The sequence below is a fragment of the Phoxinus phoxinus genome, assembly GCF_949152265.1.
Source record: "Phoxinus phoxinus genome assembly, chromosome: 8".
Taxonomy (NCBI): Eukaryota; Metazoa; Chordata; class Actinopteri; order Cypriniformes; family Leuciscidae; genus Phoxinus; species Phoxinus phoxinus.
Genome location: NC_136883.1, coordinates 22,208,995 through 22,353,173, shown reverse-complemented (window position 1 = coordinate 22,353,173; position 144,179 = coordinate 22,208,995). Strand labels below are relative to the sequence as shown.

At 38.3% G+C, this 144,179-nt stretch overlaps 7 protein-coding genes across 11 annotated transcripts; 2 read left to right on the top strand and 5 right to left on the bottom strand.

Annotated features, from left to right (window-relative positions):
* Positions 1–14,459: 14,459 nt before the first annotated feature.
* LOC307002665 (uncharacterized protein) lies at positions 14,460–20,789 on the bottom strand. The gene is made up of 13 exons (XM_079620501.1): positions 20,594–20,789; positions 19,783–19,988; positions 19,551–19,688; positions 19,169–19,307; positions 18,095–18,485; positions 17,860–18,001; positions 17,629–17,772; positions 17,477–17,535; positions 17,205–17,380; positions 16,141–16,541; positions 15,945–16,041; positions 15,615–15,804; positions 14,460–15,448 (listed from the first exon to the last, which is right to left on the bottom strand). Exons 1-13 carry the CDS (start codon positions 20,729–20,731, stop codon positions 15,306–15,308), a joined length of 2,364 nt encoding a protein of 787 aa, XP_079476627.1. The 5' UTR covers positions 20,732–20,789; the 3' UTR covers positions 14,460–15,305.
* An 11,896-nt stretch (positions 20,790–32,685) lies between these two features.
* On the bottom strand, positions 32,686–38,231 carry LOC307002667 (CUB and zona pellucida-like domain-containing protein 1). Its single transcript, XM_079620504.1, has 8 exons — positions 38,128–38,231; positions 36,205–36,348; positions 36,057–36,112; positions 35,483–35,661; positions 34,996–35,396; positions 34,785–34,881; positions 33,769–33,955; positions 32,686–33,677 (listed from the first exon to the last, which is right to left on the bottom strand). Exons 3-8 carry the CDS (start codon positions 36,088–36,090, stop codon positions 33,529–33,531), a joined length of 1,047 nt encoding a protein of 348 aa, XP_079476630.1. The 5' UTR covers positions 36,091–36,112; positions 36,205–36,348; positions 38,128–38,231; the 3' UTR covers positions 32,686–33,528.
* Positions 38,232–56,931: 18,700 nt separating this feature from the next.
* LOC307002462 (uncharacterized protein) lies at positions 56,932–67,215 on the bottom strand. The gene is made up of 13 exons (XM_079620089.1): positions 66,956–67,215; positions 66,059–66,252; positions 65,664–65,801; positions 65,435–65,564; positions 65,010–65,199; positions 64,213–64,354; positions 63,468–63,623; positions 63,327–63,382; positions 62,549–62,724; positions 62,037–62,437; positions 59,669–59,765; positions 59,414–59,591; positions 56,932–57,865 (listed from the first exon to the last, which is right to left on the bottom strand). The coding sequence occupies exons 1-13, from the start codon at positions 67,193–67,195 to the stop codon at positions 57,684–57,686; spliced, it is 2,280 nt and encodes a 759-aa protein (XP_079476215.1). The 5' UTR covers positions 67,196–67,215; the 3' UTR covers positions 56,932–57,683.
* Positions 67,216–70,754: 3,539 nt separating this feature from the next.
* On the top strand, positions 70,755–94,090 carry golim4a (golgi integral membrane protein 4a). 2 transcript variants are annotated; one of them, XM_079621141.1, is made up of 17 exons: positions 70,780–70,838; positions 70,913–71,333; positions 79,913–79,987; positions 80,283–80,332; positions 80,576–80,629; positions 80,768–80,918; positions 81,053–81,135; positions 82,696–82,779; positions 84,498–84,653; positions 84,763–85,002; positions 86,109–86,353; positions 86,576–86,649; positions 87,517–87,581; positions 88,384–88,575; positions 88,838–88,906; positions 88,997–89,083; positions 92,598–94,090. In XM_079621141.1, the coding sequence occupies exons 2-17, from the start codon at positions 71,147–71,149 to the stop codon at positions 92,730–92,732; spliced, it is 1,947 nt and encodes a 648-aa protein (XP_079477267.1). In that variant the 5' UTR covers positions 70,780–70,838; positions 70,913–71,146; the 3' UTR covers positions 92,733–94,090. The 2 variants fall into 2 exon arrangements, with proteins under 2 accessions (XP_079477266.1, XP_079477267.1); XM_079621140.1 differs by having other exon boundaries at positions 70,755–71,333.
* A 4,408-nt stretch (positions 94,091–98,498) lies between these two features.
* LOC307003121 (uncharacterized protein) lies at positions 98,499–105,090 on the bottom strand. 2 transcript variants are annotated; one of them, XM_079621234.1, is made up of 7 exons: positions 104,087–104,312; positions 102,681–102,807; positions 102,484–102,577; positions 102,268–102,395; positions 101,596–101,738; positions 100,770–100,967; positions 98,499–99,412 (listed from the first exon to the last, which is right to left on the bottom strand). In XM_079621234.1, exons 1-7 carry the CDS (start codon positions 104,095–104,097, stop codon positions 99,301–99,303), a joined length of 813 nt encoding a protein of 270 aa, XP_079477360.1. In that variant the 5' UTR covers positions 104,098–104,312; the 3' UTR covers positions 98,499–99,300. The 2 variants fall into 2 exon arrangements, with proteins under 2 accessions (XP_079477360.1, XP_079477359.1); XM_079621233.1 differs by lacking the exon at positions 104,087–104,312 and adding an exon at positions 104,970–105,090 and having other exon boundaries at positions 98,587–99,412.
* A 384-nt stretch (positions 105,091–105,474) lies between these two features.
* On the bottom strand, positions 105,475–126,971 carry serpini1 (serpin peptidase inhibitor, clade I (neuroserpin), member 1). 3 transcript variants are annotated; one of them, XM_079621339.1, is made up of 9 exons: positions 126,646–126,971; positions 115,522–115,791; positions 113,868–114,098; positions 112,602–112,796; positions 109,556–109,760; positions 109,320–109,429; positions 108,666–108,752; positions 107,230–107,319; positions 105,475–106,291 (listed from the first exon to the last, which is right to left on the bottom strand). In XM_079621339.1, the coding sequence occupies exons 2-9, from the start codon at positions 115,772–115,774 to the stop codon at positions 106,218–106,220; spliced, it is 1,245 nt and encodes a 414-aa protein (XP_079477465.1). In that variant the 5' UTR covers positions 115,775–115,791; positions 126,646–126,971; the 3' UTR covers positions 105,475–106,217. The 3 variants fall into 3 exon arrangements, with proteins under 3 accessions (XP_079477465.1, XP_079477466.1, XP_079477467.1); XM_079621340.1 differs by lacking the exon at positions 126,646–126,971 and adding an exon at positions 123,622–123,919; XM_079621341.1 differs by lacking the exon at positions 126,646–126,971 and adding an exon at positions 123,638–123,845.
* A 182-nt stretch (positions 126,972–127,153) lies between these two features.
* On the top strand, positions 127,154–137,587 carry pdcd10a (programmed cell death 10a). Its single transcript, XM_079621342.1, has 8 exons — positions 127,154–127,278; positions 130,972–131,140; positions 132,834–132,887; positions 133,654–133,771; positions 134,368–134,494; positions 135,589–135,667; positions 135,837–135,919; positions 137,030–137,587. The coding sequence occupies exons 2-8, from the start codon at positions 131,051–131,053 to the stop codon at positions 137,109–137,111; spliced, it is 633 nt and encodes a 210-aa protein (XP_079477468.1). The 5' UTR covers positions 127,154–127,278; positions 130,972–131,050; the 3' UTR covers positions 137,112–137,587.
* The last annotated feature ends 6,592 nt before the right edge of the window (positions 137,588–144,179 follow it).

The following is a 144,179-nucleotide window of genomic DNA, read 5'->3' as shown; positions in this document are numbered from 1 at the left end:
ATACACCGTGCTCTTTTAATGATAGACATTCTGCTTTCATCCACATCATCTCTTTCCATTCTACTCTTTGTGCACTCTGTGTGTGTGTGTACTCATCGTCTTCATCATCTGTCAGTCTCAGCATCGCTGTTGTCTGAGAAGCTATGACTGTTCTCAGATTATACGACAGTGTCCATCTCTGAGAGATTTTGGTATACAATTATTCCAATGTACCTGTACTTGTACTGGTTGTAATCTTTCTATTCTATTCTTCTATTATTCAGAAAGAGTCGCATGGAATGTATAGACGCATGCACCTGCAGGAAACTTGACAACACTTTCCAGAACATTGAAGAGGACTGCGAATAAGCGGTCACTGTAACTTCTACTGGGATATAGTTCAATGAATATCACCATGACCCATGGATCTTCCTGCTTTTGGATTTTATTTGATTGACAACTTCTTTATCACTAATGACCACCATTTTCTCTATACTTGTGTGATTTTCAAGCTGATTGTTGACACTTGGGGCCCTATTTTAACAATCTGAAACGCAAGTATCAAAGCGCAAGTAACTTTGTGGGCGGATCCCGGCGCTGTTGCTATTTTCCCGGTGGGATAAATGACTCTTGCGCCTGGCGCAAATCTAAAAGGGGTTGGTCAGAAGTAGCTTCATTACTCATAGGTGTGGTTTGGGCGTAACGTGAAATAAACCAATCAGAGCGTCCTCTCACATTCCCTTTAAGAGCAGGCGCACTTGTTCCATGGCGGATCGCTATTATAACGGCGGATTTGCCAGGCGCACGCCAGGAGCGGTTCACAGCCGAGGATGACGTTCTCGTTAGGACCGTAAAACACAGAGAAGTGACAATGGGGATGATGTGAGAAACCCACCCAAATTAGCTTCGGTTAAACAGGCGTATAATCTGGGTAAATGTGTAGCCTAATCTACATTTTTTTTTTTTATCTAGATAGATCTTTTCCACATCTTCACGGACACAACAATGATTTCCCTCGTGTGTTAATATTTTTCCTTGTAATAATGTATGATTTGCAAAAATGAAAACTGCTGCGTCTGTTTATATTAGAGAATCAAAGTGGATGCGCATTAACACACTACATTATAGCCAAGCACGCGCCCTTAAAATACCATATCACTAACGCGCAACACGCCACTGTCTTTAGACTGTTTTTTTCCTGGTCAGTGGCGCAATTGCTTTCTAAAACTGGAAAATAGCACCAGGGAAGTTTTGCGCCGGAACACGCCTCCTCTTTGCGCTGAACCGCCCCCGCGAGCGCAAGTTCATTCCCTAATTTACCGACGTGCGCTGTGCGCGGGTGCAAAATAGGAATGATACATGCGTCGGTGTTCAAAGTCAATTGCGCTGGGTGCAAGATAGGGCCCTTGATCTAAATCAGGACAGGATGTTAAATTCCCCATGTGTAAAAACCTGTGAACATTTAATTAAAGTTTGTAACTTTTTGTATTTGTTTGTACAATTGACCTCAAAACAAAATACAATGTAAGTAAATGTAGCCTGATAATATCAACAATAATAATTATAATAATAACTGAGTAATTGTTGATAGTTAAAAACTATTTTTGCAATATCTAAGCATTTTCTTCACATTACATCTCAAATTTGAATATGCCATTGAATTGCCCATCTAGGAAAACTTATAAAAGCACATTTATTTCATGTTTGTACCTTGTTTAGTCAAAAAGATATACTGAAAAATAGATTTCAGCCTGGCGGTGGCGGCCATTTAGAATTTCTCAATTTTGAGGCATTTTGGGGCATTTTTGAGCTTCATATACAGCAGATTTGGATTCAGCACCCCTTAATACCCCTAGAAATGTTGTATAATATAAATAATCACAAAATGCCTCCAGCACTTTAAATAAGCACATTTTCAGAAATTCTGCCTAGTCTAGAGGGGGAGGACTTATTTACAGTGAATGGTCATCATTCAAATTAACGCTGTAAAATGACTTGTGTGTTGTGTTTTTACTTTTCGAGTATTAATGTGTAAGGTAGAGTTGAGTCGTTATTCAAACAAAGAGAAATACTTTACAATTCACTTACTTCATTATTATTTTTTGCGCAGGTTTTTATTAGCCTGGTAATACCAGACTCTGCTACTTCACTTTGCTTCGTAGACAGAGTCTGGAATGGCATAATAGAGAAGTGTTTTCTCTCTCGCTAGGGGGCGATTGTCTGAAGTTTAAAATCATTGGTTACCCGTAAGCCAATCAGATAAGTTTAGTTAGGACGTATGTTATGCGCCTGTACAGCCGCATCGAACCACAGACATCATGCATCGAACTCAAATCTATGATCGAACTTACACTGTAAACACATGATAATGCGAGCGCGCCCGCTCTAGATTCCGGAGATTTAAACTAATTCGCGGGCATCAGAGAGCCGCTATCAATTTGCGGGAGACTCCCGGAACGCTATTTTTGGTGCCTCCTCAGCTCTTGGTTCCCTACGCACAGCGCGTGGTGGGAGCGGCGGCACTGGTTCTCCATAACAGAGCGAATTGCATCCCGTGTCTCGTTTCGGTTTTCGATTTCTCTAACCTACAAAGTAAAACTCAGCGCTTAGCGTCTACGTCACGGGCCTCAGCCCGCCCTCTGTTCGTTGATTGGCCCGGCCGTCCGAAGGCCGGTGGAAAACTGAAAGATAGGCCGCTATCTCAGACTGAATACAGGAGCGAAATGAAATTAGCGGAAGTAGGAAGTCTGACGTAGTCAGGCTAGGGTTTTATAGCTAATAACCGGAAAAAAGTGCTCCTACTAGGGGGGTTCGGGGGCATGCCCCGGCGAGAAAATTTAGATTTACCTGAGCTCAACATGTGAATTTTAAGGTGTTTTGAAGGCCAAAAAAAATGGACAACAGGAGCTTTAAAAGCATGTCAGTGGGCAGTAGCATGTAGTATTTTATCAGATAACAAATTCTAAAACATGAGAATCAGTTTAAATGTCGCAATGAATTATCCACAAATGGAAATGCAGAATGTTTATGCTTATTGTTGACTATAGACAATCACATATTCGAAACGGGAATAGCCTTAAATAAGAAATGATTCAAGGATTATTTCGCATAGATGTTACATTTCAAACAAACAAACGCCAATGCAATAATTCTGTGTCCAGAGGCATATGAGCAATTAGTATGCGCATCAAATATCAATTTCATCTACTTTTTCTTTCCTAAATGAATCAATATTTGTGTGGACTAATCTGTTCATTTAATCAATGGTTCAATTGCTCACTCATAAAGACTCACTCACTTGTCGCCGCCTTCTGGCTTAATGATGCAAGTTGCGCAAACACGAACAAGCGGAGTGATACAAACAGGGAAAAGTCGAACACATTCGAGGTAACGTTATACAAATATATTTATAGAATAATAATGGCAATATATTTAATAGGGTGCTTGTGCTGTTAAATTAAGCTTGTAGTATCCACTGTCTTTGATCAAACTGATTATTTCTGTCGGTCATTTAAAACTTCTATCGAAAAACAGCTGTTTATACTTGCTTTTTATCTCGCACTATATGACCATAAACTGAAGTGAAGCGTCGCGTTGGGATTCGCGCACGGCTCGCGCTCCTGTAAATCCCGCTTGCTTTGATTGGACTCAAACATTTTGACATTGACGAGCGGTGTTTGACTGCTGAAGCAGCTCAGATGAGAAGGTCAGTTATCGTCGCGATGGGCAAATCATTGCAGCACCAAGTTAGAGTTAATATTAGCCAATTATTTCACAACTTTCATTATATACACTCAACAAAATGTATATATTTGGTGCTCAAGGAAACAGAGCTGAGCTCCGGCAGGGTGTGTTGTGGACCCGAGGAGGCGGAGCTGCGCTCCGGTGCGCTCCGGCCCAACTTAACCTCTGCCGGTTCCTGAGAGCTATGCTGGTGAGCCGAACTTTTGCAGAGCGTTTCTCACAAAGTGTTCTATGCATTTTGATCTATAGCCGAAGACATTCGAGACCGAGACATCCAAGGTGGCCTTCGTCCTTACATTATAGAAGGGGAGAGCGGCGTTGTGGGGAACAGGGGTGTGGGAGAACCAAGACCAATGCTGCGCCTCGTTCCATGCACTCTCCGCGGAGATGAAGAGGGTCTTCGACCGCGTGGTGGCCGGCCGGGAGGCGGCCAGAAAACTAGCCGACCTGAAGCAGGGAAGCTCTTCGGTGGCGGATTACTCGATTGAGTTTCGGACCCTGGCGGCGGAGTGCAAGTGGAACGAGGAGGCACAGTGGGATATGTTCCTGCATGGGCTGTCCGACCGTGTACAACGTGAGATCTACCTGCTGGACCTGCCTCCTCAGCTCAACGGGCTCATCGACCTGGCTCTGCAGGTGGATGCTCGCATCCACCAGCTGGACCAACATCTCCACCCCATCCGCATCCACGGCAGCGTTGGGCCGAGGGGCAGCCTGGAGGAGAGCACGGTCGGACCCATCAACGATCCCGAGCCCATGCAGGTAGGGAGAGCCCGGCTTTCCCGGGAGGAGAGAGAAAGGCGGAGATCCCAAGGACTCTGCCTTTACTGTGGCGGCCGTGGACACTTCCGACACTCGTGCCCGGTAAAAGAGCAAGCCCGATAGTAAGGTTGAGGCTACTATCGGGTGGGATCTCCGCCGGGAAGTCCTCACCATCCACTCTCCTTCCGGTTAGGCTGAGATGGGCCAACAGCACGCACACCTGCCAGGCACTTGTGGACTCCGGGGCTGAGGGAAACTTCATGGACATTCACTTAGCACACAAGCTTCACCTTCACCTTCCCATCTCATCTCTTCCTCATCAGATCTCGGTCAGTGTTCTTAATGGTCAACAGCTCCCCAACATATCCCTCTCCACTGGTCCCATAACCCTCATCACCTCTGGCAACCACATTGAGACTATCCCCTTCCTCCTTATGGACTCCCCTGTCGCCCCAGTGGTATTGGGTCACCATTGGCTCGTCAAACACAATCCTCGTGTGGACTGGGGCTCCAACACTATTTCCATGTGGAGCGTGTCCTGCCACGAGTCCTGTCTTGTTTCTGCCTGTCCGTCTGTGTCTGTTTCTGTGTTACAGGAGAAGGCGGCGGATGTATCAAACGTGCCTGTGGAGTATCTGGACCTGAAGGAAGTGTTCAGTAAGTCTCGAGCTGCTTCTCTCCCTCCGCATCGTCCCTATGACTGTGCAATAGATCTAGTGCCAGGTAAATCTCTGTCTAAAGGCAAGCTTTACTCTTTTTCTGTACCAGAGAGGGATGCCATGGAGAAATATATTTCTGATTCCTTAGCAGCCGGATTCATCCAACCTTCCTCTTCTCCCGCGGGGGCGGGATTATTTTTTGTGGGTAAGAAGGATGGTTCTCTGCGACCTTGTATTGATTACCGGGAGCTGAACAACATCACGGTAAAGAACACCTACCCTTTACCGTTGAGGTCTTCAGCTTTCGAGAGGTTGGATCACAAAACTGGATTTACGTAATGCCTATCATTTGGTCCGCATCAGGAAGGGGGATGAATGGAAAACCGCGTTCAATACCCCCAGGGGGCACTTTGAATATTTGGTTATGCCTTTCGGCTTTCCAACTCCCCAGCGTTTTTTCAGGCACTCGTCAATGACGTGTTGAGAGACATGGTTGATCAGTTCATATATGTCTACCTGGATGACATATTGATTTTTTCTTCGTCTCTCCAGGAACACATTCAGCACGTCAGACGAGTGCTATAGAGGCTGCTAGAGAAGGGGCTTTTTGTCAAGGCGGAGAAATGCGCATTTCATGCACAGTCTGTCTCTTTTTTAGGATACATCGTCTCTTCTGAGGGAATGCACATGGATCCTGACAAGGTTAAGGCTGTGATGAATTGGCCAAGTCCAGATTCCCATAAGGCCCTACAGCGGTTTCTGGGGTTCGCCAATTTCTATCGGCGTTTCATTCGCAATTTCAGCCAGCTAGCCGCACCTCTGACTGCCTTGACCTCCCCCAGAACGACGTTCAGGTGGTCGGACACAGCTGAGGCTGTGTTCTCCAACCTCAAGAGTCACTTCGTTTCGGCTCCCATCCTTGTCGCCCCTGATTCCACACGTCAGTTCGTGGTGGAGGTCAACGCGTCAGAGGTGGGGGTAGGAGCAGTTCTATCCCAGTGCGCGTCCTCAGATGACAAGATGCATTCTTGGTTTTTCTCCCATCGTTTATCACCTGCCGAACGTAACTATGACATTGGTAACAGAGAGTTGTTGGCCGTCAACTTAGCGTTGGAGGAGTGGCGTCATTGGTTAGAAGGGTCGGGGGTACCTTTTATCGTTTGGACCGATCACAAGAACCTTGAATATATTAGATCTGCCAAAAGACTCAACTCCAGACAGGCTCCGTACGTTTTGACTTTACTCTCTCGTACCGCCCGGGTTCCAAGAACATCAAACCCGATTCATTATCTCGTATTTTTGATCCATCCGAACGCCCGGTTACTCCCGAGTGTATTTTACCCGAGAAAGTAGTTATCTCCACACTCGTATGGGAGGTCGAGTCAAAGGTCAAGACATTCTTAGAAGGGGTAACGCCTCCGCCCAGTTGCCCACCGAATCATTTGTTTGTGCCGGAGGGGTCACGGTCCGACGTTATTCGATGGGGTCATTGCTCCAACGTGGCTTGTCATCCAGGAGTAAGTCGCACTAGCTACTTAATAAGGCAACGATTCTGGTGGCCATTAATGGCTTGCGACATTCACGATTTTGTTTTGGCTTGTTCAGTTTGTGCCACTGCTAAGACGTCTAACCGACCTCCTGATGGGTTACTTCGACCGCTGTCTGTCCCTTCAAGACCCTGGTCCCAAATAGCGCTAGATTTTGTCACCGCCCTCTAATGGCATGACGGTTGTTTTAACCGTAGTGGACCGGTTCTTGAAGGCGACACATTTCATTCCCTTGCCCAAACTACCCTCAGCCAAGGAGACAGCGGTCACGGTCATTGATCACGTCTTTCGGTTACATGGCCTCCCGATGGACGTGGTTTCTGACAGAGGTTCCCAGTTTGTGTCCAAATTCTGGCAAGAGTTTTGTAGATTATTAGGGGCCACAGTCAGTCTGTCTTCGGGTTATCATCCCCAGAGCAATGGTCAATCTGAGCGAGCCAACCAAGACCTGGAGAGAATGTTGCGATGTTTGGTCTATAAGAATCCTTCGTCCTGGAGTCAACAACTCTCTATGGTTGAGTACGCACATAACTCATTGCCAGTGTCATCCACGGGCCTCTCTCCGTTTAAGTGTAGCTTAGGATACCAGCCACCTATCTTTCTGAGTCTGGAACCCGAAGTCGCGGTCCCCTCCGCTCACGCCTACGTCCAGAGGTGTCACCGCACATGGACTAGAGCCCGTGAGACTCTGCTCCAAGTGGGGGCACACACCAAGGCTAAAGCCGATTGCCACCGGTCTAGGCCACCCGTGTACGTCGCTGGTCAAAAAGTGTGGCTTTCTACTAAGAACATTCCTCTCCGCTCCGTGTCTAATAAGCTTGCCCCCAAATTCGGTGACAGTCCTTCTCAACCTTCCTCCAGCGTACAGGAGAATTCATCCCGCCTTTCATGTATCCAAAATAAAACCTGTGTTTCATTCTCATCTTAATCCGCCTGCCCCGGTTCCTCCTCCGCCGCGACTCGTAGATGGGGAACCTACTTATTCTGTACATCGTATCCTGGACTCGAGACGGAGGGGACGCGGGTTCCAGTACTTGGTGGACTGGGAGGGTTACAGTCCGGAGGAGAGAAGTTGGGTACCTGCTCGAGACATCCTGGATCACTCCCTCATCGATGATTTCAATCGGCAGGTAGGGTCGTCTGGGAACGCCAGGAGGCGTTCCTAGGGGGGAGGGTACTGTCACGGTTGGTAGATCCGCTGTCTCATTCTAGTCTGTGTGTTCATGTGTTTGTGTGTGCGGGTGTGTCTCAGTTCATTCATTGTTTCATGTGGGCGTTGTCACTGATCATCCCTATCATCCTGATTAGCGGCAGCTGATGGTAATATCACAGCCTATTTAATACCCTGTCTTTCGTCTCATGTTTGTCAGATCGTTGTTTGATGTATCCTCGTCTGCGTGCCTGCTCCTGTTATTCCCTCTTGTTTTGCCTGCACTGGATTGTTCACCGCCGATCTCACCACGGATTCTTCACCTGCACTCTCACTACGGATCACCTGTCTCAGCTCCTGTGTCACGCTCTCCTGTTGCTGTGTTCCTGCCGATCGCATTAGGAAGAATACGTTGTCTGTCATCAACCTAGAGTATTTGTTACCCAATAAATATATTGTGCACTCGCACTTCGTTAGCCTCATAGCATAATTGCCTAAGTCATTTTTTGGCCAAATTGTGATATCTGCCTATTTTTACTGTCCTTCCACTGCTGCATCATCCTGCCTTTCTGCCTATGTCCTTAGCCAATCACAACACTTATTAGGATCCAAAAACACTATCTGCCTTAGTCATCTCTTTGACTTAGGCAGTTTTGATACAAACAAAATGGCAAAAAACATGGAAAGACAGATGTCCAGAAGTGATGTATTAGCTCTTCTGTCTGATTCGTTTTCATCTGGTAAGAGTTCGTATTTTCTAAATTTTCTAGACACTAAATTTAATTTCAGTCAATCAAAGGGATTATAAACTGTGTACTTGAAATCACATTTTTTGCTACAAGATAAGTAGCTAGCAAACACTATCTAAATATTACCTCATTTCTGGTCAGAACATCACCATAAAAAGACATTTAGGTAATTTTAGGCAAGTGAAGTAATTTTTCAAGCATTTACTTTTAATTTTAAGGCGACACACGGCAGGCAAAAACATTTTTTTTTTCACTGGTCAAATTTGAGATTTTGGCCTATTTGTCTTCAATAACATGTCTTCTTTCAGACTTGTGGTGAAAAAAAGTCCAAAATACACATTTAGGTCTTTATTTTACTACACTTTGTCTATTTGCGTCCGTAGATTTCTCAGAAATTCAACAAAAGTTGGCGTTCTAAATCCACGCGCTGCTCCGCGATCTCTCTCTGCTTCCTTTTAATCACACACACGTCTGGAAATTCACACTCCACGTGATTACATTGTCATCTTTGAGACTGCACGAATGCATCCATCCCCATACAAGGTGACTCAGCTATACCACAATGACTTCATGAAGTTATCTGGGGCCTATGTCACCAATATTCGACCAGGTAAAAAGGTTGGTGACCCCACAGTCCATGGCCTCCGCGCTCTCCAGTACTTGGCTAATGGTCAAATCCGGTACAAGTTGGAATTTGAGTCTGAATGGGAAGACCTGCCTCAGCGAATCAACATCCCCAAATAACCATTCCACTGGGTCCCACTCTTTCCTGCCCAATTGCCAATTACTCTCAGGAAATTCAATGACTTGCAGACAATGAAACCAGTACTACCAAGAGTGGCCCACCAGTACTATGACAACCTCCCTCATCAATAGACAGTGTGAAAATGAGTGTGCACAGCACCTGAGTAGAACTTGGTGGTAAAGGAAAAGTGGTTAAGGTTAGACATTAAGAAACAACTTGGTTAGGGTTAAGTTACACATCTTGGTTATATTTAGGAGAATAAAAAAACTATGGTTATGTTATGTTTGCACATCACCTGAGTGGAACTTCGATTAAGGGTGGAAAAGGAAAACAGTAGTTAAGGTTAGACATTAAGAAACAACTTGGTTATAGTTGGCAAGTTACACATCTTGGTTATATTTAGGAGAGAAAAACAACTTTTGTTATGTTATGTTTGCATTTATATGAAAGAGAAAAAATGCCTAAGTCATGGCATGTTCTGCCTAAGTCACTTTTATTTGTTAGGCAATTGGTGATGGATATTTTTCTTTTTGCATACTTGTTCACACATCTGGTTGAATGTACTGTTATAATATCAATAAAAAATCACAATGTGATTTCTAAATATTGTGTTTTTTCATGTTTCCCAAAAACGTTGAAATATGACTTAGGCAATTATGCTATGAGGCTAACGACTTGTTTCCTATCAGTTTGTCGTTACAGGGACATGTTCGTTTCACTTAAGGCGCTTTTCCACTGCATGGTACGACTCGGTTCGCTTTAGCTTAGTTTGCTGTTCCACTGCTGTTAGTACCCTTACAAAGTGGGTGGGATATTAGCCTGATTGTTATAGTGTATCCGCTCCTCGGCAACCAACGAGAGGAACGTCTGCACTTCGTCCACTGACCACGTTTCAGCCATTTATTTTTTGGACGTTTTTTTTTCTTTTTTTTCTTCAAGCAAGTCAAGCAAGTAGTTTAAAAACAGGTGCTACAGCGGTGGCTGTTACTGGCTATTTAAATCTAGCAGGTTTGGTGTCTGGTTTCGCGCAAGTACAATGACGCTGGTAGATATATAATAATGCCACTGAGCTCATACCCCCAATAGCTTATCAATAGACTAGAACCCTCAGATCTAATACATGCATACAGGACCTAAACAGCCAAAGGCTGGTTCATGGTAAGGGATAGTGTGCTTTTGAAGAGTGACTTAAATACATAGATAAGACCAGACTAGTCGATTCTTAATCATACAAAAAGGACCTTCGCCTGCAGGGAAGGAACCTTCAAGTTGTAAAACCTCACAAGTGGAGGGCGAAGACCAACCGGCCGCCGCACAAATGTCCTGAATGGGAAACCCATAGGACCATGACGAGGCCATACCTCTAGTGGAATGGGCTCTAGTGCCTATAGGGCAACCCTGGCCCACAGAGGCGTATGCCAATTATATGGCATCCACTATCCATCTGGACAGTCTCTGCTTCGTGACAGGAGACCCTTTGGACCGGCCACCGAAGCAGACAAAGAGCTGTTCTGACTGCCTATAGGACGCGGAGCGCTCCAAATAGACCTTCAGAGCCCTGACAAGGCAAAGCAAATTGACTTCCCTGTCCCCATCGGAAGGGGGAAGAGCCAACAATAAAATCACCTGTGCTCTAAACGGTGTAGAGAGCACCTTGGGCACGTAGCCATGCTTGGGTTTCAGAGTGACTTTAGAGTCACCTATACCAAACTCCAAACAGAAGGGGCTCACGGAGAGCGCCTGCAAATCCCCCACTCGCTTGATAGACGCCAGTGCCAACAGGAGAGCGGTCTTTAGCGAAAGCGGTTTGAGGTCAACCGACTGAAGCAGTTCAAATGGCGGACCTTTCAAGGCCCTGAGGACCGTGGAGAGGTCCCACGGTGGTACAGAGGGAGGTCTGGGAGGATTCATCCTCCTAGCTCCCTTTAGAAAATGTACGACCAATTCATTCCTTCCCAGTGATTTGCCCGTTGATGAGCCACACGTGTAGAGCCCACAACGCTGCTCTCAGAGAGCTCAAGTTGGGTTGTGCCCACATAAGCAGATCTCTCACCATGGAGTGCAGGTGACCAGACCTGAGACCGCCCTGAGGATTGATGTATGACACCACCGACGTGTTGTCCGTGCGGACTAAGACGTGGTGTCCCTTGAGGTCCGACAGAAATGCTTTGAGGGCCAAACAAACTGCTGCCATTTCTAGGCAGTTGATGTGTAAGCTCCGCGCTCAACCAGAGGCCGGAGGCGGGCTTGCCCTAGTGCAACGCACCTCAACTTTGGTCGGAGGCATCTGTGAAGACCACTTTCCATCTGGAGGCCTCTCCCATGGTCAGACCCTCTTGGTACCAGCTTTGATCCCGCCAGGGAATCAAAGTACGCAAACAGCTGTGATTCACCGTAATGCGTATGCTGCCCGACTGCCATGCTGCCACACGGCGCTTGAGCGAGTGCTGCAGCGGGCGCATATGCAGTAACCCTTCACTTGTGATGAAAAAAAGTCCAAAATACACATTTAGGTCTTTATTTTACTGCACTTTGTCTATTTGCATCTGTAGATTTCTCAGAAATTCAACAAAAGTTGGCGTTCTTAATCAACGCGCTAATCCGCGATCTCTGTCTGCTTCCTTTAATCTCACACACGTCTGGAAAGCGCTCTCTCTCCTTTACAATGCTAAAGCGAAATGACAACCTGATTCGATCAGATGCATCACGTGACGCGCTATGATTTAGAAGTATGTTTTTGGCTGTTTTTCTGCTCAGTTGAAGGCCATAAATGCTGTGTTTATAAGTTTTGATGTGATTTAGGTGGTTTGTATTGTTGTTGCTAATAATTTGATAAGATAATTGGTCAGTTAATAGTTGTTTCCTCTAAAAGAAATGTACACTTTACCATTGTAATGAACACAGTTTAATAACGCAAGCTGATGGTTAATGTAACAAATTAATATTGTAATTTTTTACTTGGTTTAAGCTAAGTGGGCGAGGGGCACTTGATTTAAATTTACACTACTCTTTACCTGCTTTTCTTATATTTTATTTGTGTGTTTTAGACTTAGTTTTGTGGTAGGCTATTTTGCACTTTGAACAATTTACCTGACTACTGTAGGCCTACAGTAGGCTACTGTAAGCACTGGTGTTATGTGTTAATTTTGTATTTCATGCATTTCTCTAAAAACTGTAAAACAAACAAAAAATATGACAGTATATTGGTTAGGTCTCATTTGCGTAAAGTCAGCAAATGCCATTTCAGTTCGGGCTGTGAAGGGGCATGTAATTGGTTGGATCTACTGAACGAATACGCACATCACTCACCGAGATCGCTCTGTTTTGAGTCTGAATGAGAGAGAGATCTCGTTCTTGAACGAACTGGTAGGTTACATTTCGTTTGTGAATTAAATGAATGAGAGTACCGGGTAGATCGGTCATTTAGCATGTGCAAAGCGCAGTTAGGTGTGCACATACAATTGTTTATATTTAACATACAGAACATAACTCAACGTTTAATATAATCCAAGATTTATAAATGTGTAAATGTCTGACCAAACAATTAAAATGTTATGCAAGAAAACCTTGTGCTTTGGTCATCTGAACATCTTATTTAGACTTATTTTATTAATTTAAAGGGACAATAAGTATCTTTTTAGGTATTTTATTATCTAAAATCAATATTTTTATTCATAAATATGTCCTCAATGGTGTACAATACCTCGGCCAATTATCTGACTTATCCTTATAAATGAAGAATTTATTATCTTTATATACATGGGACGGGTAGGTCCACGGAGGCTTCCATGTAGTTCCGCCATCTTGCAAAACTATAATAGCAGAGAGGGACAAAAAGTACTAAGCCAACGCGTTTCCACAACACGTTTTCGTTCAGAGCCAGCCGAAACCAGCAGAAACGCAGGTGCAGAGCAGTGAGAGCTCTGCTCATTCTACTCCAGTTTGCGCGAATGAGGCGAATTGCTATCACAGATAATGTCTTTTCTATCATTTCACTGTAGCTCAGCATCGCGATGTAAAGTTAACGTTATTGCATGATCACAGTCCATATGTGGGGAAAGATAAGCTATTAGAGTAAAAATAATGTTCTCATGATTTATTTTTATGAATAACAATGTTTCAAAACACCTGTTCACCTGAAGGAAAACTCGATGAAGTGCTATTAGAAGACATCCTGTCAAAGCTTTTTGGTACATATCGCCTACCGTAGATGCAATGCGCATTTGAAAAAGCGAGGCGCTGGAGAGCAAAATTAGTTTGAATGTAAAATACAAATTCACCACTAGATGGGAGTAATTCCTACTTATTGTCCCTTTAAGGAAATTATTTTGTAACAAGTAAATACGTTTGTTGAGACATAGCACAAAATACACTATTTTTCGCCACCTGCTGGTGTATTTATGTATGTAATATGAATACATTTTTCACTGAACGAATCGGTGTATTTTTTCTATGTAAATATTTTGTAAAATTTGTGTAAATCCACCCAACGTTTGAGTTTGTCCATATTTGACCCAACATTGGGTTGAAACAACCCAGCATTTTTTAGAGTGTGTATTGTATTTTAATTTACGTAATGTATTGTTACGTAATGAAAATTGTGTTATACAGGACTCCCTTGTAAAAGAGACTGTGTCTCAATGGGACATTTCCTGTTTAAATAAAGGTTATATATATATATATATATATATATATATATATATATATATATATATATATATATATATATATAATGTGTGTGTGTGTGTGTGTGGATTCAACGTGTAGCAGATGTGGGCCGGATCTAGGCCGACACTATGTTGCTGTCTGGGCTTATTCTACTAACCCTAACCTAACAGTCTACTAATACTTAAATAGTTGGCTGAAATGGATTATCAAAACTGTGTATAGTGTCGGTTTACTGCAGCTTGTAAAAGCGTTACCACATTATCATTTCCTGCACTTATCAATCTGATAGTAGCAGATTACTTATTTTTGTTCACAAATTCTTCTTGATGGTGCTATGCACCTGAATGTGAGTGGAATGCCTGCCGATAGACTGGTGTCATTGGTAATTTGTATTTTCATTTTGAGGACTAATGATCAGGTGTGGTAGTTTTGTCATGGAGACATGGCACTAAACATAGAATAACAATTGTTGATTTATTTATTTATTATATTGCAGTGTTGTGCCGACAATCTCAAATTTCAGTCACGCCATCACCCTAATAGTTGTTCTTCAACTTCAGTGTAACATCAGCACTCCACCCCAAACTACCAGCGTAATTACAGCTTTCTTTGTAAGCAAGTGAACTGGAATATTCATTACAGTCAAAAACTGTCCATACAAGACAATTTATACAATTTTAATTGTTTAAATTAAATGTTTTGAAAGTGTTTCTAGTGGGGTACATGTTGATAAGGGTTTATTTAAAAGCTGTTGTTAAAAATGAGTGTGGTTATTAAAGTGTTCTTTTGAATCTGTTCAGCGTCCATTTGACAATGATTTTGATTCACTTGCTGTTGTGAAAGAAGTTCAACATTCATTTGATTAATGATTCACGAACCACCATTGATAACATATAGCTGCTTCATAATAATATGTATTTTTCATGCTATCTAATTCTAATGCATAATAATGCAATATTTTCTAATGGTGCTTTTATTCACAGAAATAGCCATTGGTGAACATGAAAAAAAGATTAAAACTGGAGGTATGTTTATCTATTCCTCTTTGTGGATGTGCATTATTTGAACTCTTTTAAATCGATCAGATACAATTTTTTGTCACAAGCAATGTAAAGGGTGCAAGACAAAGATATAAATAATGGACTAAAACTTGAAATAGGTTATGAAAAATAACCCTAATATCCAATTATGGATTATAACACAATATTTAAAAGTGATCAAACAGAAACAAATCTTTCAAAACCATAATCTTCCCAGAGAGAGCAAAGACGAAATCATTTTGTAGTCTTTGAGGCCAATCTTTTAAATCTCATTTGATTGAAGAGGTTGATAATTGACCTCTGTTCTCTTGGTTTTGTAGAGGAGAACCCCACACACCATGCCAACAGCTGCCAGGAGACATCCGGCAATGAAAACCATATTCAGGTTCAAGACCGTGGAGGACACTGTGGAAAACACCCACAGTGTTGGTTAATACAATAAAAGTAATTCACAAATGATCGTAACAGACTCTATTGTGATTTCAGCCAGCACAACACTTAATGCATCTTTAAAATAGTATCACATTCTATGAAAATATTCTTATATGTTGACTTGTTTCTGAGGTTTTACCTTCACCCTCAACGCTCCTCTTTAGCCGCAGGGGTCCCTGGGAGACGAAGTGACTGCCGGTCTGGATGGAAGCCTCTCTTTTGTGATCGTGGTGGAATGGTAGAGCGGTTGTGCTGTTGGTGCAACCCTGAGAGCAGCGGGTGTTGGGATTGTTCGCCTCACACAGAATCACAGAACAGCTGATGAACACCTAGGGAGAAAGAAAGAGATGATGTCACAGCTCTCTGGAATACTTAATTCTTAATAGTCAGTAGTAGCATCATGTTTTTGTATGTTATCTGCTATCATTGTAGTCTAATTAGTAATATATATATATATATTTTTTTTCACCTGATCATGCATTCCAATAAACTGGAAGGCCTGCAGGCCAAAGCGAACCATTGGTTGGTGGCTTGTGTAGAACTGTACAGTTTCATCCATGATGCACCTGAAAAAATAAAATTGATGAAGATCCATTGTGAGTTAATTCATTTCACTGTTTACCAGTGCTAATTTGTGTCTGCAGCTCATGGTCGATTGTTCTCACCCGTTTTGGATGATTGTGTAGGATGCTTGGGAGTTGGGGTCATTGTATGGTGTCGCTACACATGATTCGACGAAAAGCTCGGTGTTGTTGATTGAAGACTGGGATTCAATCTCCATGTAAATCATCTCCCCAAGATCATACTCTGCTGGATATGAGATCATATCTATTTCTTGGTAGTAATTTACTGTTTGAAAGAGCCCGAAGCGGTAGGTGAGGGTTCCAAAGCCTCTCTCGGTGATGGTGGTTATGTGTCTCCGTGCAGTGAACTTCATTGAGATGTTGTTTTTCTTCTCAAAACGACATGAGAACTCAATCTCTACCTCGTGTTTTCTGGTAATTATGTTTTTTGGATCATCAGTTGAGAAAATTTCATTCTTGAAAATAATGTACTGATCATCTTCCTGTAATAAAAAAGTGGATTATGAGATATAAACTGCACTTAAAATGTTTCTCCCTAAAATTACATTTTTGTCATCATTTGCGCATAACAGTGTCATTCCAACTGAATCCAACCTGTGAAATGCTAAAAGAGATCATTGATTGTTCAAGCTTCTGTTTTCCATAGAACCAAAGTGAATGGTAACTTGCTAAGCACAAAAAAAAACACCACAAAAGAAGGTGGATAATTCGTACGAATTCATACGACCTCACTCGTACGAATTAGTAAAATATTTGCTAAGTCGTACATATTTTACAAGTTGCCCAAATCGTATGAATTCGTACGAAGGACCTACACCTGACCTAAACCTACCCATCACGTGGGTTTAGACAAATCGTACAAGCGAGGATGTACAAATTTGAACGAATTAGCCACCTTTTACTCACTCATACGAATTGGTCGTGAGATATTATTAGAGATAGAGATAGACTTTTTGGTGCCTTTTTTGAGCCTTGTAGTATAAATCACCATCTACTTTCATTGTTTAGAAAAGAGAAGTTGTTCTACCTAATATATCCGAGGTTGTTTCATGGAAGATAGAAAAACAAAATGGGGTCGGAAGGACATGAGGATGAGGAAATGATGACAACCATGTCATTTTTGCTAAACTGTAGAAAAGTTTTACCTCGATCATGGTACCACAAGCATTGAGGGAAAAGTTTGCCAACACATGAGTGCCATTCGAGTCCAAAGTGCAGTCAGGATCATTGAGTCGCAGATAGTCTTTGTGGAGCCCGACAGAGTGCAGCTGCTCAATTTCGATCACTATGTTGGTCCCAGTGCAAATCACATTTGCATCCACTGTAAATGCAATCAATCATTCAGAATTATTTACCAAAATTACACAGTGTTTGTACCGCTACACATAGTTGTTCCAAGTAAAAAAGTGATACTAACCAGTCTGGTGTCCAACAGTGACAGTGACACATCTCATTTCAGATTGATAAACGCTGCTTCTGTAAATAAATAATTAGCAATATTTATCAAATTCAGTTCATGTGAAAGGTTGCTAGCTGCTAGATTTAGAATAAAATGAATAGTTTGCCCACCCGTTTGTGCTCTCAGCAATGAAACACACAGGGAAATGATCCCCGAGGTCACTCCTCATTGGTGTCCATCTGATGGCGTACTCTCCATTGGTCAAAGCATGTTTAGTTATGTTCAGAGGACCACTGATAAGGACATCAGAAACCCTAGGATGAAAAATAAGCATGTTGTACACCCATCTAATAATCTTTATCATTGCTTGCATTAGGTCTAATTCACACATGAGCTCTCACGTTGAATAAGCTGCTACAGCCTTAACCCGAATTTCCAGTTCACGGAGTGACGCCGCTTGGATTTCTTCTCCGTTGCGTGGAGTTGGCGACACAAAGCGAGGTATGTAATGTCCCTCAGTGCAGGAAGGAGCAGGTGAATCAACTGCAATGATTCAAAACAGAAATTAGAAATCACTGATGACACTAAAATGAGGATCTTGTGTTCTTGTTTAGCTAATCGTTGAGAAAGCCTTACCGAGAACACCGAATTGCAGAGGGATCTTGCTGAAAGGTTCGTAAGAACGCTGATGTGAACCTACAGAAGTCGTGTACTGTTGAGGTGAGCTTGTTGTTGTGGTTGTGTTTGTGGTTCTGTTTGTGGACTGCAGCCACCCCCACCACTGGGATGCTGGAATGGCCGTGTGTTGATGTTGCCACAATGGTACATTTGTGGTACTTTGTTGGAAATACAAAACAGCTGTTACGCCTATTGACCTACTGTGTCTTCCACTTAGAGGGCATCTGTAAGAGCTGGAGCCATCAGTATAGGCCAGAGTGGTGTGTTTCCTTGGGAAGTCCTCCAAAACCATCTCAAATCCATAGACGCCTGCGTTGTTGGCATAGCTGTAGTCTAGTGTACAGGCACCCTAATGAAGAATTGAGATGTTCGTTATAGTGAATGTTCATTTCGTTTAATTTCTAGAACATTCTAGCAGCACCTATTGAGTGGATCAGTCACCAGAATGATGAAAAAATAGCTGCTAGAATATCCTAATGATGTAGAAATAAAATGAAACTAAAAAAATAACTACAACTGTTGTGTAGGCCTATATATATATATATATATATATTTGTAGAGTGAGGCGCAGGAGTCGTTATTTCCATGAATGCAGTGTGCGGAACAATTTAGCACATCAAGCGCTGTTTTTAGTGCAGCATTTGTATTTACTGCTGAGTGAGATGAAGCAACCAACAAAACTGGATCTCTCTTGTATGTACTGTTGAAAATTCAATTCATTATAGTGAATTAGTTTGTCTTAAACTGTCCTCCTCTCATTTCTAGCTTTGGAAAGATTCATTCTAGTGCGTTTCATCCTATGGCTCTCTTTCTATGTAGCATTGGAAAGTCCTATGCATTGTAGTGAATCAGTTCGTCCTAAACAGACACAAGCTGCGTCCAAAATCCCATCCTGTATAGTAGGTAGCTTACTTTGTGACTTCTTTTTTTGTATCAGATTTCTGACCTCGCCACTGGTTCATATTGCCAATATACAACAATAAACGTCAAAATACATCAAATTATTACAGCAAATTATTTTCTGTTTCTTACTTGATTTACGTTGAAACCACTTGGCTGGTCACATCTGTCACATTCAGCTTGTTGCTGAATTCCATATCTGCATCTGACCTGGTCACCATCTGGGTCATAGGCCATCAAGTTGTATGTACGAGGACAGTTTTGGGGAACACTAATGAAAAATAAAATAAATAAAACAATCAGATTTTCTGTTACTAATTTAGAAAAAAGATAATTCGTCCTTTTTGCATTCTCATTACGTCAATTACTGTATATACCCGAATACAAGACGAGGTTTTTGTCCTAAAAATAGGCTGAAAAATGGGGGGTCGTCTTATATTCAGGGTCGTCTTATATTCGGGTATATACGGTAATCTTGTTCATTGAAAACTACATTCAATAAAATAAGGGTTACCGTAGAAGTTGTAAAATAGTTGGGACAGGTGATCGGTTGGGTTGATTAGTATCAGCTCTTATGCCTAGATCTACATGTGTCCTGAGCAACCAATTACCAAGGTTGTTCACTGTGGGCACCCAGCAGCATGAGGTCTCCCTGCGATGGAGTGATGCATTGAAGATTATGATTAATGGACAATTCAATATTTTAGTTGTTGTCAAAATGATTTAAAACTGATTTAATTACTTACTGCAGGTCAAAGGGTGTGTTTCCGTTGATGTTTCTTGTGACAACAGTTTCCGTTTGGCACCAGCTGTTGGAATAACCACTTCTGCCATTCGAGCTTCTATCGATTTGACCATGCTCATATGTGTATTCATACCCACAATCCCCGGAGGCGCAGGTCCACAAACTATCAACACACCAGTCATAGGTTTGCTTCATGCGAAACTCAACCTGTTGGCAGAACACTAGCAGAGTTTAGAACACTTGAACACTTGTAGAGTTTTTTTTTCCTTTTGTATGCATTTCTTTTGTATTTAGGTGTGATATAGACCAGTCAGAAATACACTTCACCAATAAATATTATCACATGATTTTAATCAGTGCACCTAATTTAAAATATTATGTTACTTTCACTATCTCATTTATTTCCATGATGGCTTCTCCCCATCTTGTCACGTTGATGCAATACATTTATGTTATATTATTTAATTTAATTTAATTTAATTTATCTTACCCATGCGTTTTCTAATTAGAAAGAAATAGTGATATCTTAGTTATGCATATGTGTAAAGGACCAAAATGAGTATGGAATTCATAAATATTATATTGCGATTAGTAACTTTTTAAAAATATTGAAGATTTACTAGGTAGGTTGAGGATGCATGACGACAATATTTATAATTGGGTCATCTTTAAGTAAAAATATATATAATAGTAATAAAATTATTATTAAATCATTACTAAATAAAAAATAAAATAAAAATAAATGTCATATAATTTGATGTATAGTTCCACACTTTTTTTTTTTTTTTTACAAATAAGAAATAAATTCTCACCCTCATGGTCCCATCTGCATTGACTCCTTTAGGGCTGAAGGTCATTGAGCCTCCATAATGGTGTCCTGCTGAAGCAATGGACACCAGAAGCAGAAGATTCAACAACAGCGGTGAGAACATCATTGTACCTGAAACCATAAGCTCACTTTACCTGTGCTGTGAAGTACACCGGGGCAACTGCTTTTATACATCTCATGTGAGCAGGAATTCAGGGATGGGTTCAAAAGTGTTACATTGAATCTTTGACTGACTGACTGACACACACACACACACACACACACACACACACACACACACACACACACACACACACACACACACACACACACACACACACACACACACACACACACACACACACACACAGTCATGAGTGTCCACTAGGGGCAGGCTGGTCTGAAAAAATTACTAACTGCCGTAGCCTATTAGTAAAATGTTTTAATCTAAAATACATTGTTGACGCATGATGTAGGCTGTGTCAGTTATGAAACAGGAAATGTTTTTTTCTTTTTTTCCAGAAAACAATGTATACAATCAGGTAAAACCTGTAATTTGATAATTAAAGGTTGGAAAGGTACAATTATTTTTAGGGCTGTCAAAAGATTAATCGCGATTAATCGCATCCAAAATAAAAGTTTGTGTTTACATAATATATGTGTGTGTACTTTGTATAATTATTTATATACATAAAACACACACACTCATGTATATATTTAAGAAAAATTGGTTATATTTATATATAAAATATTTATAATATAAATTATATAAATGTATATACAGTATATAAATGCAATTATTCCTTAAATATATACATGAATGTGTGTGTATTTATACATAATAATTCTACACAGTATATAGACATATATTATGTAAACACAAACGTTTATTTTGGATGTGATTAACCCTCTGGTGTCCTTCGTTTCAGAGTCACACTTAGGACCTTCGGGACCAAATGGTCCGGGAGGGTGGGAATAATATTTATTAAAAAAAATAATACATTTTTTTTTTACTTGTTTTTTATAATATTTTTTCTTTTCTTTATAATTAATCAATCCAATAACCAGCAAAATAAATGCAGCAAGTTTTTGTGCCATTTAAAATTCTAAATTCTCTAAAACTCTAAAATAGTGCAGTTGGATTTACCCTTGCCTAAATGTCACACAAAATCAAAAGAAAAACTATGGTCGGTCATTAATATAGGCCATATAAAGTGTGATAGCAAGCCAAACCTGAAGGACTCTACAATTCACTCTAAATCACAGCAAAATAAAAACTCAAAAACTGTTACAGGGCAGGCCTGTCTTCTGTCACGAGTGGCTGGAAGTAGCTCATGAAGAATAGGCTACAACGAAATAGTCTTTAATTAAATAATTCAGGAGATGGGGTATAAACACGGTGAAAACTACAGGAAACTAGAAAAACTAATTATTAATAATTAATAAACACCAGGTGAAGTAAATGACTAATTAAACAGAACTAGATCACAGGGGAAACACAATTAAACATAACATAGACACATACGCAATTTATTGCAATTCAATGATAATTGAGAGAGGGACAAATAAATGACATAGCCTATTTGACATTAACATGAACAAATGTAAAAAGAATTTCATATCATAAAAAAATGATGTATGAATTATCAAGTAAACTCACTTCAGTTCATTAAATGTTCATTATTTACTTAATAAAAATCATGAAAGATTTCTGAGCAAAAAATACTTTCTTTGATAATAACGTATGAACTATCAATCAGAGGACAGAAGGCATGAAGTTGTGTACAACAGGTTTTTCAGCAAAGTTGTGGTCATATTTATCATTTACAGGCCCTAGTAATTGATTAAATATGACACAGTTGACAAATATGTTAATAAATAGGCATTATACTTATTGTTACAGAATTTTTACAAAGAATGCTAAAATAAAATAAATACAAACATGGGGGAAACAAACATTTACAGACAAGTTATGAAAAGTGTAAAAGTTAAATAAATATAATGACAGACGCATTAAGCTAATGCTTACCAACAACTTTTTAAACATGTAAGTCCCCTCCAAATATTGTAAATATGTGAAATGTATCAACTTTTATCTGAAGATGAGTATTACCCACTACAGGGGGTTAGAGGCCCGTGAGCTAAACATCCTTTCAACATGAAACCAAGAAATGGGACTTACACTTCCCCTGCCTCTCCTCACAGCCTCTTAAATGCTTGTATTGTATCCCCTTGTATACGTTGCCCCTTTTAAGGTTAATCCAACAACAGAAAATATGTTGGAGAATCTCAGACTCTTTCCACACATAATGTTAACAATTACACACAAGGAACTGAACAAATCAGGGAGTACTTATACACAGAGATAATCATTAACTCATGAGAAAATAAGAAATTAATAACTGTTACAGGAAACCAAAACACATAACAACCAAAACAACATAAATCAGAATAAGTTTGTCGATAGTCGAAAATCTGGCTGCATGAAGAGTCCCGTGAGACGATAAATCTTTCCAATCCCCAATTGCATTAAGTTAAACGGACCTTGCTGGAATAATATATTTGGGAACTTCTGTGTTCGTGGCAGAGCTGTGTCTGCTCTATTGAGTGCTATTCAGGTTATCATCTGAGATGAATGGAAACTGATAAATGCATTTCACATGATGACTAATATCCCAGGTTTGCTAATAAACATCATAATGACAAGAATGCTTGTCCTGTGTCCTACAAAACCAGTGTATTGTGTTTTGATATTTTCACTTTAGTTTAACTAGTTACTCACCTGTTCAGGTACAGTGTTTTAATGGTCACGCATATAAACGTGTCATGGGTTGCTGGAGATGTGTTTGTGTGTGTATATTTATTTATCAATTGATTTATTCATTCAAAAGCAGCTAATAAAGTATTGCATTCAACCTACAAAAAGTAAGTTTAAGTTGTAAATATTAGTTGATGCATTAGCTTTCAGGAGCTAACAGTGAGCACATGTTTTATTAGCCTAATTATAATATTATTTTATAAATCTTCTATTGTTCATTGTTGATTCATGTTTGTTCATAACATCAAAAGTGTTAGATTATAGAACTTGAAATATTGTTAATTAGTTTATGATTAACTAATGACAATTAATTAAACCTGATATGGTACATCATCAATAATAATTAATTTGATATTGACTGACATCTCTAATGTCACAGCGCTGTGTTGCAAACACACAGGAACACGAAGGTGAAGAGAAACAGGCAGACTTTAATAAATCCAAAGGTATATCCACAGATAGAGAACAGCAATCCAACACAATTTAACCATATACAAGAGCCGATATCAATGAACAGAAACAAAGAAACGTAAGAACATTGACAAACAATGATAATTAAAGACACACCTTAACTGAATGATTAATTAAAATTTCTGTGGATCCGAACGGTGTGACCGTGACAGAACGACAGTATTTCTTTCTTTTAAAAATCTTTAATTCTTCCAGGCTGGATTATTGTAACTCACTTTATGTTGGGATTAGCCATTATCCCGCTAAATTAATTGGGATTAGATTCATCATCTCTGTTCCTATTACAGTAAGTTCAAAACATGAGTCCTGACTGGTGCTCAAAAACAGGACCATATCACTCCTGTTTTACGTTCCCTGGCTTCTAGTGCCTTCTACTTAGACAGTAGATTTTAAAATGTTCCTTCTCGTCTATCATTAAATGGTTCCGCTCCATCATACCTTTCTGATCTACTGACTGAACATCAATCCGGTCATCCAGGGTGACCATGCTTTCTCTGTAGCTGACTCCAGACTTTTGGAATGACTTGGCCATTTTTTATCAGATTGGCTCCCTCCGTATCCATTTTAGGATACATTTTTTAACTTGGACGTAAGTTAAAAAATCCCTTCATTTCTCATTGCTTAGACCATGTGGTCATTTAGAAATCTCTAGTATTCAATATTGTTCACTCCAAACAGCACAGCTTCAGCTCAGTTAGCACACAATGACCCAGGTAAAAACCCTAAGAGTCAAAATTGAACACACATCAATCAGATCCTTCAATAGATAAAAAGGCCCGAATCAGTTTATTGAGTTTTGGAACAATGGATCCAGACAGACATAAAGGAAGAGGTCAATGAGGGAGAGGGAGAGGAGGAGGAAGGGCAAGGTCAAGGGCAAGAAGACAAGCAGTCTCGGATTAAATTCAAGCCACTTTAGTTGACCATGTCCTTGTCCATGGTATGACTATGAGGGAGGCTGGGCAACATGTACAGCCAAATTTGAGTCACTTCACCGTCGCCTCCACCATCAGAACCTTTAGGGACACAAGCAACATTACTTACCAGTTTTGGAAATGTTGTTTTGAATTTACCCCTCCTTGAACTGCCACCTTAACTTGGTGGAGGGGTTTGAGTACCCGAATGATCCTAGGAGCTATGTTGTCCGGGGCTATATGCCCCTGGTAGGGTCTCCCAAGGCAAACAGGTCCTATGCGACGGGTCAGACAAAGAGAGGTTCAAACACCCTTATGATGGACACCACAATAAGAACCATGACGTCGCCCGGCATGGCGCAGCCGGCACCCTACCCTGGAGCCAGGCCTGGGGTTGGGGCTCATATGCGAGTGCCTGGTGGCCGGGCCTTCCCCCACGGGTCCGGCCGGGCTCAGCCCGAAGGAGCGACGTGGGGCCGCCTTCCCGTGGGCTCACCACTTGCAGGAGGGACCGTAAGGGGCCGGTGCTTAGAGGATCGGGCGGCAGTCAAAGGTTGGGGGTCTCGACAACCCGATCCCTGGACACGGAAATTAGCTCTAGGGACGTGGAACGTCACCTCGCTGGTGGGGAAGGAGCCTGAGATTGTGCGTGAGGTTGAGAGGTTCCGACAAGAGATAGTCAGGATCACCTCTACACACGGCTTGGGCTCTGGAACCACACTCCTTGAGAGAGGATGGACTCTTCACCGCTCTGGAGTTGCCCATGGTGAGTGGCGGCGGGCTGCGTCGTTTCCCTGCGCCTACGGGTCGGGGATAGGTCTCTCACTGTCGTGTGTGCCTACGGGCCAAACGGCAGTGCAGAGTACCCGGCCTTCTTGGGGTCTCTAGGAGGGGTGCTGGAAAGTGCTCTGACTCTGTCGTTCTACTGGGGGACTTCAACGCCCACGTGGGCAGCGACAGTGACACCTGGAGGGGCGTGATTGGGAGGAACGGTCCCCCTGATCTGAACCCGAGCGGTGGTCAGTTATTGGACTTCTGTGCCAGTTACAGTTTGTCCATAACGAACACCATGTTCAAGCATAAGGGTGTCCATCAGTGCACGTGGCACCAGGACACCCTAGGCCGTAGGTCGATGATTGACTTCTGACCTCCGGCCGTATGTCTTGGACACTCGGGTGAAGAGAGGGACGGATCTGTCAACTGATCACCACCTGGTGGTGAGTTGGATCCGATGGCAGGGGAGGAAGCTGGACAGACTCGGCAGACCCAAGCGTACTGTAAGGGTCTGCTGGGAACGTTTGGCCGAGTCTCCTGTCAGAGAGATCTTCAAATCCCACCTCAGGCAGAGCTTCGACCGGATCCCGAGGGAGGCTGGAGATATTGAGTCCGAGTGGACCATGTTCTCCACCTCCATTGTCGATGCAGCCTCTCAGAGCTGTGGCCGTAAGGTCTCCGGTGCCTGTCGAGGCGGCAATCCCCGAACTCGGTGGTGGACACCGGAAGTAAGGGATGCCGTCAAGCTGAAGAAGGAGTCCTATCGGGCCTGGTTGGCTTGTGGGACTCCTTAGGCAGCTGGCAGGTACCGGCAAGAGTTCGGTGAGGCCATGGAGAAGGACTACCGGCTGGCCTCGAAGCAATTCTGGCAAACCGTCCGGCGCCTCAGGAGAGGGAAGCAGTGCCCCCCCCCAATGCTGAGGTGGGCAGCTGTTGACCTCAACTGGGGATGTCGTCGGACGGTGGAAGGAATACTTCGAGGATCTCCTCAATCCCGCCGTCACGTCTTCCATTGAGTAAGCAGAGGCTGAGGGCTCAGAGGTGGACTCGTTCATCACCCGGGCTGAAGTCACAGAGGTAGTCAAGAAACTCCTCGGTGGCAAGGCACCGGGGGTGGATGAGATCCGCCCTGAGTACCTCAAGTCTCTGGATGTTGTGGGGCTGTCTTGGCTGACACGTCTCTGCAGCATAGCGTGGCGGTCGGCGACAGTACCTCTGGGATGGCAGACCGGGGTGGTGGTCCCTCTTTTTAAGAAGGGGGACCGGAGGGTGTGTTCCAACTAAAGGGGGATCACACTTCTCAGCCTCCCGGGGAAAGTCTATGCCAGGGTACTGGAGAGGAGAATATGGCCGATAGTAGAACCTCGGATTCAGGAGGAACAGTGCGGTTTTCGTCCCGGCCGTGGAACACTGGACCAGCTCTATACCCTCTCTAGGGTGCTGGAGGGTTCATGGGAGTTTGCCCAACCAATCCACATGTGCTTTGTGGATTTGGAGAAGGCATTCGACTGTGTCCCTCGAGGCGTCCTGTGGAGGGTGCTCCGGGAGTATGGGGTCCGGGGTCCTTTGCTAAGGGCTGTCCGGTCCCTATACGACAGGAGCAGGAGCTTGTTTCGCATTGCCGGCAGTAAGTCAGACTTGTTCCCGGTGCATGTTGGACTCCGGCAGGGCTGCCCTTTATCGCCGTTTCTGTTCATAATTTGTATGGACAGAGTTTCTAGGCGCAGCCAGGGGCCGGAGGGTGTCGGGTTTGGGGACCACACGATTTTGTCTCTGCTCTTTGTGGATGATGTTGTCGTGCTGGCCCCTTCAAATCAGGACCTTCAGCATGCACTGGGACGGTTTGCAGCCGAGTGTGAAGCGGCTGGAATGAGAATCAGCACCTCCAAATCCGAGGCCATGGTCCTCAGTCGGAAAAGGGTGGCTTGTCCACTTCAGGTTGGTGGAGAGTTCCTGCCTCAAGTGGAGGAGTTTAAGTATCTTGGGGTCTTGTTCACAAGTGAGGGAAGGATGAAACGGGAGATTGACAGACGGATCGGTGCAGCTTTTGCAGTAATGTGGTCGATGTACCGGTCTGTCGTGGTGAAGAAAGAGCAGAGCCGCAAGACGAAGTTCCTACTCTGCAGCTTTGGGTCATGACTGAAAGGACAAGATCCCGGATACAGGCGGCTGAAATGAGCTTTCTCCGCAGGGTGGCTGGCCGATCCCTTAGAGATAGGGTGAGAAGCTCCGTCACTCGGGAGGAGCTCAGAGTAGAGCCGCTGCTCCTCCACATCGAGAGGGGTCAGCTGAGGTGGCTCGGGCATCTGTTCTGGATGCCTCCTGGACGCCTTCCCGGGAAGGTGTTCCGTGCGCGTCCCACCGGGAGGAGACCCCGGGGAAGACCTAGGACACGCTGGAGGGACTATGTTTCCCGGCTGGCCTGGGAACGCCTCGGTGTCCCTCCGGAAGAGCTGGAGGAAGTGTCTAGGGAGAGGGAAGTCTGGGCATCTCTGCTTAGACTGCTGCCCCCGCGACCCGGCCCCGGATAAGCGGAAGAAAATGGATGGATGTTTTGAATTTATTGCACCAGTGTGTAAGACTATGTTGTAGTCTGTGTGTTGTGAGAGCTTGTGTGTCCTGTCTGAGGGCAACGTTTTTTTTTTCAGCAAGAGTGAATGGTTTTGAGTGTAGGGCTTCATTTTGATCTGAAAATAGGATATTTGGGGAATTGGGTTAGACGTTATGGATTTGTGTTAATTGTTTTGAGAATACAAGGCATAGTTTCAAGAAATGTGTTTAAGCAATTGAGAAAAACTAGCCTGGGTGCCAGCCCGAACCCCGCCCACAACATTTTTTGGTCGGGAAGTTCGGTCTGGACTCCATCCGTTGAGGAGTAATTATGCTCGTCTCCCAGAAGGCAGAGCCAATCAAATTGCAAGGGCGGGCTTTAATCAATGAAGGACAGATGATCTGCGGTTACGTAATCACCACGTCATCAAAGAGCGGTTGGGTTGAATTGGTTTTCAACAAAGATGACTGCAGCTGGAGAATAGAGATGTTTAGATTCCGCTATCGCGTCTGTTATAAAAGAAATCGACAGCGCATTAATTTTAAAAGACGAACAGAGAACCGCAATCAAGGCATTTGTCGATCGGAAAGATGTGTTTGCCGTCCTTCCTACGGGATTCGGCAAAAGTTTAATTTATCAGCTGGCTCCGATGGTGGCTAAGAAGATGGGACGCAATGAAAACCAATGGAAGGGATGGGCTCACGATCTCTTTTCTCTGAAGCCTCAGATGAACACGCTTCTTAAGCCAGGTCTCTTTCGTCGTCTTTCCATTTTTTTAAATCAGTCAAGTCGGGTTGCAACCGTGTTATAAAGTTGAGACAGGGCCGACAAATGCGAGAATATTTATTTTGCTTTATTACCGAGATCTAATCCTAAACAGAGAACTTGTTCGTATATACATACACCTTTTGTATTTCTCTCAAAAATGCTATGCTATTCGTGCTTGTAAGTACTCCGCGAATTCTTAAATTATTTTTACAACAACGGCAAAGATCGTTTACACTCATTAATGTACTACTTCCAGTTTTCCAGTGTGCGTGCAGTTGAGCTCTGTGGACAACTATGCGTCACTTACTTCGTTGCTCTGATTGGTTGTAGGTCTATCCAATTGAGTACAGAGTCTTTTTTTTTCCTGGTTCGGTTAAGACACGCCTCATAATCAAAGCCCTATGGAGCAGTATCAGACTCACATTCTGACTAGAATATGAGTATGGCGAAGTCATGCTAGAGAAAAACTGTAACGTGCAACATTTCAATGATAAATGTGTTTATGTGTAAAATAAAATGCTGCAACAATGAATTCTTTTGATAAGGAACTGGATTTGTCAAGTTAGCCACAGGATCAAATCCTGGTACAGTCTATGATTTCCATGTTTTAAATACAGTACATAGAAAGCAGTTTTATTTATGCAGGAAAAAAAATGACAAATATTTAATTTAATAAGAAAAGGCATGCTGCAGGGCGATACCAGTGAATAACGCCTATGTTAAACTGGATTTTTGGCGGTGAGGTGAGTGACTAATTCACACTATTCAGAGATAATGCATTCAAAGAAACGGTGCAGTTATTTCTAAAAACTCACACCTCCACGTTTGCCCGAGGCACCAAGTCATGTGTAAACTTGATATTGATATGTAGAACAGTTTATTCTGCTTAATTTTCAGTCATCACTACTTTATTTTTCATGTACATGTAAACTTACCCCCTAACCCGAAGCCTAACCTAACAGTGTACTAATAATACAGGGTTAGTTGACATGTAGTTACAAAGTTACTTATAGTTAGTAGAATGTCTAAAGTGGTCTATTGAAATAAAGTGTGGCTCCACTTTATGATTTGCTCTCTTATGATACGTTTCCGGATACATTTCTTGGCAACCCACTGTAATTCAACAAATATGTTTGTCAACACATGCTACGTGTCAGATTTCTTCAGAGCAATTAAATTCTGACAGTTTGGTGGGTGTGCTACTGTACATACTGGTAGAACAGTGACAACAGAAAGCGAACTAACTCAATGTATTTCGGTGCAGTATTGGGAACTGCACTAATAAGGACTGTAAAGCGAGTAGTGTGTTTAGCTGAGTACATCACAGGGTCTGCTCTCACCTCTCTGCATGACATCTATCTCAGACGATGCAGAAATAGAGCTGTTAAAATCCTCAAGGACTCCAACCACCCTGATAACTGTCTGTTTAGCCTGCTGCCATCTGGTAAGCGCGTGCGTAGTCCGAGGACAAAAACTGAGAGGCTTTTTAGGAGCTTCTTCCCTCATTAGACTCATTGGACATGCCTGTATCACTTATATCATAAGTCTCTCGCTCAGTATATTTGGGTATATTAATCGTCAGTTGCACATAGCACTTGTTGCACAAGCCTCAGGTGTCATGCACTCATAGACTGCCACAATCCATTCACTGCCCACCTGATGTGTAAAATGACTAAAAGGCTGCAACAATGAGTGCCTTTGATGAAGAACTGTATTTATCAAATCATTAGGCAGTTTATAATGTGCCATATTTACTTAGAAAGCAGGTGTGTTTGCACTGCAAAGAATGACAACAATTTAATTAAATGAAAAAGCCATGCTGCTGGATGAATAACGCCTAGTTAAACCAGATTTCTGGTGGTTAATTAATCCTGACGAACTGCACACGGAAACAACCCAATTATTTAGTAAATTATTCACTCCACTTATTCACGCATAGGCTAAACATATCCATATTTTAGAACAATATAATTACAATATTAAAGTTATTTTTTGTATGTTTTATTTTGAGACTAGCCACACTTTTTTCTCACATCATAATTTATACTTTTAAAATTCTATTGTTCATTGTCAATTCCCTTTCAGTCATAATGCTATGATATACTACTAACTATATTAATTTGTTTAACTTGAAATATTTAAAACTGTTAAAGTAAAAAATTAATATTAACCAAGATAATAAATGCTGCAAAAGTGTTCTTCATTGTCAGTTAATGATACCTATGCATTAACTAATGTTAAGAAATTGAACCTTATTGGAAATTGTTACTTAACACCTTGTATGGTGTTCATTTTTTATCAAAAGAAAAATTATACGATTAATAATTCAGACTCAGACTCATTGGCCTTGGCTCAGTTTCTGTGAAGAACATATATCAGAACACATTTTCAATGACCACACACTGTACACTGCTGTTATTTTGTTTGTGTATGTTCTTGTATATGGTTTATGAGGACATAAATGTGTATAATGACATGGGTATTACAACGTAAACATGGTTTAGAGGACATATGTGTCCTCCTCAACCAAACGGCTTTAAAAAACATAATAAATGGTGTTTTATAGATTATACAGTTTGTACATTAGAAAAACCATTGGAGAGTCCAGGTAAACCACATATTCAATTGTGTGTGTGTGTGTGTGTGTGTGTGTGTGTGTGTGTGTGTGTGTGTGTGTGTGTGTGTGTGTGTGTGTGTGTGTGTGTGCGCGCGTATTTGTGTGTTGTGTTTATTTGTGTGTTATGTGTGTGTGCGCGTGAGTGTGTGCGTGCGCGTGAGAGAGAGATTGTGTGAGAGAGTGTGAGTGCAAGAGTGAGTTTTGTGTTTCTACCCCTGCCGTTCCCGCACAAGGTTGCAATTCTTAAATGTGATCTAACAAAGGTAAAGAGAAAATATTAACCATATATGCTGTTTATATTGCTTGTAATTGGGATGAAGTAAACGTCTGTTGAGTATTTTAACATAAAATTGTTTGATTGTGTTGAATTGAAACCCCAAAATGCAGCGGGTCCACCAGACCCACGAACACTGCTGACTAACAAAAATATGAACACCACACGAGGGTTAAATACCAATGCATATATCTGGAGTTGCACTTTATGATTTGTTCTCGGAAGTCAGCGGAACTCAGAATGAAGATTCCGAGGAAATTTCACAGCAAACCACTGTAATTCAACAAATACAGTATGTTGTTGATACCTGTACGTGTTATATTTCATCCGAACATTAGAATGCTTTAGACAGTTTCTACATGGATGTGATACTGTGTAAGCTTCTCTTTCAATTTCACAGTTCCGATAGTCTTGATGGGTGACATTGATCACAAGTACTGTATTTGTGAAACAGACTTTCATTATTTTTTTTTTAAATTGCACAACAAGGTCAGACAACAGTAAAATCATGGCTAAAACACCACATAATTGGTATTTATAATAATAACTAACCACCACAGTACTAATCACCACAGTGGATTTTCATGAAGATTGTTTTATTATATCATTCTATGGACACTAAATTGTTTGGACAATGTTGAATTCAGGTTTACTGAAATTAACAATTGTTGAACATTGTTTGTTCAACAAGTAGTGAAGAATGTTTCTTGGTGCAAGTGCCAGCACAAACGGGGTTTTTTTTTGTATGTTTTTGTTTTAAATTACATGCAATGTAGAGTAACAAATATTACAAAGTAATATAATTCATAATTCATAGATCTATACTTTGATCTGAAGACATTGGAGAGGTCTCAGTATTGTGTGTGTGTGTGTATCCTGATTGCTCTGAAATGGCTTAAAAGGGTGAATCAGAATAACCACCATTTTAATAAAACAGCCATGATTAATGAGAATTTTCAATGCAGGAAGTATAATGCAGGACAGTCAAGTAAGAACTTAGAACAGTTTTCATGAAGAATTACGCAATTTATAGGCAATAACATAATACATAAATTAAAAGCGTTATTTATCAACATATAGGCTAAAACTAAAGCATTTGAATTCTGTATGAAGAAACCCATAGAGAATTATGTGAGCACATTTAGTAATTAATTGGTTGAGAATAAGACACCTGGGACTAAATCACAGAAAAGAATCAAACTTACTAAGCTAATATGCCAGTACTTGATTGGCCAGTAAGCAACCAACTTAAAGGGATCTTTCACAATGTAATTGTAAATGTAATTCGGTCATAATTTTCTCACCCTCATTTCATTCCAAACTGGACTGATTTCATCTTGTATATAAAAAGAATGAAAAAAACGTGATACGGATTTGAAATGACATGAGTAAATTACCACAGCATCACACCACAGAATACCACTGAAAAAACCCTAGCAACCATATAGTGACATAGAAACCATCACAACTCTAGTTCTGTTTACACATTTGCTTTGCTCCTCCTGCAATATATGATTAAATAAACCAGTGAACAACAAAGCTGTTTAAACTGATGTATTCCCAATCTGATTTAAAATCACATTGCTTTCACATTATTAAAATTATTACAAATTAACCTTTGATAAACCTTTTACCAAGAACTAAATTCACGACAGCTTTTTGGTAGCACACCAACAATCTTGTAAGTTCTCTGTTTTCACTGGAAAACTAGAGCATAAAAAAAACACAAAAAACGAGAAACAGCGGACATGCTCAAAACTCATGTGATGACATGGGTTGGTCTCTGATACTTGCTCCCCTGGATCTGTAGGCCATCAATCCACACACCATGGCAACTGCTGCCAAGAGACAGCCAGCGACCATAGCAAGGTTTAGATTCAGACCTTGGCTCACGTTGACCTCTGAAATGTGAGTAAATGTTGTAACAATTAACACCATTCCTTTATTATACAATCATCTGATGCACAAGCTGCATGAAGATGCACTGCTTACCTGATGCACTGCTCCTCTTCAGCCGCAGGGGCCCCTGGGAAATGAAGTGGCTCTCGGTCTGGATGGGAGCCTCTCTTTTGTGAATGTGGTGGGATCGTGGAGCGGTTGTGCTGTTGACGCAACCCTGAGAGCAGCGGGTTTTGGGATTGTTCGCCTCACATATGATGATTGAGCAGCTGATGAACACCTAGAGAAGAGCAAGAAGAGAGGAAGACAAAAAGGCAAGAGACAGTGACAGAGGCAGAAAAAAAAGAGTTAAACACCCATATTTCTATTTTATGTCACTTGTCGTATGAGTCCATTTTCTATTGCTCCAAAATCGCTTAGAAAACATAGGACCCATAATGCAACTGCATGACTTCAAGAATTCACCACGTTAAACACAGTATTACTAGATCATTAACTGTCACTAGATCATTAACTGTCACAATTAAAGATGAAAAATGAAAACCATATTTAAAAAATAAATAAATAAAATGTTTCTTTGAAAATGAATGACAATGAACGCAAGCTTGAGGTTTACTAAATGTTTTGTAAAAGGTATATTCCATTCACCTATACAACTGAAATCTCTCACTCTATTAAAATTTTTTAAAGTTTCTAATCGCCATTCTAATCCCTTGCAAATGTATGGAATATATTGTGCCCAGATATTAATGAATTAATTTATCTACCATTTAAAAAAAGTGGGGTCAGCAATATATATATTATATTATATTTATTCAGCAAAGATGCATTAAATTTATCAAAAGTAACAGTATAAAGACATTTATAATGTTACAAAAATATATACATTTAAAAAAAAAGTTCGATCTACTTGGATATTTAAGTCATTTCAACTTAAATTGCATTACACTGACTTAGAAGTTGGTATATATCAGTATAAACTGTAAAAAAGTTGCTGCCTTAAATTCCACTTAAATTTCACAAAAATCAACTTGTATATTTAAGTTATTTCAACTTAAATTTCATTCTTTCCACTCACATACATATTCTGGACTAAATGCCACTCTAACCTGGTCATGGAGCCCGATGAATTTGAACGCCTCCATTTCAAACTGGACATATGGTTTGTGGCTTGAGAAAATATGGACTGATTCATCCATGTTGCATCTGAAATTTAAAAAAGCACTTGATTCATTTGTCTGACAAACTGAAAAGAGAAGCATACAGTATTGTAACATATGGATAGGATGTGTAAGTGTTTAGGAGTTTGTAGAATCTCACCCATTGGTGATGATGGGATAAGAGAAGGGGTAATTGTGATTATCGTAAGGTGTAGCCACACACGACTCGAGGAAGACCTCAGTGTTTTGGACTGGAGTGACAGGTTCAATCTCCATGTATATCTTATCTCCCACATTGTACTCAAGTGGGTAGGATTTTGGATCCCTTCTGTTGTTGAAATTGCTTGAAGTATAAAACTCAAACTCATAGTTGAATGTGCCAAAACCCTTTTCTGAAAAGAATTTTGGCGGTCTGTGAGTATCAATCTCCATTGTAAGGTTTGTCCTTTTCGGGTACTTGCACAGGATTTCAATTTCTAGCTGATTCTTCTTGGTTATAATGTCCCTGGGATCATCGAATGTACTCATTTTATTCCTGAAGATGAGTTCATTATCGTTCTCCTTCAAAGAAACAGACGTTTTGAAATAGTTTAGCTCTGTAATTCACAAGATCTGATTGTAAATGTTGATTTGCTAGGGCGTCTCACCTCAAAATATGTGCCACATTCATTTAGAAGTGTGTTGGCGAAAATGTAAGTACCATTGGAGTAAACCCGACATGACGGATCTATCAGTCTCAAGTGGCCGGCATGGAGTCTTTCCATGGAGGATTTCTCAATTTTCACTGACATTGAGTTTTGTGTGCAGGTTACATGTGCCACGGGTCCTAAAAATAATAATCAAAGGCGAACATTTACATTTCTTCAGAGCAGGAAATGTCTATGTAAATGAACAACTTTTTAAAGTGGGATGGGACAAATGTGTGGTGCAAGATGATTTATCAATACTAGTGTTCTGCTTTTCCAGATAAAATATGTACATTTTAAATGTACAATATAATATACAGTAGGCCTATATGAAGGTTAAAGGTTAATTTACTCTACCTTTAAGAGCACACCAGCATATAGATGCTTTACAGCTATGCATGGACTAAAAGCCCCAAAATGCAAAGAATGAAATGATTTCACAGAAATCATTAACTATACATTCTTATTCATAAATGAGTTAACTTATTTCAGTCATTCATCTTGCGGAATTATCATTTGGGTCTGCTTTACCTACCTTCAGAATCCACCTTTGCAACGACGCACCTCATCTCAGACTGGTAAATATTAGACCTTAAAACAAAGATTTTTTTTAATCAACAATCATAACATTATGTAAAGTGTGGTTAAAAAAAGAAACAGTACTTTTGGTCAATAAAGCATACCCATTTTGTGCTTCTGCAATGAAGCAAAATGGAAAGTGTTGGCCAGAGTTCTCTGCAGTTGGTGTCCAGTTAATCACATATTCCCCAGTTGTAGTTTTGTACTTTGTGCTGTTCAGAGGTCCACTAATGATGACATCAGTGATTCTAGATAGCAAAAACCACAAAAAAACATTGCAAGACGAACAACTTTAGAAGCGCACAACTATATTTCAAAATTTCTTCACAATTCTACAATGACTAATCATCGAATTTAGTTTGTTTATTTAGTTTATTTAGTACCGCTAAAACGCTTTACATTTATTATTTGAACATTTATGCTTCAAAATTCACAAAAAGTTGTGTTCATCTGTGAAAATGTGGAACCAGTGTGATGCTATCCGCCGATTGGCCTACAAAGTGACGTCATACCTGCACCACTCTATACTCTATGCTCAGATGCTTCCTCGTTTCATCGCTCCTCCGTCCTCCAGCCTGTGACCCAAGATGGCTGAATTTGATCAATCAAATTCAGCCATCTTGAAGCACATCTCAGTTCTCTAATTGCACCAAGAGGAGTGAGGGAGCTTCCAGAGGAGTTATGAGCATGGATGCACAGGTGTATCCTATGCAGAAGTCTTTCTAGTCAAGAAACCTGACGCACATATAAATTCTCCCCTTTCACATGTGTCACAATCATTTTAATTTATGCTTTACCTTTGCAGTTCAAATAAACCGTATATCACTCATATATCAAACCGGGCATCTTGCTTTATCTTTATTATTTATTTATTTCTTAAATAACCAAACAACATAAGGGCAGATCCTTTGAGCACAGCTGATGGTGCTTTGAAGTAACGCTCGAGTGATCAAGAATATTCCAATTTACAAATAAGCTTTCCTTCGATTCCTCAGTCCTCATTGTCTTTCCTTGCAGCCTTCCCTCGCATCCTACAGGGGGTGGAGCTGTACGCGAGGAGAGGAAGCGAGGAAAGGAAACGAGGATGCCCAAATAAGAAATTAGAAGATTAATGAAAGTACAAAGCCTTTATATAGACCTACAGTAGTTCTATTGTGTTTGTTTTGTTTGTTCTGAGGATAGACATGACTTAGTTTTTGACTATTTGAACTTGCAACTTTCTGAAACAACATTCGGAGGCAATAAATACATTAAGGCAATTCTAAGATTGCATTCTATGCGTTTGTCGTGTGTACCAAATTCTGTCAATCAATCAAGCGCCACCCTCAGGCTGAATAATGCAAGGACATTAGAAGTATGCCAAAAGTGTCTTATGTGTTCAGCTATTAGAATATAAAGCTTACAAAATGTTTATCATAAACTAGTGCTAATATCCAGAATCAGCTCTACCTAAATTTACTGACAGGAGCTGCTGCTGTTCCCTACTATCAATAATAATAGTAGACGGAAAACATTATGTGGCAAAACAAAAGTATGTCCGAATTCAAAATACTCATAAATACTCAAAAAGCATATACAAAAAGGATGACCTACTACTTCCAGCGAAATTCTGAAGCGTGCATACGATGGACACTATCCCATTACGCCACGGGATAGGAATTTTTTAATGGCACTGAAGAGACGTAGGCCCTAACTGACACTGGTACTGTAGGTCACATGATAATGACAGCATGGCGGATGTAATATGTCCGAATTACATTCATTCTAGTACACACATTCGTACTATAGAGAACATACTTTTTAGAGGTTGTGAAGTAGTTACTTATTCAAAATAAGTATCTACTCAAGAGAGTAAGTGATGGGATGCCCATGGCTGAATTTGGAATAGAATACTAGCCTACTAGTCTTAATATTTCTGTCTTATCTTTATATCTGGCAGACAGTGTCTAACTTTTATTTAAAGTATATTTATTATAAAAACATTAAATATTGAATATTTAAAAAAATTATAATAATAATCTTAATACCTTGAAAAATAAGCAAAAGCTTTCACTCTGATCTCAAGCTCATGATTTACGTGAGCCTGCAGGTGTTCTCCATGATGAGGTGTTGGGTAAAGGAACCGTGGTAGATATTCACCCTCAATGCAAGATGGTGCTGGACTATCAACTGAAATGTATGTAAAGTATTAATTTACATAACAGAATAGTTTTGAAACACACTTTACAAAAGTTCAAAACATACCTTGAAGAGAAAACTGAAGTGGTATTTTGCTCAGTGGTTTAATGGTTGGTGGTTTATGGGTTGTTGTTGCAGATGTCATTGTTGTTTGTGTAGTAGTGGTTATTGTGGTTGTAGTAGTGGTTGTTTCCGGTGTCGTTGTGGTTGTCGTAGATGTTGTTGTGGTTGTTTCCGGTGTCGTGGTTGTTTCCGGTGTCATTGTGGTTGTTTCCGGTGTCGTTGTGGTTGTTTCCGGTGTCGTTGTGGTTGTTTCCGGTGTCGTTGTGGTTTCCGGTGTCATGGTTGTTTCCGGTGTCGTTGTGGCTTCCGTTGTCATGTCTGTTTCCGGTGTCATCGTGGTTGTTTCCGGTGTCATTGTGGTTTCCAGTGTCATGGTTGTTTCCGGTGTCGTTGTGGTTGTTTCCGGTGTCGTGGTTGTTACCGGTGTCGTTGTGGTTTCCGTTGTCATGTCTGTTTCCGTTACCATGTCTGTTTCCGGTGTCATCGTGGTTGTTTCCGGTGTCATCGTGGTTGTTTCCGGTGTCATTGTGGTTTCCAGTGTCATGGTTGTTTCCGGTGTCGTTGTGGTTGTTTCCGGTGTCGTGGTTGTTACCGTTGTCGTTGTGGTTTCCGTTGTCATGTCTGTTTCCGTTACCATGTCTGTTTCCGGTGTCATCGTGGTTGTTTCCGGTGTCATCGTGGTTGTTTCCGGTGTCATTGTGGTTTCCAGTGTCATAGTTGTTTCCGGTGTCGTTGTGGTTGTTTCCGGTGTCATGGTTGTTTCCGGTGTCGTGGTTGTTTCCGGTGTCGTTGTGGTTTCCGTTGTCATGTCTGTTTCTGGTGTCATCGTGGTTGTTTCCGGTGTCATTGTGGTTTCCGGTGTCGTTGTGGTTTCTGTTGTCATATCTGTTTCCGGTGTTATGTCTGTGTCCGGTGTCATTGTGGTTGTTTCTGGTGTCGTGGTTGTTTCCGTTATCGTGGTTGTTTCCGGTGTCGTTGTGGATTCCGTTGTCATATCTGTTTCCGGTGTCATGTCTGTGTCCGGTGTCATTGTGGTTGTTTCCGGTGTCGTTGTGGTGTCCGTTGTCATATCTGTTTCCGGTGTCGTGGTTGTTACCGGTGTCGTTGTGGTTTCCGTTGTCATGTCTGTTTCCGGTGTCATTGTGGTTGTTTCCGGTGTCATCGTGGTTGTTTCCGGTGTCATTGTGGTTTCCAGTGTCATGGTTGTTTTCGGTGTCGTTGTGGTTAATTCCGGTGTCATCGTTGTTTCTGGTGCCGTGGTTGTTTCCGGTGTCGTTGTGGTTTCCGTTGTCATGTCTGTTTCCGGTGTCATCGTGGTTGTTTCCGGTGTCATTGTGGTTTCCAGTGTCATGGTTGTTTCCGGTGTCGTTGTGGCTGTATCCGGTGTCGTTGTTTCCAGTGAGGTGGTTGTTTCCGTTGTCATTGTGGTTTCCGTTGTCATATCTGTTTCCGGTGTCATGTCTGTGTCCGGTGTCATTGTGGTTGTTTCTGCTGTCGTGGTTGGTTCCGTTATCGTGATTGTTTCCGGTGTCGTTGTGGTTTCTGTTGTCATATCTGTTTCCGGTGTCATGTCTGTGTCCGGTGTCATTGTGGTTGTTTCTGGTGTCGTGGTTGTTTCCGTTATCGTGGTTGTTTCCGGTGTCGTTGTGGTTTCCGTTGTCATATCTGTTTCCGGTGTCATGTCTGTGTCCGGTGTCATTGTGGTTGTTTCCGGTGTCGTTGTGGTGTCCGTTGTCATATCTGTTTCTGGTGTCGTGGTTGTTACCGGTGTCGTTGTGGTTTCCGTTGTCATGTCTGTTTCCGGTGTCATCGTGGTTGTTTCCGGTGTCATCGTGGTTGTTTCCGGTGTCATTGTGGTTTCCAGCGTCATGGTTGTTTCCGGTGTCATTGTGGTTGTTTCCGGTGTTATCGTGGTTGTTTCCGGTGTCATCGTGGTTGTTTCCGGTATCGTGGTTGTTTCCGGTGTCGTTGTGGTTTCCGTTGTCATATCTGTTTCCGGTGTCATGTCTGTGTCCGGTGTCATTGTGGTTGTTTCTGGTGTCATGGTTGTTTCCGGTATCGTGTTTTTTTCCGTTGTCGTGGTTGTTTCTGGTGTCATGGCTGTTTCCGGTGTCATGATTGTTTCCGGTGTCGTGGTTGTTTCCGGTGTCGTTGTGGTTTCCGGTGTCATGTCTGTGTCCGGTGTCATTGTGGTTGTTTCCGGTGTCATGGTTGTTTCCGGTATCGTGTTTTTTTCCGTTGTCATGGTTGTTTCCGGTGTCATGGCTGTTTCCGGCGTCATGGTTGTTTCCGGTGTCGTGGTTGTTTCCGGTGTCATTGTGGTTGTTTCTGGTGTCGTGGTTGTTTCCGGTGTCATGGTTGTTTCCGGTGTCGTTGTGGTTGTTGCTGTTTCTAGTGTTGTTGTGGTTGTTTCCAGTGTTACTGTGGTAGTTTCTGGTGTTGTCGTGGTTGTTGTTGTTGTGGTTGTTTCTGGTGTTGTTGTGGTTGTTTCTGGTGTGGTTGTGGTTGTTTCTGGTGTTGTTGTTGCTGTGGTTGTTTCCAGTGTTGTTGTGGTAGTTTCTGGGGTTGTTGGGGTTGTTTCCAGTGTCGTTGTTGTTGTTGTTGTTTCTAGTGTTGTTGTGGTTGTTTCCAGTGTTACTGTGGTAGTTTCTGGGGTTGTCGTGGTTGTTGTTGTTGTGGTTGTCTCTGGTGTTGTCGTGGTTGTTGTTGTGGTTGTTTCTGGTGTTGTTGTGGTTGTTTCCAGTGTTGCTGTGGTAGTTTCTGGGGTTGTTGTGGTTGTTTCTGGTGTTATTGTGGTAGTTTCTGGTGTTGTCGTGGTTGTTTCCACTGATGTTGTGGTTGTTTCCGGTGCTGTTGTGGTAGTTTCTGGGGTTGTTGTGGTTGTTTCCACTGTTGTTGTGGTTGTTTCCGGTGCTGTTGTGGTAGTTTCTGGTGTTATTGTGGTTGTTGTAGGTGTCATTGTGGTTGTTGTAGGTGTCATTGTGGTTGTTGTAGTTGTTGTAGGTGTCATTGTGGTTGTTGTAGGTGCCATTGTGGTTGTTGTAGGTGTCATTGTGGTTATTGTAGGTGTCATTGTGGTGGTCGTAGGTCTTTTTGTGGTGAGAGTTTCTGGTGTTCTTTTGGGTTTTGTTGGTGTCGTTGTGGTTGTTGTGGTTGTCCTACGTGTAGTTTTGGTAGTTGTAGTTGTTATGATTGCCGTAGGTATTTGTGCTCCAGTTCCCCCTTTGTTAACAGCGCGTCGGTTTCTGATGACACTGATTGGAGATCTTTCCTCTGGAGATTGGTTGGAGTATGACAGGGTAATCTTCTGAAAGGGGAAATCCTCCAGCACCAGCTCAAATGAATAAACTCCAAGATTCCATGTGTGCCAATATGACAGAGAGCAGTTATGCTGCATTTTAAAGAAAAGAAAAAACTGAAATACTGACCAGAGTAAAAAAAAAAACATACAAAAATGGCATTCTATTTGCTTACAACATACACTAGAATATTTTAGAATGTAATAACTTCAGTTGGGCATAGAATTGTGCATTTCGTTGGTCAAATGTGTATGTATTTATATGTAAATTCAGACGTTAGACGCCAATGGTTGTGCTCTTAAGAGGTGAAATAGTTGCTCAGTGTTCATACACTTTTAGTGTCAATTACTTGAGCAAAAAACAACATTTTGTTGTTACATAAAGCAATGCAAGTTGTTCAGTGATGTTTCACAAATGATTTTAATGTATATTTATAGTTTTTTTGTCTATCTGTATCTATTGGTGTGTGTACACATGTCAAATGAGCATGTTAAATGGTCCTTTTTCAGAAATATATTAGCAAAATCATACCATATGATATACCATATTTTAATTCACATTGAGCAGTTATTTACTTCGGCTTACAGTGCTTTATGTAACAATACATATAAAGTCAAAGCAATCCCGTGCTCTCCCAGCTAATTAGGTTTCAAGTCCACCAATATTTATGATTGCAATGTATGCCTGATGTGCTATTGTTCCTATTATTATTTGTTTCAAGATGGAGTTAAACTGGAGTTGATCGGATGATAATGAACATCTGATAATCCTCACTGTTGTATAACAATAACAATAATTTAAAAAAGGCAGTAAAGGGGTTTGCTCTTCATGGTTTTTGAACAGAATCCTAAACCTGTTCAAGTTGTTATTTGTAGTTGATGTAAGATCTAATTGTATTGCAGCTGAAAATTACTCTCTGTTCTGGAAGTGCTATAAATATTAAACAAAAAATTACTTGAAAAATCAGTCACAAATATACAAGATCTTATATTCTTCACCTGATCCAATGTAAAACCATCAGGTTTGTTGCAGATTCCACACTCATTGTTTTCTCTACTTCCATATCTGCATGTGACCTTGTCACCATCAGGATCAAAGGCTAAAAGATTGTACCTCCTGGGACAGTTCTGAGGAACTCTGCAACACAAAACAACATCAATGTAGTGTAGAATTGTACTTTATTGTGTTGAATTCACATTATGATTAAAAAATAGAGAAACAGACACCATAAGCTTCCATTAATTCTGTTAAAAAGCTGTTTTACCTAATAAAGGGTAGTGTGGTGGTGATTGGAGATCTGTTGGGCTCTAAGGTGTCCGATCTCACTCCGAGGTCAATGTAAGTAAGAAGATTCCAGTATCCATAATCTGGCACTGTGTTGTTGATCCAGCAGCAACTAGTTTTGCTATTGAAATATGTTGACATGTCATATTTGCATTTTGTTCATATTAATTCTGTGAAGAGATTTAGTGAATGACTCTGTTCTCCTAAATATACAAATTACTTACAGGAGCTCAAACGGGCTGTTGGTGGAAACCATCTTTGTTATGACACCTTCAGACTGACACCAGTTGTTGCCATTGGGACTCGAATCTACTTTACCAATCACAGTACTGACATCATTTCCACAATCTCCAGATTTGCATGGCCAGTAATCATAAGCGTTACAGGAATGGTAGGTCGACTTGAAGCGAAGTTCCACCTGAAATAATCAATGCTTTATAAATGAATGAATGAACGAGGCATTATATTGCGCTTTACTACTGTACACCCAAAGGTCTCTCCTCAACCACCACAGGTGTGCAGCATCCACTTGGACGATGTGACGGCAGCCACAGTGTAATGGTGCCAGTGTCTTCACCACATAGCAGACGAGACGAGAGAGAGTGTGACAGAGCCAATTCAAAGATTGGGGATTAGAAGACCATGATTGATAATGGCCCATGGAGGAAATTTGGGTAACACTTTAGAATAATGGTCCGTCATTAATGAGTAACTATGTAGGAAGTAATGCAGGACAAATGAGTAGTTCTACATTAACACTTCAGCTACTACTATTAACTAATATAGAAACAAGCTTAACTAATCAGTAAGTAATATCAAATTTAGGACTAAGATAGTTCCTTATTAGGTAATCAATAATTACTTGATGAGATTGGCATCATTAAGAACTAATAGGTAATTACTAATTAATTACCTAACTATGCAGGAACTACTAGTGATCTGGACCATTATTTTAAAGTGAAAAACATATTTTTTCACTTTAAAATAATGGTCCTGATCACTAGTAGTTCCTGCATAGTGGCTAGGTAACACTTGAGTAATTAGTGATGCATTTTATGACTACATTCAGAGTAAAAATGATGACTGATTACGTCTCAGACACACAATAATGTTCTTTATAATTTGTCAGTTAGTTAATAGTTATTAATGAGGCTTATCTCATTAAGCAATTATTGATTACCTAATAAGGAACTATCTCTTAAATTTGATATTACTTACTGATTAGTTAAGCTTGTTTCTATATAGTAGTAGCTGAAGTGTTAATGTAGAACTACTCTTTAGTCCTGCATTACTTCCTGCATAGTTACTCATTAATGACGGACCATTATTCTAAAGTGTTACCGAAATTTGGTCCTAGTGAGGACCTTATTCAAAGATCAGTGCCTATTTACAGTATAGTTTGCCTATCACTATACTGGGGCGTATAACCCACACAGATCATAGGGTGAGCACCCCCTGCTGACCTCACTAACACTTCTTCCAGCGGCAACCTGGTTTTCCCAGGCGGTATCCCATCCAGGTACTAACCAGGCTCAGCCCTGCTTATCTTCATTGGGCAACCGGTCTTGGGCTACACGGTGATATGTGGCTGTGGCATTTATAAAACATATGTGTGGCTGCTGTCAAAATGAGCTACAAACATCTTTGAATTATACTCCCATTTAAAAATGAATTCAAAATCCCATTTTAAATGGTGAGAACTGTCAAGTTTGGTGGTAAAGATGGAACTGTTGTGCACATGATTTAATTATGTGTATTTGGTCAAAGCATGGGGACATATACGATTTATTGTTTCAAAAAGTTTTGTTTAAAGCCACTGTGAGGGTGACTAGTATTTATTTTAGTGAAGTTTGTTCAGTTTTGTTGATTGCATTTAACTAACTGTCAATCATGTTCAAGTTAAATCCCGTGGCTTTAGTATAAATTAATATTTATCAAACAACACACTTATGCATGTTTAGCCAAACAGGTTTACTGAATATACATACAAAAAATACAATAATGACTCAACATACACCAATAAAAAGAAAAAGAAAAAAAAACTGCAAAGCATATTGAGTTCCAGAACTTGTTGGAACACATGCATGTTTTAATTTCTTAAAGTCGTGGTTCACTCAACTTTAACTTTTAACAAAAGACTATTCATTTTGCATTTTGGTGTTTTTTTCATGTATAAATGTAAAATGCAAATAAATGCACAAATCGTTTTTTTAACAACTTTTTAACTTTTACAGTGTATTAATTCACCCAACAAAGAATATGGCTGCTTTTTATAGTTAAAGTATATTCAATGATTTCTTACCTTGTACGATCCATTAGAGTTTTTTCTTGAGTTAAAAGTCATTGAGCCTCCATAGAAGTTTGAGGCTGTCACCATAGTGACCAGCAGAAGCTCGGCCGAGAGCACTGCAGTGAAAGACATGTTGATCAGAACTGAGGTCTCATCATCAGAGAACAGGGATTTATTATAACGTAGGCCTACGTGAAAGAGGAAATCATACCAGAAAAAGGAAAGACATCGAATAGTCTTAATTACTGCTAAAGAATGATTGGCATTTCAATTTGTTTCTATTTGCCATTGAACATACTATGGCAACATTTCAAAGGCATTTACAAAAGGATGCAACCACAAACTCACATCTGACTCGTCTGTTTTGTTTAGAACAGGCGTTGTCTGTTTTAAATTAAATTAGTTTTTTCTGTTGTCAGAATATCAAAGATTTTGTTGCTAATGTACACTCAAAACAAGGTTCAAGCTTTTTTTTTTAAAGATTTGTGAATTTCAGTTGTGTAGTAAAATTCCATCAAATTTAATTGAATAAACCGGCTTGCATATTATTCCCTTTTTCCGTTAAGATTTAAACAAAATGTTTTATTAACCCCGTTTTTTTAAAATTCATAATATGAAATCAATTCATTCAATTTGGTGGAATCTTACTGTACAGTTCAAATTCGTAAATCTTAAAAAAAGGCTTACAAATATTTTTTTTTTGAGTGTAGTCTTGAGTTAAAAACAAGGCATACTGCTGACAAATGACACCCTGAAAAGAAAATTAACCAGTTGAGCTAGATACGCAAATGAAATAACGTCCAACTAGTGATGCTGAACTTCCCTTTAATGCAGCTCATGTTTTTGGAATTTGAACTGTAATTAAAAATGTCAATCATCACCTTCACGGGAGAGTGAATACAATATTCCCAGTTCTTAAATGAATCAACATGTTTCAAATTATCATGCAAGTGACGTAGTAGGATTTCAGTAAAATAAACATTTAGATTTTAGTTTTTCAAAGAAAGGGTTTGTTTGTTTAGTTTCTCATAAGCCTATCGTTTTAGATGACAGGAATCAATCTCAGGCAAGTTTATTAAGTAGTTTGCCCGGTTTTCTAAGTCAAACGTCCACAATCCACGTTGTTAAGCGAGTCAAAGTTCTCATGCAACATGGGGAGAAAGAAAGATCTTTGTGGAGATGAAAAGCATTGAAACGGCTGCTGTCTCTGGAGTCTCAAGAACCTCTCAATGCAGTTTGGCAGATGTATACATTTGCATTTCAGCCACCTCTAACCAAAGCTCTTGATATTTCAATAATTTCCATTACATTTCCACACAATATCATGCAAGACATTGCACAATTTTATGCTTTTCATCTCCAGAAAGATTCCTCCCCATATTGAACTGTGAATTGCTTAATAATGAGGGTTGTGGAACAAACTCTTTGAGTGGGTTTTCCATTTACCTAAACTTAAGTTTAAGTTACCTAAAACTTAAGTAGTTTAAGGCAAACTACTTAAACCTGTCTGAGAGCGATACTAATTCATCTAAAAAGATAGGCCAAACACTTTCTATGAAAAATGAATATCTGAATGTTTATTGTTCTGAAAAATCCTACTGATATGTCAATTGCATAATAATTTGGAACACAGTGTTGCAAAGAAAATTTGCACATTTGCACACATATAATAAATCTATATGTAAACATGGTTTGGAAGCAGTTTGCCTTTAGAAATCATAAAAGCAATATCAAAGAGGAAATCAACGGGAAATGAAATCTGATTGAAATTGTTAAAGTTACATTTCCACACAAATATATCACAATTTATTCTCTAAAATACTTGATTCTGATTGCTTAGTTGCCGCAAATAACTGTCAAATATTTTTGTATAATGCCTATAAGCCCAGCGTTTTCACTCATTCATGGTCAAGTCTTGTATGTTCAAAGTTACACTGTAATTCTATGCCCTTGAGTCCTGGTTTCCCGTATTGGATAGTAACTTTAGCTACTTATTTTTTTTAAAAGGGTAGCTTGACTGTATATTATAACTTATGAGTAGCTTGTAGCTGGTAATTTGTCAAACAGTTTCAGAGTAGCTTCCCCAACGCTTAAAGGGTTAGTTCACCCAAAAATGAAAATAATGTCATTAATGACTCACCCTCATGTCGTTCTAAGCCCGTAAGACCTCCGTTCATCTTCGGAACACAGTTTAAGATATTTTAGATTTAGTCCGAGAGCTTTCTGTCCGTCCATTGAAACTATATATACAGTATACTGTCCATGTCCATAAAGGTTATAAAAACATCATCAAAGTAGTCCATGTGACATCAGTGGGTTAGTTAGAAGTTTTTGAAGCATCGGAAATACTTTTTGGTCCAAAAATAACACAAAATAAGACTTTATTCAGCATTGTATTCTCTTCCGGGTCTGTTGTCAATCTGCGTTCAGGACTCCGCAGTGACGCTGCTGACGTAAGACGCTGATGACGTGTTATCTGGTGCGCCCGAGCTTCGTTTACAGTCTGAGGGAGACGCACGCTATATTCAAGCTATTCTACATTGTTTGCGTGGATATCATTTTTTTAATGGTGCGTAAATGTGCATGTCGCGGATGAGACATTTTTACAGCGTGCGTTTCCCTCAGTCTATAAATGAAGCTCGGGCGCACCAGATAACACGTCATCAGCGTCTTACGCCATCAGCGTAACTGTGAAGGATTGACAACAGACCCGGGAGAGAATACAATGCTGAATAAAGTCTTATTTTGTGTTATTTTTGGACCAAAAAGTATTTTCGATGCTTCAAAAACTTCTAACTAACCCACTGATGTCACATGGACTACTGTGATGATGTTTTTATTACCTTTATGGACATGGACAGTATACTGTATATACAGTTTCAATGGACGGACAGAAAGCTCTCGGACTAAATCTAAAATATCTGTGTTCCGAAGATGAACGGAGGTCTTACGGGCTTAGAACGACATGAGGGTGAGTCATTAATGACATTATTTTCATTTTTGGGTGAACTAACCCTTTAATGCTTGTTTAGTGGTATAGACTAGAGTTTACCCACACATGAAAATTCCCACAAATTCTGACATAATTTAAACATTTTTAATTGTTTGTGGATTTTCTCACTATGCAAAGTGAAACTTTGTGAAATCATATTTCTACTTGGCCAGTGATTGCCGTTCACATGAAGGCAATGTGCGCCTTTTTGTTTTATTACTCATGATTAAATTCTTAATGATTTTAATGACAAAAAATAATTTGATACAAATTAGAAATAAATGTACTTTAGAAGTGCGTAAGGCTAAGGCGGAATATTTCCAACAGCAGATTACCCAATCTGCTAACAACCCAAAGACATTATGGCAGACCCTTAAGGTCATCACCGGTGAAAATGAAAATGAGAAGAAAAATAATGTTAATATTCAAATTTCCCTACGGGGTACTCTATCTCAGATTCAGAAAAGATTGCAAGTGCTTTTAATGATTATTTTGTATCATCTGTTAAAGAATTGGCTATGCATTTTGCCATTCCCTCCTTGTCTTCACCTGTTCTCTCTTCAACATCTGGTCAGTTCTCATTTTCTGAGATCTCATAGAATGAGATGATACAAATATTAAATCTGCTAAAAAATGGTGATATTTATGGTTTAAATACCTTATTTTTAAAGAATCATGCTGATAGCCTCATACCTCTCTTTCTGCATTTAATCAATCTTTGTATCAGGCTTTCTATCTTTACATTCCCCATCACATTCGAACATTATCATCCATCACATATTTCAAAAAGTCATATAAACTGTTTCTTCTTGATAGTCATACTTGCACGCACTGATTGTTCATGTATTGTTTTTAGTCTTGCTTTTTCGTATTTAATGTTTTATTTGTTTGTATCCGTCTAGTCAATAATAATATCCTGTATAAATGTGCCGAAATTGTGATTGTGATTTTGTGATCATTGTTCTATGTTGCTGCAGAACAGCACCCCACTCCACCCCATTCACTCTCTCATCTGAAATTAAATCTTTGCATTGTAAATGGTGAATGTTTTGTATGCTGTGGTTGGTTGGTATTTAAAGTCTTTTAATGACAGCATCCCTTCTGTATGGTTGCATTTTTCAGAAGTGCACTAGTTTAATTAAGTATAACCATCTCAAAACACCTGACTAGATAAATGGCAGCCTTTGTCAAAAATGACAATTATTTCTAAAGAAATGAAACTGATAATATGTTTTAGAACGCTGTATATTAACATATGACTGCCGACACGTGGAATGTGGGATGTTTCATGATAGCGTGATGTTAGGGAAGGTCATAATCTGCTTGTCATGTCAAAGAAAAATGTTTTTAATCAAATGCATTTTTGGATATCACTTTACCATACAGTATATGTGCACTAATATGCATAATATGCACAATTTATGATTAATTAATACACAGATAATCTCGAGTTAATGATTAACGTGTGCCTGGTTAATCTGATCAATAGTCATTAAGTCAATTTGTGTTAACCACAATGTTCCACTTCTAGCATGTTTGAATGAATCATTTGCATAATTTAATTCTTTATGAGTCATACATTAGTTAAACATGATTTAATGCATATTTAATGCATTAGTACACCTGTATTGTAAAGTATTTCCTTTTTTTTTTTTTTTTGGCAAATGCATGTGTCCAATTACTGCTTATGAGCAAAATGTCAGTCAAATCCATAATCAAATAAAAGCAAAAAAGCAGTGAATGAAAGCAGTGAAAGAAATGACACAAATCTACAAGTTAAAGCTACCATTAACTATTTTGTTTAATAGTTAAATAAAATGTTCCCCTTCTACTTTCACTAGCAAATCATTATATGTGTGTATTTTTTATTTTTTATTTAATGCACATGACTTTAATATGCTGAAACAAAGTGTGTCTGTTATGAAACTGAAACACAGGATGAGGATCCAATTCCAAGCACAGCTTTTATTGGGAGTGGGAAAATCCAGAATCGCAATCCATAAAACAGCCAATAGGGCAAAAACATATAACTAAAGTTATTTGCATCAAGTTCAAGCCACTGACACTTGCTACTTTCACTCGCTCCTTCCAGTCTACATCCCTACCAGAAAGCCTATGATCGGTCAATGAGCGACGGCTCGTGGTACCATCACAGAGAGCCTTAAAATCACTCTCCAGAACATTCTCATTCAAGGTTCCATGCTGGTGGAATGATCTCCCCACCCTCAGGAATTCAGAATCCCTGACAACATTCAAAAGACAGCTGAAAACACATCTCTTCCGTGAGCACTTCACCTCTTAATTAATTAAAAAACATAAATAAATACCGTAATTATTTCCTTTTCCTTGAACCCTCCCTGGTCTGGCTTATGCTACTCTAAGCAATGCAGGAACTATTTTATTTTATCTGTATTTTGAGCACTTCTTGCGTTGTTTTTGCCTCTTCATGATGACTCGCTTGCTTAAGTCCTCATTTGTAAGTCGCTTTGGACAAATGCGTCTGCTAAATGCCTAAATGTAAATGTAAAACTGAACAGCATGAAACTGACCCGCTAACTGAGACAACAGACAGATAAACAGTGAGCTCACTTAAAAAAGACATGGGAAAACATACATTCAACATTTTATAATCAACAAATTATTTACAATTCAGATATTTAAAGTAAATATAATAACAAACAAAATAATAATGCAAAACAATGAATGTTAATAATAGAAAAAAGTAAATCAAATTTCGTTCCCTTCACCATATGACGTAGCTTCTAGTTGGTATTGGTAAGCGGAACCCTCAGGCCAGATACATCTCTACATCCAAGATTGTACACAGTTTACTAATTTGTTCCATCGATTTATAAATCATGCGCACAATTCAACAAATCGAGGGAACCAATTAGCAAATCGTGGTCATGATTTAGGCTACTATTTTTTTTCCTGCACACCATCTGCGGGGCTCCGTAAAATACTATATTATAAACTTAAAGGACAAGTTCGGTATTTTACACTTAAAGCCCTGTTTACAGATCGTATCTGATGAAATAGAACGGTTAAGATTAAAATTTGGACACATGCTCCTGTCCCGAGAATTTTAGGTTTATTTCGCTTCCCCTCCACCCCCACAATGGTTGTCTATGTGCACTGGAAGATTCCTTCCTAAAAACACATTAAACTTTCGTTTACAAAGACGTGAAACTCACCGAGTGGTCAGGGGTGTTCACTGATACGGTCCCAAAAAAAAATCGCTGAAAAAGATGCATTCCAACAGGTTTTAGCGTAGTTTTTGTCCAACTCCATTGACTTGTATTGAATGTGCTGTGTGAGGTACGGTATTACTCCGCCGCTTCTTCTTCTGCTTCTTCTGTGTATTCAATGAAATGCCAGCGGTTTGCTTGCAATTGGCAAAGGTGCTTTATCGCCACCAACTGGGCTGGAGTGTCTATTATTCAAGCTCTCAACGGAAGAATTACGGGTGTGACGCGTTTGGCAAAATAGGTTCACAAAAGCGAAATAAACCTAAAATTCTCGGGACAGCAGCATGTGTCCAAATTTGAATCTTAACCGTTCTATTTCATCAGATACGATCTGTAAACAGGGCTTTAAGTGTAAAATACCGAACTTGTCCTTTAAATTAATGGGTAGTTCACTAGCAAGGACCACACCAAAACCATGAATGTTGGAAATAATTTTTTGAAGAGAGCTGGGGAAGAATAGGGAAAATATGCAGTGGAAGAGGAAATGGGGTGGTAGTCAGGTTGATCTGTTATTAAAGAGAGTTGGATATGAAGAGAGTTGGGGGGATGAATAGGTAAAGGATGAAGTGGAAGGGAAAAGGGATGGTAGCAGGTTGATCTGTTGTTGAAGAGAGTTGGGGATGAAGAAAGTTGGAGATGAATAGGATGATTAACTGTAAAACTATAAAAGAAGGATTGAAGCACATTTCAACACCTCCACAGACTCCCGGCAGGTGTGGGAAGGAATAAGGGCAATATCGGACTCAAAGGGAACAACATATGCCTCTGGGAGTAGTTCGTCCTCTGTAGCAGTAGAATTGAATTAGTTCTACCAGAAAGTCTTGGGATAAAAACACTGTAACAATTAAACATGTATTAACAGCCCAGCAAGCAATATGATGATATAAAGTTCTTTGGCGTAGGCCCCATCCGTAGCTCGCAAACCGAGGGTCCGGACTCTGCATTTTCTGCCTGAAGACGAAGGCAGGGGCGCAGGCAGCCGACCCCCTGTGAGGTATGGGAAGGGACCATCCTGGTGGTGGTGGGGAGGATGGAGGGGAAGGGACCATCCTGGTGGTGGTGGGGAGGATGGAGGGGAATGGACCATCCTGGTGTTGGTGGGGAGGATGGAGGGGAAGGAACCATCCTGGTGGTGGTGGGGAGGATGGAGGGGAAGGGACCATCCTGGTGTTGGTGGGGAGGATGGAGGGGAAGGGACCATCCTGGTGGTGGTGGGGAGGATGGAGGGGAAGGGACCATCCTGGTGTTGGTGGGGAGGATGGAGGGGAAGGAACCATCTTGGCGGTGGTGGGGAGGATGGAGGGGAAGGAACCATATTGGCGGTGGTGGGGAGGTTGGAGGGGAAGGAACCATCTTGGTGGTGGTGGGGAGGTTGGAGGTGAGTGAAAGTGTCAGCATCTGCGAACTCAGACATGTGTAAGTACCTGTCTTTTATACCACAAGAATTAGAACACGATTGGATAGATGAGAAGGCAATGAGTGACATAATAATTGAGTCTTCCCGGCAGAACTTATGCTAAAGCTTTCATTGCTATGCCCGTTTTGATAGGGATTACAAGACTGCTTTGTGGCCCCACCTGCCCTCCAACAACGACACCTCACCAGTCCTGTTTCTTCATGAAGTGAGACTCTGCCTGGGTAACATCAACCACCGGAAGGCATCTGGTCCAGATGGAGTACTGGGCCGGGTGCTAAAGGACTGTGCGTCCGAGCTGGCAGAAGTCTTTACCATCATCTTCAACCTGTCGCTGTCCAGGTCATGGGTCCCATCATGTTTTAAGGCAGCCACAATCATTCCTGTCCCTAAACAAGCCACATGTCAAATGCCTGAATGATTATAGGCCTGTTGCACTCACATCTATCCCTGCAAAGTGCCTGGAGCGGCTGGTCATGAAACACGTAAAAAGGGCCCTACCAACTGCTTTGGACCAGTACCAGTTAGCATACAAGGAGAACAGATCAATGGAGGATGCCATTGCTATTGTGCTTCATCTACTTTTGGAACATCTGGAGCACAAAAACACCTATGCACTGCTGCTTTTCATCGACTTTAGTTCAGTTTTTAATACAATGCGGCCAAACACACTCCTGCTGAAACTGTGCAACCTTGGACTGAACAAGTCATTATGTTACTGGATATTGGACTTTTTAACCAATGCTTTCAATATGTGAAAATAAGCGAGCACGTTTCTAACACCATTTCCATCAATACTGGTGCCCCTCAAGGTTGGGTGCTCAGTCCACTACTCTACACACTTTACACCCATGATTGTTCTGCCTCCTTCCCCACTAATCACATCATTAAATTTGCCGACCACACAACCGTGCTCGTGCCTCATAACAGACAACGATGAGACGGCATACGAGGAGGAGATTGAACTACTGGCAGAGTGGTGAATAAAGCATAACCTGGTACTTAACATCAAAAAGACAAAATAAATCATAGTTGACTAAATCAAACCACCTCGGTCACTCACCCCTTAACATCAATGGGGAGGCAGTTGAGAGGGTGAACAACTTTAAATTCCTGGGTGTCACCTACTGTATGTCGGAGGATCTGTCCTGGGGCAGTAGCATCACTTCAGCTGTAGCGAAGTCCCAGCAGCGGCTCTTTTACCTGAGGAAGCTGAAAAGAGCGAAACTCCCCCAGAGGCTCATGATACATTTTTACAACTGTGCAATTCAAAGTGTGCTGACTTATAGGCTGTTAGTATGGGTTTTTAGCTGCACTATACTGTAGCTGAACAGCAGTTGATTCAGAGGGTGGTGAAAACTGCAGGCAAAATCACCGGGACTGTCCTCCCGGAGATTTCATCATGTGCACACATCCCGCTGTCTGCGTAGACACAACATCATGAGAGATCAGTTCCATCCAGCATATGGCTTGTTCCGCCTGCTACCATCGGGCAAGAGGTACAGGTCTCTTCAAGGCAGAACCACCAGAATGGCCAACAGCCTCTACCCCTTGCCAGTTAGACTGCTGAATAAGCACCATTCCCGGCTCCCTCCTCCTCTCACTTAATCCCCTCACTTAACATTACCCAACAACTGCAATAACTGTGAACTGGACTTTGCATCGCTGCAGCACACACACAAGAATACTAATTTTTCCTGATTACTAGTTATTCTCCACCTCATATTTCCTGGTTTGTTATTTCTCGCTGTGCCCTGTTTACAAAATATGCTTGTTGATCTCTTGCACTTTATGAAATTGCACTGTCGATTGATACTCTAATGTAATCTTGTTGTATCATTGCAATGACAATAAATGATTATTATTATTGGTAGGGAAAGGATGAAGTGGAAGGGGAAAAGGGATGGTAGTCAGGTTTATCTGGGTGTCTGGTGCTGGCGGCCAGGAGACTCAGAGTGGGGGCATCATCTCAGTTAAATGTAGGCCAAGTGATTAGGACCCCCCGATACAACCTTGAGGCGAAGAGAAGAGGGGATGATATGGATGGTTAAATGGATGAGAGAGGGTTGGGTAGGGAGGGTTCGAGAGAATGGGCCAAACAGCACTGTAAGGGGCGGCCCGATATAAGAAGGTTTTGAGAACTCGGGTGACTGGTTGAGGAGTGGTCCCGCTCCCGCTCCCGAACCAGTTAACTAGTTAACTCACTCTAAAAAAAGTACTCTGTATTAGGCTGCGTTCCAGTCCACTTTTAGACACCCACTTAAAAAATTCCCTTAGCACTTCCCCTCGGGGGAATCCCTGCCGCCATTTTGAAGTGCGTTCCACTTCGTGAAGTGGACGAGGGACGTTTATATGGACAGACCCTTGTTCCCTTGATTTTGACAGAGAGAGCGAGTCTACTTCATATGTACACTTCAGGCACCTATATATGTCCCACAATGCAGTACGATTGTGACGTCACACTCACCACAGATCTCGTCTAATCACCACCACAACAAACAACTCGATGATATATCAATTCTATATATATATATTTTTTTTAAACAACCCAAGCACACCTATATAAACATTTGGATGCTCCATTAAACAAATTCTTAAAGGGGAAAACAATTTAAATAATAAATCAACTCCATAGCTGATTCCAAGAGATCAAGGGCTTAGGACATTCCGATTCAGCCCATTGCAGTTTCCGCCTGTAGTGGGCACTCGTGCAACGTAAGCAATGACGTACATCCGAGTGAATGAGGCGGAGGGAAATTAGCAAGTGAAGGGCATACCAATTTTGGACTGGAACGCAGCCTTAGTATTGAATACATGAAGAGTCACCCCACAGGTTCGGCCATCACGAGATAATGATAAACATGTGGTAGTAATCAGAACATGATGAGTCCAGGCAATGGGTTATGGGAAATGTAGTTCATGAAGTGGTGGCAATGTACTAGGAAGGAGTGCCCTCTGGTGGAGAAGATCAACGTGTGAATGTGGCAGTGTCGATTGAAACAAGTGATAAAAACCCAATGTCATTTAAGGACATACTTTCTCTGAAGTCTTAGTTTAAAGAACATTTGCACATCCTGTCCCGCAGCATTTTTGTCGCATACAGAATTTTTTTCACTACTAAGGAAGTTGTGCTTTCCAGTAAGTCATCTGAGGTATAGGTGATATGAATCCAGGACTACTTTCTTTTGTTATAGAGCATTTTAACACAAACCAAATATGCAGGTTTGTTGCTGTGGATGTGTTATGCTGGGTGTTATTACTTCTATGTTTCTTCTATAACCTTCTACATAAAGAATGCACAGCAGAGGAAACACCCCAAAGACTGAATGGAAACGGCAATAGTTTTGATATTTGAGTGATGATCATTTTTAGATTAATTTGATTAATTTGGACAGAATTTTGAATATTGTTATTGTTCATCAAAATAAATGTGAATAGTTTTATTAAAATGTGCCCTTTTCCTTATTTAACTTGACCTATTCCTAGTGGAAAATTATATATTTATTATACAATCTATATAACATATTCTCTGACATATCGCTTGAGTCTTATATAAATATTATAATTCAACTTTATTTTGGAGTATACTTCTTTATTGCACAATGCACATTATTAAGCCTAAAATGTGTTTTAACATCACTATTAGAAAGGATAGTATGATCACTGTGTCGTAAGAGGCAAGATATTTATAGTGTACCTAAAGTATACTTGAAATATAGTTAAATTTTAGCACAATCAAATTAAGTACAGTATATCTATAGACCTATATCTTTAGCAATACTTCCAGATATTGAAAGTGCATTAAGTAGGCTACAACATTAGTTGCTCTAATTTAGCATTCTTTAAGTATATCAATTAAGTATACCAAAAGTACAATTGCAGGGTATTTATAAACAAATAATATAATGTATATGTAAATATATTTATAAACAAATAATGTAAATGTAATTCCATTTGCACTAGATTTAGCATAAAATAAATGTATTTCAAATACATTTTGGTATATATTTTTTTAACCATGAAAATTATTAAAGAAAAAGATAAAGTTAAATGTTGTTTTCTTATGGTTTATTGCAATTCAATAATATATATGAGTGAGTACAGCAAATTAACAGTTGTGCAAGCATCAGTAAGAGAGTGTGAGAATAAAACAGGTTTGGGTTGATGAGTATGTACGACTTTTATAAAGCAAGTCCCATAAAATATAGCTTTTAATGAGTATTAATAGCTAGTAATTAGTAATTATATAGCTTCTTTTGAGTGGAATTTATTTTTTTATCTCATGAGGGTCAGTATGCATAAAAAATTATATAAAACCACTTACACTTAATTCTTTCAGCATTTTTTTCTGTTTGCCCTATATGTGAGCTGCTACTCCATTGAATCCAGTTATTTTTTTTATTGTAATTAAGAAAAGTAAAGCGGTTTTCCATGCAATCATGACTGAAAAAAACACATTCAGCACACATGGACCAACATATTAACATAATAAATACTTAAATGGACATTTTATTTTAAGAATGCCAGATCATTCATAATATTCAAGTGAAAGTTCATGTTTTTCCCCAATAATTATATACCCCGGTAAGCGTATTATGTTCAGTGAAGCATGTTGCATGCTTCATGAAGCATGAAGTAAAAGTGAAGAAGGAAATAAGTGGGAAAAAAAATACAATATGCTGAAAGAATTAGGGCAATACCAGCCATAGCAAAGGCCATTGTTTTGTGATTATACCATATACCCTCAAAAACTGTTCATAAGATGTTATCAACATGGAAAGACTTTAATTGCAATGCATTGTGTGCTTTGTGGGTCTACTCAAACTGGCCACTTAAAGGATCTGAGAAAGTGGACATTAGATGCATGCGATCAACTGATCTTGTTCTTTTGGCCTTATATACCAACATCCCTGCCACCACCGCAATGGAGAGAAGAAAGAGTCCTGCAAAGACCCCAGTGCTTGTGCTCATGTGCAGAAATCCACCATCATTTGAGGCTACAAAATGAAAGAGCAAGAGTTAAATCGAAAATAATGACAGAAATCATATTACAGTCACTGTTAAAGGAATAATTAAGCCAACAATTAAAACTGTTTTTTTAAAGACCTATTATGCTCTTTTTCAAAGTCTGATTTTGTTTTTTGGGATCCACTATATAGGTTTTAAAGATAGCCTACAATATGTAACAATTTTGTAATAAAAGATCCAAAAATCACTTGGACAGTGTGATATATTTCCTGCAGTTATGTACTTACAATAGGCCTATTCCAAAAGTCTCCAAAGATTTTTTATTTCAGAGAAATTCCAATTTTAAATAATTGTCCGTCCCGGAAAAAAATGTCGCCTGTCAGTGACGCAATATCCACTCTATGCTTGGTTTCCGCAATATCACGTGGACAAATGCGGAAGTGGTGGTTATAGCTGTTGTGTACATCATGGATCACGATTACTCTTTGGCGAGTATTGAAGTGCCAACAAAACGAAGCGTCCATATGGGGATACACGCAGAATTTGTGACAAACGGAGAAATAAGACAAGGATAAATATCGGTGTGGCGTTTTCGAGATGGAGAGAGCTTCGCGAGTGAGAGAGAAAGAAGGGGGACAAAATCAGTAAAGTTCCTCTAGCTGGGACACGAGCTCGGGTCTTCCACATTATATGATGTCACACTTACCCACGACACTATCATGATGCGATACATCAACATTAGAAATTATACAAAATTGTCGGCCGCGTCCCCGCACCCACGCATGTAATAGCCTATTATGATTTCCGTCATTATTTTAATATATTTGTGTACCAGGTGGGCCAGCCCACATTGGCCGGCCAGTCCGTGACCGAGATTATGGCAGTGCAATTAAATACAATCGGATATCTGTTGTTAAAAAATATTAAGCCATTACTTGCAAATGTCCGTTCAAATTCAATTTTACTACGATTGGTTTGAACACGTAAAACAACACTTCATTAACTATAAACATCCTAACACTACACAGCATTAACCTAGCAAATCATTTGACAAATCGCTGTAACAGGATAATATAGCATAACATTTCGCGTTCCTTGTAGTTAATTCATTATCATGACATAAAAGTTCGCGTTCAGACGTACAGGTAATACAAAAACTAATAAGTTAGCTCATCCGTGATTATGATTCATTAATTCCATACGTCTTTGGATGTTGAAAACGACATCTCCCATCGTTCCACTCTCCTTCATAGCGTCATCAAGTTTCGCCTTTGTTATTGTTGGAAACAGCGCCCTCTTGTGGCTTAAAATCTTACATACTGTAGCTTTAATGTTTAAATGTTCAAAAAACACATTATTCACATATTTCCCATTGTTGCAGCACATCTCCTCTCAGTCTGTCAGTAACACATTGTTTATTTAGATCCTTTCTCTATAGAAGCCCCTCCTTGTGAACTGGCTGGATCAGTGTGTTGTGACTGGGCAAGTGCGTCAAGCTTGTTTTGTAAATGTCACGTTGTTAATGTAAAAAAAGCATAATAGGACATAGGACCCCTTTAAACCATATTTATATATACCTGCAGAATTATGAGTCTGTTTCGCCACATGCAGGGGACCCTGGGTGATGTAATGCCTGGCTGTTTCTTGGCTCACGTCTCGCCTACGTCTGCGAGCGGCTGGACCGAGGCAGCCTAGGGCACATCTGGAGTTCAAGCTGTCTTTTGCACACAGGATCACGGAGCAGCTAATGTACACCTGTCAACACGATTATTATAGTGAAAGGTTCCTGCTCAAGACAATATACACATTATTGTTATGCAAATTTGTCACACCTCATCGAAGCCTCCAGCGAACTTGAAAGCTTGGATCTCAAAGTCATATTTTGTGGAGTCACTTGGGTAAGGCATGACTGTTTCATCCATAACACACCTGAAATAACACAATCAAAGAACTGAATGACTTCTGAACACCTCTTGAGAGTATTCAGTTTTAGTATTTTCCCCAATGGTTTGAAAAATACTTGAAATTGTGCAAGTATCGAGGTGTCCACCTAACCTCACCCCAGGTGCTCCCGATGAGCTGGATGGCGCCTTGCATGGCTGACACCGCCGTCGGTGTATGAATGGGTGAATGTGAGGCAACATGTAAAGCGCTTTGGTGGCCATTGGGTCTGTGAAAGCGCTATATAAACGCATTTACCAATGGTACCTTTCCAGCGAAAGCAAAAGAGCAAATGTCATCCGATGAAAGCCAAAAGAGCAAATTTATATTCTAAAAGAGCAAATTACACGCCGTTTGTTGCAATAATGTCACGCCACGAGTGTGGCTCAAGCAAGGTTCCTCTGCTTCCCTCGTATGAGCATGACTCGAATGGCGCTTGCCTAGGATGCGCCCACGCCGAGGCTGGACTCACTGAGACCAGCTGCTCCAGCTGCTCTTCAGCGGCCTTCACCACAGTTGACGAGGTGGAGGAAAAATGATATACTAAACTTCCCCCATTGGAGGAAGCCGTCACTGGGCATCACTGTCCACTCTTGGCTGGAAGGCTAAAGCCTCCCACCCGTCCAATTCATGCAGAGATACATCTGCGCTCGCGGCCAAGTAGCTCAACTACAGTCGAGGCTGCTGCTACTCTGCCGGAAATGGTTGAAAAGATATGTCTGCAAATGCACGGACGTGCACAGATGTGAACCAATCAGGCTTCGGGTTCCCCACAGCGTCAGAAAAGTCTGACGCAATGCTCGTTCCTGTTTTCTCAGGGAACCAAGGTTATGTCCGTAACCAGAACGTTTTCTGTTTTAATATACTTTAAAATGTAATTTATTCCTGTGGTGTCAAAGCTGAATTTCCAGCATCTTTACTCCAGTCTTCAATGTCACATGATCCTTTAGAAATCTTTCTAATATGCTGATTGCTCAAGAAACATTTCTTATTATTATTAATGTTAAAAACAGTTATGCTGCTTCATACATTTGTGAAAACCATAATACAATTTGTTTAGGATTCTTTGATTAATAGAAGGTTCAAAGGAACAGCATTTATTTAAAATATAAATATTTTGTAACATTATAAATGTCTTTACTTTTTGATCAATTCAATATGTCCCTGCTGGATAAATGGTAACATGTCTTAATTGATTCGATTATTAATTTGATTTATTATTAAACTCTATTGTAACATCACAGCTAGGCCAGAGCCATTGAACTCGGTAAAGCCACAGTTTTCTCCTAATCTCTTCCTAATCTCCTCCTTATTGCCTTAAAATAGCATTCTGTGCATAATTCAAATGGGTACGATACGTTTTCTGGTATGCATTCACGCAGATGATCCGCTCTGTGCTAATGTCTCTGGACCGGAGAAGACTGTGTGTGCTGCGGCAGTTCCTGTTACACTAATGTTAAACCAGACTTCATTCACCCCAATGGAATATTTACACTGTCTGGATCATTCCCTATTCCCTATATAGTGCACTATGTGCTATTCACCATGTAGAAAATAGTAAATGTGTGAACAAGTGACCGATTTTAGTCGCAGCTTCAGTGTCTATTTATAATGTTGGGGGTGGGACGCTTTAGATTCTAGAAAGCATTTGATTGGACAGACTCTGATGAGAAGCTGTGATGTCATCAAAATCATTGATCCATATTGGCGGAAGTGAGAGACTTTAAGTTTTGAATGATTATCTCTTCTAAATATGAATTTTGTCATTGTTTGGGGGCCCGCTAGCTTATAGAAAACAGTAAGGCTCATACTAAAAGCCTTTGAGCTTTTAAAGTGCTTTGAGCAACTTGACCTTATAAATAAATGACAAATAATTTTTCTTTCATTAATACAGTTCAAGCAAGTGTGTTTAGCACTGAATAAGGGTTCAGGTGCACAAAATCTTTAGCTTCACACTTGCAGTCACGTAATAAATAAAATGTTCCTTATTGAGGAAAGCCATTGTGAGGTTTTCAACAAAGCCTTAAAGACCGACCATGTATTTGAAAGAGAACACCAACTTTCTACATGGGCTTGAACCTGAAACCTTTGTGTTGGTAGACCAAAAGCTTAACTCAGTGAGCCTTTCCTTTCAATCCAGCAGTGTTTTAAACATTACCAATGACAAACTTGAGTATAATGAATAAACTCACTCTGTCATTAGTGCATGTCATTGCTCATTCTGAAAATTAAAAAATCTAGTTCATGATAAAGTCTTACCCATCTTTGATAATGTCATAAAAGACAGGACTGAACGGATTGTCTTCAGGAGTGGCCTTGCAGGACTCAACAAAAAGTGTGACCTCTGGGAGAGCAGTACTGGCTTCAATGCCCATGTAGATCTTGTCCATCAGCTGAACCTGCACTGGATACTGGCTAGGATCTACCTGACTGTTAAAGGTTTGGTCTGTGAAAACTTCAAATGAGTAACTAAATGTGCCAAAGCTGGATTCAGTGAAGATGTAGTCAGATTTGTGGTTGACATAGCGGTTGGACACACTGGCTATTTTGGGATACTGGCAGGAGAAGCCAAATTTAACTTGATTGCGTCTGGTGATAACAGCATTCGGGTTCTCGAAGGAGTTGATCTCGTTATTGAAGACAAAGAAATCTCCAGAGTCCTGGTTGGTGGTAAATGAAGAAGAAGAAAAATTCAGAATGTAAAGGGCTTCACAACAACACTCAAAAATTCCAAAAAGAACTTAGAAGAATATAAAACCCAGTTTCCATACATCCATCGTAGTGCCACAGGTGTTGAGGGACATTGTGCCCAGGATGTGGGTTTGATTGGAAGTGAGAGAGCAGGTGGGGTCTCGCAGTTGGAGCCAGTCCTGGTCAATGCCATCCATGGAGGCTTTACTAACTACAATACTGATACTGTTATCGTCGCAGATGACCTTTGCTTCACCTTAAAAGATATGTTGCATTTATTAAGTCACGATTCTAGTGTATTTTTATGTAACCTGCATTTAAATCATGAAATCAGGTTTGTTACCGCCCAGCAGCACAATGTACTGCTCATTTTGTTTAACCAGTTTATACGCGCTTGCTAAAAGTGGTGAGGATTTTGATTCGTTCAGTGACTCTTTTCGCCAATAGGTGTCAATAAGTCAATGTACTGTATTTGTGCAATGCCATTGATTCATTAATTTAACCGATTCATCAAAAAAAGTTGCGTGTCTACACATCCAGTAAGGTAAAGAACTCTAGAAAGAGTGTCAACGCAATGTTTTCTCCACAAATTACAACAAAGCAGCCTATAACCCCCCAAAAATATGAGTTTAACATTATTAACACATTAACTGAACAAACCAACATCCCATAAAACTTTAGAACGTCACGTTTCAAATGTTGAGAACGATAAAATGCAAAAATTATTTATTTTATATACTTAAAAGATTCATTCAAAAACACGGATTCATTCACAAACCACACAGAGCGTACCAGTACTTGCTAAGCATTAACATTCAAATATACTTACATAAAATATGTTTCTGCTAATGCATTTACCTGATAGAACCCTTGCTTTTGCCACAACCACAATAATGCACCTCATTTCTGACTGACTGATGAAAAGAGAGAAAAGAACTCTTGAGAAATTATACAGAGAACACAAATAACTGGTGAACTTAAATACAGATCCCCTTTTACCTGTGAAGTGTCTCTGCTGTGAAACACACAGGTACATGGCGAAACAGATCCGTCTCCTGTGGAATCCAGGTCAATGTTGCCATCATAACCCCATTACTCAAACTTGTCAGGGTCTTAGACATATTAGAGGGGCCACTGACCTGGAAGTCAAAGATGCTACACAAGAGGAAAAAAAACAAAAAACAAAATCAACTCAAGCGACTGGCACATGGAATACGCTAACTGTTTAACAGCTTTAGCAAACATTGTCAGTTGAGCATATGGTATGCTTTGACCTAGTAATAAAATAAAATCAGTTTAATTAATCACTGCACTGCATTAAAAGTAAGAAATTAAATTTTCTGATACCGTATATCAACTCTCCCAGCTAACACAAATGTTTTAAGAACGTTCTGCTGATGTTCACATTAAGTTATTTAAAACGTTATTTCAGAATGTTCTCTGAACGTTCAAAACACGAACAATGAATAAATAATGTTTTTGTGCTTACGTTTCGAGACGATTATTAAAGATCAGATAATTCTGAACGGATAATGAACTTAGAAGAACTTTGAGAGAACCTTGCCAGGACGTTAGCCAAAGTTCTGGGAACGTTCCATGTTAGCTGGGTTGTTGAAGTTTGATAGCAACAGAAATGTAGCAAAAAAGTAAAAAGCAATTAAACACAGAGGTCAAAGTAAAACTAATTGACTGACAAAGAGTGCAAGATTAATACTGTATATGTAACACCAAACATTATTTGGACCTGTTGTCTGCGACCTGTGCTTGGAGGGTGATCTCGTGAGCCTGTCCCACAGCAGCATGATGTACATCTCCATGCAAAGGAGTTGGTGTCAAGAAACTTGGCTTGTTCACCCCTGGCACACAACCCTGAGCTGGTGGAAGAACTGCAAGATGCCGTAGATTGTGTTTAAATCCACAGAATCAAAGCACACAATACACAGTTCATCCACAAACTGTGAACACATAAGTTCACTTCTAGTTTCAATTACATGCTGCGATATAATTAACCACTGAGCCTGTTCATCCACAATTTTTCTTTTGTGTTGTAATGCATTGTTTCTGGCTCTTGCACTTATTCTGCCAAATGACAGAAACTGGTTGTTCAGGCGATCAAACACAAATGAATGTCTAATGTTCTGCTGGTGGTGATTGATGTCTCTCTTGGCGGAAATATACCGTGTCTCTATCTAGTTTACACTCTTTCAAAATGCTCTTTTTACTTTCATTTCTTTCTTTATGTTTTATCAATGCCTTTAATCAGTCCTTTTAATCAGAGAGACTGCTCTGATTATTACTTACTTGTTCAAATGAATTCTTCTGCTATTCATTTCAATTAAATTTTGAGATTTCTGTATAGAATAACTTTGTTAAAAATATTTTAAAGAGACTTCTTTATTTTTTTTACTCAATTTGAATCCAATTGTGTGATTACTGAAAGGCTATACAATTAGCTTCCTAATTAATTTGTCTGCATAAAGGAGAGTCTCTGTTTGACCCATTGCAGATGTGCTACAGTGTACAAATGTGATTCTCACTCACTTTCAACTCCAAACTGCAAAGGCACTTGACTGAGAGCAGTTGGGTTGCTGTCATTGAATGCATTACTGACAGAGAAGACACCATTATGGTCCATCACAGTTATGTTTGAAACAGGATAATCCTCCAGGATGAGCTCAAACACATGTGAACCCAGGGCCAGTGAATCTCCTGTGTGCAAAGTGCATGATTCCTACAAAGCAGAATAAACCATGAAGACTTCAGATACAAAAGCCTCTAAGTGCCATTTGAAAATTTCTTCTAGAATGATACTTTTTATCAAACTTGTTGACAAATTACCTATTAATTGTCATTAAAGTAAATTACTGAACTTAAATATACGAGCTTGATAAAAATTCTCATTTTAGAAGAAGATTGCAGATGGCACTGTATATTAGTAATACAGAATCACACACACTAAACATTACCTTGTGAAGATGTATGTTTGGATGTTGATGGCACAGTGTGCAGTTGGCGTCATTAAACCTGCATCTCACAACATCATCATCTGGGTCATGTGCCAGCAATTTAAAATTCTGGAAGCAGTTCTGAGGAATCCTGAATATGATCAAACAGAAGATGGAGCAAGATTATTTTTTGGAAGTAGATGTGTCTGTTATAAAGGCAAATGTGAACAATACATTAAAATGCACATACCTTATGTTTGGAATTGCTGCTGAAACAGGGGATCTGTTGGGAGACTGAGTGTCAGATCGCTGGCCAGTGTCAACACTAGTGTGAAGCGTCCATCCACCGACACCATGAACATTATCCTCCCAGCAGCAACCAGAGGAACTGAAAGAGATATTTGATCAAATGCATATGCATTCTTTTAATGTCATGTATTTTATGTGTTTAAAAATGCATGAGTTCACTTTACGCATTAACCACAGAACTTAGCATAATAACATTCCTTAAAGTCTTTAGTATGTTGCATTTTGGGATTTTATTTTTTAAACTATTATGTATATGTTGCGACCATGTAAGACTGTTATCAATAACTTAAGGTAGAACATAAAAGTTCTATAATATAAAATTAGCATCAGAATTACTTCAGAATGAAGGGACCATTACTAGTGACATTGGTGGCCATGTGAACCTCTGATTGGCACCACAGATTTTGTGCTGTGCTGTCTGTCTCCACAGGTTCTGTGCTGGTGAGGACGCCACAGGATCCACTCTCACAGATCCAGTTGACTTGAGAACCACAGGGACCCCTACTGGACTCTCTGTAGTAAAAGTGCATCTGCATAAAGCATATAGAGGATACCCGGGTTACCACATGTTTAACTAGTGAATTTTTCTCTGGAGATGTTTCTTTTTATAATGTTAATTTTTAAGTTTTGGCTATAAAAAAGCCACATCAGAAACAACACTGTAAAAAGTTGCTGGCTTATTTTTTTTAAAAGTATAATCAACTTGGATGTTTAAGTCATTACAACTTACATAATATTATCAATTATATTGATCAATTTCTCATTTTCAGTAATTGCAATGAAGCTGAAATAAAGTAAAATATAAATATTAGATGAAAACTTTCAAAAGTTTAATGAAAATTAGAAATGTTGCCTTGGCAGCTATAACTGAAATAAATGTTTTGTTGAAGTATTAAAAGACTAAAATAAAAGTAAATTAAAGCTAAATATATTCAAATCAAAAACTAATAAAATTACAAAAGCACATAACAACATTTCTAATAAAATGAAAACTTAAAATACATAAATAATAGCAAATTCAAAATATGAATTAAATAATACTAAAATAGCATTGCATCACAGCAACCATCTCTTTGCTGTGAAGAAACATCAGCAACTATTTACAATCTATGTTTAGATTACTTAATTTTACGTCAAATTAATTCGACATATTATGATAGAGGTCAAATAAAATGGATTAAAAATAAACAGAGCGAGACTCATTCAGTTCTAAAATGTTAAAACTGGATTTACCTCCACGGATCCATCTGGAAATCTGTTTCCAGGCGTGAACGTCATGGAACCCCCATAGAAACCTACAGCTGGTCCCACAGCGAGAGTCAAGCAAACCAGCAGCAGCAGCAGCATCGTGCCGTGTGCCATAGTGTCTGAAGGAAACGTTCGGTGAGCAATGCCATATACAAAGAGAAATGGGTGGATACTTTCTGTTTCCAAGTTATTGTCTAAGTTGTTCAACCAGTTGAAGACAAGCATGATGAATGACAGGAATCAGCTTACTTAAAAAGCCACACACAGATTATTTATATCTGGTTACTGTACCAACTTTGATTTCCTATAGGAATTTTTTATTAGTATTATTAGTCTAAATTAGTATGTTGTCAAAACTCCATAAAATATTAAGAACTTGTTTTTATATGTGTAGCAATAAGATTTTTAACTTTTACAGTCGATCAAGAATTCACATTCCACAAACAAGATACCAAATATTTCAGATGATGTAACTGTTAACCATGTTGTATCTCTGGAATCACTATAGTAGCTAAATGTATGATAATAGGACAATATGTTTTTCAAAGCAATATAATGATATGGATCTTTAACACTAGAAAATCTATCTGATCTATATAAAACAAAAACTAGGCCATTGTTTACTTAGCCTTATGTCATTCCAAACCTGTCTTTGATTTGACATGATTTGACTTGATTTAAATTATATCAAGATTGCCTTAAAGATAAAACAAAAGGCATCAAATACAATCGAGGATAAAAACACAATAAGGTCCAGGACTTATTTCCATTGTGGTCCTCAACACATAACATCAGGACAAGACACTTACAAATTGTGTGATAATCAATGACATAACATACTGTACAAACATTTCCCTTAAATAAACAAAAATATAAACGGTAACTGGCCCCTGGTTATATTCCGCTACCCTCTCTAGTAACCAGTACTTGATCCTCTTTTTAAAAGCGTTCATGCTTGAAATCACTTTAATTTGCCGGTCTAACTTGTTCCACTGAACTGCCCTATAGGCAAATGTTTCTTTCCCTAACACTGTCTTGAATGCATAAGGACAGAGGTTTGATATGCTGCCACGAGTGTAAATATTAAGTAATAAGACACAACAAAAAATTTGGGACATTACCATACAATATTTTATGGGTCATGGTCAGTCTTGACATAAAAACACGCGACTCAACAGGGAGCCATAAGCTCAACAAATTGTGACCTACTTATGTGAGACCTATATGGCTCATGTTTAGAATTACTCAATTTTTTCTGTGCTGTTTGCAGCCTCAACTTTAAGTCGTTTTGTTAGGCCTTCAAACCAGGAAGTGCATGCATATTCAAACTGGTTTAAAATGAAGGCGTTAGCAAAATTATCATTGTTGACTTAAAAATGTAAAATTTCTGGCTAAAAACGTTGTGACTTTACTCAGAACCTTATTGGCCATCCATCCAAGTTGTTTTCTAGGATGCAACTCAGGTATTTTACTGACATTTTTGTACTGACCACAACATTATTCAAAATAACCCTAAATTCCGAGCATCTATTCAATTTGTATTATGAGCCGAACAGGATGGCCTCTGTCTTATCAAAAGACATATTGTCAATCAGCCAGTTGTTTACAGAAGATCGCTCAGAGCTCAGGTTACTCTCTAGAGTGGATTGTTGTTTATGAGACATTAAAAGTGCAGAGTCACCCGTGTACAGAAATAGTTCACATGAACAGGAGTCTGCCATAACATTATGTTAAAAATAAGGATGGTCCTAGAATACTTCCTTGTGGAACTCCACATCAAACTATACAAGGGTCTGACAGTACTCCAAGACCACCAATTGTTCCCTCCCTGATAGGTAAGATCTAAACCATCTACAGGTGGAGCTGTCTGCCCCCATGGCCTCAAGTTTGGCAATCAGTCTGTCATGATTCACCTTTTGAAGATCCAATAACACCATTCCGCAGAGATTTCCATTATCATTATATGATGTTTGATAAATCAAGCACAGCATCAGTTCAGACTGGCCACGTATATGCATAGGCTGTCAAATCGCTCCAACCACTACATTTCTCCTATTAGACGGGAGGATATATATACGAGGGACTACTGCTCGGTACCCTCCCGCCCTCACCCCTATAAGTATCAAGCATTTTTCTGTGCACCTTCTGGCTGTCGTCTCTTTGTTTCAGATTACCAAGGCTTTCAAATCCTAGCTGCCATGGACATCATCGTCAAGAGTCAGTCATCCTCCTAGCCAAGCTACAGTATAGACGTCCCGGGATTTACTGCTACGTCTGTTAAAACTGTTTTGTTTAAAGACATTACTAAACTGTCTTAATCCATTGAAGTTTCACCCTATCAATATTAAAAAACCCATAGGGAGGTTGAAGATTTGAGACCAGCTGTTCTGCTATATAAGTGAAGTAAATATTAAAATAATTAGCAACCTCTTTCTTATTGAAATTTAGGATACCCTTAATTGTTAGTCCTGTGTCAACTTCCTTTCTTTTGTAATACAAAGGATGTTATGACAATATGTTATGTCTCAATCTTGCATTTTCAAGGGGAACATTTCAATGAATGTATATATGGACACTGAGGCTGTCAGTCCCTAACATCTTCTTTTTGTGATCAACAGAAGAAAGATGTCACACAGGTTTGTAAAAAACAAAAGGGTACAGATTTTACTCCTTGGGCAACCTGAGGTTTATAATCGCTGATAATAAATCAGCTCTAATGCTCAATAGGGTTTTTTATTGTTAAGACTTGTTTACTCAGAGAAACAGTTGGGTAACTTTCAGAACATTTCCTTCAAATGTAGAGCTGAGAGAAGAAGAGAGTGAGACATCTAAAGAACTAAGATTAATTAGACACAGTTAAACTGAACAAAATGGTTTTGTGTAGAAGATCCACATCATATTTGCCCCCTGCTGCATTTGTCTACAGTCAAAGTGTTTTATTAATTTTGAATAAATCTCCTTCACTCTTTACAAATCTTTTATAATGTCTTTTGTGATTGTGCGTGACTTTAAAAGTTATATTTAGTATCAAAAAGCCTGTTGAAAAGATGTAGACATGGCCTTGCCAGATTGTGTTACAACAACAACATGAATGCTAATGACTGAATATTAATGACTTCATTCAAGACTGTGTGATTGTATGCAATGTATTCAAAGTGTTAAAAAGTTTGGAACTGACAATATTTTTTCAGCACTTTCTTTTTTTGCTCACCAAGGCTACGTTTATTTGACCAAAATACAGTAACATATTAATATTATGAAATATCATTACGATTTAATATAGGCCTATTCTATTTTATTGTGTAATTTATTCATGTAATGGCAAAACTTGAGTTTTCAGTATCATTAATCCAGTCTGCAGTGTCACATGATCCTTCTGAAATAATTTTTAATATGATTTATTGCTCAAGAAGCATTGCTTCTATTACTATTAATGTTGAAAAGAAAACAGCTGTGCTGGTTAATATTTTTGTGGAAACCTTTATATTTGATTAATAGAAAGTTCAAAGAACAGCATTTATTTGAAATAGAAATGTAGGCTACTAACATAAATGCATACTGTCACTTTAGATACATTTAACGCGTCCTTTCTTTAAAACAAATCCCTGACGTGTACGTAATGCTATATTTACATATAGGCCTACACATACCTACCCTGAAAAGTGGTCTAAAAGTGTCAAAATGATCCTAATTGCGAATTTCCTTGCTTTCTGCTTTCGGAGACCTTCAGACACACGCCCCTCCCATTAGAGCGAACATATTTTGATTGACATGGACCATGACCAATCAAAACAATGGAATGTTTGTGAGGGGCGGGATTTCCTTCAGCGCTGGATGAGCTGCAGTTCTAGGTGACACGTACCGAAAGGTGCGATTAGGCCTCTCTAAACTTCAGATACTTATTTAAAAAGGCTGCTTTTCACTGTGTAAACATCTCCACAGAGCTTTGGCTAAGCACGAGGACCAAATACAACCGGATTCGTTACTTTCTTTAAACTGTTGAATGTATTTGGAAAACTTGGGAAACATTTCAGATATATATGTCGTTTGAGCAACAGTCCAGAAATATAATGTTTCAAGAGGAATCTCGGAGGGGACAGAGTTGTTTCTATACTGAAGAGTGAAGAGAAAATCATTCCCAGGAACGTTTCTGTGGAATCCAGGAGAGGAGGGAACATGGGCAACGGCGTGTGCTCCAGGAAGCAGAAGAAGATTTTCCAATCTCTCTTACTGGTCACCGTGGTGTTCGGGATGATCTATGGTGGGATGGTGTCTTATGAGATGCACAAACAGCTGAAGAGGACAGAAGAGATGGCCCTGAAATATCAGCAGCACCAGGAGTCTCTTTCCGCTCAGCTTCAAGGTAAAAACACACGTCGTCTTGGTGACGTCACAGTGCAAGAAACATTCTCCCAAACTTTGGCAACCTGAGCTCTAAAATGTAGTTTACTGTGAGTGATCTTGCAGGGTATCTTTTGCTTGTGGTGTTGTTGCCTAATGGTTTAAGATCTAGAGAGGTAATCGAAAGTTTTAGGTTTAAAGCACATAAAAGAATGTCACATGACAATCCACAAAATGCATTGAATACATTGACTGATATTTCTTGTGTCTAGACCATTTAATGAGAATAGAATAGAATTCAATAGAATAGAATGTGGTAACGTTGTCTATTGGTTAAAGGGATAGACACGAGGATGAGTAAATTATGACAGATTTTTAATTTTTGGGTGAACTACCAAAGAGCTGGGCTGGTAACCAAAAAATTCCTGAAAAGTTTCAAATGACATATAATGCCACAAGCTGTTAAATTGGTGACATGTTTCTAAATGTTTCATACCTTTTATCTTGAGAATAGAATAGAACAGAATATAATGCAATATATTGGGGTGTTTTTTCTTGTGGCTTTAGGCCCCCATGAAATCATAATAGAATATTGCAGTATTTATTATAAATGATTTATCTGTGCACATAATTTTTTATTTTTTATTCATGTGTCCTCCTCCTAATCTTTAATCACTTCTCTGAAGTGTTTACTGGCACGAGGGTGGGACAACATGCACTCACATGACATAACAGCAAAAGCAAACAACAAAGATCCAAATGAATTTCCCATGCATGGACAAAATCAAATACAGCCCTACATTTTTACTTGTTCAAGAAGGATACTTCACAATAGGGAAACTTCCGTTGGATGCTGACTTTAAACCAAAGGATTGTTAGATCAAACCATATAAAATGATTCCATATAGCAATGTAATCATCTACATGACACTTGACTGACACATATTTAATGAATACGGTTTGCAAACCTTTTCAAACAAAGTGTTTTGCTGCAAAATCCAAACTTTGCTGCAATTCACACAGAACTTGAAACTGATCAAACTGGCTGTTAAGGTATTGGAATCCTAGAAATGTTTGAATGTTTTTGTGTGTAGATACTGCAGTGATTCCCTGCAGCTGGGGTTGAAAATGCTCATTTTTATGCAGAACATTTTGTTTCAACCTGTGCCTAAAATCACAGTCTTTCATTGTCCCAGTCTTACAGAGATTGGCTTCGCCGATTGTCTGCTTGTCCAAGCTCAATATGCTAGCTGCAAAAAGGGTACAACGAAATGGCCCTTGTGTAAATACAAATATATGTTAAACTGTTGGCATTGACAGATGAAACTATAGTTTTATTACTTTTGCAATATTTGGTTGCATGCCACATTTTCTGTTCCGTTCTTCTCAAATGTTTTGAGTTTGGAGGGGGTTTTGTGTGTGCATGCAATCATGTATGTTTGTATTTACTGAATACACATCTGTTCCACTAGTAATAAGACTTTTAGATCACTATTATTAGAACAAGAGTGTCACTGTGGCACCAAGTATCAGCGTGAGGGACTGTTTCTGAGAAATGGCAGATATCAGAAGTGTTTGAGTTTTACTGGTTATTCACTTATAAGCTGAAATGTAACAATGTTTGTTTAATCAATGGCTGATTCTCAATGGTTGATAGCTAATAATGTACCCCTGTTGTAATTGAATGACAACAAATGAGACTTCAACAAAATAGATTTAATTTAAATGCTCAACAATATATATATATATATATATATATATATATATATATATATATATATATATATATATAATAACTATATATATATATATATATATATATATATATGTATATATAGCTAGAAGGCAGTCTTGAACAAATATGATTAAAAATTGTTTTTAGAAACATATTTATATTTATATATTTGTTTAAAATTACCTGGGGTAAAAGAGTTTCCCTTTTAAAGTGTAACGAGACACTGCGTCTGGATAATAATTATAAATAAAATATTTTAAGGTAGGAAAATAAACAAATTCATGTTTTTGTTTATTCAAATATAAAAATATTTTCAATAATAAAATAATTATTAATCATATTTTTCGTTGTCAAGACAAAGATCTGACATATAAATATAAAACAATTAATTCTAAATGACGGATTAATCATAACTAATTGTTTAACAATTATAAAATTAAACAATAAATAAATACATAAATATTTTTGTACAGATATAAACATTTCTCTAAAAATATATTAATCATCATAGTTGTTTTTGTCAAGATCTAAATTATATAAATATAATAAGTATTATTATTCATGCTATGATGAATTGTATAATAACTATACAATAAATATATTAAGAAAGTCTCAGATTTCAACTGTAACCACCATGGTTCCCTGAGAAGGGGTTTAAGACCCTGTGCCTCGATCTACATAGGGAACACCATCAGCATTTTTTATTATTATTATATTTTTTGAGTTATTTAATTTTATAGTTATAATATAGTTCATTATAATTTCTGAAAGCCATTAATAATATATTTATTTATTAATTTATGTAGTTCAGTAGTTAAGATCTTGACGACAACAAATTATTAATATTTTTTTGGAAACACTTTCATATTTGTAAAAAAATATTTATGTGTTTATTTAACTTCATGCAGTAAGCGATTTACCGTAGTTTTTTTAAATTGTAGAACTGTTATATAATTCATTGTACATTTATAATAAGTTGCTTTACATTTATTATATTTATATATGTCAGAATGTTTTTCTTGATAATGAAAAATATGATTAATAGTTAAGAAACTTTTTTATATTTGAAAATATTTATATATACAAAACATGTATGTAAGATTTAATTCATTATTTGTATTATTTATAATTATTATATAATTAATTATGCTAAATTATGCTTAGTAATTTATAACAGTCATTATAATACTTGTTCTATATTCATTAAAAAATAGCCTTGGGTCCTTGAGCTGTGCTGCTTATTGCACAAACGATTTTACTTTTAATTGTTATTGTAAGGGGGTCATGTGATTGCTGCCTTCTTTGAGTCTTAATCACTGCACAGTCTCTTTAATCAGTATAATAAGTACTTGACGTGTCTGTTATGTAATGATGAATGTAATAGGAGGATACAAGACAAGAGGCAAGGGGTCGGAGGATGCATGCCATGACTTCACTGTAATAATGCAGTTCAACGAACAGCCCACGCTGCTGGACAAACACAAGTATGGGGAGGGAAGCCTCTGCCAAGCTTCATTTCCTGAGGCATTTCAGATTTTGCTGGTGTAGCTCATGTTACGTGTAAAAAGAGCAGACGGGTCAACCTTTTAATCTGATGCCATTAGAGAGAAATTAAGAGGGTCGAATGTGGCACTTGATGGGTCAGTGGTTCACACAGTGGAGGAAGTCTTAAAAAATAGCTCAGCTTACTTTACCTTCTGACTATGGTACTGTAAAAGATGCTTGTTGTGAGGAGATTGTGTTGGGGTATCTAGATTTTATATATATATATATAGCCTATATATTTAGCACTGGTGCTTTGTTTGCATGTTAACAGCATGCTATACTTTTTGTTTGCACAATAAACCCATGTCAGAAATGTACATCTTTAAATGTATATTTTTAAAAACATGACCTCTACAGCCATATAGAGTCAGACAGATGTTTTGTGTTCATTCTGTTTCTGAGTTCATTCCCCCCTCCGCTCCCAGATGTGCGCTTGATTCCATCTGCGAATTAATTGCTCCTCATCTATCCTCAGAGTTTCTACTGTTAGGTGATTTGAATTACGACATGCTTAACCCTACAAACAATTTATTATCTAAGCTCGATGCCCTAAACCTTATGCAGATAATCAAAGAACCCACTAGATACATCCTGAAATCGGCAGACAAAGGCACTCTCATTGATATCGCCCTAACTAATCTACCCACTAAATTCTCGTCCGCTGTTTTTAGTCAGGACATTAGTGACCATTGCCTTATTGCATGCATGCACAATGGATCAGCCATTAAAAGTCCTCCCCTTATCTTATTCAAACGCTCCCTAAATCATTTTAGTGAGCAAGCTTTTTTATTTGATTTAGCTCAAGTGTCCTGGAAGAACATTGAACTTATCCCTACTGTGGAGGATGCCTGGTTCTTTTTTAAAAACGCCTTTCTTGCCTGCTTAAACAAACATGCACCACTCAAAAAATTTAGAACTAAGCTTAGATACAGTCCTTGGTATACTCCAGACCTAACAAACCTAAGCCAACACAAAAACACCTTGTGGCGTGCCGCATTAGCGTCGAAACATCCCCATGACACGCAATTATTTAGGGAAGCAAGAAACCAGTACACACAGGCAGTTAGAAACGCTAAATCTAGTTTTTTCAAACAAAAATTATCTTCCTGTGGTACAAACAATAAAAAATTCTGGGACACAATAAAGTCTATGGAAGGTAATAACACTTCTGCCCAGCTGCCCACCGCTTTAAGATTTGAAAACACTGTCACCACTAAAAAGTCAGACATTATAGAGAACTTTAACAAACACTTTGTAAGAGCTGGACACGCTTTCCATCTGGCACCTTCTGTCACAGCTATAAACCCACCACAGTCCATAGTTCCCCCAGTCAGTCAGCCACTCTTTTCTTTTGCCCACATCCAGATAGTTGATGTTTTGACGGAATTACAAAATCTCGTTCCATCCAAATCAGCTGGACTGGACAATTTAGACCCCTTATTTTTAAAATTGGCTGCTCATGTTATTGCTACACCCATAACTGCCATTTTTAACCTCTCTCTTGACACTTCTTATATCCCGAAAGACTGGAAAGTTGCTGCTGTAATCCCTATTTTCAAAGGGGGAGACAATTTAGACCCCAATTGCTACAGACCAATTTCTATTCTACCCTGTCTTTCTAAGGTTTTTGAACACCTGGTAAACAAACAGATCACTAACTATTTTGAATCTAACCATAGCCTATCCGATATGCAATCGGGCTTCCGAGCTGGTAGAGGGTGCACCTCAGCCACACTCAAAGTCATAAATGACATCATATCTGCTATCGACCGCAAACATTACTGTGCAGCTGTTTTTATAGACCTGGCCAAAGCTTTTGACTCCGTCAATCATACCATTCTTATTGGTAGGTTAAAGAGTCTGGGTCTTTCAAATCACTGCCTTGCCTGGTTCACTAATTACTTCTTAGATAGACTCCAGTGTGTCAAATCTGAGGGCTTGCTATCTAGCCCACTGGCTGTCTCTACGGGGGTGCCACAAGGCTCAATTCTGGGCCCCATACTCTTTTCCGCCTACATTAACGACGTGGCCCTGGCCGCAGGTGACTCTTTGATACATCTATATGCAGATGACACTATTCTCTACACCTTCGGCCCATCTATGAACACTGTACTAAACAACCTTCAAGCAAGTTTCAATAGCATACAAAATTCATTCCGCGGACTTCAACTACTTTTAAACCCTAGTAAAACCAAATGCATGATTTTCAATCGATCTCTCTCTGCACCTTCATACACAAATCAAATTTCTACTTTGGACGGTTTTGTTTTGGAGATTGTTGACACTTATAAATACCTAGGTATTTGGTTAGACTCTTCTCTCTCTTTCCATACCCATATCAACAAACTCCAGTCTAAAATCAAGTCCAGGATCAGTTTTCTTTTTCGTAACAGAGCTTCTTTCACCCTCCCTGCTAAACATGCTCTTGTGAATATGACTATTCTTCCCATCTTAGACTTTGGTGACGTGGTCTACAGATCTGCTTCTAACACTCTACTTAGAAAGTTGGATGTACTATACCACTGTGCTATATGCTTTGCCACCAACGCCCCATTTAACACTCACCATTGTAATCTCTACACACTCATTGGTTGGCCTTCCCTTCACATCCGACGTCAAAGACACTGGTTCTACTTCATATACAAATGGTTCTACTTCATATACAAAATTATTTTAGGCAAAGGCCCTACCTACTTGAGAAACTTAATTTCGGTAGCTTCTCCCTCTCGCAATCTACGCTCAAGTAGGTTCATCTCATTAACCACCACCAATGCCCGCACTTCCTTCGGCCGTTTTTCTTTTCAGTTTTCTGCCGCCAATGATTGGAACGAACTCCAAAAAACTTTAAGGCTTGAATCTATTGTTCCGTTATCCACTTTCAAACGATTGATAATTAACCTACTGTCACACCATTGTTCATGTTAGCATTATCATTTTCCTCCTGTGTAAACTAGAGCAATTATTATTTATCATTTTCTCTCTCTGTACTGTTACTTGTTAATAATGCAAACTGCACTTTACTTTCATATAGTTTATTCATATAGTTATTTTTCTGCATTAGTCTAGTTTAGTAAAATCACTTTTTCGATGTTGGGTTGTGCAAAACTATATATTTTCATGTATAATTAAGCTGTATAACTCAGCCAATTTAATGTCATGTCAGCATAGGACACATTCTTTTGTTTGAAAACACACATGGAGCATTACGTGGGTTTCAAGACACTGTCTCAAAGACATAACTTTCATTGTGCCATATGGTGAAAAAAATGGCATGGAGATATGTGTGAGATGACATCTGAACACATTTGTTTGCACTTTTGCATAGACCTGTAGCTGAAAGATAACCAATATATTTATCAGCTAAATTTAAATAAACTTTCATATTGCACAAAACTCATAGACCTTTGGATTATGCATTTCAATTTTAAAGGTGCTGTATGTAACTTTCTGACTGTACTAAAGCATACAAATACCATATGTTTAACTTTGCAGAGATTTAGTAAACATGCTGGGTTCACATACTTATATGAAAAATGTTTCTCTGAAAAACAATGCTACAGACAGTTATTTTACTTTTAAATGTGCGTTCCGTGTCGGAATGTCAGTTATTGTTTCGGTCTGTGTGATCCCGCCTACTGCCAATTTACCCAATGGTATTTGACACGTCTTGTTCACTCAGATATACATCATTGCTTTCGTTGCACGAGTGCCCACTACTGGCGGAACCCTTGAAATGTGTTTAAAAGGAACGCCCTAACCCTTTGATCACTTGGAATCTGCAATGGACCTGATTTATTATTTACAGTTTTTTTCCCCTTATGAATTTAGTTGTGTCCCAAATGATACGATACATTATGCACTTATACACTATGTATTTATTTATGCACTATGTACTCAACCGTGTAGTGTATATTAACTTTATATGGTTATTTTGTCAATCACCGAGTCTGATAGGGCCTCCCCCTCCGCTACGTAATTAAAGTTGCGACAGTGCATGAAGTGTCCAGTCCAACATTTCGTTTTTCGGTTTAAAAAAGTGCATTATCCGGGTATTTAAAGTGCACTTTTTCTTTTTGGAATTTTCTGTGTGAACACTGTTTACACTACAAAATGGCATAGAGTGGACAAGTGTGCAAATTTGAACGCACTTTTTGTTTTATGCACCATTCTAGGCCTGTAGTTTACATGTTGAGTAGACTCGCTCCATCTGTCAAAATCGAGGGGTTGAGGGTCTGTCCAAATAAATTTCCCTCGTCCACTTGACGAAGTTTAACGCACTTAAAAATGGCAGTGGGGATTCCCCTAAGTACTCCTAAATAGTATTCGAAAATAGAATTAGTACGTCCCAAATCGTAGTATGTTGAAATGAGTCTTCCAAAGATACCCGGATGGTCTACTTTTTCCAGTCAAAATCCGAAGTGCAGATCCGTTAACACTCTAACAGATAATATTGCCCACAACCCATTGCATGTTGGACGAGGATTCGATTAGAACTACAAACAAGAGTCAAAAGTGTTAAAAAACTACAGACATGGAGTATGCGCGAGTCCGGCGGTTATGTAGAGAGGTTTAGATAAAGCGGTTTAAGTGATTAATTATCAGTTTCTAACCTGACGAAAATGTATTTATTCAATGTTGTCCACATTATATTGCATCTGCAGCAAGCATTGTGAACTTTTGTAAAGATACGTTTAGCCATTCACTTTTAAATGCATCATTATATTCAAATTGCAAACACATGAGGATAGTCTCCGAATGAACGACCCACGTCTGGCAGATCAATGTGCTACAGCATTTCTCTCCGAAACGGTAGGACATTAAATTAGGTTGAATGGAAGATTTTAACTGTGACAAAATGATTGACAGGGCAGTTTACGGTGACAGGATGCACGTAACTAAGCGACAGAGCTGTCCGTTAAAGATGACGATGTAGTATATCCCAAAGCTTGCCTACTCTTTTGCTACACACTCAAAAGTATGCAATTATTCTACATACTTTTAGGGTGTAGTATAAGTAGGCAAATTGGGGCGCAGCATTTGTCTAAAAGTGGAGTTAAACGCAGCGTTCTATTCTTCTGCGATCCAGAATAGCAGCACTGCTGAAAGGTTTGTTAAAGCTGCGCCCTCTACTGTACAGGCGTGAATTTGCATTTCTTTCAGCCTGAGGCTTATTCATTTCACTTTAAGTGTAAAAGGACCTTTACATTTGCCAAAAATATAACTATTTTGTTTGTTTGTTATTAAAAAACAACAACAAGCAAGCCGCCAACACTGGTCAACACCAATGCATAAATGTATTTTTCTCTCTTTCTTCCTGTCAGTTGTGTACGAGCATCGCTCTAGGTTGGAGAAGTCTCTTCAGAAGGAGCGGGTTGAGCATAAAAAAGCCAAAGAAGGCAAGTTTGTTTATTATATATGACAACATCAGTGACTAATTGATGAAGAGGAAATGATGAAGTGTAATGACATCCTGTAGCTTGCATGATGGATAAACCGGTGCAGCCCAAAGCAGCTATGTTATGCCAGAGAAGTGTCAAGTTAATAAGATCCTAAGAGTATTTAGACTTGTAAGCCACACCTAAAATGTATGCATGTCTTTGCAAAATAATATCATGTAATGGTTAATTAATTGGCATAATAACTATTGTATTTGTCTCTGGTGTAATACTTGTTTTTGCCTTTTCCTCACAGATTATCTTGTGTATAAAATAGAGTCTCAGCAGTCTCTCAACAAAGAAAAGGTATGTTGTTTTGAGAGCTACGGCATGAATAATGATTTTGTTGTAACACTAGATGATATGCAGGGAAGCTAAGTTTTTCGAGAGAAAACATGCCCCGCAGTCAAATACTCATCTGGTTGTTTGTATGCAAACCAAAAATTTCTCGAATATCACAGCCCTGTGGCTTTCCGGCATGGCATTTGGAGAGACATGATGCCATGCTTACAAAATGACCAGGTTTGTTTGTATTTGTTTTGTTTACAGCAAGATGCCAGTGTCAGGTTTAATTCTCTGCATTCCCAGCATCAGATTTTGAAGGTCAGTTGGAAAAACTCATCAACTGTTTTAAAAATTATGTTTTGTGATGTACTGTAAAATGCAGTATGTCTTTTCTTTCCACGGCAAACACAGATAATTCACTGTTGTGTGTCTATGTGTGTGTGTGTTTACCATCAGAACCAGCATGACGACCTAAAAAAGCAGTATTACGAACTACAAGAGCGACATCAGCTACAAGGAGATGAGCACAACAAGGCATTAGATGAGCATAAACTGAGACTTGGCAAGCTTCATCAGACCAAAGAGTCTGAGATTTCTAAGCTCAAAGGTATCATGTTCTCGCCGTCTTTCTCTTAGCAATACCACCCTGGCAACCATCACAAAGACTCTAGCATCATGTTGCCTACTGGTGTCTTTATGGTGGAATTAAAAGCTGCCTCTCTCATTCTCTTTCTTTCCCAGAGAATGAATTTAACCTACGTGAGGAAAACAAGCAGTTGAGAAAAGCTCATCAAAACATCTATGTGCAACTTCAGGACACCAGGGTAAAACCGAAAAGACCTATGGATCATTTTAGAGCAGTAGTACAAAATATGTTTTATGGTTGTTATGGATAATTAAGCCATGCGTACTGTTTGCCACATTAAAGGGGTAAATCTTGTGAAAATGTCTGGTTATGGCAGCCCCGAAATTCACAAACAAACAAATAAATACAATTAGAATATATATTTAGCATGAAGAAACGGAATCATATTTCAAGACCATTGATATATTTTTTTTATGTAAAAAAAAAAGAAAGTCAATAAATAAATTAATTATTTATATCTCTGGTACTGTATATTTAAATATAATGTTTATTAACCAACCATATATAATGTAATATAATGTTTGTTTATTTTAAATATTCTAAATGACATCACTTCAACAGATATTGCAATGATGCAATTGTTACCGTTTTACCGTGCTTATAATTGAAATTAAAAAATGACAATTATCAGTTTAAAGCTGCAGTCCGTCGTTTTTCCTCTTTGTCGCCATCTCTGTTCGAAATCTGCAATTGCAGTTATTCGCGGAATTATTAACTGTGCGTGGGTAGTAAATCGGCATGAAACAGCGCGGATGAACACAATGTATTGAGGAGAACCTGTCGCTGCCGCGTCGCTGTGGATACTGTACTGTCATCAGCAATCTCAGAGTATACTTTTTGAAAGTGTCAACATTAGAATTTTCATCGAAAAATGTCATCTGAACAAGTAAGTAACATTCACTGTTGTTCTGACCAAATTCGGGGGGTGGGGGGGAAGCATTGCAGTAGGCTATAGCATGCTGATTAAATCTAACGATTGCTTATATCACGTCAAAACGTGAAAAATATATTTTTTCTGAAGTCCGAAGTCTTTGGGTTTTACAACTGGTGAATCTCCAGTTGTCACTGGTGATTGTCGCTTTAAACTTTCGGGATCCGCCATACCAAGTGCTAAGCTAAATCTCCACCATCATCCACACACGCTATAATAGCCGACTAGCCGAGACTCCTTCTCTCTGTGTACAGAAGTGACGTAATGACGCAAAGACATGCTCGAAATTCCTGTGGAAATCCACCAGTACCACTAGAATTAAAATCATTATTACAAGCTTACCGTTTTGAATCGAGGTTAGGCAAGCAGATCGTTTTGAACACTGTCTGGTTACGTTTTTTTTCAAAAATGTATTTTTTGATATTTTTAAACCCAAAAAAGTGCCGGACTGCAGCTTTAAATAATATGTGATTATTTTATCACATTACAAAGGTAGACATTGTTATGATTCTGAAATAATTTCACAGTGCAAAAAATTTATGGTCCTTAAAAATATACTTTTTTATGCAATATATATATTTTATTAAAAATTTTTAATTTTGTGAAGTGTTTTTGAACATTTTCATAAAATTCACCTAATTAGAATTCAAATTTAGTCTTAATTTCCATGATACATTTGATTGCAGATCAGGCAGTTGTACTTCTGATGATAATAATTTAGCTTTATCACACAGTCCATACTAATATTTAGTGTGGTTATCCTGAATGCTTGTATTTGAGCTTTGCCTGTGATGGTTCCTCTTGTAGCAACAGCACAAGAACCTAAAAACCAGCCACGACCAGATCGTGTTGACCCTGGAGGACCACAAGAGTGCGCTAGCTGCGGCACAGGTTAGGGTGTGTGTGTGTGTGTGTGTGTGTGTGTGTGTGTGTGTGTGTGTGTGCATGCGGTTTAAGCAGGTGCAGAAGTGTGTGTGTTGTTCCATTGCCATGCAGAGCATATCCTGTGGGAAAGACAAGTCAAGTTTCACAGAGCTCATGCAAGCAGCAAGCAAATAGTTTAGTGTAATAAAATTAGATTATTGCATGCATTTTCACACTTATTAGAGCATTGTGTCATTATCTTAACGTATGAAACGCTTACTCTAAGTTGCAACAACTAAGTTGCTTCTCCTGTGCAATTTAGGAGTGTTATTTATGTGGCTTCATCCCAAATCAGTCGCCTAGGTTTTGAAACAGAGCTAATGTGTTTTATTATATTTTCTGCAAAGCACTGCATAGAAGTAGAAATGCTCTCAGAGTGAAACCAGCGCATGGTCCTGCTCATTCAGTTAGACTGCAGTGCTGCTTATGCAAGCTTGTCAGACTGGACTACGCCTGCGTTTCAAGTCCTGTCGCATTCCACAAGGCCATTGTGATCTCTTGCACACACTCCCACTCTCGTTTCTCTGAACTTCTTGCCCTTGTTTAGCATGCTGAAATGTGCATGACTCTGATAAGCCATACACGCTGTACTTCCTGTTCACTCGCTCTTTCTCTGTGGCTTTGAGAAAGCAGATGTACAGATGCTCGTTAATTAGAATTGTCATTATCTGCTTTCCCAGGATGATCGAGAAGGATCCTGGGAGGAAGTGATATTTTCCTTCCATATGCTGGCAACACTTGGCATTCAAACAGAAAAGAAAACATGTACCCTAGTGAAGGAGGATTGGGAGAAAGGTTAGGTTAGGATTGCAGGATCTTAGGTATGAGTTGAGGATGAGTAAACAATTGTATGATTTAAAAGAATAGTCTTTTGAAGTCATACATTTGCGTTGTGTGACCCAAATTTGAAGTCTTTATTTACTTTTCTTTGAATAGGTGCAAGAACAAAATAAAATGCAAGGGTTAGGGTTAGGGCTAGTCAAACTACAAAGTTGATGTACAAGAACCTGCAATATTTATTATCAATGACATTGAACATTTTTAAAGACCTACATTTAAGTTCAATCATTACCAATTTTGAAACCAGAACAAAAAATAATATGCTTTTGAACATAAATCAATATAATATAATGTGAATATAAATAAATACATTGAAAGCCATGTAGTTCTCTAGTATTCTTTCAATTAAATACATTTTGCTTTAAAACAAACTTTACTTTCTAAAACAAAATCTTTTATTTTAAAAGTATAAAGATTAAATGTGTATTAAATATCAAATACATAAATACATTAATACCATATTGTTTTTTTCTTTTTATCAATTAAATACATTTTGCTTTAAGTTCTAAATGATATGATTAAATTAAATTACGGTAGTAAATAGCATGAACACCTTGAACACATTTTTTTTTTGTCAAAATAAATAAATGTTGCTATAGGTTCTCAATTCATTTTTCAAGTAATTATGCAATTATTGATATAGATTGCACTAGTTTTCTTTCTGATGGCCTTTAATCTCTTTCTCTTCTGCCTTATGTCAGGCTCTTGATTTAAGCTTGCTGTGTTTGTTTCCTGTTTCAGCTAACCACCAAACCATCGCTTATGTAACTTTTCACCAGTGTATATTAAGCCTTTACTCTGATGTGTGGTGTTGTACTGATATAGTGGGTCTCGATGGGTTCCAGGTTCAGGTGGATGAATATAAACAGCTGAAGGAGACGCTCAGTAAGATGCCCAGTCTGAGACATGCCGCAGGGCAACCTCAGCAACATGAAGCTGTCCAGCCCGTCCAGAACGAGAACGCAGAGGAAAACAATCAACCCCAGGATGCTCAGCCGGAGGTATTGAAACTGTTTATCCACCATGCATTCAAAACTGAGGTTTTCCCCCACTCATGTCACTGGTTTAAATGGTGGAGAAAGAGATCCGTTTCATGTGGATCTCCCTCAGGTGGAGAAACACCACGAGGACGAGAAGCCGCAATCGCACCACAGGGAGGAGGTTGGCGAAATGGGAGGAGCCGAGGAGAGGAGGAGAGAGCTGGCAGAGGAGGAGATGGAGCAGGCGGGGCAACCTCAGAAACTAGAGGAGGAGTTTGATGTGCCGCATAATGAAGTGGAGGAGGAGGAGCCACAGGTCGACCAACCAGATGAAAACGCGCTAGAAAGGGAGCAACGTCACGTTCAAGAGGTCAGAACTCTTGCGACATGATTCTGAATGCAAACATTAGATAAATGACCAATGAACTAGTATGGCTACATTAGCGTTCAAAAGTTTGGGGTTGGTACTCCCTAATGTTGCATTTATTTGATCAAAAATACAGAAACAAATGTCATATTGTACATCATTCATATTACAATTTTAAATAACTATTTTCTATGTAAATACAGTACATATATTTCAAACTGTAATTTATTCCTGTGATGGCAAACCTGAATTTTCAGCGTCAATATGCTATTTTCATTATCAATGTTAACAACAGCTGTGCAGTTTAAAATAGTTGTGCTTTTATTTTCGGGATTCTTCTTCATTTGTCTTCACTCTCACTTTTGATCAATTTAATGCATCTTTCCTAAATGGATGCATTCATTTCTTTAAAAATAAACATACACACAGACCCAAAACGTTTGAACGGTAGTCTAGCATAATAAGCTGGCTACCTAGACATTTTTAGCCAATTGGTCAGAAAGACAAAAAACAAAACAAAAATTTTAAATGCTTTTTTATCATGTATTAATTGAAAAATTCTTTGCATATGCAGATTTCAAATTGTCTTATGCATAACTCTTAATGTGACCCACAACCATAACGTTAAAACCAGTGACGGAAATGCCGTAAATATTCATACATTCATAGATGTATACCAGTTTCCTCTGTCGCTGAGTTTTTCTTGTGCGACGGAAGAGTTCTGCACTAAGACTCAATAGGGCGCTTATATGGAGAGCGAGATGATGCTTTTAATTGTTCCTGCATCATTTGAAAGCCTCATCACATACGTTGGTACGCTTACGTTGTTACCTAAGCAACCCATGCAGATCGGTTGGTCATGTCTGGAGTGGACTCACAAATCTAATTTGATCACTTGCAATTAATAGTGCCGACAGTCTGCTTGAAAAGATCTGATTTGAGAAAAAATCTGATTTGCCTGCAGTCTGAACATTGTTTTCATTCTGTATGTTTTCGTCTTTATTATAAATATTGAGATGTTTTCTTAGCCAGTCCACTTCCCTGCATTGTCCTCCAACATTGAACTGATTTCCCATTGTAAGGCCCTCATTCTTGTGTTCTGCCCCCAGGTGGCGCCAGCGCAGGTGGAGCGGGTGAAGTCTGCATACGAACAGCAGCAGGAGCAGCAGCGTCTGGCTGCGCAGCTGGCGGAGGAGCGCAGACAGTTGCATCTGCGTCAGGAAAGCCGGCAGAAACAGCAGCTGCAGCAGCAGAAGGAGAGAGAGGAACGATTACGTCTGCAGAGAGAGAGAGAGGAACAGCTGAACAAAGAAGCCGATCTCAAAGAGCAAAAACTCCAGCAAGAGATGCTCCGGTCAGAGGCCCTCCCTCGAGTTATACAGTTATAAAAATAAATATATATCAAAAACAGTAATAATTCGTAATTACATGTATTTTTAACAATACTTTTTGTAGTAATGAAGAATGGTCATTTGTGCGTGTTTATTTGCTATTTTACTGTTCTTGTCACAGTGATCTAAGGCAGGAAACTGCAATGATTTGTTTTATAAATCCTTTTATTTTCTGTATTTACCAGGAAAAAGGCACAGTATGAAAACATAGATGCTGATATAGTCCAGGGAGAAGAGCCACAGATAGATGATGAGAAAGGTGACAATTTATTGTGGTTTGTCGTGATAGCAGTGCTACTTTTTACTCGTGGTGTCTCAAAGTGATTTCTTAAATGTTTGGTGCAATTTTAATATCTGGGACCAGTTGTTCAAAAGTAATCTGATCGGATTGGATCAAATCTTGAAAACTGGTTGTTGAAAAGGAGAAAAAGAGGATTCTGAAATCAGATTAGATCACAAAATCTAATCTTGGATGCCAAAATAGATTGGGATACGTTTGATTGAAAAAAATCTGGATTATCCTGATCCCAGCAGAAGGGTGTATTTCAGGAGAAAATTTTTAATAAAACTTTAAAACTGGTAAAAAAATACAACGTTTGTATAATGAAATATATATATGTGACCCTGGACCACAAAACCAGTCATAAGTCGCGTGGGTATATTTCTGGCAATAGCCAACAAAACATTGTATGGGTCAAAATTATATATTCTTTTATGCCAAAAATCATTAGGATATTAAGTAAAGATCATGATCCATGAAGATATTTCGTAAATTTCCTACCTTAAATGTATATAAAAAATTAGTATATATATTTTTTAAATCACTGTATATAAACTACTTTGAGACAATCATCAGAGATGAACCAGACAAAAGTATTTTCTAACAATTATTGCATATTTGTTTGTTTTTATTCTGGGTCACATGAGGGGCTACGGAAACCCTTAAGGGACATGGAGATGGGAGGAAAAATTAATATTTTATGCTTTTGTATTCTCTCGCAAGTACCTGATCCTGGATAGCAAAACATGGGATTTCCAAATCTAGATAGTTTTGATCAAGATTCAACTTTTTGAATAACTGAGCCCTGCTGAGGATTATACTTTTGTATGTCTCTGTCATGTGTAGAGGAGAACTTGCACCATGAGGAGCCAGGGCTAGATGAAGAGGACCATGCTCAACACAAGGATGAGGTGTGTTCCCTTATGATATTATAAACACATATACAAGCACCAGTATTCATAAAACATGGCTTGATGCTTACTTTTCCCTAGGAGCACATGTGCTCCTAAGTTTAAAAATGTTGGAAAGCATTAAAAAATGTATCAAATAATGTATATTTCAAAAAGTACACTAGGTTTTTAAATATTTCTGCTTCAAATTAAATAATTCTGTAATTATAATATATATTATAATGTTGGACTTTAATTATAAACAAGCTCGAAATACACCGGGACTCTTATTTTGAATTGTTTGTTTTACTAGTGCTGGCTCCTTTTTCAAAAAGATGAGGGACATAAAATATGCACTCATACAACAATCTACAACATGTTACAATTACAAAAATAATATAAAAACCATAAAGTAAACATTGTCACAATTTATAATAAGCAATCTATTTGCATAAATCCTTAGTATTCATTGATTGCGAACTGCACTGAAACCGAGAACCTGTAGAATGCACAAAAGCTCAATTATTTGACTTTAAACATACAGCGCTCATATTTATTTAATTCAGTCATCTCCTTTTGAGATTTAATAATCACATTAGGCTGTATCATGAGTCCATTTTTTTCTGTCCCCAAATTTAAAATAATATATTACATAATATAACAAAAAATATACAAGACTTTTTATGACCTTAAATTTCATAAAACTGCATTTGAATTTTTAAAGCATTTTATTTTTTGCACATGCTGTTTATAGTTGCAAATGTGAGTAATGTAAGCCATTGTGTGTGAACGTGCACTGATGATAAATACGTCAAACTTACAGCGACCTGTAGGAGCGGATGTTGATCCAGAGGACGACCCCAACAATCAGGGTGAGGATGAGTTTGAGGAGGCAGAGCAGCAGCGGCATGCCCATGAGGAAGAGGAGGAGGAAGAGCCAGCACCCGTAGGCCACCCCAACATGCACCTGGCCGTAGAGAATCAACACCAGCCGCCTGCTGAAGAGCAACTGGTGGTAAGCAACCGGTTCTTTGCAGCTGAAAGGAGTCTCCTAACCAGCAGACGTGACATGTTTTCAGCATGATGTTTAATAAGTGTGCGAAACGAGATTGTGGACCAATGAGTCTTCAGCGTTGGTGGACCTATAAAGCATTTTTTTTTATAAAAACAAAAAACAGACTTACAGTGATTTAGTTTGGGAATCTGACTGTTGCCGACATCTAGGGGATATGTATATTATGCAACTGAGAATGACTGAAGTTGTGTGTTTTGTGCAGATGGCTGGAAACCCAGACCAACAGGAAGATGCCCTGGATGAGCAGTACCAGGAAGATGGCGATGATGAGGTCGGATAACAAATGCAAACACACACACACAGTCCTAAAAACAAAAAAAGAATGATTTGTTCCCTGATCGAGATGGCTTTCTCTCTCCAGGCTCAAGATGAGCCGGTTGAAAATCAGAAGCATAAGGTGATGCGAGAAGAAGAGGGAGACCCGTATAATGAGGAGAATGGAGAACAGGTACAAAATATTTATAATTAGTGGCTGTTCAGAAGAGGGTTGCTGATCAGACTTATACCTGGACAATGATGAAATATCAAGCTAGCTTTGAAAGCATGAGATCCCACCCTCCCTTCAGAGCGTCTCCAAAGCCACGCCTCCTTCAAAACACATGATCACAACTCACACTGCAGCGTCTGCAAAGCATCACGAGACAAGAGAAGAGACTGCGTTGCCTCATTGACTCATGTCTCAAAGCACATAACTACAATAATAATGAACATAAACAACTTGCAGAGCTCTACCTGACTGTTGCAGATTAATTTTGGCATTGATATGGTTGCCATAGAAAGGCAGAAATTCAAGTCTGAGGATGTGAACAGCTCCAAGTAGAACGTCACGGGTTGCCATCTCTTAATTACTGTAGTTACGACAGGGCGTGAACGCAGCATGAGCTCGTTGTTTTGGTTCAGGAGGAACTGTAAAAGGCGGCTGCTGTTTGTTTGCGGCGCTCAGTGTCTGTCTTCAACTCTGCATTGGCTCATGGAACCCGCTGATGGTGTGTGGAAGGTATGCAAATACATACATTGACAGGCAGGTAGGACATCCTATTATTGTATTCGGACCGAATCCAATGATTGGACGAACATTTTTTGGTCCTGAGACATCCACAGAAGATATATGTGCATTTGTTTTATATTTAGACCTCTTTTTATTATTGATTGCTATCAGGATGTGAAGTGAGTTTCAACCAGTTTAACAAAAAGTGTTTTATGAAAAACATGAACTATCCTAGCTTTAAGGAATGGACCAGAATTTAATAGTGACTTGACCCAGGACTAAGCAACAACGCAGGACAACTAAAATGAACGTTTTAATATGTGTAGTGTAGTGGAGATTCTTAGATATTAAAAATGCTGTTATGTTAGAGGCTAAGAAATTATTAACATATTTAACAAAAATAACCTCAATGCCAATCAAAAAGTGTCCTATTATACCTGTATTCACTCTATATACTTCAAAAGTGTATTTTTTTTTTTGGAAGAAATTTATTGAGCATGGATGCATTAAAGTGATCAAATAGTAAACACTATTTCAAAAGTGACAGTAAACACTTTGACAATGATACAGAATAATTATTGTTTGATCTTTCTATTCATCAAAGAATTCTGAAAAAAGGGCATCACCGTTTCCATAAAAATATTAAGCAACACAACTGTTTTCATCATTGATGATGATAAGAAGAATAAATAGAAGAAGAAATATTTTATGAATGTTTTTTAAAGGATCATGTGACACTGAAGCCTGGAGGAATCATGCTGAAAATTCAGCTTTCCCAACAGAGCAACACATTTTAAAATATATTAAAATAGAATTTTGATCCAATAAATACAGCCTTGGTGAGCATAAGAAACTTCTTCCAAACATTTAAAATCTTACCGACCCCAAACTTTTAAACAATGCTGTATGCATATTTTAATATACATTAAAGGTGCACTGTGTATTTTTTAGCGAATTGCAACCAACAGAAATTATGGTGGCCGACAGAAAAAGATATCATCATCTGAGACCATAGATGTATACACTAGATGTCGCCTTGGGGTTCTAAGCATGCGTCAAAACTGCCACCATCTTGGAACAGGGGTCTTGTCATAGGAAGTAGATAGATAACGCTGCTATCTCCACCTGTACTTCGAATTCATGGATGATGCCGGACTTTTGTGCATGATGATTTATGGTGATTTTATTTCCGTTAGACCTTTACCTACATTGATGCTGATGCATTAAAGAGGAGGGGCTCCCCTGTTCCATGGTGGCGGCTCTATTGACGCATTCGTTCCAATGATTTGCCGTAGCCAAGGTGACATCTAGTGTATATATTATCTATGGTCTGAGACAGCATAGAGTAGCCAGTTAAGCAATGAGGTTTCTAGATAAATTATGAAATTAGGTTACCTTAAGTATTCAGTAAAACGATATGTTATTTCGAATATCATTGCTACTTGTTCATCATTGTGTCAGTGTTTTATTCGCTGACTTAGCGAGCTTCTTTGCACAAAGAACAACATAGTGACGGAATGCGTTTGTCCGTTTAGGGCTACTGTAGAAACATCATGTCAGCGCATTTCAATGTAAGGGGACCCGCGGTGTATGTAGATAGAAATGGCTCATTCTAATGTAATAAAAACATAACGGTTCATTAAGTAAGGTCTTTATACACCACTGAAAACATAGTTCCGTTTATGATCTTGCATTTCTGTCAACAGATCCTCCTAAATATTTGTTAATTGTAGTGTTCATTTAGTTTCTTGTCAGAAATGTAGAAGGCAGGACCATGACTCTCTAGTTAAGCTGTCTGTTCCAAGACAACAATTTTATGGTCTCTGTCACTGTAATGTATCACAGAGAGTTATGTAGTGCTTACGTGTGTGTACGTTTTCACTTATTCTTTTGTACAAGCTGCCACTGTAACTGTAGACTGGTGGCAGTGCCACAGTTGGGTGAGTCAGATCGATTGCAAAGTCCTCCACGGTGTTCAGTTACTGTCACGAGTCCAGCTCCACTTTAAACATCCATCCTCCATTTTCACCTCATCTCTTAAGCCCCTTTCACATAGAGCGCTGATCCCAGAAAATTGCCATAGAATTGCTAGAGGGCCTTCTGTGTGAACGCAAACACGTCCCAGGATTGATTCCGGGATGGGGACCTTAACATTGCTTGGGATTAGTCCCGGAACGTTCATGTTGCTGTAAATAAACAACAAAGTTTGCACATCAACATCTAATGCCTGATCAGCTGCCATGTTGTTTAAAGAAATGCAAACACTTCCATTGTTGTACAACAACACTACCGTTTTCGACGCGTACATTACACATCACGTCTTTACGGGATGTGTGTGTGAACGCACGCACAGATTCCTGAACATTTTTGGTACTGTGAATGAACAAATAAAAACGATCCCGGGACACATTATCAGTGTATTTTCCGGAATCTCTGTGAAAAAGGGGCTTTAGATTCACTCAAAATGGAAAAGTCTGTCAGAATTGACCCACCTTCATGTTGGTCCAAACCCATAGCTGTGTCCGAAATCGCACACTGTATAGTAGGTACTACATTTGGTTACATACTTGAAATGCACTTAGTATGAGAGTATGAATGTGTGAAGTATGAATGAAATTCTACCATGTTGTCACTGTCTTGTGACCTAAGATGTCAGTTGTTTATTTACTGCCATTTTCAAACCCTCTCCTGTGGCCTTGTGGGATAGTAAAGTGTCCAGTGGATGCACACAGTAGCAGGTCATCTGGGTACTTTTCAGCTACTGTTTCATGAATACTATGAATTCAGACAAACCTTTTTTTGCCTACTATATTGGCATATTCGGATGCGGGGCATCACTTTATTTCTTCTGTGAAAGAAATTTGAGGTGGTTAGTAGCAAACGAACAGACTCAATGCCTTGTATAGGTGTGTCTAACAAACATCATACTTGATTATTTTTATATAAATCTGTTTTTTTGTGTGTATTTGTACAGGAAGAGGTCAGAGGTCAGGTTGTGAAGGAGGATAATCAACTTGCCCAACATCACAATGAGGAGAATTATGAGGAAGAAGAAGAGGAGGAAGAAGGCAACGGGGATCAACCCCCCGTTCGCAGGGCAGAAATGTGAAGCGATTGAAAGGAAGGACAGCCATTCGCTGCCACGTTTGGATTGGGTTTCCCACACCATCCTCTTAAACATTGTGCCGGGAGATGGCTCTGTTGGGTCGTTCTGATGAATAGGAAATCGGATTTTCTTCCATTTTTGTGCAACTCTGAATCCGAGATGCACCACAACGCCCAACCACTTACAGAGCAAACACCTGCTGTCTGCCTTTACCGTGCGTCTGTCTGTCATTTCTTCTTCTAAGGAGCAGTGAATATGTTCAGTTTAAATGCTGTTATATCTTGCGTTTGATTTCTTAGGCTGGATGAGAATCTTAAAGCATAGATTTCAACCACCAGAAACTCTTGCACTGAAACATTTGCCATTTTTATTCAGTTGTGGCTTCACATACAAGAAATATTCCAAGTTTGAAGTAAACCCTTTAGAAATAATAATATTTTAAGTTAAGACTGATCTTGATGGAGAGGCAGCGGTCACCAATCAGCCTTAAATCCTCACCTGGTGTTGCCCAAACTTGTTGAGGAAAAATGCAACGCGTAAATATTGTATCATGGGTGAGTTTGGCAAGGTGCTTGGGTCAACAGATGTCACTACAATAATGTTTACATGTGATTCAAGCAGATAATTGTAGTTGTTGAAAGTCATTTTTAAATGCTGCACTGTATGTGCTTATTTACCACACTGCTGCCTAAACATAAACCAAATTCATTTAGTTAAACATGATTTTTATTTGCTTTTCACAAAGTGCCTCGTAGACATTATAGGGAAAACTTCCTCAAATGCTGCCTATCTTGCCAGGATGATTTGGTTCCTGATCTCTTTGTCGAATGTCTCTGTTATGGAAAACTATTTGCATTGAATTTGTTCTCTTTTCTTTTCAAGTCGACCAGCCAACTACTTTTCTAGTATAAACTAGTACTAGTGTTCTACGTGCTACTGGACCTGGTCCTCAAGTCTTTTCGTTACTGTTAGTCTTTAACATATGACATTAGACAGCAGAGAAATGAATGGCACATTGGAAATTAAAATGAGAATTAAGAAGAGACATTATATTCAGATGTAGAATTTTGAATATGCAAAAAGTAAACAATGTTTGGATTAGCTTACTCAAAATGATTTGTTCTGAATGTATGCTAAATCACTACAATATTGAAAAATTTGTATTTATTTTGTCTTGTATTTACTTGTTTTTTTTATATTATATAAAATGAAATAATATTGTTTTGTCACCTTTTTTTATTTCCTGGGACGCATATGATTTTGAGGTTTATTAGTTGATATAATATTGGTGAAACCAGCTTTCCTGTTAAGTGTTAAGCTTTAATACTTTATTTTTAAAATAAATATATTATGTTTATAGATTTTTTTTTTCTTCTGTTCTGCAAGTGATTTACAGAGAAATATTTTTGTGCCGTTTTGTTGATAATGGCATTGTGAGCGGAATAAAAATTGGGGAAGGATTAAATGCTCATCTTTTAATCATGCACAAAGTCTGGCGGGTGTGCTGATGTTTGGAGTAGAGGAAATATCTCTTCGTCTAATTACATAAATGTAAAGATGAACCTAAAGCAAAAATAACAGAGTGCTCTGCTTTTATCTTGCAGTTCCTGGAAGGCTGATGAGATGCAGCAGAAGTGGCACAGAAGTAATGTGTAGATTCATGCCACAGTTCTGCAGTCAGTCTTAGAGAACCAGAGCCTTGGATGAAATAGTAAAACAAGATGGACTATAGATCATCCCAAAAACATTTTCTACCTCTCATTCTTAATGAAACGGAACAAAATTGGTCTTGGTACTTAGTGGTATATTATTTAGGCTGTATGATTGTGTATCTCTTTATGAAATAGTAAATGTTTTTCTTCAATACATATTGGCCACAATTAATGTCACCCTATGGCACCCTTTTATTCAATACTTTTTAAAAACTGCTTTTGCCAAGATAACCAAGAAGAGATTTTATATCTCAATGGGACTATCCTGTTAAAATAAAGGATAATAATAATAAATAACAGCTTTTGAGTCTTCTCCTATAATGCCTGATGAGATAGGAGAACACCTGACAAGCGATCAGAGATCATTCCTCCAGAATCTCTTCAGATCCTTCAGATTCCCAGATCCATGTTTGTAGCTTCTTTTTCTCTCAGCCCACTCATTTTCTGTAGGGTTCAGGTCAACGGACTGGGATAATCATGGCAAAAGCTTCATTTTGTGCTTAGTGACACATTTCTGTGTTGATTTTGATGTTTATTTTGGATCGTTGTCGTGATGGAAGATCCAAACACATCCCATTATAAGATTTCTAGCAGAGGTGGTCAGGTTTTACTTTTTTTTTTCATCTGTTGATGTAACTAACCCACCAGTATAGTTAACCGTGGGCATGGGGTACTTTTTTATCCCTGTTTGCATCAAACCCATCTGGTGGGTTAGTTACATCTGATCATAAAATCCAATCCCTTTTGAAGTTCCAGAAGTGTCTGACAACTAAATATTTCATTTCATAATCATGTTTTTATATGAGAGCAGGGGATTTTTTTTCTTGAAACCCAATAAAAATGTTGTTTATTTTTTAAGCTTTCTGGCCACAAGACCAAATTCAATTCAAGGCTCAAATTCTGATTATTTGGTTGTTTATAAGGGTGTTCCTCAAGGCTAAACACTGGGTCCTCTGCTCTTCTGTGCCTTAATGACCATCCCAAAACTTGCATGCTCACGCTCTTTCATTCATCTTTATGCAGAAGACACTTATTTACTCTTCCCACTCTCATACATTCAGTTCTCTCTGCAGTCAGATTTTAACTCATTGCAGGATTGGTTTTACAAAAACAAACTTGTCCTCAATAAAAAGAAGTCTTGCAATATTTTTTTTTTTTTTTTAAAGATGCCCCTTGCATTCCTTTGATTTAGATATTAGTTTTAATGACGGGTCACTCCTCTAAAGTTAATGTATTTAAATATCTTGGTCTTTGGCTTGACTCGAACTCTCCTTCAAGCCTCACATTAATTGTATCAAAAAATCGTATGGTTGCTTATGTTCTCTTTATCGCTTAATTCATTGTTTTTCATTTCAAATCAGAAAAAGATGAATCACCCAATTCATTCTTCCTATTATTGACTATGCAGACATTATTTACCAAAACACTTCAGATGCCAATTTAAAACCTGTAAATGTCATTCACAATTCTTTGAGATGTCCTTACAGAACCCGCCATTGTACGCTGTATGGAACTCTTGATTGGCTCCAACCAAAATCCTGAAGGCAATATCGCTGGTTCCAGTTTCTATTTAAATGCGTTTGTAACCCTACCGTCGTAGTTCTGCTTATAGACAGGCTAAGAACCTACTGTAGGAGTTATCTAAATCTAGATTCGATGAGGAGGTTGGTTATGTACTAATCATATGGTCAAAAGACTCATAGATTCCAATCCAAAGGAAGCACGAAACAATAGATTAAAGTTTGAATGTAGTTCTTATTCAATTTATTTTCCTTATTTTCTTATTCAAAATTCAATATTTAGTTCAGTTCACACAGCAGTAACATTCATGTTAGCAAATCAGCCACAACTTTTGAGATCTCATGAAACAAAACAAAATGGAAAAATCTTTCAAAGAAAAAATTTGTTACCCTTGAGTGCACTCAAATATTTTAACTGTCCAACCACCCCTTCAATACTTAGCGTCCATATCAAACCACCCAATGGAACCGTTGCAGTGCTGTTAGTTGAGGCAGTGGACCAGAGAACCAGGCACCAGGGCGAACAGAAAAGAATCCAGCTTCGGTGGAAAGAACACCATGGATCCGGGACCAGAAGAAACCTGTGGGGTAACATCCACTGCTATTGTAGATAGACAGACTGTTTTTTTTTAATCCACTGTTCAGGACTTTATTGGGGCAAAATTAACAGGGTTACACGTTAATTTTAATTGCCCTTCTTACTTAAAACAGCTTTTGGTTCCATTTACATCGTCCTATCCCTTTCGACACATGCAGCATCCGTTTTTCTGTGTCCCAAGAATTTTTTACTAAAGTCGGCCGCAGGTCATTCCAGTACAAAGCTCCATCTGACTGGAACAAGACCAATCTTTCCGTCTTCATAGGACTAATCTTCTCATCTGAAAATAACCTGCTCATGTTTTTAAATTAAGGTTTATACCAACGCTTATCAATTATCCTGTTCATTTTATTTTTTATATTTCTGTTATCTCTCAGGGTGCAGGTACATTTTGATTTTCATGTTTGCACTAAAATGTATGTCCTCTTGTGTGTACATGCTACTGTTTGTCTAATACAGTTATAGACTGTAGGGGGGGGGGGGGGGGATATAGGGGAGTGAGCTATTTGTATTTATTTAACTGCTATTTGTTTAACTGATATATATATATATATATATTTTTTTTTTTTTTTTCAAAAATGAGATGTCTCAAGGGGCTATCCTTTCAATAAATTCAAACTCTTCCAGGCAGATTTGTAACTTCTTTAGGCTACTCTATTTTTTTACAGCCACGTTCTAATTTGTGAAGGTCAACAATCCTTTGCTGCACATCAGAACCTAATTATTTGGTTTTACTAATGATGGATGTTAAAGGGAATTTGGCCTTTGTGTTACCTCTTATTTATACTCCTGTGAAACAAGAAGGGACTTTGGCCCGCATATCTGCATTGTGTTATCATTTCAGGCAGCTGTAATAAATCCTTCAGGAAATGCTGGAAAAAATTATTACCGTAGGGAAGCAGAGGTCTGCTGACAAACAAAGTTGCTTCACAGATTTAATAAGCTCTATAAGGCCTAAAATTTTGTCAGATCTCTCGTTTCTCTGTTCTTTGCTTTCCCGCTCCTCAGCTCGGGTTTCAGTGGCGCTGAAATTGACACCAAAATTAAAACAAAACACTGAAGCGCATATGAATTAGTGATCGCCGCTGAAAAGATAAGCTAAACTTAAGAGGACAATGGCGGGTCATGATGAATGGCTTTTGAATGGGAACTGAAGCCTTGAGCATATGCAGTGGTTACAGCCAGTGTGCGAATTATGCTTTCAAGGGCATATAGCACTATCAATGAGGTTTATGTCGCACTCAATGTCACGCTAAATGTCAAGATTTCGTAGGAAAATACAAAATGTTTTGTGCATTTTGTATGTAAATCTAATAATGACAGTAGGCTTCCTAAGTTTTGCTGATCGGCCGCTACAAGCGGTCCACTGTTGCTATGGTTACTTATTTAGGTGCTAGCGATTTGCGGTTACATTTGCGACAATACAATTTTAAAATTAAGTCTTATCATTTTGAAACATTTGTAAACACTTAAAATATACACATATTATGTAATCTGATTAAATCTGTAAATGTTTGTTTAATAGTATAGCTTGTTTCCGCAAATTAATAAAAAGTAAAAAAGGATAATTTAATTGCGACTTTTATCTCACAATTCTAACTTTTTTCCTCACAATTAAGAGTTTACATGTCACAATTCTGACTTTTTTCTCAAAATCATGCATCTCTACGTGATATAAACTTGCAAGTTAAGAAGTTGTTAAGAAGTTGTAAAGAGATAAACTCGCAATTCTGACTAACGAAATTGCGACCATATCACAATTATGAGACAATAAGTCAGAATTGCTATATAAACTCACAATTACGAGAAAGAAAGTCGGATTTGTGAGTTTATATCTCTTTATAACTTAATATCACACAATTCTGACTTTAACTTGATATTGCAAGTTTATATCGCAATTTTGACATTATAACGCAATTTCAAAAGAAAAGTCAAAATTGCAAGATATAAACAGGCAATTGTAAGAAAAAAGTTAGAATTGTGAGATAAAAAGTCACAATTATCTTTTAATTTTTTTTATTCTGTGGCAGAAACAAGCTTCCATATAAAGGAGACCATGACATACAAAGCACGAGGCCCAATCTTTCCCACATGACCATGACCACGGACACAGATTTAATTTAAATTTAGGATATTGTTCATATGCCTCTGTCCACATTAGCCTGTGAGAACATGAAACGCGTGGCTGTGACATCATCAGTTTTATCTGCTGCTAACCACAGTGTCACATGACTGTATCTGATTTAATCTCTGTGCCCTTTCTTTACACCAGCCAAGCTTCAAGCAATACCACCCAAGAACTGACTCGCCTGTCAAAACAGCCATCAGGACAAAGTGTGAACTAACCAAAGCCAAGGGTTGGCTGGTCATTGAGCAACCAAATAGCCCGAATTACATGCAGCTGACATACTGTGACCTAAACAGTCAAAATACAACAGAAGCACTATGATCCATTCTATGTAGCAACCCGTGCTTTTATAATAGTATTTTCTCATTTATATCTTGGCTGCTGCTGTCTTAAATTGATGCAGTTTTATTTTGAGTAGATGAAATGTGTAAATGTGAAGTACAGGTACAAAAATAGCTTTAATAAGTCATTAAAAATGTTCTCTTATCAGCTCAAAAGAGTGCATTTAAGAGTTTACTAATTATACAAGTGCATTTATGGAGCTTTCTCAGTTCACTCTGACAGTACAGTACATTGGATTCAGATCTTGGCTTCAGGTTCTGCTGTTTCGATGTCAGAGAATGGTACAGAATCTGGATGCTTCTGGTGAGGAGGGAGGCACGGAATCTTCCGGTAGCTTTGGAATGCCATCCAGAACTTGAAGTTTTGGCAAACAGAAGAACACACTGCAGAGGAAACGGTACAAATCTCAAGGTTAGACTTTAAGGTTAGACTTGGCTCGCTTCAAATAACCCATCACATCTTTGGTCAGCTCTTTTTTTTTGTAAATGATATCTTCTGGCATAGCTATTAACTTGAGGCATAATGTGATTTTGAAGACAAATTATGCTGTATGGCGTTTTATAATAATTAAAAGCTGTAATTAGCTGATTCGTTTTAATCAATCCACTGTTTTGACAGCAAGTTATTAAAAGCTCAGTGGTGTTCTATATACCCTTGTGAAAAAGAAGTTTGATTAACTGTATTAAATGTGCACTTGTAGTGTACTTCAAATCTTAAAAGTGTATTTTTTAAAATATGTACTTGCAGATAATATATTATGATGAAATAAAAGACCACTTAAGGGTATTTCCAATACACTTTTCATGTTTCTTAACACATTTAAAGGGATAGTTCACCCAAAAATGACAATTCTGTCCTAATTTACTCACCATTAAGTTGTTCTAAACCTGAATACATTTTTCTTCTGCTGATTAAAATAGAAGATATTTTGAAGAATGTCAGTAACTAACCAAACAGTTGATGGGACCCCATTGACTTCCATAGTATTTTTTTTCCCATACTATGGAAGTCAATGAGGTGACTTCCCCATACTATGGAAGAGAGGAGCGCTAAAGTAAAACCCTGCCCTCTGTTCAATATTCCGTTTCACTCGGAAATGCGTCACAACACTTGAGAAAAGTCGTTTGCAACTTCCGGTTCACGCGGACTTTAAGTAAAAATAAATTGTTATAAGTTGTCAAGGAACACGGCGACTTTTTGGGACTTAAGCTTATTCACCGTATCCCCCAGAGTTAGAGACGTCTCCGTGCGTGCCGTAACTCTGTCTGACGCACTCACCGCTAGCCTAGCTTAGCACAAAGACTGGAAGTAAACGGCTCCAGCTAGCATACTGCTCCCAATAAGTGACAAAATAATGTATAAAATTAATAATAATTTTCCTATTTACATGTTATGATTTTGTATAGTCACAGCGTGTACAAATAACAAGGTCACATGAGACACAGCCATCTTCTAACCGTACATGGGAACTATATTCTCAGAAGGCGAAGCACTGCTACTTCTGCGGAGTGATTTGCTCGCAGCACCTGAGATGCCCCGTGGTGAGGAGCAGAGGGTTCACTCAGAGTGTTGCGCTAATCACTCCGGCCAAGTAGCAGTGCTTCGCCTTCTGAGAATATAGTTCCCAGTGTGTATACGGTTAGAAGATGAATAGTACAGGTGTGACTATTTTTTTCAGGTCCATTTAACCTCTTTGAATCATGTCCATAGCAAGTGCCAAAGTGAAAAGATTTCTCTCACCGTGAGCGGTAGTCCTCCTGAAACTGGCAGGGGTTGCATTTGAGGGTCAGAGATCGGAGCGGCGCGCTCCTCAACAGGGACAACTCGCCCAGAGAGGAAATACTGTTTTCAGACAGGCACAAGTGCTGGATCTCAGGAACCTTTGGCAGCTGACGAATGGACGTCAAGTTGTTCCGGTGAAGATTCAGGATTTTACATCTATAACACATGCACAATCTCAATCACAAGTGTTGTTAGTGAATGTAATGTGTCACAATGTTCTGCCTCCATACGTATAACTCACACTAAAAATTGTATGAATGATAAAATATTAAAGCAAGCAGTATTATTATAAATATTGATATTTACTGACACCGATTGCGACCTAAGTGTCCTTATTATTAATGTTTCATTCAGTAAGGCAACACCTACTGTAATTATCAAAGAAAAATATTAGATTTTTCATATTTCATATTTAGAAATTGTGTCTAGAATATCTGCAAGACATGTTCTGGGGGGAGGGGGGGGTCACAGAAATGTACTGATTATAAATTAAATATTATGATAATATAAGCAACGCAAATATAATCTTTTATTAGTAAGACCCATCTTCAAATAAAATCATGTGATTAAAGAGGCTGAGTTTGATGCTGATACATAATTAACAGTTTCCTTCTTACTGTAAATTAAACTCTTCATATGAAATTACAGCACACAGCTAAAGTTGCACTACATGTATTTTTACACAGCCATACACATAATGTTACAAAACAAGCACTGCAATATAATAGGACAGCAGTTATTACAGCTATGTGCAGTTATTACAGTGTAGAGGTTAGTGTGGTACCTTGGCAGTCTGACAGAGCTGAGATCCCTCAGAGCGTTATCCACCAGCTGCAGACGCTCCACACGGATCAGTCTCCTCAGGATGCGGATGAAGTTCTCCAGCTGGTATGGATCTCCCAGGTCCTGATAAGACAAGTTCAGCACCTGCAGTCGCAGAGACAGAACTTTCAATGCAATACGAAGCTGGACAGATAGACTTTTCAGCATCAGTTTTCAGTGTCACATGACCATTCAGAAATCATTCTGATATGCTGATTTGCTGCTCAGGAAACATTTCTTATTATAAGCAATGTTGAAAAAAGTTATGCTGATTAATATTTTCGTGACACCCGTGATACATTTTTTTTCAGGATCCTTCTTTGATTAAAATTAAGTTCAAAAGATAGATGGATGGATGGATGGATGGATGGAAGGACGGACAGAGATAGATAGATAGATAGATAGATAGATAGATAGATAGATAGATAGATAGATAGATAGATAGATAGATAGATAGATAGATAGATAGATAGATAGATAGATGGATGGATGGATGGATGGATGGATGGATGGATGGATGGATGGATGGATGGATGGAGATAGATAGATAGATAAATAGATAGATAAATAGATAGATAGATAGATGGATGGATGGATGGATAGATTATAGATGGATGCTTGTTTGGTGTCTCACCACACAATTCTCCCAGTTCTCCTGAAGTCTCTCCTCCCATTTCTGTCCTTCATCCTCTCTCCTCTTCCTCCTGCCTCCTCTGAGAAACAGGTCTTCACTAATAACAGACACCTCGTCTTCAGCAGGCCCTGTTTGAGGACATCACTGATTGTCTGTGTCCAGTGATTATATGACACAAAACAAATGAATGAATAGTGACCCAGAATGGCCTCTTACCCTCTCTGACCCTGGGACAGGCGAGCTGGTCTCCGCGGACATCATGCTCCTCGAGCCAGTGCCACGAGGCAAACCTGAACCGACTGGATGGCAACTACACAAAATAAACGTGATGACAACATTCAATGTCCATATATTATAGACAAATAAGGTGTCAATCAAACCACACATGATACTTGAACTTTGAATTGGCTTACTGGTGTGGCAACAATGCCAGAGTCTGGAGTCAGTTCCACAGAGAAAGGAGTGTGTGTGTCGCTTAACTCAGAGTAGTGCGAGTGAGACTTCGGAAAACTTTCACTGCTGGTGTTCACTCCAGAGGAACTAGACAGACAGAGACTGAAGTCATTAATTCGGCCTCATGCTTAACATTCAGATTACATTCAAATTTGAATACATATGCAAATAAAGCTATTTGACTGCACGTTACCTTGCTATGATAAGCTTCCCAGCCAGCAAAAAGTCGTCTATTAGACGTTGAATAGACGTAATTTTTACGGTCTAATTACGGTCCACTGAAGGTTGAAAATGAAAATGAAAATTGAAAAGACGTCAAATTTGTCCAACTTTTCAACGTTTAAATTTTTTTTATAACTTTGACGGAATATGTAAAACTCTTTAAATTTATTTGAGATAATAATGAACATGGTTTGGTAGTTTGTTTTCTCTGTTGTTTTTGCATGTATAACAGACTTATCCTAGCTGTCACTAAACTAGGAAATCCCCAGCTCCATCTTTGAAATTCCGTTCAACATAGGCTATGCTAGGCTACTTCAAAAATTAAAAATATGCGGTTGTTATTTAATGACTTAAAATTAAAATGTAATTATTAGCCTACTTCCTCCGTTCCTTCGTTCATTTATTTATTTATTCATTCAGATTAAATCATAATAAACTACCACTTAATTTATCATATGACACAACATCCTTATAGAAATTTGAATCATAGATTCGAAAGAACACCTACGCTTCCCAAATGTGCTGCCTATGTAGGGAGCTCAGGCTTTGAGACACATCCTCTGTGTGTAATAAGAGCCTGTGCGTCCTTACATCCGCTGGGCTGAGGTTCTGGTGTAGATTACCGTGAACTCTGCACCCTGATCCGGATTAAAGTCACCCACGCCACCCGAGCACACCCGCACATTATATCAGAACATTGTATAAAATGTGCTCACGTTTACGCTGTAAGGGCTATTGATGATGAGCTAGGATTGGTTAAGCTGCTATTTGTAAATACACATTATTTTCAATTCATTAAAACATCATTCAATATTTGTAACATGGATATATACTACATAATGTCACAATAATGTTTAAATATGTCTTAATAACTGTGACAATATCATAATTACCTAAAGCCTATTTAGTCCACGAATAAAATAGCTTTAAAGGTAGCCTAGATCTTCATGTTCCAGTGGTAATTCCCATAAACTATTCAGAAAAAAAATAAAAACTAAACAGTCTTCCAAACATGAATGAGGCAGACAGATCTAAAATAAAAGCCAGCTGATCATGCGTGTTTGTTTCAAACAGTGTACAGAAAAAAAGAAGGGAAAAAAACAACAAGACATCTCCAGAAGACACTGTTCAAAACTTTTCCTACCTTTCGGACATGTCCGTAGGTTCTGACAGATCCCTTTGGCATTTGACATGCAGTGAAGAGTATTATTTACAAGGAATATAGTGCGGTTTCCCATTGATGATGGATGAATAGTGTGCTAAAGTGCGACAGGTGAGTGTGAGCTCTGCGCATGCGCGCAGCAGCGTCAGCTTCAGTGATCTGCGCACGGAGGTCAGCTAGGGCAGCAGTGTGTGTCTAAGGTTGCACTTCAGTGACTTTTGGAAAATGCAATATAGCTGTACCCCTTTTATGTGGTCATCATATTGTCATATTGAGATTTTTACTTTTGAAAGTGAATTTGTCACACCGTAAGACCATTTTATAAACTGTAGTGGGAGGGGGGTAGAGGGGGCCTACAGGGTGGGGTAAAATGCCAGAGTACAAAAAAAAAAAAATCTGAGTACAAGCTTAAAATAAAAAAACAAGCCAAAATAACAGATAAATATGAATATTTGAACCATGCTGAAAATCAGCCTATTTGAAAAATATTGTTAGCTGATCCTAACTGGCTAGCTAGCTAGCTAACTAGCTATTTGAAGCAACACTCAAGGACAAGGCAACAGTAAGAGGTAGGCTATTGTGGTTTATCAACATGGCATACAAGAATCATCCGGCCACTGCTGCTATAGGAGTTCACAATTCCCACTGTTGCCAAACTTGATATGATAGTCTGTTCTTGTGTTGTGACGATGGCTGGGTCTCCAATAAATATTTATGCAAACTGAGACTCCCCTTGACATCTATTGAAGAGTTTAAGGTAGGCCTAATGCTAATGTGAGAGAAGTGCTGTTTCAGAACCGAACACAGAGCTCCAGCTTCAATTACGCAGGGTATGGCAGTGGCCATAATCATAAATCACACTTACAGTGGACAGTGTGCTTGGACTGCACAAGAACGGATGGTCTCCATCATGGCTGGAATCTTCTGCAACAGCACGAAATACTTTGTTCATTTGTAAGATTTCTCTGCAAGCTTTTATCACTCATATTGTGATAAAACATGAAGTAGTTTCAATAGAGATGAAACAGAGTTGGTCTTTATATAGACATTTTACTCAGTTTGACGCTTTGGCATATAATCTCACTGACATTTATCATGCAAAATTACAGACTAGACATATTTTAAATGTTACTGACTCGGTTTACATTTACGTTAACTCCACCAACATAAGTGCATCTATTGTCAAGTAAAGTAATAAATGTTGCTTGTCTTTGAAGGGGATTGTTATAGTTTTCAATAGAGGTTATCTTAGACATCAAAAGTGTGTGCTGGCAGCGTGTGAAAGATTAGAGGCTTTTCTGTATCTATATTTTGGATCAATTCTGAAATTTCAAAACTTCTGTCACTGAAGTAGCACAAGACGACAAGTTGAAGACATTCATCTTTATTTCTGAAAAAGAGAATACAGCTGGTATTTTTTCATCATTTATACCAAATGCACTCTCTCTTGGTCTGCCTGAGTCTCCATGGCAACAGCGCTCCACTACCTGTACATTCGAAACCTTACATTAAATCAAAAACTCATATTTATATAATAAGGCATATTAGTATGTCAGCAGTAGTTCAGCCATGTACAAAACCAAACAAAGGTGGTGAGGGGGTGGGGATAAAATACCTTAAGTGAGTCTACATATAGAGAAGTGCACAAATCCTTGCAATAAATATCAACGTTTTCTCTATGGAACACAATAGCAAATATACAAGAGAAGAAATACAGGAATTACGAATTATGCTGGTGTGGAATAAGACGTGATTGAATGGGAATACATAGAATGGAGTGATTGCAGAGACCCATAGTGTCGGCCCAGATCCGGGCCACATCTACATGTGGATTCAACGCGTACCCGATGTGGGGCCGCATCTGGGCCGACACTATCGCTGCTGTCTGGGCGACTTCAAATATTTACAGCTCTGTATTTCCTGGTACGGTTAAAGCTTATGAGTATCAAAACACAATCACTTTTATAATATAAATATCTTGTTTATATAATATTTTCCTGTGTGTTTAGAAAACCATGGCAAAGTAATGAGTTTGCTTTCTGTGATGTAACTCGTGGTTGGTAGAAGAGAAGCATGAACTCGGCTGAGCGTCACGTTGTGATTTGCTGGGCTTTTACATGTCAAAGTTGTTGTCAAAGGGCTCGATGACTTCAGGATTCATAACTCTGCCCATGAAGAGGATTGATCCTATTAGAAAACAAAATAAAAACAATTAATTAACAGCACAACTGATAACATTCACAGAAAAACAACAACAACACAATCCTAAAATAAGATTTGTGCTTTACACATTACAATACCATTCAAAAGTTTGGGGTCAGTAACATTTTATTTTATTTTTTAAAGAAATTAATACTTTTATTCAGACACCTTATATTGATAAAAAAAATTGACAGTAAATGCAGTAATGTTACAACACAAATCTATTTCAAACTAATACTGTATTTTTGGACCTGAAAATAGTATCACGGTTTTCCACAATTTAAGCAGCACAACGGTTTTCAGCATTAATAATTAACAAAAAATGTTTCTTGAGCAGCAAATCAGCATATTATAATGATTTCTAAAGGATCATGTGACCCTGAAGACTGGATGCTGAAAATTCAGCTTTGCTATCGTAGGAATAAATATAAAACAGTTATTTTAAAATGGAATAATATTTGGTAACACTTTATTTCAATAGTCCACTTTAGACAGTCTACTAACTATAAGTAACTTTGCAACTACATGTCAACTAACTCTAGAGTATTAGTAGACTGTCTGCTTAGTGCTTAATATCTGCTAACACTTTATTTTGTTGTTCCCCCAACATAAATTCTTCTAAGTTACTTGGCAATTAGTTAATTTATTCTACTAACCTAAACCCTAACACCTAACAGTCTACTGACAGTCTACTAGTTGCAAAGTTACTTATAGTTAGTAGAATGTCTAAAGTGGACTGTCGAAGTAAAGTGAAACCCTAATATTTTACAATATCATTGTATTTTTATCAAATAAATGCAGCCTTGGTGAGCATAAGAGACTTCTTACAAAACAAAAAAATCGTACCGACCCCAAACAACGGCAGTGTTTATTGTTGTTTTTTATAAGTGTTATGGTCATGGGTTTTTGAAGATGGCATGTACCTGTTTTTCTGTTTCTGATGACGAAGAAAAAAGGGTGGTCAGCCATGACCTGTGGGTAAAGCACCAGCGTCCTCGTCAATGCGATCATACCTGTAAGAAATTGCAATTAATTTTAATAATTTTTGATTCAAATTAATTGTAATATTTTTGTGGGGTTTAAAATGATGGTGTAAAATCCTTGGGGGAAACATTTTAAGTAGTTTGGCATGATCTTTTGGTTTAAAATATTCATATTTAAAAAAAATGTTTGTTCACTAAAAATCCGTTCTTTAGCGTCAATGCTACATGCAGGAAACCCTTTCTTGTTACATGACACGAGAACCATAAAACTTGGAATTATATTATATTCTTCCTTCAAGCCCTCAAGGTTAGTAAGTTCTTTTATGAATTATCAAATTGTCCTTGTTCTGCAAAATGCTATTTAACTGGTATAACCTAATGAAAAGAATGGACACAAAATTTCCCCCCAAAAATAAAAATCTACTTTCAACTTTACAGAAGCCACAAAAAGGTCCAATAAGTGCAAAATGTTTTCAGGATCAACCCTTCATCAGTGTCATAAGTGACAAAGTATCACTGTAAACATCCTAATACGTGTGTTGGCACAATACATTGTCACATAAAAGAGCAAAGTTATTATCACTTATATGAATATATGACCATGACTCATTTCTATAAGCACTTAAGATCCTATCTCAAGTCCCTATATCTTAGGTATGAATTAAGAAATGGCCATGAATTTATTTTTTTCTGTGAAAAAATATTTGTGCATGGTTTACAAAGATTGTGGTGCACATCTGGTTTGCATATTTTTGAATATATATTTCTATCATTATTGAAATATCATAAATACCAAAAGAAATTAAATACCAAAGTCACGTTGGTTTATTATAAATACATAGGCTTATAACTAAGGCCTATAATTGTACAACTGTTATTGGACAATTGTGCATGTGGAATGTATTTATTTAATTGTATTACATTTCAAATATGCATGCATGTTTTTTTAAAAACATATTTTACAAAGATTACACATTTAAATCCTTTTCATAATTTCGAACTTCCTTGTTTGTTTTTAACATAAATACAGAACTGATATATAAAAATTAATATTAAAAGGATTTAAGCAACACTACATGACGCTAAGTCAACCCTTCATAAGCCTTGATTAAAAAGACTCGTGTTGAACAGAAGGGGGCGCTTTTAGCTTGTCTGAATGTACAAGATTCTCAAAGCAATTTACTGCAGTGAGAAAAAAAGCGTGTAGAGAACAGACAGAGAAAGGAAGGAAGGGGAGGAAAGTAAAGGTGCACAAAAGGTAAAATTGAGAAACGGTGATAAGAAGAAATGCAATTAGAAATGCAATTAGAGAAAGAATATTAAATGTGTAATGTAATTATAGTAGAATGTGCCAGTAAAATAGAGATTAATGTCACCTGATCCTGCGGCCCCCTCGGCCCCTTCCTCCGTCACCTCCAGGTAAGCCTTCTGCACAGCCTTCCCGATAAACAGATCCTGTCCATCTGTACACAGACAGAATATGTAAATAAAGAAGATTACAGAATATAAAAAAAAAGAAATTGAATATGCTAAGCAAGTTATTTCCATTTATTTATGAGCTGGTGTAATCAGGGATGCAGAGCAGTGTATAAAACGCATACAGCTCATACACAGATTATAGTTTTAAGGGCATATTTAATACTGAAATAGAAAAATTGAACATGAAAAAAAATAGTTTTCTTATTTTCACCACACTCAACACAGAAAACAAGATAATTTCAGCTGAATAAAAACATGGTGTATGCTGCATATATTATATGATCATCACAATTAGGCTTAATAATAATAGTAATAATTATTATTATATAGCATATGTAGCCTAAATGGATAAATAGAATGTTTTTGCTGCTGAAAATGTGGGTGATGCTTGTATGAGCAAAAGTCGGCACCACAATAGCTGGGTGGTTGCCTGAACAAAACAAGTGCGTTACATCCTGTCCTTGAGCTGTCAATCACATTTTGATCATCTGCGTACATGTGCAGAATAACAGAGCGTTCTCATAGGTCAGCGGGTTTGTTTTATCGATTACCTGTCACCTCGGCTGTCATGGCTGACAGATCGGCATCTTTGGTGAAGATGTTCTTGATGCCCAGCTGCTGCAGTGTGTCTCTCAGATCGATCTTTTGTTCCACCTTGAATCTGAAAAATGATCAGGTCAGCGTGAACTTTGTCCAAAAACAACAAGTACTCCGGTTTTACATGAATCAAAAAGCATTTATAAATGAAATGCAAACAGCTGGTAAAACAGAGCACCGTGTGCCTCACCTGGGCAGGTAGACCTCCACCTTCTGCCTCTTGACGTTGTTGGCCCACTCCTCCAGCAGCTGGGCTTTGATGATGGGCTCCAGGGTGGCCAGAGGAACCTCCTGACGGGGCAGAACGATCATCATGCTCATGTCTTCTCCTTCATAGACCATCTCCAGGACCTGGTACGCTCCACCCGCCTCTGTGGTGCCATCGCTGAACTCTCCTGATGATGGAGAACATGGCGAGGTTAGTGATTATTAAATCTACTGAATGACGGAGAGGATTTCAGTAGGATGATGAAGCCATGTTACTTTAGTAGGATTGAGATACTATAATAGCTTTCATTAATATTTTTCAATTTCATTTTAGTTAAAGTTTTAGTAATTTTGTCATTTTTAAATGTTGGTCCTGGAATAGCATTCTTCTACTAATTGTGAAATTTAGCAGGATGTTTTAAAGTTCTGCACTGAGCCATTTCCTCGTAAGCTAAGGTAGGCAATTTCAGAGAGGCTAGCAATATCAAGCTAGCTTTGAAAGCATGAGATCCCACCCTCCCTTCAGAGCGTCTCCAAAGCCACGCCTCCTTCAAAACACATGATCATAACTCACACTGCAGCGTCTGCAAAGCGTCACGAGAGACGGCGTTAAACTACCTCATGTCTCAAAGCACATAACATTACAATAATAATGAATGTGAACAATTTAGAGAGCTCTTACTTTACTTACCGGACTGCTTCAAATTCATTTCGGCATTGATATTGATGACATAGAAACGCATAAATCCGAGTCTGAGGATGTGAACAGCTAGAACGTCATGGGTTGCCTTCTCTTAATTATGGTAGTTATGACGGGGAACTGCGCGAACGCAGCATAAGCTTGTTGTTTTGGTTCAGGAGGAACTGTAAAAATGGCGCTCGGTGACTACAACTCTACATAACCTCATGACGTGTGATGTCTGCGCGAGTAGCGTGCGCGGAAGTATGCAAATACATTGAGAGCAGGGTTCAGTGCAACAAAAGTAGCCCCAAAATAGGCCAATGCGATTTTCTCCTTCGGGCGGCCGAATTCTCCACTGAATTTGTACATTTGTATGTCTAGGGGGTGTTTTGGGGCTGTTGGAATACATACGGGGGTGGAAATCAACCCGTGGGGGGAAAAAATTGACCTGGGGCAACAACTTAAAAGTAGCTTCAACGGGAAAACCGCAAACTTGGCAACACTGATTGACAGGCAGGTAGGACATCCTATCTACACTACCTTTGGACTACATTTTTTGGTCCTGAGACTTCCACAGACCATAATGTACATTTTTAATATTTAGACCACTTCTATTATCGATTGCTATCAGGATGCAAAAAGAGTTTCAACCAGTTTAACAAAAAGTGTTTATGAAAAACATTACCTACCCTGAGCCAGAATATAATAGTGACTTGACCAGGACTAAGCAACAACGCATGACAACAAAAATGCATTTTCAATATTTATTCCTTTTTAATTCATGTAGTGTAGAGGAGATTTTTAGCTATTGAAAATGCTGTTATGTTAAGGGCTACGCAAATCAACCAGTATAACAAAAAGTGTTTATGAAAAACATAAAACCTAGCTATATATCCTCCTGGGACCCAGGAATAGACTTTTGTCCACTATAGTGGACATTATATTTTAGTAAATTTCTCTGACACCATACATGTCACAACCTGGGTGTCCTGTAAAGAGCACAGTCAGGGCTTTTCAGAGATACCAAATGTTTGGAGGTTTCACTATGAAAACAACTTCTCCTTGGTCTTTAAAAATGTCTGACATTAATTTAGTGATCAAATGTAGCACTCTTATGGAAATATGATAATATATTGGAATTATAATTTAAATCGGACTACTTTTCAAATTGTATTTAATAAACCAACATCTCAGGAAAACGTTATGGGGTTTCAAATCAAAAAATGACTTACTGTTACAGAACAGGGCATTGATTTCATACCAGGACTTAAATCATGTTTATCAGACATTTTTGGAGACACAACAAGTGAATATGGAAATATATAATATATCAATATTCCTATGAAATATTAGATATTATTATTCAAATGTTGCTAATTATTACTCCAATTATTACACTTCTTTTTTCATTAAATATTGCTCCAAGAACACATCAATGTGCAAATTAGACACAGTGTATAGATACATTACATTGGATGGGAATTCATGGCCATTTAACCCACATATTGCATAAAGTAAAATGGTGTATCAATGCATTCTGTTATATCTTTCATAAAATAGTTGAGAATCATCTTTATGGAAATTTTGGTTAAAAAAAATCCTGAAACCCCAAAATGTATTGGTGATTGAAAAAAAAAATCCCATTGTTTTTGCCTATACTGTACATATAATTTCATGTCATTTTATTTTTTAAACAACTGAGTCCTGGTGTCCACTACAGAGGACAAGAAATAATATATTATTTAAAAAATATATATATTTTTTTTACCATTTGTTTCTTACTCTCTAAACAATGTGATGACATGAAAAAAAAAATGAAAAAAAAAAAGACCCTTTCTGGGTCTCAGGAGGTTGACTCTGCTTTTCCCGTTTTTAAGAGCTAGAAAATGCAAATGTTGAAGAGACTGTAGCTCTGTCTCTCATTTACCTTCATCTGTCTTTTTTTGTCGGAGAGATGTATGGGACAAGCGCACTGCAGTGATTCTGTGGGATCTGAAAGTCTCAGCCTGACCAATCCGCAGTGAGCCATGCATACACCACTGCTTTTGAAGACCTCTTCTTACCATGGCTGCATTTATTTGGTTCAAAATACAGTAAAACTATAATATTGTGGGATTTTTCTGCAATTTAAAATGATTTTCTATCTTAATATACTTTAAAATGCAAGTTTATTCATGTGACAGCAAAGCTGAATTTTCAGTAGCCATTATTTTCAGACTACTCTTTTCAAGCCAGTATTAATCCTTTAATTTTCTAGTTAGACTCCTGCAATCACTCCATAAGAAAACACATACAGTGAATTAATAAAAACTACTAATAAAAAAACCTCATTCAAGCCTGGTCTTACCGTAGTAGAAGTCTCCCTGCTGGTACATCATCAAGGTCTGAACTTCACTGCCATCATCCTTGGTGAAGGAGAAGGTTCTGGTGTTTTCTGGTCTGAACTGGTTCTTCCAGCTGCCCCTGAAGTACACAGCATTTACCAACATGATCATGGTGGAGCTGCTGAAGTCGTCGGCAGACACCAGGTTTTGGATTTTGCCTGCAACAACAACAAAAACCCAGACTGAAAAAAAAAACGCGCCATGTCACAATCCTCTCTTTCTCGGAACCGGAAGACGGCATGATCTCTTCAGTGGCATAAAATCATCTCTCTTCCAAAGCCCTGGGATTTGTGCTGGTATCTGACAGTCCTCTTGCAAAGGCTAAAGCTGACTGTGAGAAAATGGATCTGCCTGGAAATGGATTGGAAATGTCATTATTATGCAGAATATGACTGATCTGCCATTATCTACTTTAATGTCCTCCTTCACTAAAGTCGTGGTAATTCCACTTAACGCCATCTATTCATTTTGAAGAGAGTTTTGCTTGAAAGTAAAATCATTCTAAATTGGATTATACGCTTTGTATTTATTCAGTTGTTAAATGACATATATATTTCTATATAATATATTTGGGGAAAGCAATACTTTTATTCAGTAAGGTTGTAATAAATTGATCAATAGTGACAGTAAAGACATTTATAATGTTACAAAAGATTTCTGATAAAAATACATCAAGCTATTGATATTAATAAGAAATGTTTCTTTAGCGGCAAATCACTCAGCATATTAGAATGATTTCTGAAGGATCATGTGACACTGAAGAGTAATGATGCTGAAAATTCACCTTTGTCATCAGGAATAAATTACATTTTCAAATATAAAACAGTTATTGTAATAATATTTCACAATAGTACTGTTTTTAAAATGTATTTGATCCATTAACTGCAGTCTTGGTAAGCATAAGAGATTTATGATAGTAAAATACCGGCTCCAAACGTTTCAATGGTAGTGTGTGCATATAACTATATTTAAGAATTTTGTGACTTCTAGTCCATGTCTCTTATCTTTGAGGCTATCTATATGTTTATGCATGTACGTATAAATGGACAAACCCTTCAATACACCCCAATACGTCCCAAGATGTCAATACAAGAATGAAAACTATTTGCCAAGCCATTCATCAGGTCTTAGTTAATAACAAGGACACAATTTCAAGAAATCTTCACAAATACAGCAGCACACAGCCAGTTTGAATAATTTTTTTTCCTCAGTGATGTAAGATAACTTACTCTCCGTGTTGTTCAGCACCCAAGAGTTGATGCGTTCAGCCACGGCCGCTGACTCGCTGAAGTCCACCGTCTCCAGCTCCGCTTTGAAGTACTTCTTCATGAGCTGCAGGAAGTCCTCATTGAAGTGAACCCCCCTCTGCAGGAAGAGGGAGTTGGCCAGCCGGACCACATACTGCTCTTCGTCTGTGGACAGGGCCTGGGTCAGGTTACTCAGCAGAGAGAACTCCTCATCTGGAGCAGGGAAGAGAACAACAAAATGCTTTTGTATAATAGGCTGCAATAGTCAGGTCCGGTATTAACAATCTCATTAAAAATAAAATTCTAAATCTCTTCAAGAACATGTCTAGGACATATTTCACTCCAAAAAAAAAAAAAAAAAAAAAAAACTACATTTCACATTACAAAGCAAAATTAATAATAATTTAAATAAATAATATACATTTTATTTAAATGTATTATATGTTTTTTTTGCATTTTTAACGCCATTCCAGCTTCTATGGTTATGTTAATGGCGAGAGCCAGGTTTAGTTATTCAAAAATAAAAAGATGTTTAAAATGTATTTTAAAGATTAAATTTGGATTCACTTGTTTAAAAACCTTTACAAACTTAACAGAATAAAACAAGTTTCTCAAAGGGCATTTCTCAAAGTATTACAGTCCAGCAAAATATGTTTAAAGCGGTCATCGGATGCAAAATTCACTTTTATATGGTGTTTGCATTTAAATGTTTCTTTGCAGTTTGTGGACACAACCAGCATTCAATGGGAAAAATCCATTCACTCCTTTTTTATTAATCCTCAAAAAGCCTAAACACTCAATAATCCAGCTGTTTAGATTTTCTGAACTCATGCTCCGCCCACGACCACTGACGGACTGTCCCGTATTGCTGTCCAGTTGCTCATTATCAATTAAAGAGACATCCACCCAAACGGGTCGCTGTGAACAGAGCTGTTTTTGAGAACCTTTTCTTGTTTTCTTGTGTTTCTTGTTTTACACAACCTTTGAGGAATTTTAACCAAAGTATGTTACAAAAGAATCATTAGGCCCTAAAGAATCATACCAACTAGAGGAAAATGGGCATCCGATGACCCCTTTAATGGACAGTGGATGACAAGTATTTTTATTAATTATTACTTAAACTGTTTGTATATAACCTAAACTAAAATTTCAGACTGATCTTTTCAAGCCAACATTCTAATAAATAAACAAATATTATTGAAATTTGAAAGTTCAAACCATTTGTTGTAGTGCCTTTAATTGATAAAATCACAGAATTTGTTTTTGGAAAATTTGCTTAATTGTAATGCAAATATCATATGACTATGAAAGTTATTCTATTTATGCAAAATATATATTTTCTTTTTTGATTTGTGGGCAAATTCTCACTTGGCTGTGTTTTCGTGAGATTTGCTTTTCACATTTCAAGTCAAACCTAGAATGATACCTATGCTTTTTAGTGCTTTGAATCAAATGCTGTAATGTTATAATTAATTTAGGTGATGGTTGGTTTGGTGCAGAATTTGCTGAAATGCCCTAAAGAAAATGTATAGAAAAAAGTGCATGGTCACTGTTGCGGCCAATAGGGAAAAGACTCAAAAGTTGAAGATGAAAGAGAACATGTAACCTCATGTGCTATAGATTTTGTTAACTGTACCTTCTCTGAAATGACTGTAGCCCAAGGCCTGTCTGATCTCCTCTAACGAAGAGCCGCGGGCGCCCAGCTCCACCATGCCCAGAGCCAGAGCCACGCTCAGCGGGGAGAAGATGATGTTCTCCTCTCCCCCCGTGATCTGGAGCTGGTGGTACAGTCTGACCGAGAACTCTGCCGTCACATCCTCGGGAACGTCTGCCGCCTGGCAACCACACCCCCGTAGCAACATCAGCGGCAAGAGTCCGAGCAGCAACATAGTAAACGTGGGACGAGCTAATGAGAGACAGGAGAGAAAGAGTGAGTCAGAGTCAGAAGGACATGGTACTGGAAATATAACCCCACGTGAACGAGAGGCATCTGTATAGTGTGAAAGAGACACATCATGAAAATATTCGGCATATTCAACATGTTCATGATGCAAAACTTCCAAAACTTACTTACTTCATAAAAAAGAGATCAGGACAGAAGAAAATTCCCTTTTAGTTCAGCAATATAAAACAAAAAAACAAAACAAATGTGATGTTTAAACTAAACTAAAACACTAATTTTTGCTTATTCATGGCTCATTTGGATCATCGAATGTGCACCAAAGACATTGGGTAATAAAGTGAGATTAAATAAAGTATATGTGTACTATTTAATTACTTACTTGTTACTTGAAAAAGTAATCTGATTACTTTAACTCATGTTACTTGTAATTCGTTACCCCAACACTGGTGCAGAGTTTATCAGTTTTGGAAGTGTGTTTCCACCACAGAATAAAAAAAAAAATAAAAAAAAAAGGTAATTCCGAGTTTCTCTCACAATTCTGACTTTTTTTTCCTCTCACAATTGAGAGTTTACATCTCGAAATTCTAAATTTTTATCTCAGAATTTCATGATATATACTCGCAATTGCAAGAAAAACTTGCAATTCTGACTTTAAATCTCACAATTCTGAGAAATAAAGTAATTGCTAGATGTAAACTCGCAACTGTGAGATAAAAAGTCACAATTATCTTTTAAAATGTTTTATTCTGTGGCGGAAACAAGCTTCCATAATCAGTGTACAATTCCAGAGAAAAAAAAAGCATTTTTTTTAAAATCAGTTAATACTGAATCACCTTTTCAAGTCCTAATGTACGTTCAAATTAGCTCTGTTGTTATTCAACCATATGAGTAGGCCTACATGAGGAAATAAAATTGTGTTTCTCTTCTTACAGTTACCGGTGAAATTTTACATTACAGTAAAATATATGGAAATTGAGAACCTGTTTCACTCAGAAATATGCTGCATTATGAAAGTAAAATAGATTCAGATAGAATAGTGTTAACAACCTTGCTTCCCCACAGCAAACGTTCAATGCACCAGCATACCTGCTTATGCAACGAACAAACCCACATTTATTCACAGATATAGCTCTACCTTCATCCTAGAATGGCACAGTCTCCTGGCTTTAGTCGTTGCCAGGCAACAGTGTTTTCCACACAAACAAAGAATGCAGGGGAGAATGTGGCCTTGTGCCATTGTGTGATGGAGATAGAGAGGAACAGGCATGCCCTGCGTAAAGCTATTGCATGTTCTAGAATCTAGAATTATATAAGTTAGATTAACAACTTTTAAAAAATAATAAATGAAAATTAGACTGAAATAATTTAAGTGTTACTATTGGTAAAACTGATTTAAATCGGATAATCTCCTACCACTATGATATAAAAATACGAAGAAAAAAAATATTCCATTTGTTATCAACAACATGAATTACATTAATATTACATTATGTCAGGGTTTCCCAGACTGGGGTTTGTGAGTTTAAATCATTAAAATGAAATCATATTTTTTTATTTTTATTAAAATCAATAATTTAAAAATTAAAAGTCAAAATAAAATAAAATAAAACCCTTACTAAAAAAAGATGAGATCTTTTATTTGTTTACCTGCATGTGACCATTAACCGACACCAGAGAACCGTGAACTTATTATCATTATTATTATAGACTTTTTATTATTCACCTAACTTATTAACTTAAAGGGTGGTTGATTATGATTCCACTTTTCTAACTTTAGTTAGTGTAATGTTGCTGTTTGAGCATAAACAACATCTGCCGAGTTTCAAAGCTCAAAGTTCAAAGCAAAGGAAGATATTTGCTTTTAAAGAAATCGTTTTTTAAGGACTACAACAGACTACAACGATGTGTCTTGCCACTATTGATCAAACAGGTTTGATCCGTCTTTACTACAATTAGCCTGAATAATCTGGGTAAATGTGTAAGCTAGATTTATGCCTATTTTTTTCACATCTTCATGGACACCACAATGATTTCCCTCGTGTGGTAATATTTTTCCTTGTAATTATGTATAGTTTGCAAAAATATGAACTGTGAATATGATAGAAGCATAGTGTATGCGCATTGTGCAAACGCTACATTATGGCCATGCATGCGCCCTTAAAATAGCATCTGAATAACGCTCCACTGACTTTAGACTCGGTTTTTCCTGGTCTGTGGCAGAATTGTTTTCTCAAACTGCAAAATAGCACCAGGGAACGTTTGCGCTGGAACACGGCTCCTCTTTTCACTGAACCGCCCCCGGGAGCGCAAGTTCATTCCCTAATTTACCGACGTCCGCTGTGCATCGGGTGCAAAATAGGAATGATACATGCGTCGACGTACAAAGTCATTTGCGCTGGGTGCAAGATAGGGCCCCATATATTGTCACTTCTTCTTGAGTCTCTCCATCATGTCCAACTCCAGTTTAAACATAAAAGGCAGAACAGTTTCTGACATTTCAGTGTTTGTCTGCATGAGGTAATCAAACAGATCTGCTAACACACACAAGCTTGAAGCTCCGCCCTCTGTGCTGGGAGCAGCAGCTCATTTGCATTTAAAAGGGACACACAAAACGACACGTTTTTGCTCACCCTCAAAAGGGGATAATTTTAACATGCTGTAAATAAAAAATAATCCTAATTTTGAGCTAAAACTTCACATACACACTCTGTATTGCAGGTTGTGCAAAAAAAAAAAAAAAACATGAAAGTGAGTCGTATTTACACCCACTCGAGCGATTTGTTTGCTAAACTAAAGAAGCCGTATGAGCATCATCGAGAAGTTAAAAGGAATTGGATTCGTCGCTTCTCTATCGTCATTGTGTTAAACCCGCCAATAGCGCGCCAGGTGGATTAGCCAGTTTGTGATTGGTTCCCGCAAATTTGGAAAGGAAGCAGGATAGATAAATGTACAGGTTTCCAGCCTGAGCTGCAGGGCGAAATCAAATCGCCGGTAGATCGGGCTGGGTTTACCCAGTCTTGTTTAGCTTAGCAAAAGTTGGGGAATCCCTGCATTACATGTAAATATAAAGTTATGTGAATTTGTACATTTTAACGTGTTTGAAAGACAAAAGCCTTAAAAAAAAAACAGTAATGCATGGTTAAACGACTCTGAAAACACTCCTTAAATGTGAAATGATTTCTGTAAATCCAGTGATCAAATGCTGTGTGGGTCTCAGTGTACAGTGAGGTCATGACTAGTGGCTGGTCTGTGTGTGCAGTTCCACAAACCTGGAAGACCTTCTGAATGTACATTTTAAAGATAAAAAAGAAGTAGTACAGAGGACTCAATGAATTATTAATAATTTACATTGTGAGAATAACATGTAATAATCATGCTATCACTAAAAACGTAACTGTAGTCTTTTTACGAGTATTTTAAAAAGTAATATAATCTAATTTCAGTTACTTTTTGGAATCTGATTATGTAATCCAAATTACATGTGATCAGTAACCTAGCACTGCATACAGTGGATACGCATGTAAAAAGACAGTAAACAAAATCTAGGCATATAAATTAAGCTAACAACAGAAGTTTAAAATTTCTGAATAACATGAAGCAATAACAAATGAAACAAGCAGCTATCAAGGGCCCAAGCATTTTTGGAAATTTTATTATAACTTTCGTAACTAGTTTCATTTCATTTCGTAACAATATGCCAATGTATTCATAAAATCTAAAATTTTACAACAAAATTCAAAATGGCTAACAGCAAAAATGGCCGATATGGTAAAATTCGGTATCGTTCAACGGTTCAACATAATAAACTTTTGGTCGGCAAAAAGTACTGTTTTATGGTGTTGAAGTTGCCAGGGCCTTGCTATGTGGTTGCTAAGATGTTCTGAGTGGTTTTAGTCAGTTGCAATGCATTTACATTTGCTTTTATCCAAAGTGGCATAGGATGTTCGGTGATCTGAAAAATTTCTGATGCACTAGGAGTCATCGATTTTCAATCTATCAAAACAACATTATTACGTGCATCTATTCAGCACCACATGGAATTCAAGTGAAACTTAAACTTTCCTGATCTCTCCATTTCAGATACTCTTGGTTTAAGACGTAGGCTTGTGTAACCTGACCCTGGTGACCGAGGTCTGGGACGAAAAACAGATGGTCACTTGTGAATGGGAGAGAAAAGAGAAAAGTGGGACGACAAGAGAGGGTTCGCCTGAAAACAGCACCAAACCTGCCTGACCTTTCGCTTACCCGTGCTGGATTCTGTACAAAGGTCTGATGGCCACCTGGGAGAACTCAACGAGACCACCAACCAACCTAATGGGACCAACCAGAAACAAAGAAATTCTGGCTCTTGTGTGAGCTGTCCTCTCTAGTGACACTTTATTTGTCAGTAGACCTTCACTGAGAGTAACTGAACTAGTGGTGCTTGCACATGCAAAACCGTGTGGTTTTTAGTGTGTTGATAATTCAGTAGCCTATAGTTCCTTGGGTGGTACTAAGTCTCTAAGGGTATGTATGCGTTTTGTCTATTCATTTACACGACAACGGCGTTTTGGGGCCTGAAAATGCAAGCTTTTGAAAACGATGCCTTTACCGTCTCCATGTAAACAACCAAAACATGAATTTATGAAAAAGTGACGTGATGCGCATGCGTATTACATGTTCACACATGCGTATGCCTTGTCTACTCTAATACATTTTAGTTTGAAAACACATATTTTTCTCTCAGTTTTGGCCTTCCGCCCATGGAGGAGAGTGGTGTGAAGCGAAAACTCTTCAACTCTTCAACTTTTCTCAAAAACGTTTCAAATCTATCCGGATTAATGTAGCCTTACATGTTCACGGGGTGTTTCTTGACAACGTGATATTCCCAACTATTGGCCTGGCATGCATAATACAGCCTTTTTAGTCATTTCCGCAGATCCGTGTGAACGGGGATCGTTTTTTTTTTGTACTGTACATCTTTGGCGTGTAAACATACCCTAAGAAATTCTAGATAGTCTCTAGATATGGATCTCACCTTTGGTTTTTGCCGTTTTGTTGTCTGCCAGGTGAAAAATCATAAGTCTGATCGCCTAAGGTATAATTTATAACAAACAGTGAAGAATGAGTTTGATGGCAAAGTTTAATACTTTTTTTTCAAAACACTAAGAAACTGTCAGTGTTTTTTTATTACCTCAAAGCACAACTGCAAATGTTTTCTGAGAATGTCTGATATCCGGCTGTCATCTCAAGCAAAGCCTAGACAAACCTGTCAGTGTCTGCTCAAGTGAAACAAAGCTTCAAAGCGCCACAAAACTCTTCTCAGTTCCTTTCACAGAGCAATTGCTTTAAATATCCTCCCAACTGCCTTTAAAGTGTACTCAACAACTAGCAAGCGCATAGTGAAGACAGTTTCCGCAATGGGGGCAGCGTAGGCGCCCTTTTCATCTCTTGCTTTTTTACGCTTTTCATTTTGAGCTCAAGCTTGAAATAAAAGAGACTAGAAGGATGTAGAAAGACAATCTGATGGGAGACATTGAAAGACCCTGTTACATAACATGAGTATCCATGCTGGATAGCCATACAATTAAATAATTCAACTGATGCATTGTGTTTCTAGTTAAAAACTACAGCATGTGGAGTCTTTCGCACTGGGGGCAAACCAAAGCAAACAAACTTGGTTTTCCATCAAGTTCTGAATGGATCTCTTATTTCCCAAAGATGATCATTCATTCATACAGGTGTATCTGTCATCATCAGAAGGAGAATCACAGTTGGTGGCACCAATACACATCTATCAGCCTCCTCTTTCCTGACAGGATGGCCCAGATAGAGCAAGGCATGCTGGGTAAACTGCCATCTCTCTCCTCTTCTAGCTCCAGAAGCCTCCAGAGGAGAGACCCAGTGGTGCAGCGCTGTTTAGAAGAGGACACGGGAAAATATGAGGGAGAAGGAGCAGGAAGTGAAATGTCGAGCAGGTTGAGGAATTGGAATGAGACCAAATATATTCAGACAGAAGGCTGCAGACTCTGAGGAGAAGACACACTAGTTGAGGAGTTAAATAGCCATGCACTGACAGCGCAGTGGTGAGGGAACTCCACTGGAGACCACAGAAGTGGAAGACATGGGTCAGCTTTAATTAAACTCTATTCAAGCGACGACACCCACAGGAACCTGCTGAACACTGTTGTACAGGACAAACCACTGTTACCACTGTATCATCTGAAGATACAGATGCAGGAAACTGAGCTAAAACAGACCTGTGAAGACTTCAGGCAAAAGTTTTTGCTGCCTTCAAGTGCACCTGGGAAATTTACTTCTGAGTTGATGACATGAAGTTTTGAAGGTTTATTTATATTTATTTATTTAATATTTTTATTTGACATCATTTTCATTTATGCATGGTATCTAAAAAACGTTCACATAAAATGTGAGTGATTAACTTTGTGTTTGTTGTCTATACACTCTTTTGTAATGCTTTAATATTATTTTTAAATGAACGAATGCCTAATAATTGTTTCAAGTGAATCAATCACTTACAGCTTAATTGTGAGACTGTTTGATCATATGATAACATTTAGTTGAAGATGCACATTATGAGATGTGTTTATAGCATTTTATAAAATAAAATAAATAAAATATATAATTTTTTTTATTTATTGGTTAGTTGGATTGGCACTTCTAAAAAAGTCATTAAAAAAGTTAACCGTTTGCAATTTTTTTTTTTTTTTTTTTTTTTTTTTTAGTTATTCTAAATTTTATATTTTAAATTTTATCATTTAAAGTAAACCTATTTTATCACTAAAAATAACCATTACATATGAAAGTATTATGCAATCATTTAAGACATTCCTCCTTATATACAACCTTTTTGGTATATAGGGTTCTTTAAAATTGAGTCTAGAACCCAACTGAAACTTTTCTTTCAGTGTAGCAGAATTGTTAAGAGGATTCTGTTTTTTATGATTCCGAAAATGTAACTTTTAGGGGTACACCAGTCACTGGGGCAGAACCCTTTAAAGGACATAATTGTACCTTTTTTACTCCTAAAAGTTGCATATTAGTATACGCACCTTGAGGTACTACTATGAACCTTTTTGTTGTAAAAAAGGTACAAAGATGTCATTTTAAGGGTACTGCCTCAGTGACAAGCTGTTGTACCCGTAACAATTTTACACCTTTTTTCTCTGTTTGCATCCATACGTTTAAATCAGTCCAGTGGGAGAAGTTTGCAGGCTAGAAACCAAAGAAATCCAGATTGTGGGGTTTACAGTAGCGAAGCTCTCATCGTGCCAGCAGTCCTGTATATCACCCAGGTCAACACATGGCAGCATCCATCTATCATTAGAGGGTTAGTATCCTGACAGCGTTCAGAGTAAGAGGCTTTGACCACAGTATTTGTGTGTTTGTGTGTGATATTATCTCCTTCCTTCTGCACTGGCACAGCTGTCCAACAGCAAAGCCCACAGCTGGAAAATAAACAAAGCAGGGCCATAAATCCCTGCCACCATAGAGATCACCAAGCGGATGCACGTCACTCTATTATAAATGATACTAGGCATCTTTTTTTTTTAAATGCTAGAATCGCATTTCTCTTTCCATCTGTTATCTGAAAGCCGTTTCCTTTTGACCTTTGCCTGCACTTTTTTAAAGGGACAGTTCACCCAAAAATACAATTTGTCATTATTTACTCACCCTTAAATGCTTTTATTTTTTCCAGTGAAGCTCAAACTTAGCTCATAAAGCAAGCTACAATTCATAACGACCACATCTCTTAAGCAGATACGATATAACACAAACACACACACGGTGTGTGTGTGTGTGTGTGTGAACTGCTTCAAGACAGCAAATTACCTGAGTTTGACTTTACCTCTCCTTGCAACCCAGAGTTAAAAACCTTTTATCCTTCCCAAGTTCAAAGGCAGAGTCATTTCCTCCCTGTGCTGACGAGAGAAGACGTGACTCAGAAATGCAGGCGTCCTTCAAAAACACCCCCCATGAGGGCAAAACAGTGACAAACCCAATCGCTCATAGGCTGCCAATGTTCAGACGCTTCAAATCTCCTCATCAACATTCACGCCAATTCAGCAGTTCTTCCGGTTTATCAGCGGCAGAACAGCCTAAACCATAACAGTCCGCAGTGCTTCTATTTGAATTTTTTTTTTTAAATAAGCTAAATAAAAGAAATACCGTACCGGTGATTAAAATATAGCTAATAGCTAATTATTAAAAATAATGTAATATATAATATTCAAATATTTAAAATTAATTAAAAAAAAAGAACAAAACAGACACATGAAAGTACATAAAGTATTATAGGCTTGCTACAACTTATTAATAATAATTTTAAAAAGTATTAAAAATACAAAATATATAAAAATAACACAAAATAAAAATAACAAACATAAAACTACTTATTATATATAATTAAAATAGTATGGGTTCAGTACATCTTATTATTATAAAAAAAATTATAATATATATATATATATATATATATAAAATAAAATATATAAAATCAATATAAATACAAATATTTGTATTAATTTAATTTACACTATATGCAAATAAGACTAGTGTGATACAATTGCTTAGAAACATTGTCTATAGAAAGATAAATACAGACCATATAAACAGACCTTTTAAAATGACAACATTTCACATGATATGTACAAGCATGTCAGGGGAAATATATATATACTAATATATTATATAATTAATTAAAGGAATAGAGACCCACATATACATATATACAGTATATATATACATATAGATACAAATAGAAGGAGACTAAATGAAAAATGTACTTGCTTTCCAGTAAAACAAGTCGGTCCATGCCGGCCAGTCGTTCTGACCCAGTCAGTTCGCAGGCTTGACACATAACTGAACGGCGTACAATAACAGGAGCTTTGCATGTTTAGAAAGGCCATCACAGATGCTCAAGGAACATGTTCAAAAAGCAACAGTGAAGTTCAATATATTCTGCACACTTAGTGACAAAGCCTTTGAGAGAACACAGATGTTTTTTAATACTCTTTATGCCATCTGTTCTGTCCTGAGGCCAAGCGACGAGTGTTTGCGGGAAGACAAAACTCCGTCAGACCTGGAAAAAATCCCTTTGCCACCACTGAAATTTAAGCTATATATGCTGTACTTACATAGTATACCTTAAAATTTAACAATAAATATGTAAGCCTTATTTAACTACTTCAAAAAATACATACCAATCCACCAGTGTGGTTAAAAAAAAAAGGACAACATCAGTCAAAGCATGCATCAAATTAATTTGTGTGGACACAAAAAAATATATTATTTTTGATAATTATTATTATCATCCACCATACAAAAATAATAATAATATATATATTTTTTTAATTAAATTAAATTAAACACACCTCTATTCAACAAGCAGTATGATTTGAGAAAGAATTTGTTTGTAGCAAAAATGGTGCAGAGCAAGTTACACATTAAAGTACGCTATACTTCTTTGGGTTCTATGGATTTGTTCAAAATTTTAACTCTGCTCATGCAATATTAGAAAACACATTTTCTATATTGCAAACTGTGTTGGTTCTGTCAATACATTCGAGAAAGCACTTGACCTGTCACTTATTCACGCTTCCAAATGAATGGCTCATGCACACCTGCAAGCCAGCAATCAATCTGGGAATCAATATCCACTGATTGGAGGTGACCACCAAGGATTCCACATATGTGCGAGTGTGATTGCGAGCCCTGACAAGTGCTGCAATTCTGTTCCAACTCCTCTGGTCCTTGCAGCTTTCCCCCCACAGCACCATTCTTTAGTCCTCTCTCTTTCCTCATCCTTTTTCTATCGACCCCTCGCTTTCATTGCCTCTCTACTCATACAGATTGCACTTTAACACCTCATTTTCCTTCCCCTCTCCTTTAGTGGCCTCTCTCTATCTATCTATCTCTCTCTCTCTCTCTCTCTCTCTCTCTCTCTCTCTCTCTCTCTCTCTCTCTCTCTCTCTCTCTCTCTCTCTCTCTCTCTCTCTCTCTCTCTCTCTCTCTCTCTCTCTCTCTCTCTCACTCTCTCTCTCTCTCATATACTCCACATTACACACACTCTCCAGCACACATAATCTCCACGTGAAACGCGTCCCACAGAACAAACCAGCTATTTTACACCGGCACTAGCAAAGGGGGGTTTGGAAAGGAGGCGCGTTCTCCATTCTGCTCTCCCCGCGTGTCTCATTTACAGAAACATGAAATAGGATTGTCTTGCAGGAGATGATTTACGCATCCCCAGATACGCCCAGATGTGGGAATGCATTTCTGCCTGCCGTTTGCACATACCCTCCGCTGCCCTTCCTGATTCAACACTAACATTTGAATGATTGAATCAATAACAAGAGGGTTTAAAATAGAAAATGAAGAAAAAGCCCAAGAATATCACTAAAAAAACAACACTACATGCTTATCAATAACAAATGGTTAAAAAGATGTGCAGAATTATCCTGATTTTTCTTCATGGATTGTGATTTTCTTTTATTATTTCTACAGAATGAAATATATGCAGAATATATGTATGTGAATTGCATGTAAAACTGCAAATGTATATATCACAGCAAGTACAATTCTAAACTGTAAAGAAATGTTATATTAAATGATATCAGACCAGAAAAAAAGCATTTGTGAGGAAGATTGCATGAAAAATTTGTTTTTTATTTAAAAAAAAAAACCCATCATTTGTTGTTATAGGACATTCACATCTGCACAACCTCTCTTTAGAGAATAAACCCATCGCAATCACATGGTGATGAATTATAAACCTTACAGAATACATCTTTCCTTGTAATTCTGAACAGATGACATTTGGATAACATGAAAAGACGATGCGTGGATGTCTCTTACCGTGAGATGTCAGAGAGATGCTGATGCTCTGGGATGCTGATGTTAAATCCTGCTCGTCTCTGCACCCTCACACACCTTTATTATGAGAGACAGCCCTGCCCCTTTTCCCTTCTGATTGGTCAGGCCTACATTTAGCTTTAAAGCGCCCTTATTTGTTGACCGCTTTTTTGTTTTTCGTCTATTATTAGTTATCTTACGCGGTCTATTTTTATCCTTAATTAATCTTATTGCTTGTAATTTAACATTTAAAATAAAGATATACATAACCAAACATATTTTCAATGAATACTGCGATATGGCGAAACAGACGCCAGTCTTTTGACTGCATGTCGCCAGTTTTAGAAATGACGGTAATGGGAGTTGTAGTTCTTTGTCAAATTTCTGCGTATTCCCTTGCACCGTTTGAAACCTTTTAAAGAACTACTAAACGTCGCACCTAGCTCCGTTCTATATCCTCTCTGTTCTCTGATTGGTGCTCACCACCACCTAGCTCCGCCTCTCATCCTTTAGATTGGTCATGCAGAAAACTTCCGTCTTTAGCGAGCGATTCCAATCCACACAGAAAGGAAAATATTCAAAAGAGTTACCGAGCTCATCGGCAGTCAAATAAACATCATTACGAGCTTCACACAGGTAGGAGAGGCTGAAAACACACTTTTAAATTTAATTTGGAATTACCGATGTTCGTTTAGCTTCGGTTTCTATGAAAGTAATTTATATTGGGACTAGCAGTCACCTAGCTAACAGAGACTTTAGCAATCCAGCTAATCAGAGCCTCACAATAGACCAGTAAGTAAGAAAAGTAACGATGTTTAAATTTGATTTATGTTGTTATACAAGGCCAGGAAGCCCATCTCAGATCAGTATTAACCAGGCCCACAAGTTCTAATGGAGAGTAAATCAGGTTTGAAGACAGTAAAAGCAGGCCTGCTGAATACTGGAAGAAAATATAGCAGCTAATAGGAATTTACTCAATCAGGTTTAGAATGACACAGTTTAAATATTACATTTGCTTTGGTATTATACTAATCATTCATACGAATCAGGTTAGATGGCTGTTTTAACGTCACAAATGTTGAAACTTTGATATCCTGGATCTGTTTCAGACCAGACGTTAGAATCAAGCTGTTACAGTGTATCACACAGTTCAGATAAATATGATGACGTCACATTTGGGTGTAAACCTGAAATAGCTTGACAGCTTAAATCATTCGGTAGAATCTGTTTTGAAGCCATTATCCACTTATGTAAGAGTCCGATATAGTTCCCGTTGATAAAGTGGGAGAAAAATAGCTGGATTGATTAAATTGAAGTGAAGGTGACCTATCATATTATATCAAATAATTATTGTATATATTTTTAATTCTGAGGGTCCTTGTATTGGCGGAGAATCACTGGTTCTGTGAAAGCTGGAAAAACTTGCTCTAGAGCGACATTAACTGACCAATATTTGTCAGTTTAAAAATGCCTGAGTGAAAGAACAAGTGATTTTTAATCACATTACAAGAAAAGCGTTTTTTGGTGGTGCATTTGCTGAAAAACAGCAGGGAAATGACTGATGTTGAATGACTGCTGAGTGTTTGTGTTGATTTATTACTGTAATAAGCATTAAGAGTTGATTTGTGACAGCTAGCCTGCATCATATTGAAAAACCATTAGCCTATGTTTTAAAAACAATCAAGCATAGTATGATGAATTCTGATTTTAGAAATTTAAAGACCGTATTTATAATAAGCTCAGTTAATATTGTGACTCGGTATTAAAATTAAGTGAATCAACAAAATACTTTTAATATTTACTCAAAATTACAACAGTGCAATAATCACAACTCAGATTACCTATTGTCATGCATATCTGCATTATTCCATATTGTGGCGGTTCAATAATTGGCAGAACTTTCCCTCACTTGGCTGTGAGTGTTGTTTACTTTTAATCTTCAATGCATTATCCGGTAAAAATGTAGTATAGGTGGATCTGATTCAGGATTCACCTGTGTTAGGGTGTTACCCATTTCAGTGCCAAGGTCAGACTCTGACTAGAGACACTATAGGAATCAGGTGTTGGTTGGCCTTTGTCAAGAGGAAAAAGGTGAGTCATTATAATGCATGCAACCTGGCAACCATGTTTTATAAGAGGAGTGCTGGTATTTTCAACCATTAAGTGAAGCAACGGCCTGCTCTGTGTGATGGACGTCACTGCTATCCCTATGAATGTCACCCAGATAAGGCCACCTCCCATAGCGGGGCCAAAGGCCTTCCGATCAGGTGGGAATGACTCACGGCCTCCTGTCCATTAGCCTGAATCGGCGGCATTGAGATAAGCGTGCCTCACTTTCAATGGTTTGTAAAGTTCCTTGTAGCTTGAGAGGAACTGTGACCTTCTGCAGATAACAAGAAGCGCTATTGTTTCACACGTGTTGGGTGAAGGAATACAAACTTTGGCGTGTTGTTGTAGACTTTGAGAAGAAATAGTCACTTAAGGCCTGTTCCACACTCCAAGTACGATAACTATAACGCTAACTAATAATCATTCAAATACTTGTCAATGATGACAATGCATGCAATGTTGTTGGAATACATTTTAGAATGTTTTTTTTTATTTTTATCCCCAGCTGATGAACTATATAACATGCCAATCAGAATCCACTCAACTTTTAAAGCTTGAGCATTTAAAGTGGCAGATGGCATAACTGCAGCACACGTGTGTAACATTATCATACGTTGTTGGGGATTTGTAGGGCCGCCCCCAGACTAACGATTTTTCTAGTCGAGCAGTAGTTCATTTAAGCCATTAGTCGACCAATCGCACGCTTATTAATTACTTAAATATATACTCTGGGGCGGAATATATGTCTATTCCAATCCGCACACAAGTGCACGCATAAGCATCGTAATGATTATGAATGTGTCTGAAAAAATTATAATGAGACATTTTAATTGTTAATTAGTAAACTATTGTTTTCTGAGTCCGTGTCGGCTGCAAAGATGAAGTTGACGATGCTCGGCATCTCTGCCGTAAAGTGAATGCGCCTATAGAGAGAAATGCAGCTTTCATACGGATTACATAAGCAGAGAGTATTTGTTTTCCATTTGAATTGGTTCATTTAAAACTACACATTTCAAGCTTTCTATCTATCTCTTAATAGAAATGTCTGTGAGGCAAGTAGCCTGAGTAATATACACTGAGTTTCGGTTCATTTTTGTGACTCGCTCCAGTTCATGGAGACCGAGACAGGAGAAAGTGCATCCTGTTTGTTTTCTTTATTTAACAAAAGCACAACTATTTGTTGTTATTGTGAGTTTACACATACAAGTATTTCCTTTACAGTTTTGAATGATGTCTTATGTATGACCAAAACTGACCGAGTATTTTAAGTTTACCAGGAAAATGCAGTAAGCACGCTAATGCTTTAGCTTCCACGCTGCGAACTCTTGGATATGCGCAGCAATTTCACCTAATAATAGCGCACATTTATCTATGTTTACATTAGAGCGAGCAGCCAAGTTACTTACATGGTTTAAATAAGCCATATTTGAGGTCGATGGATGATAGGAGAACGTTTGGATTTCCTGTCCGACATACTGTAATTACCACACGGACCCGCCGGTAATGATCGACACTTCCTGTGGAATTTAGTTTTCTGCGATTAACCGACTAATACAATTTTGGTCGACTAGCCCTATTCGGATAGGATTCGTTTTACAAGGGTAGATGGATTAATGCAATTTAACACATCTGTAATATTAATGTCAAATTCACACGGGATAAGAAAACAACAGAAAACAGGATAGTGCTGCTGCCTGAGTGTTTCTAATACAATGGCTGAGTGAGTGACAGCAGATTAGACTTCATTCTTTCTTCTGCTGTCATGGATTTTTTCTTTTGCTATTGGGGCAAATGGGACTGCAAAAGTTATAATTGTTGTATTTCCCATTCACCACTATAGAAGTGGCGACTTCTGCTTCTGAGAACTCTGGAAATGTGAAAAGGTTCCATTTGTTGAATTTCATTATGTCTACTTAAGATGTTCCTTGTGTTGTCTTTGGGCCGTACAACCTGAGAAGGATAATTCAAAATCTAACATTATCATCATAAAGTCATGGGCGCACCGTCCAGGAAATAGCCTTTATTTTTCTTACACTGGCCACGTGTCTCATACCTTTAATCTTAAGGGGCCCAAATCGCCTAAATCTCACCGAAAACTTGGCGCTTTCCCATGGCTATCACGTCTACCTTTGAACGCAGGTTGAAAATGTCATTTCCTTACTTGTGAAATGGAATCCCGCTACCCTTTTATAATCTCTTCCTCATTGGTGCCCCTTTCAGAGATCGTCTGGGCCCCCCTCATCGCGAGCCCCCCAGGAGTGAATGACGCTCCCCCCGTCTCTTCCGCGCCCTGACGAGGATGACAATGGAAGAGATGAAGAATGAAGCAGACGCAAACTCGATGGTATCCATGACTCTCTACGCCGTGATGTACCCTGTCTTCAATGAGGTATGGTGGTTTGCCTCCAGTAGGAGAGAGTTCAGTTATGGTTTTGTTGACGCAGACTGAAGTTCAGGTTTAGGAGATGCAAATGATGCACACCCACATGCTCAGGAAGGTCTGAGGTAGTGGAGTCACCTATTTTATACCACTTCTAGTTCTGGTTGAACTAGTGTTATTTAACAGACAAGTTGGAGTTGCTGAAGTTGTTATCTGGCTAGCCATTCTTAATATATATTTTAATGTTTTTAAAATAAAATGAAAAAAGTTTTCATTAGTTCATATTTTAGAATCCATTTTACTTAAGATGATAACTGGGGGTTTTATAACTAAATGAAAGGAACTTTGCTAACTTAGCTTTTTAATTACATTTTCTAGCAGTCAATCTATCTTTTTTAAACACATTTTTAGTAATTGTTGTAGACACAAGTGAGTTAGTCTATAATAATCTCTTCTACAATGCCTAGTTCATTTCAGCTTATAGTTTCATTAGTATGGATCTTTTCAGTTATTAAAATGTTAAAAATGATTCACAGTGGTGTCCCCTGAAGTTCCTGTGACATTTTATGGTTTTTGTTGTTGTTGTTTTAAGTTAAATATTAAATATAGCTGTCTTTCCATTGTTTCCAAATATAAGTTGTATAAGGATTTTTTGTTGTTGTAATTCAATGGATTGAGATGGTTAGGCCTACAAAATTAATTTATTTCAAGCTGCGTTGTTTGTAACTTAAGTAACATTTCGTTTTGTCAATTTTTTATATATAATATTACTGTGTCCACATTCCAAGAAATGTACCGTTTAAAAGTTTGGGGTTAGTAATATTTGTATTTCTATGTTTTTGAAAGAAGTCTCTTATGCTCACCAAGGCTGCATTTATTTAATCAAATACAGTAAAAACTGTAAAATTATATATGTTTTCTATTTGAATTTATTTAAAAAAATGTTTTATTATTATTTAAGCTGAATTTCAGCATAATCAATACTCCAGTCTTCAGTCAGTGTCACATGATCCTTCAGAAATCATTCTAATATGCTAATTTACTGCTTAAGAAACATTTTATTATCATTATAAATGTTAAAAACGGTTGTGCTGCTTAATATTTTTGCATAAACTGATCTTTTTTTTAGGATTCTTTGAAGAAAGTTCAAAAGAACAGCATATTGCATACTTTGCTGCATGATACATTGTAATTTGAGTTACATTTTGGAGTTGTATTTACTGTTATGTTGTAATATATTCTTTAGTTTATCATCAAAAATATAAGTCAATAGAATATGGTTGAACATACTATGCTGGACTGAATTTCTTTGAACATACTTTTGGTGATTTTTCTTTCTTCAAGAAGAGCAACGGAGTATTGTCTTAAATCTAACCATTAAAGTTGTCCCTTTTTTATAACTAAATATGCACACTGACTCAATAACATTGGTTTACAATGGAACGTTAAGCATGTCGTAAATAATCTTTACACTCTGTTATGAGCAGAGTTAAGACAAAACACATGCTTTTTGCAGAGTCTTCATGTGCTGCTGTGGATTCATCATGTCTCTTTAATTAGAGGCAAAATCTACACCCACTACCAACTATATTTCTATTTTAATGTGGTGATAATGGCTATGTATAATGTATGCGACACTAAAACCAAACAACCTGCTTTATCTGGCAGTAAATTAAGGTGTGTGTGTGTGTGTGTTTTACAGCTGGAGAGTGTAAATCTGTCTGCAGCACAGACTCTGAGAGCAGCTTTCATAAAGGTGAGTAAACATGCCGGGATTCTGTCATTACCTGACCGCCAAAACCCTGCTCTCTTCAGCTTGCTTTTCTTTTCATATATTTAATTGGTCAGAAATCTTCTTCAGACCATCTGAAATTTATCTACATCAAGGTGAAATTAGAAATATGAACCCCCATGAATTTTGTTCATCATTCATGTAATATACCTGACTGCTGATTTTACATTGAATTGTCAGCAACTTTGCCTGTCCTGATACAAACTGTGCTGATAGGCTTAGGCATTGTCATAACAGAGGACATTTGCATATAAAGATTATACATTTTAAACAAACAGTAGCAAAACGGCCAGTTTAATTCTAAATTCTAAAGTTGGACATGAGTTGGTTTTGGTGCAAGTAACCTTGACTAACACAACATATAAGTAGACCACAGGGAGGGGGGGGGGGAGGGGGGGTTTCTAAATTTCAGCAAAAAAATCTGGTGCAGACTGCTTTTGCCGTCTCAGCAGCACCATTTCTGCTCATGGCTTCGTAAAATTGTTGTGTAACCGTCATATACATTAATGTTGGAAGACATTCATTAATCATGAAAGCATTTTGACATGTTTATCTTTTCCTGATAGTAATATACTGTACATCGATTGATTTGTCTTTAAGTTTGAATATAATAATAGTTTGATATGTTGAACAAATTATGAAACTCTTATTAAAACAAATGATTTATTTATTTCAAAAATGCTATGTTTGTGGTTGTTTTGGACTGATTTGTGCTCTTTATTTTGTCCAGGCAGAGAAGGAGAACCCTGGACTGACCCAGGATATTATCATGAAAATTCTGGAGAAGAAGAACGTGGAGATCAACTTCACAGAGTCTTTATTACGCATGGCTGCCGACGATGTTGAGGGTGTGTATGAGTATGAGGAGAAAAACAAGCTTGTATGGTTTGCAATGCAAATTCTTGTTAACGTTGCAGCCTCGTGCCTCTAGGGGGAGCTGTTTCCCCATGAATTAAAACGGTATTGGCACTAATGTATTTCCCCTCATAATTAAATTTCTTCCTTTTTGCAAGTGTTTTTGACATGCTCCGATGTATTCTGCTAATGAATGCACAGAAACGCACTGGGTTTCTGGCTAATGCCCATTTTTGTTGATTTGAAATGTAAAGAATACTAAATGTGCCTCCAAATTTAATCCAAGCCCATTGTAAAATCCTTTGTTTTGCGCTTCCTACTGTAATCTATCCTTGTATACTTTGTGTTTGTCAGGTGCCTGACTGTGTTTACATGATAATATATAAGTTTCCGCATTGCTATAGAGCATTTAAGATTTCAGCATTTGTTCAGTAGCATGTATGGTCTCAATGCAGACGGTTGACGATCGTGATTGGCCGTTAAAAGTTCTGTCTTTAAGTGCATCACATTTTAATGACGGGTCATTAGAATTCAACTGTTGTTGCCATGGTAACTGAGTGTTTCTTGTGGGCGTGTTCTTCGTGTGCAGAGTACATGATTGACAGGCCCGAGCGGGAGTTCCAGGACCTGAATGAAAGAGCTCGCGCACTGAAACAGATCCTCAGCAAAATCCCTGATGAAATCAATGACCGAGTCCGTTTCCTGCAGACAATCAAGTGAGAACATATTCATGCGCACATTCACACACAAATAATAACAATAAAAAAATTCACTTGGCCCTTTTTCCCCACTTGCGTCATGCCTTTCGTATCATTACGTCAGTCTTTACTTGCACACTTGCCCTGACAGTTTCTTTTTGAAGTATTTATTTAATATTTAAAGAAATGTCTGGCTCATGTTTCACTCTCAAATCAAAAGAAAAAAAAGGACATTTTTGATATTATAAAATGAAGTCTGTTTTCTAAGAGCAGTTAGATCTGTTTTCTTTTTCCTTCTTTCTTTTGATTTGAGGGTGGATTTTTTTTTTTTTTTTTTTTCAGACAGATTTCAGCCAGTTTTAAAATGTACGAATTTTTGACAGTTGTAACTTGTGTGTAAAAAGCATTACGGTAACTCTTTCCCTGCCAGCGCTTTTGAAAAGTTGTCAGCAAGCGCCAGCCTTTTTGATCATTTTCTAAAAAGTTTCATGACCCCCAGAATATTTTGTTGTATAAATATCCGAACATGTGATATTTCAAAAGAAAGCCTCTGATTTGCATTCTTTTTTGAATCAACACTTGAATTTGGAGTAAGTTTCATTTTAAAAAAAGCAACAGTGTGAGCAAAAAGCTGAGAGAAACACATTTTTGTCAAAGACTACATCCAGATCGGATTCAGAATGATGATCAAAAGTCCATCAACACCCCTAATGCTTGCTTCCTGGGTCGACATTTGATTCAGTAACATTAGGCAGTTTTGATTTATCTGTGGCTTAATGTTGATGATCGTGTTATTTTACGTATGCATCTGCTTACATGTGATCTCGCTTGTTTCTACATCTTCCTTGCTTGTGTGTTTTGTGTTTTGATCAAGAGGTTCAGTCCTCTTTCAGAAGATGTGTAGTAGCGCCCCCTACATTATAACAGTGAAAATATGGAAAGTCTGAAAATTCTGTCAATGGCGGGGAAAGAGTTAACAGTAAAATATTAAGTATTCACCACCATTACTTTCCCCACTGAAGGTCATAAATATGACTGGTGAGTGGAAAAGGTCACATGAGTGAGACATTGATACAATTATGTCTGAACATTTGTTTAATTGGTGTCCACAGAGATATAGCCAGTGCTATAAAAGAACTACTGGACACAGTGAACAACGTCTTTAAGAAATACCAGTACCAGAACAGAAGGGTGAGTGACCACACACACACACACACACACACACACACACACACACACACACACACACACACACACACACACACACACACACACACACACAGTCATTATTAGATCGATGCAGCCAGTATACTGTCTCACTTACTGAAGGAAGGAATAAAAATGGCTTTGTGTTTTCCAGGCTCTTGAGCATCAGAAGAAAGAGTTTGTGAAACACTCAAAAAGCTTCAGCGACACTCTGAAAACATACTTCAAAGACGGAAAGTATGGAAGTTTTAAGAATCACCCATTATTCTCACTGCAGATCACTTTTATTTTTTTTTGCCAAAGTTTTTATTCTCCCCCATATAAATGTATAATGGTTAGTTCTTGGCTTGAATCTTGTTATCTTTTGTGCTTCCATCAGAGCATGCCATTATATTTAACACAACAAAGAACTAGTCATTTGAAAATTAAATAACGGTAATATACATCGATGAACTTGTTACAGTACTTCGGATTTTATCAGACAAGCAGTGTTGCAGTTCCAATGATCTTTTAGGAATGAAATTAAATTAAATTACATCGTAATGTTTGATCATTTTAATTAAATGTATAGTGATAGCTATGATTAATAGTGAATTGTTTTAGCATAATTAATTATTGCGTAGCATTTAATATTATTCTCCATAAAATGCATGGAGAAATGTGGCATATTAAGTGAAAAAATATAAGTACTCTCCCTGTAGACGTGTGATATGCATTTTACAAAAAATATTAAAAAGTTTGGGGTCAGTAAGATTTATTCTAAATATTTTTGAATGTCTCTTTTGCTCACCAAGGCTGCATTTATTTGATCAAATGCAGTAAAAAAGTAATATTGTGTAATATTAATGTGTAATTGTTTTCTATTTGAATACATTTTATTAATGCGATTCATTCCTGTGATGCAAAGCTGAATTTTCAGCATCATTACATCATTACAGTCTTCAGTGTCACATGATCCTTCAGAAATCATTCTAATGTGCTCATTTCAGTCTCAACATTTCTATGTTTAATATTATCAATGTTGAAAAAAGTTGCCCTGCTTAATATTTTTTGGAACCTGTGATAATTTTTTTGGCAGGATTCGTTGAATAGAAAGTTCAAAAGAACAGCATTTACAAAATAGAAAGCTTGTAACGTTATAAATATCTTTACTGTCACTATTGATCATTTGAATCTATTCTAAAAGTAATCTACTGACTGCACATGTTTAAACAGCAGTACACCTTATTAGCACTGCGTTTTGGAAATGACATTAGGGTGTTGCTGCATAACATTTGTAATTTCACCTGTAACATTGATATGTGTTCAGATCTAATTGTATGTCTTCCTTCTCCACATTTCTTCCAGGGCAATAAACGTGTTTGCCAGTGCCAACCGGCTCATCCACCAAACCAACTTGATACTGCAGACCTTCAAAACTGTCGCGTAGGAGTTGTAGAAGTGTTTTTTTTTTTTTTTAATAACCTTTATATGAACAATGTAAAAAACAACAACTTTGGACTGTAATTTATGATTCGTTTCTCCTGGCAGTAACACTTAAGGCAGGATGGCTCCTATTATGGTTTCTAACCCCATCTAAATCTAATCTAATCTTCATGAGCTGGAGTGACCGTCCAGTTTTTCTCATATCCTGAGCTTTACAGTCACACTATCGCTGTGGAGACTCTCTCGCTTGCTTTCTCCCTCTCTCTCGCTTCCGAAGTGTTTTTGTTCTGTCCGGTCAGTCCAAGAGAAAGCCAAATGCCTGGGGGCCTTAACGGTGATGGACACGGGGTGTTCCAGACGTGCTTGTAAATGCTGGGGTTTAGCTGTCTCCTCTGATGCTTTGAACTTGAATGAGAGATGTATATTTAATAGATATTTGGTAACAGAATTGTTCAAATAAACAGCACATGTCAAACACAAGTTGATTGGATTTGTTCTATTTTTTCTGACCTCATTTCACAATAGCTAAGGCTCATACTTTTGGTTAAAATCGCAAGACCCCTAACCTCAAGTATTAAACTTAAGGTGCACATAAATGATACTTTAGTCATGCTAATACTTTGGAAGTATAAAAATATGTATGGGAAAAAACTGACATGGGCATGCACTAATTTTATATTTGACCTTTCTGAGCTAATTTTGAATGACATTTAACCGTACTTGGCACAATGCATTTTAGGATTGGCATCTCCACGGTGAATTTTGGATCTGGCGTGCATATAATATTTTGAAATGCTCCCTGAATGGTAAATAATCAGTTTTATGTGATGTATTTCTAGACCAAGAAATAAGACACATTTTTTTATGGAAAAAATAATAACTTTTTGCTTATTAGTATGGTTGAAGGTCAGCAGCAAATACTTTGGTTAATAAAGCGAGATAAAATACATAAAGTATGTTTGTGTACTTTGACATTTAATTATTGCAGGTTTGCGTATTATTCCGAGTTAGCTTTTCACAGTTTTGATTTATTTTGAGGAATACTGAATCTGTCTTTGTGCGAGTGAGTTATGTAAACGCATGCTCACATTTAATCTAAAAACTACAATAACATCATGTTTACACTGCGCACACAACGCCTCCGCACTTACTCCCGATTTCTCTCAACATGAAGACAACAGCGGTGTCAGTCAATCAAAGGAAAAAGTCATTTAGATATTTTGTTGTAAATTTAAGAGCATCTCAGCTCCTTGAGAACGTATAAAGGGCACCTATAGATTCTCCAAAGACATTCTTCTTTCAACCCTAAATGGTCCAACAAAGTTATTTTTTATAGTGTGTTTCTTCCTTCCCTTAATTCTGCTAATAATTTAAAATCATTTTGTTTAAAGGATGCCTAGGTTCTCCAAACAAATGTTTCTGCCAAGTTTCAATCTGAACACCATCAATGGTCCCTCAAGTTATTTTTTCATGTATATTTCTTCCTTCCCTGTATGCTTATTGATGAGACCTTCAGAGGTTCCCCAAAGGATTCCATCATTGTGGCATTCTGAGAAATCCCAAATGGGCCATCAGCTTATGTTTTCATGTTTATTGTGTTGCTTCCTTCCTTTTATGATTATTGCTACCTTGAGAACTAGCTTTGAAATGATACCATACATTAAGATGGCTTTGTTTTGTAGTTCCCATTTGATCTTCGGTTCCGAGAAAAGTGTTTGGCGCAATGTATTTTAATAAAAACAACTTCCAAAACTATAACACAAGAGATTCATTGTAAGCCAATACTTGCACTGATCTGGAATATGTGTGAATATATTTTAGAAGTACTGTATGCTTTTAGTCTCCTGCAGTGGAACAGTTTCTCTTAAGGTTCTTCCTTCCATCATAGCCAGACTGCAGTGTATCAGGATCTTACAACCATCCCTTATTCACAGCATGTCCTAATGTTTCTCCTCAGGTGTTCTCCCTATTGCTGTAATGCATAATGCATGTTCTCCCTGTATGAACTCTAGGCTCCATGTCCCAGAGCAACTTCCTCCCTCACCACTGCACTTTGATTGACAGGGCCGAAACCATGGAGACCGCAAGTGTTTGGAATGTCTCCTGACTGCAGAGGACCTTGTGAACGGGCCAAGGCTCTTGTTGTGAGAGGGAATATTTTAACGTGAGCGGCAGAGCTTTTGAAGTCCACTTTGATGGAGCATTTCTGAGTTTTAAAGCTGTCTATTCCAGCTCAGAATGCATTAGGTGGCTTTAGGTGATGTCTGATCTCAGCGTCTACTGAATCTTGTATGTGTAAAACTTTTAACTTAGATTTTGGCAGTGCAGATCATTTTTGAAACCTGCATTGCAGTTTGAGGTTCCACCAATCTTCTAAATAAACAACACAAGGTAAACCAGATTTACAAATGATTACCGGTAAGTTCTTTCCTGTAGCTCAAACTGTAGGGCGTTGGCGCTAGCAACGCCAAGGTCATGGGTTCGGTTCCCAGGGAAAGCAAGAACTGAAAAAATGTAAAATGTGTTCCTTGAATGCAATGTAAGTCGCTTTAGATAAAAGTGTCTGCCAAATGCATAAATGTAAATGTAAAGTTGAGCTCACAGAGGAGGCTAATTTACTTTTGGGCAAAATATTTTAGAATTATTGTCAACTCACTAAAATATTTGTCTTCTTCTTAAATGTTTCATTGTGATGATCAACAATGATTAGTTAAATTCCATTGTCAATGTACTCTGTATTGTACAATGGACAAAAGCTTCCTAAATTACTCTTCAGCCAATTTTTTGTCTCCATAGAAGTCATAAAATAGTAATACATTATCAGTAAGGCTATATTTTGTACAATAAACCAAGATTATATTGCAATTATTGTTTAATCTCGAACTAATGTTTGTGACCACAACATTGCATTACAAATAAATCAACCTAGATAAAGTTTACTTCTACCTAAACTAAGAGATTAATGCCTTTGCAAGCATTTTAAAGTATATGCATTAAAAATATATGGTATCATACTCAAGTTTTATGCAATATGTAACAGTCATGTCCTTCCTTTTTATCCATGAAGGGTTCTTGGAAAAGTTTGAAGATCCCAAAAATGGAACATTGTACATTCTTAAGGACTCTATTTTACGGTCTTGTGTTTGTTTAGCAGATTAATGGGATTTTTTTTAGGTCGCTGCCCATTCTTTATTCTTTGGTGTTTAGACTGGTTATCACTGAAATACTGATTTCTCTGACTCACAGTGGACGTTTTGAAGATTCTCAAGTTACAGGAGTTGAAACCATGATTTGGAATATGACTATTTCAGGTAAGCTCCAACCCGACATAATTCTACTTCCTGTGTGTCACTTTGAGAAGTTCCTGTTATTTTTGCAGAGAGCCGCAGGTAATGAACACATCACTGTCCAAGTGTCTAAATATATTACGACGTGTCACGCCAACTCACGTTTAGGCGGACGGGGAGTTTGAAGGACGCCACATCTCGCATCGCTGGCGCTCTGCACTTCCCGCATATCAATTAATATGCAAATAAGTGGCGCTTTACTCAAGGCAATCAAGTAGATGCCTCACTGGCTTTTTTTTCTTTTCTTTTCTTTTATGTCTTTTTGATGTCACACCCAATGAGTTTCAACAGGGCAATTAGGAGTTTTAACGCCTCACTAATATGAAAGATCATGTTGTCGCTCTTGCTCCTGTATAAGCACACATACATGCCCTCCTATCGAATTATATAAGGAGCGCTCGTCACTGATAACAACGCTTTTCATGATAAAGTCCCTCGAGCGATTGCTCACTTTAGTGTGTCGTAGCTGTCAGCACTTCCTTTTGCCTCTGGATTTGGCCTTGTCATCAAAAATGTGCTGGGGTTATGCCCTGTTGCCTCATGGGATATCGCCCTCTATTTTCTTGCAACATGTAAATTAGTTGTTAACTCCTTTTACTGACTTCATTTGACTTTCCTTTCAGTTCTTGTTTCATTTTGTTTAACGGCAGACCTTTCTCAGCTTGAGGAAATCACAGCCCGAGGTGTTTACTTGCCGGGGAGAAATATTTTCCGGGGTTTTTCTGTAGATATTATTGACAGACATGCACAACAAGAAGTCGACAGTGAGTATCTTGGGACTGTAGCCTGAAGCCACGATGCAAACGCTCTGATGCAAGCTGTTATCGTTATTTGTCATCGTTACAGTAAGGGACCGTAACTCAGTTCTTGATATGCGTCTCACACTGTGAAGAAGACAATTTGTGTTCGTCTCTTCGTGTGTGGGTACTTTTGACTTTTGAAATATAGTCAGAGGAATGATGGAAAGAATGGAATTTTAAATAAACAAGAAGAAAACAAACCGAGGGAACACAACGAAACATGAAAAAGACTGGTTAATTGAAAATTGTGGGGTGCTTTATCTCTGGAGCTGTGGGCGGGATCCTTTTTGAAGTCTCACCTCCTTGGGGAATCGTCTAGTGTTCGGGATTAGACACGCAGCATGTCTCAGTGTCTGTGGAGTCCCAATCCTGTTGGCTCTCTGGCCCGATAGATGCTATTTCCCGTAATCCCTCAGTAGCTCTTGAGTATACAGCATCAGCGTTTGATTTTCTTTATTTGGAGCGTTTGTTGGTTATATGCACGTCCTAATTTCATGATTTAACATCAATATGATTATCTGTTTATCTGATTATCTGACCTTATTCGGGTGGGAAAGGCAATATCACAATATACTCTGGGTTCGGCCCAAAATCTCAGGTAGTCAGTGTTTTTTTTTTTTTTAATGAGTGCGAAGAAATGCATGTACTGCCAGTGCATCAGATGAAGAGATTGAAAAGTTCATAAAAAAATGACTGCAGCTCGCTTCAGACAGAGATTCAGGAGGAAAAGAGAGGGCCAAAAGCAAACAATTTCTACCTAAGGTGTGTTCCAAATGTTTATCAGAGTTACCATTCATGTTATCAGTATGAGATTTCTAAGATCTATCTGACTAATAATTTGTGTCATTTTCTGTTCCCCTTTTTGTCTCTCTTTCTGTCAATATGTCCCTCTTTTAGGGTACACTTACTTGAGGTGGCTCCTAAAGTTTTCTTTCTTTCTTTTACTTTTTGGTTGTTCTTATAAAGTTGTTTATGTTTCAAATAAATTAGCATACCACTCATATTTTTGTTGACTCATTTTTAATTGGGTGAAAATTAGCAAAATGGATGTTTTGAGGTAGAAGGTGGGGTTAATTTGACAAAACCCTATAGTTGACATTTTTTGTGGCTTACAAGGACACTGTAAACGGACAAAATAGATAGCCTATATTTTTAAAGTTGGATGTAAGGATTTTATGGTAACTATCATTTTGTGGAAAAACAAATTATTCAAAGCTCTGGTTTTATAGACACACATACACACATTTTAGAAGTTGTACTGAACACACAAATTCTTTTTAAAATTCTGTATTGAGTAAGTGCAAGTATTTTTTTTAATTTAGCAAAGACTAGTAGCCAACCATTTTTGCCCACGTCATTGTGGCCCAGTGTCGGCTCAGTTTCAGTTTTTGTCCAAAGGCGAAGTGAGAAGGAGGGAAAAACAACGAGGAAGATGACAGAACCGAGAGATGCTGACAGAGGGAATGTGACGAACTGAATAGGTGATAGGGAGGAGGAGGCGTCAAACAGAAGCGTGAGAAAGAGCAAAGTTTTAAACCAACGGTGAAAATGACACGTTAGAGGAAAGGTTTGGGCTTTGCTGAAGAAAATTTCCTGTCAAGTTTTTATTTTTAACACAATCAACACTTGAATGTTTTAGGCTACGATGTGTGTGTGTCGTATGTTGGTGGTTTGATCTCTTACCCCGTTTCCGGTGGGGTTATTTAGCGCATTTTCAGCTGGAGCAAGTTATACATAGACATCGTTGAAATCTTCTCAAAGATTCAGGAATGATTTCATGAAACTCTCCTTCGACAGCACACTCTTCTCCGTGGTCGTGTCACCTGTGTCCTGTACAGTTCTGTGTTCAGACAGGAGGGGGCAGTGTGGAGCTGCGCATCATATTCCGCACTTGTTTACATGCTCAAACCTTTGTGATGATTGAGTGAATTGTACCGCATTTCATTGGATTAAATGTTTACATAATGATTTAGAGTGTTTAAGCATCACGGTAACTTTTTAAATAAAATGCTATTCAAAAATCAAAAGCTGAAAATGAGATTTCTTTAATAGACATTTTATAGGCACGTCTGAGATTAAAGAGAGATCAACTAGCCTAGTTTTCATTTGAGTCTGTTTAAGCAAAATACAATGATCCAACCTAATCTCACAACACCCTTAGAGGTTCAGAAGAGATCTCAAATTGTGCTCGGATTTGCCATGACACAAACGTCCGCAGCAGTGATATTTTAGTATCATTCATAGGCTAGGTATTTTTTTTATTTGATTTTTTTATGGCTTTAGTTTTAGTAAATGATTACCCTGGCCTGTAGTCAAAATGCAAAGATCTCACTGAACTCAATGGGAAACAATTCCCGTTAAAATGAATCAAATATTAAACGATCTGAGATGCCATCCAAATAAATGTTATAGTTTCCTCATTGTATGACACAATTCTTATTTGTAGCTGTTTCTTCACATGTATCTATTTTAGAAGGAATATCAGACATAAAGTTGATGCAAAAGAAATCATTTAATTTTTCTCTAGGAATACGAGAAAGCACAGAGAACTGTAACTTGATGGTTCTCTTATTTCTGTCTAACACTAATTGAATCCTTGACTGAAACACTGAAGGATCCATGATGCTCTTGTCTTGCTTCTCCTTTAAGGTAATTTGTGGGGTTTCGGGCTCTGCAGTGACGGGATGGCTGGAGGACGCAAGTCAAAAGGTCAGCCAATATACCCGTTGTCATGGCAGCACATATTTTAACCACTCCGCTGGATGAGAGGCAGACACTACAGGCACGGAAGGTCGGAGGTCATTGATACAGGTAAAATGTTATGCGATGTCACATATTAAATGCCATTTTAAATGGCATTTAGGTATTTATTTTAATTAGTATGCATATTTTTTATGATCTCATGTTAATTGAGAATAGCTACCT

Excerpts from the sequence above, each read along its gene's own strand:
- LOC307002665 (XM_079620501.1), bottom strand. The coding sequence starts at position 20,731 with ATGGTTTCAGGTACAATGATGTTCTCACCGCTGTTGTTGAATCTTCTG. Across the intron at positions 17,773-17,859 it reads GCTGTAGCAGCTTATTCAAC|GGTTTCTGATGTCCTTATCA; the intron begins GTGAGAGCTCAT and ends TTTTCATCCTAG. Across the intron at positions 17,536-17,628 it reads ATTGCTGAGAGCACAAACGG|AAGCAGCGTTTATCAATCTG; the intron begins GTGGGCAAACTA and ends ATTTATTTACAG.
- LOC307002667 (XM_079620504.1), bottom strand. The coding sequence starts at position 36,090 with ATGAGGTGCGTCGTTGCAAAGGTGGATTCTGAAG. Across the intron at positions 35,397-35,482 it reads AATGTGGCACATATTTTGAG|GAGAACGATAATGAACTCAT; the intron begins GTGAGACGCCCT and ends GTTTCTTTGAAG. Across the intron at positions 33,678-33,768 it reads GAAGAGGAGCAGTGCATCAG|AGGTCAACGTGAGCCAAGGT; the intron begins GTAAGCAGTGCA and ends CTCACATTTCAG.
- LOC307002462 (XM_079620089.1), bottom strand. The coding sequence starts at position 67,195 with ATGCTTGTCTTCAACTGGTTGAACAACTTAGACAATAACTTGGAAACA. Across the intron at positions 63,624-64,212 it reads GCACAGGTCGCAGACAACAG|CATCTTTGACTTCCAGGTCA; the intron begins GTCCAAATAATG and ends CCTCTTGTGTAG. Across the intron at positions 57,866-59,413 it reads ACAGACTCATAATTCTGCAG|CCTCAAATGATGGTGGATTT; the intron begins GTATATATAAAT and ends TTCATTTTGTAG.
- golim4a (XM_079621140.1), top strand. The coding sequence starts at position 71,147 with ATGGGCAACGGCGTGTGCTCCAGGAAGCAGAAGAAGATTTTCCAATCT. Across the intron at positions 79,988-80,282 it reads GCATAAAAAAGCCAAAGAAG|ATTATCTTGTGTATAAAATA; the intron begins GCAAGTTTGTTT and ends TTTTCCTCACAG. Across the intron at positions 88,907-88,996 it reads AGGAAGATGGCGATGATGAG|GCTCAAGATGAGCCGGTTGA; the intron begins GTCGGATAACAA and ends TTCTCTCTCCAG.
- LOC307003121 (XM_079621233.1), bottom strand. The coding sequence starts at position 105,016 with ATGATGGAGACCATCCGTTCTTGTGCAGTCCAAGCACACTGTCCACT. Across the intron at positions 102,808-104,969 it reads GTCCAAGCACACTGTCCACT|TTCCTCTGGAGTGAACACCA; the intron begins GTAAGTGTGATT and ends CTGTCTGTCTAG. Across the intron at positions 99,413-100,769 it reads CAGGAGGACTACCGCTCACG|TGTGTTCTTCTGTTTGCCAA; the intron begins GTGAGAGAAATC and ends TTTCCTCTGCAG.
- serpini1 (XM_079621339.1), bottom strand. The coding sequence starts at position 115,774 with ATGTTGCTGCTCGGACTCTTGCCGCTGATGTTGCTACGGGGGTGTGGT. Across the intron at positions 114,099-115,521 it reads CTACAGTCATTTCAGAGAAG|ATGAGGAGTTCTCTCTGCTG; the intron begins GTACAGTTAACA and ends TCCCTGCTCCAG. Across the intron at positions 109,430-109,555 it reads GTGGAGGTCTACCTGCCCAG|ATTCAAGGTGGAACAAAAGA; the intron begins GTGAGGCACACG and ends ATCATTTTTCAG.
- pdcd10a (XM_079621342.1), top strand. The coding sequence starts at position 131,051 with ATGACAATGGAAGAGATGAAGAATGAAGCAGACGCAAACTCGATGGTA. Across the intron at positions 134,495-135,588 it reads CGTTTCCTGCAGACAATCAA|AGATATAGCCAGTGCTATAA; the intron begins GTGAGAACATAT and ends TGGTGTCCACAG. Across the intron at positions 135,668-135,836 it reads ACCAGTACCAGAACAGAAGG|GCTCTTGAGCATCAGAAGAA; the intron begins GTGAGTGACCAC and ends TGTGTTTTCCAG.